Source organism: Lacerta agilis, chromosome Z (genome assembly GCF_009819535.1).
Source record: "Lacerta agilis isolate rLacAgi1 chromosome Z, rLacAgi1.pri, whole genome shotgun sequence".
In the NCBI taxonomy this organism is placed as follows: domain Eukaryota; kingdom Metazoa; phylum Chordata; class Lepidosauria; order Squamata; family Lacertidae; genus Lacerta; species Lacerta agilis.
Window position 1 is genome coordinate 20,576,652 of NC_046331.1, and position 138,126 is coordinate 20,714,777.

The 138,126-nt window shown below is 45.2% G+C and overlaps 1 protein-coding gene across 1 annotated transcript; it reads right to left on the reverse strand.

Annotated features, from left to right (window-relative positions):
* Positions 1–14,895: 14,895 nt before the first annotated feature.
* On the reverse strand, positions 14,896–111,574 carry SLC16A2 (solute carrier family 16 member 2). The gene is made up of 6 exons (XM_033137163.1): positions 111,132–111,574; positions 28,361–28,505; positions 19,818–20,280; positions 17,173–17,316; positions 16,543–16,771; positions 14,896–16,234 (listed from the first exon to the last, which is right to left on the reverse strand). Exons 1-6 carry the CDS (start codon positions 111,427–111,429, stop codon positions 16,014–16,016), a joined length of 1,500 nt encoding a protein of 499 aa, XP_032993054.1. The 5' UTR covers positions 111,430–111,574; the 3' UTR covers positions 14,896–16,013.
* Between the last annotated feature and the right edge of the window lie 26,552 nt (positions 111,575–138,126).

Below are 138,126 nucleotides of genomic sequence, written 5' to 3' on the forward strand. Positions count from 1 at the left end.
TGCACGTGTCTTACAATGTCTTCCATCACTGCCTATTGAAGAACATCAGACTTCCCCATACCATTTGACTGAGATGCTGAATTGGTACCTAAGGCCAGGGAGGGTCTGGATTGGGACAAATCAAGTGGAAGTAACACAGATTCAAGTAACACAGAGATGCCCCTGTTCAGTAGAACAACCACTCTCCCTTTAAAAGCTCTGTTTTTCCAATCTTTGGGGGTGTTTCTGGACCTGGCCATTCTTGTGGAATGGTCAGGGCTGCTTTTCCCCATTATACCCTGCTACATTCAGGCCTAGAGATGGATCTGATCAGGGTGACATATGTACTTGTCATTGAAAGATCATGACTGCCTTTCAAAAGCTTCTGAAAATGCAGGCTCAGGCTACCACAATGTGTTGACTGGAGCCAGTTTGGAACGGCAACTGATCCCAGGAAGCCCAATTAATCCCAGGCCCAATTAATAGTAGGGTGTCATATATTCTACTTTGCAGAGGACAGTTCTTATCTGAAGGCACCCTTCAAATGAAGAAACCTCGGGGGGGGGGATAGCAGAAGGGGCCTTGAAGTTGCTTGTTTTCTTGCTTGTGCCAAACTAAGCAGGCCAGGCACACAGATCACTTGGCCACTGCTTTCTCCCTCAAGGAGAATTGTATTTCTGTTATAGCAATTCTTCCTAAGTGTACATAAGGTGAAGGTAAAGGTACCCCTGACCGTTAGGTCCAGTCGTGGATGACTCTGGGGTTGCGGCACTCATCTCACGCTCTAGGCCAAGGGAGCAGGCATTTGTCCACAGACAGCTTCCAGGTCATGTGGCCAGCATGACTAAGCCGCTTCTGGCAAACCAGAGCAGCACACGGAAACACTGTTTACCTTCCCGCCAGAGCAGTACCTATTTATCTACTTGCACTTTGACGTGCTTTCAAACAGCTAGGAGGGCAGGAGCTAGAACCGAACAATAGGAGCTCACCCCGTTACGGGGATTCGAACCGCTGACCTTCTGATCGGCAAGCCCTAGGCTCAGTGGTTTAGACCACAGTGCCACCCACGTCCCTTTTGCGCCACCTGCGTCCCTACATATGCACATACAAATCAGCATGTGCAAACCAGCATCCTTTTATTTAATTTTATTCATTTATTGCATTCATCTTCCACCTTTTCCTCCAGGGAGCTCAAGAAAGCACACAAGGTTCTCCCTCTCCTCAATCCCCACAACAATCTGCTGAGAGGCAGTGAGTGGCCCCCAAGGTCATCCAGTGAGCTTCATGGCTGAGTAGGGATCTGAAGCCTGGTCTCCCAGACCCTAGTCCAGCACTCTAACCACTTCACCTGTGTGTGTATGTGTGGGTGTAATGTATTCTCTCTCTTTTTCTGGCAATGTGTAAGTGGCCACTCTAATTTAAAGGCTTGGTCATTATCTTTAAAGTCCCAAGCAGCTTAAAACTGCCTCCCCCCCCCCAAGCCCCATATGATCCTGTCAGCTCATGAAGATTTCCCAGAGAGGCTTTTCTCCATATCCCTTCAGCATCTGCGCTATGCTTAGCTGAATTGCAGGAAGATCTTCTCTGTGGCTGCCTCTTAGCTCTGCCACTCTCTGCCTTGCTTCTCCACAACCCCTCTCTCTGTGTGTGTCTCTCTCCGGTGTCTTTGGGCTATCTTCTGAATGCCTTTCTCTTCTGTATGGAAGTTCACTGACTGAGCTGATGATTTTGAGTGACTTGAGAGAGATGAGTTTTGTGGCACTGCATTTCATTAAAACCTGCTGTTTCTTAAACCTTTTACATTCATTCATTCATTTAATCCACCAGTTTTAAAAATTTGTTGTTGGCTGTTTGCTTTCTTGTAAAAATGGAAAGACAGGAGCTAAACATTTTAATAAATCAGTGCCAATAAAGAAGTGCACCAATACAAAATGGAACAGATCTGCACTTTTAAAATGTGCCTTTACTTTGATAAAAGGGGAGTGGTGGAGACATATTTGGCTTTTCTTATGGTTTGCATGATCTGGGAGTGAGCAAGATGGGTGGGAAAGGCTTGGTGGGAACATTCCTTGTCAGAGAAGGTCACAGGCAAGGTGGCCACATCCAAAAGAGGAGAAAGGGCTTCTGCAACTTGAATAGCTGCATCTTGACAAGATAGACCTGCTGGAGTATCCTCCACTACATAACAGTCCCCACTCAGCCATGAAGCTCTCTGTGTTAACATCATGCCAGACATTGCCTTTTAGCCACCCTAACCAATCCCACAGGATTGTTGTGAGGCAGGAGTGGTAGGTCTCCATGGCTGCTCTGCTGGTGCATCCCTACTGCAGTGACAATGCTGTTGGGAAGGTAGTGGCATGGCATTGCCCCACCATGCTGGCACTGTTCCTTGTTGTGAGGATAATATGGGGATGGGGACAACCCTCTGTGTACTGTGCAGGAAGGCTTTTTGCATCTGGGCATCTGAGGAAGAGCCCTGCAAAATATGCACAGAGCTCTTCATCTTAGAAGATATGGGCTCCACTGAGCTCCTTACCAAATATGGCTGTAGCCTGGGTCGCCACACAGCTTCTGAATGCCAGTCGTGGCGGTCAAACAGTATTGGATGGCTGTTGCCTTCATGATCCGCTTTCCGAAAGCATCATGTTCTTTCTTCCCATGCTCTCTGCCACTTTTAAGAGCAGCCTGGTGTGCAGACATTAGTCATTGATAAGGGTGGATTCACCTGCATATCAAGTTGTCCTTAATGACACAGGATCAAGCCAGGCCAATTTTATTTCAGTTTTTCTGATTAGTTGGCAACCCCAGCCATATACTTTTTAAAAAAAAATGCTTTGTGTACTGTGCCAAGTTTAGAAAGAGAAAAACAAGCACAGAGCTGTACAAATCCCAGGGTTTTGTGGGTTTGTTTTTTTTAAAACAAAAAACAAAAAACAAAAGCCATCATTTTATTCTCTACAAAAATAGAATAAACATTTCCAAAAAGTTTCCAGAACAATCCCACAAAACAGGCTTAATGTCAACAATCAACGTTTGAATTTGAAGAGAACGGTCCTAATTTCAAAAGCACAGAGGTAGTCTCACTTATAAATACAAAAGCAAGTTTAAAAGCAAAGAAAAAGCATAACCCAACACCCCTCCTCTGGGGAATATAGAAAGTTCTGATGAGGCACAGACCCAAAAGGAGGAAATAATTCTGAGCAAACCAAAACCTTCTGTCAAGTGAGTAACCACTTACCAACCTGACTGGTTCTGTAATTACATTTCTAAGTTTATGCTTTTCATGTGGTTTAAGCGGGAGATTCCCCCCCCCCCTTTCGAAGAGCTGGCTGGATTTGCATGTGTTGGGTAAACTCATTTAACATTTGCTCCTGGAAAGTAACTTTTTGTGTTCTTTCAATTTTTTTTATTATAAAAGCAGAATATACACAAAAGGAATCTGTGTGAGTCAAAGCCTCGCTCAAATTGCTTCCAGCTCTTCAAGACTGCCCGCAGTTTCAGGATGTGCGCGTTTGTAAGCCAAGAGTAGGGAAATTGTCCCTCTCTAGATATCACTAAACTATATGTCCCATCACCCCAGCTAGGCTCATGGGAGTGGGACTCCAACACATGGAAGAGTGTTGGTTCCTCACTGCTGACATAAATGTTTACATACCATCTTCTTCACCCAAGTATTCAGATTCTGAATCCAGATGCAGCATTGTTCAAAATACCATGAATATTAGGTCAGCTTTCCACAACCTTGTTCCTTCCAGGTATCTTGGAATACAAATTCGCCTTATCCCTGACAATTAGTCATACCTGCTGGGGCTGATGAGAGTCACAGGACAAAACATCTGGAGGTCACCACATGGGGAAAGGGCGGATTAGATCTTGAGCAGTACTGACAGAATCTCTCCCTTATACTTGATTATCAGTGTGTAGCCTCCATGAGCCTTAATGGCATATCACCTTGAGCAGTTGCCTGGCAATAGTCTATATTGACCAGAGATAACTGAATGTGACTGGTTTTGGGCATCCACAAGCTCTATCGCAGGGATGGGGAACCCGTGGAGGTCCTTCAGATTTTGCTGGGGTGCAACTACCACCACCCCTGACCATTGGCCAAGCTAGCTGCTGAGAGCTGAAGTCCAACAAGGGTTACATGTTCCCCACCTCCACAATCACAGTAAGTCACTTTCATTCTCCACCCACTTCCCCAAGGTATTTTATTTGACATGTTATTTGTCTGCTGTTAAGAGTGTCAACAAATATATTGCATTTAGTGTCATGGCAGCTACAGTCTTCTGTTGCAAGCAGCGATTTATCTGCATTATTATTTGCTGGCGCTTCCCACCTCTCTCCATGGTCTGGCTCAAGAGCTGCTTGCTGCCATAAGCAAGCTTATTGGTATCAGAGGAAGAGCACTGCAGCTGTTTCATGTCATGTCATTCTGTGACTTGAGTATGGTGGAGGCAGCTAACTAGAAGTCCAAACATCCTTATCCATTGACTAAGCTAGCCTGAGTTCAGTAGCATTGACGGGGACACTGGTTAGCTGTCCCTGCAGTAAGTAATAGCACTGTTGCAAATACCGTATATACCCGAATATAAGCCGACCCGAATATAAACCGAGGCACCTAATTTTCCCACAAAAACCTGGGAAAGCTTATTGACTCGAGTATAAGCCGGTTCACCTTTGCCACTGTGGAGGAGGAGGAACGAGCAGCCCAAAAGCAGCCCTTTGGGCTGCTCCTTCCTCTTCCTCCTTTGGCAAGTTTGCATTTATGCGAGCAGTTCAGGAATGGAACAAGCTGCCTGGGGAGAGTAAAGAACCGCTGTTCTTGTACGCTTCTTAAGGAATGGTTGACTGGGGAGAGCGGGTGGCAGCATGAGTGGAGAGAAAGGGCTTCTTTCTCGCCGCCCCCACCGCCCGCCTCACTCAAGTATAAGCCGAGGGCAGCTTTTTCAGCACAAAAAATGTGCTGAAAAACTAGGCTTATACTCAAGTATATACAGTATCTACCCTACAAAAAAAAATTGCAAGGCATTGTAATACTGCAGTGGTTATGGTGCAATTTTCTCTTATTCCTGCAGGGTGCGAAGTGCAAGCCTACATTATTCAAAGCAATTGCGAAAATCACCACCTTTGCCAGCATATCTGTAATGAAAGCAACTCATTTCAGTTTTTGGGAATGTCTGACATGGGATGCCTGGTATTGGCATTTGATTTAATGTGCCTGGAGGGCAGACCAGTTGCCAAATCCCTTCACGGTGTGCATTTTCCTGGAAATGCACATTTTCCAGCATGTGAAGCTACTTACTTCTTACACTATAAACTTACTAGCAAATTAATTAGGTGTGGCAGTGGATATGCTGGACTGCTGTCTTGCCTTGGTAGTGGAATGGATGAGAGCCAACAAACTGAAGCTCAATCCAGATAGGACGGAGGCACTGTTAGTGGACAGTTCCCTAGACTGGATGGATGTGATAATGCCTGCTTTGGATGGGGTTACACTTCCGCTGAAGGAGCAGGTACATAGATTGGATTCATAAAGTAGTTATTGTTTGAGGCTCAGGTAGCCTTGGTGGCATGGAGTGACTTCCATCAGCTTCAGCTGGTGGCCCAACTGCACCCCTATCTGGATAGGGATAGCCTATATTCTATCATGTATGTTCTGGTAACTTCTAGGTTAGATTACTGCAACACATTATATGTGGAGTTGCCTCTGAAGATGGTTTGAGCATAGTACATTGATTCCGGCTTGACTGCACTGGCTGCCAATTAGTTTCCAGGCCCAATTCAAAGTGCTGCTTTTGACCTATAAAGTCTTAAATGGCTCAGGGCCGCAATACCTCAAGTATTGCCTCTTTCCATATTAACTGACATGGACCCTGCAATCATCATTTGAGGCCCTTCTTCATGTGCCTCCTCCACGAGAGGAGTCCAGAGGATTGCAACACGGTAACAAATAGTGGCTCCCCATTTGTAGAATGCTCTCTCCATGGAGGCTTGCCTGGCACCTTCATTACATATCTTTAGGCACCAGGCAAAAAGGTTTCTCTTCAGCCAGACATTCTGCAATTAACATTCTATGTTTGTGGGGAAACTGGCCAGAGTCAAGCTCACCAACAGAAGCTCGGCCAATAAATGAGCTGCAAACCTGTGAACATTTTTCTGAGAGTAAGCCCCATGGAGCACATAAGGGACTTGTGAGTTCCTGTACATTCTTTCTCATAACACTGTCAATTGCTCAGTGTAACATTATAAGGATGCAAGAGCAGCTATATTCCCTACTCCTTCAGCTAGGATTAGAGAGGAATGAAAGGGTCTCTGCCCCACCCGAGAGTTGCAAGTCAAAGGGCCAACACTGCTTATTTTTTTTGGGGGGGGGGCAATTCGGAACTGAGGAAAGCTTCACTCTTTGGACCCCACCTAAATGATGCAAACAAATGGATTTGCATATTTTCTCTCATTTATATATATATTTATTTATTTCCATTTATGAGTTGCCTAATAAAAATATGTTGCATTGCATATAATGCATCATTTTGCTATTGTGAATATTCAACCCAATTTTGCTGGTCACAGGGAAAGGTGAGGAACTTGCAAGGCACTGGAGGCTCTCCTGCATCCTATGGAGGTCTTCTTCAGATACCCCTCTGGCTTCTGAGATTTCAGTCGAACGTTGCTTCAGTGTCTAAAGAGTATCTTCACAGCCATGAGGTGCAGTAGAAACTTGCTCAAAGAGAAGAAATCAATGTGCAAACCTGTGTTATTCCATCTTCATAAAGCTAATAGTGCTTCATGGATCACAAAAGCAGCATCCTGTCTCTTAAATACATATAACACAATTCTTACTAAGGTAACATCCACACCATCCACTTAAATGCTTTCCCCCCTACCAATTTAAGAGACAAAGTTTCCCCAAAGATTCCTGGGAACCAAAGTTGGTTAAAGGACGCTGAGAGTTGTTGGGAGACCCTTAATGACCAGTACTTCCCAGAATTCTTTGGGGGAAGCTGTGGTTCTTAAAGTGGTATACGAGTGCTTTAAATGTGTGGTGTGGATGTGACCACAGGCTCTCTTTCATTATCTCAAGCCAAAAGAAACAACACAATCACTGTAGGGGGAGACCTGAGACAGTCTTCAAGGAGCATGCTTAAGTTCTGCCACCCTGCAAATCCATTTAAACAAAAATTAACCTTTCAGGAGGAATTTGTTATGATGCAACTGTCCTTCACCCATCTGTGCAGAGGAATGCACACACACAGCAAGATGTTTCCCAAGAATCCCATCTCTTTACTCCTTTAACAAATTCTGCTACAGGAAAAGAGTTTGCTGACTTTGGATACACTGGGAAGATCAGTTGCAAAGTGGTGAAACATTGCATTTCTTCTTAAGTAACTTGATTTACTGTGCACATCAGGCAAAAGTCCGGGGTTGAGGCAAAGTTGGTTATTTCAAAGTCAGAAGAATGTGGATGGACTCAGACAAAAGGGCAAACTCTTACCAAAGAAACACAATTTCAATCCAATTGTGAATCGTGATGATCAGAAACAAAGATCTCAGACTAGTACGACGACTCTCTTCCCCATCAACACAACAACTACTGTACATAAAAGGGAAAAAAAACCTGTACAAAAACATCTCATTCCTTTAGCATAATGCAGTAGAGCAAATAACAATACACTTAACATTTGATTTATACGATTGTCTTGGCAGCCAGAGAATTTGGAGACAAATGGGCGGAAACTTTGGAAAAAAGCAACAGCAGCAAAAATTTAAAATCTTTATACATACGGTTTAAACATCTACGTAGAAAACAATCAGATAGGAAATCTTATTGGTATTTTTAATAATAATTAATAACAATAATAATAATAATATGCATGTCACACAGGTTGAATGAGAATACAGGACGCTCTTAGTTCATACCAGTCCTAACCACCATCAAAGGCAGACAAATAAGCTAAGATTAAATCTGCAAGTGGCTGGTCCCCACATTTCCTGCAGATGGCTATTGAGAGTTGGCATTTCATTCCATTGTGCAAGGCTCTCATCTAGAATGTTGAGCAGGAAACTAATAATAATAGTAGTAATAATAATAATAATAATAATAATAATGTGGAAATGCTGATATGGATTTTTTAAAGAAAACATAAGGAAAGCAAAAGCATGGCTAAGCAGACTGCTGGCAAGCTATGGAGCAACAGATGGTAGCAGCCTTTTCCTTGGCCAACGTTTTATTTCATGCAAGAGTATGAGGATCTAAATTAAACAACCAGGGTGCAATATAGAAACAGTAGGACAGTGTTGTTCTCTTGCTTCGACACAAATGACATGAAAGGCACAAGAGAGCAAGAGAGCTGCAGTTGCAGTCTCTGAATGGGTGGCAGGGGGTGCTAATTCTCCACTGACTTACTCTATAAGAACTCAACATGGTACCCAGAAAAACACTTGCAAAAATCAATATGGTACCCAGAGAAACAAGGCCATAACAAAGTATGGAGGGAAGTCGCCATCAAAGAAAGTTGATTTGGAGTTTGTGTCAGTGCCAAAACAGACCATGATTTTAAACACATCACTGGCAGGTATGTGTGCATTTGTGTGTACTGGAGAGCTTTTTCGTTGGGGAGCCCTTTCCTTCCCTGCTGCAGTCACAATGAGACCCCCACCCCCACCCTAAAGATGCCATTAACATCAAAAGCAAAATTTCGTCTTGTGGCAACATAATCTGGTCTCCCAGACCCAACAGTTTTGGAACTGTGGGGCATAAATCTCCCCGCCTTGTGTTTTAGAGCACCCACAAAAATGCCTCCCTGCCCCCACCAGTTGATGTGATTGCAAGTTTAGTGTCACATCCTGCCTGCTCCCTTTATTCTCTTTGAGAACAGCTTCTGGGAAATGAAAGATTTTGGAGCTTACTTGTGCCTTAAGCTTCAACTCTGGAAGGTGAAGGGACCAAGGGGAAAGGTCAATAGCTTTGTGGACTGGTGGCAAAGGGTAAACATCCCAAAGGAAGGGACTGCAAAGGGAGTAAGTGGTGACTTTTCTCCTGTTAGAGGCAAGTCTTTCAGAAGCAAAATATAAAGATTTTCTTCCATGGTTTTTTTTAAAGACGCAAACTTTTTAATATGTTTTTCAAGTTCTTTCCAAATACTTAATTTTCAGAGGATATCATTTTTATCCTATTATAATATCAGAATATTTTATATATTCTGTTTATATAAACATGCACACTCAGCATTCCCACCCTTATGGGGAGCCCTAAAGTGCTGAGCCTCAACAAAGATAAAGCCACTAGTAATGAATAATGCCATCAATTTCAATTAAAACAGGGTATATACTGGGTATTTTTGATTGTTTGCATTTGCATATAAGATTCCCCACTCCTCCAAAAAAAATATTGTGTATCAACACAAGTTGGGAATAAAAAACAATCTATGCAGCTGTTTTCTTTCTGATATTACACAGTCCTTAAGGCTGGTTTTGATCTAACATTGTACATGCAGAGACTTCCACTGACTAGGGGGAAGGCAAGCTCACGTGTTGTATTAGGGCTTCACTGAGACATGAAATCAAGTGTTTTCAGGGAGGCAAGCAGATTCATCACTGAGAAGATCAAGGCTCCTTTGACCTCATACCCTTTAGCATGACCAGCTCTATTGTTAGGAAGTGAGATGGAAGCCCCAAGTGGCAAATGTTGGGACAGCTCCTGGCTATTCCTCCTAAGCATGCTGGGCATTCCCCATTGGTTGGTGTAAGCTACACAGTTTGTCTTAGCTGCACCAAATTACCATGCTGCTTCAGATGCAGTGGAGTACCAGCACTGAAGTAATATTCAGCTCCATCTTTCCATCTTGCTTTTCCCCTCCAGCAGAAACATTTCTAGGGCTAGCCTTGGGAGGCCTTCCCATTGCTTTTCAAAACTCCCAACAAATCTGCACGCCGGCAATTCTGTAGATGCACTGCAGTGGAGAATTAAAGCCCAGGACTGGGGGGGAAAATAAAATAAATCCACCCATGACAGAAACAGCTAAGAAAGTGATGAAACAGGAAGCAAAAGCAAGAAATGAGTTTGAATTTGCTAAAGCCAGGACTGCAATTTGGTCCGTTGTAGAGATGGTGTGTGAGAGCCATTTGGATTCAGGTGGACACCATCTCATAAAAGTTAAGAGTCTTTCCCCATCAACTCTCTCCTTACCCCTGTGATTACTACTCTGAGGCACTTATTAAAACTTTGTTTTCACTAAGTAAAGACTATGCTGTTGAGGGGCAGGATAGAATTTGGTCCCCAAACCGTGATGCACATATAAAGACCCCACTAGATGGGAGTAATCAGAAAACACACGCACACAATGTAATAAAAAAATTGGAGGCAGTGTGCCTGGTTTTGTAGATAATCCTTGGCATACATATCCACTACTTCTTTCTGATGGGTGCCTTTTAGCTCTAGGAAGAGACACTTTGCTAGTGCAGGTCATTCTTCATACTAATTCTGTAGTGTGGAAAACTATGTTGTATGATAAGAAGGTATGACCACAAGAGCAGGACCAGACTGAGGGCTCATTTCCCCTCCAACAATATGGTCTGCCAAATTCCACCTTGAAACCCATAGGGGGTGAAGGCAGCAGCCACTCCCTGCCCCCATCAAACACAGATGTTTTGTTTTGAAGGGTTTTCTCTGAGGTGACAAATTTCATTTGTTTCCACCACAGGCTCTCTCATGGAAGCATCACACTGTGTGAAAAACCTAAATTTCACATTCAGCCTTGATGATTTTTCTTCTGCAAGGGGAAAGGGAGGGGACAACTCGTGATGGCATAATCAACCCGGGGGGTGCACCACGTGGGGCTGTTTCCTCCCCATGTTGGATGACTCTGTGCCCTGCCTGAGCCTTTGCCCCCTCAGGCACTTGGAAATTTCATCCTGATAAAAATGGGTCCTTCTGAAAAGGCTTCCAGGGACTCTAATGGAAGTGAACATTGGACTTCCAAACTGATGTTGATCAGAGGATTACACAAACTGCACCTCCAGCTCCAACAGTCTAGTGTTTTGCAGAAACAGTATTATCTTGCGAGGACAAATTGCATCACAAAGAAGGAAGAACCGCCTGCTAACACCAGCTTTGGCACTTGGCAAACCACCACAGCATTTGGAGCTAGAATTTTCTATTCCCTCTACCCCATCAACCGTCCCCATATCTCACAGATACAGCAAAAGATTTTGCAACCAAAAACTGAAAGCCTTGGTAACAACCATGTATGCCATTTATCTTCTTCACCTTCTCTTCCTCCTCTTCCTCAGGGGATGGCATTTAAATCTCTCAGAGTGGCAGCAGTCAAACACCTCTTTCATTTTCATGACTGTTTAACATCCTAGAGCTATAGACTCAAGAGTGAAAACTACCAAGAAAGTGTGGCTCCAACATGCCTTATCTGAATGTGATCACCACATTCACCAGCAGGGCCACACCACCTACTCACAGCTTTGCTGCCCCATGACACATCACTGTGCTCTCACTTTGATTTCAGCAGTTTATCTCCGAGACAGGTGAAGATTTCATAAGCCACAGATTGCAGAGAGCATTATACAATGCTGCCTCTGTCATGTGGTTATGATGTGGCAATGATGGCAGATCCTAACAGGCACACATATATCATGGGCAGTGATGATCTACCTTTGGCAGAAGACCAGAGGCAGCAGCTGTTTCCATCTAACGAGGGAGAGTCATTAAACAGAAAGCACAGAAAACAGTCAAAAAGAGGTCAGGAACAGGAGTGGAACGGTCCGCTTCCAGACTCTTGCCTTCAAGATCTAGGCATGAAAATGGGGGCATTTTCTCTGAAGATTTGCAACATCAAAATGGCCCTGACACGGGGAACTGCAGGCTCGGCTTCAAGGATATAGCTACTGTTTTGGATCTCAGACTAGCATATTGTGTGTTTGGGGATTATTTTGGCAAGTGGAGGGTAAGATTCATAGCAAAGTACAAAGACTGCTCGTGGAAATATATGATAAAAATTGAAAGCATAATTCTAAGTATTTATATAGTGCCTTACATGCATTATCTTCTTGTAAATCATACAACAATCCTGAAAGGCAGGGCAGTAGACCTGATATTGCAAATTGACTGGGGGCAGGTGAAAGCTTTAGACTAATATCTAGCTATTGAGTTTGTGGCTGAGGTGAGGTCTGAAGGGAGAGCTTCTCAGCCCTGAACTCAAGTCTCCTAATCAATATACTACAACTAGATTGTCTCTCTTTTAAAAGCCCTGCATATCTCGTGAATACATAATATATCCAGGAATATGGCTATTCCTAAATAACAATCAGCTTGTAACACAAAAGGGCAGTTAGGTGGGTGGGAGAAGTGTACACATGATTCCCCCTCCTCTCTCACTCTCCAAATGGTCTTTATAGGGAAGGACCCAATTGATTATGATACCTCCATGGGTTAGTTGAGTGGATGAGGCCCAAGCAACTTACAGATGGTTAATACTCTGAGTAAATTACCTTAAGAAGAGAGGCAATACGGTAGAACATTATGAGAGCCCTGCTGGATGAGGCCAGGACCTGACCACAAGAGCACCCTCCCCTCCTAGGGTTTCCAGCACCTGGTGTTCAGAAGCAGAGCTGCCTCCAACTGTGAAGGCAGAGCACAGCCCTCGTGGCTAGTAGCCATGGATAGCCTTATCCTATCCTCTTTTGAAGCCATTTAGGTTGGCGGCGATCACTGCCACCTGTGGGAGAAAATTCCATAGTTTAACAATGCACTGCATGAAGAAGGACTTTCTTTTTATATGTCAATAGCTTTCTAAATCCACCAGAACTCAATAGCTACATTAAACAAACTTCCCTTGACCAGGAGATAAGGATTCTGAGGAACTGCCAAGTTCTGGCAGATTCAGAAAGGATTGATTCTACTGCACTGTCTCTGCCACATACATTCTGGGCATAACAACCAGCCCACTGGGAGTTTCTGGGGGCTTGTTCCCATTCTGTGCTGTGGATGAAATGTGGCTTCCCAGGTGCCTGGAATTGAGGCTCTTCCTGCCCTCAATACAGCCCACCTCTCTGAAATATGACTGTTATCACAGTGGGTGTGCAGAGCACAAGGTCTCAGAAAGGGTATAATGGTTGGGTCCCAGCTCTCATTGTGGTGGGGGAATTTATTGTAGACTGCACCATTTCGGAAGGTGGGGCAGGGCGGAGGGGGGGGAGGAGGTTCATTTGGGCTGAACGCCCATGGATAGCAAAGAATTCCTTTGAGACAAAAACAGAAGAAGTGTCCAGCCTTGTCTTCCTTTAACACCTACTTATCTGTCTTTTCTATTTTTCCCATCCGTCAAAAGGGTTCAATCATGCGACCACCTGCTGAGATCTGGAGTGTGGTACAGTCCCCACACAGGCTGACCACCTTGTTTGCAGTCTACAGTGGAGGTCGGTTCACAAACACTACTGGGGGCAATCTTTGAAGAAGAATGTTGGGCCAAAAAGCAGGTGGTGCAGAACACGGTTTGGTTGGGAGCTCAGCTTGTAGAGACTATATGCAGTACAGGATCATGGATTGCACCCTGCCTGCACACCCCAGCCAAGCAAGCTTGTCCTAGCAGACAGCCACATACTGAATGACCTGCCCATTAAGTCCAATGTTTGTAGCCCTAAATATCCTGATTGTGTCCCTGATCTGTTTTTTCCTTTGATTTTTTTTATGATAGGCTTTCCCCCACATTATTCCACACCCAGCTCACCTTCCCCAGTTCAAAATCGGGAAAAAGCAGGTTGGAGAGAAACTTTTTTGTTTTGTTCACTCCTTATTTATCAGTATTGCATTATATCTATTCCACCTTTTCTCCAAGGAGCTCAAGGTGCCACCTCACAGCAACCCTGTGAGTTGAGTAAGGCTCAGAGACAGTGGCTGGCTCAAGGTCACATACAGTGGGTTTTCATGGCTGATGTTAACCCTGGTTTCCCAGATCCTAGTCCACTTAATATCCCTCTAACTTATTCCATACTCTTGAAATAAAGATGCAGACGTGAAAAGGTGTGATTTCAACCATATGCAGCTGAAGGGAGGCACGCTGAAATCATGCAAGTTAAATCCAAGCAAGGCAGAGAGTTTAAAGGCACTCTTTGTGCCAGGTCTGCTTGAGGTTACCTGGCGTGTAAATAACTTTTAAGCTCTGCTTTGCTTGAGGTCTAAGGCCTGCTCAGTGCACTGGCTCAGGGATGCTTGCATAAGATTTCACAGTGCCATCTGAGTTCCTGCAAGATCTCATGCAAGCATCCTTAGCCTTCTAGAGCTTGCCTGCTGAGAGGGCCTTACCTGGCAGAAAACAGCTTCTAAGCTCTCCACCTTGCTTCCCAGGCAAGGCCCACTTGGCATGTGGGCTCTGGGAGTATTGGGGGGGGGAGGTTCTTCTTCTCCCTACCACTCACTTGCACCTCCAAGGGTTTGAGTATACATGATTTTCATGTATACACAGAACCCTTGGAAATGAACCCCCACATATGAACACCCAAACAGACCTTTCCCAGGAGGTAGGTAACACTGGATGGAGAAGTCAAAGGTGAGTAAGCAGAAAGACATCAGTGCATGACCCAACACAAAATCTCAGCTGGGGTTAAAGCAAAGTTTTTATTTTGGCAAATGCCTGGCTACCTTTGGGAGCTTCTACAACACTGATCCCATACCAAACCTTAAGAAACATGATGATGATTTGCAATCTTTGCAAGGGGATTAAGGAACCACTTTTCCCACGCAAAGATTACCCTGATCCAGGGAACTCCCAAGTATGACAGAAGCTTGTGCACATGTCGGCTGCTGCTCACAGGAAGAAGAGTCTGCTCCTAGGAGACCAATCTTCAAGCTTCCAAATGGAGATGCCTGTGAAGACCCACATGTGGTAACAAGTTGCTGGTTCCCCCCCCCCCGGCTCCACTTGCAGAGGGTTCTTGGGCACCCAACGCAATTCTGCATGCAGAAAATCTGTTTCCACACACGGGTTGCAGATTCTGCATTGGAATGAATGTCCTTGTGCAAAGAGGAGGGAGGTTTCATCAACCTCAACTATTCTAGTCAAAAAAATCTTGGAGGGAAATGCACATACCAGTTCCTATGGAGCAGTCCTCCTTGAGGCCCAAATGCACTATTTCTATTAAAAGAATTATTCTAAATCTGGTCCTGTATGAAATCTGCAAGTCGGAAGGGTGGCAGCTTGGAAGATAATGAGTAATTAATGGAGAGAGATAAACTACATTTTGCCAAACTGGAAGTACTATTGAGTTGGACATCACCACCCAAACTTTCAAGAGTTAAATCTGTTTTCCTATGCAATGGAACCCACTCAGGCAATGGTTGGAGAACACTATTCTGAAAACACTGGACTGCATATCTTGAGAGAAGCAATATCTGCCACAGGAACTGTTGAATTGGAGGAAGCAGAGAGGGATCCTTTTGACAGAGGGATGCATTTAGTAAAAGTAGGTGGCAAAAAAAGTTATCTGAAAAAGGCTGCAAGGAAAACCAAGTACGCTTTCCTACAATTTCAGAGTCAGAATCAAAAGAAAAAACATGATTCAGAATTTACCTTTTTTTTAGCCTCCTTGAGTGTTTTAGACTTTTGGGAATTTGGCTGATACAAAATTAACTCCCAAAGGATCTCACAGTGAGATTAAACTCCACTTTCAAGGCAAGATATCCAAGCATGGCTTTAGAATTTTGGTGGTGGAGAGGAGGGGGCTGGACTGAGGAAATCTATTTTAAAAACCTTTAACACCTTCCTATGAGTAATCCATTGCTGTGCCAACGATCATAGCAGGGAAAACGAGTTATAGCGCTACAAGAATTTTCTCTGCAGGAGAGAGCCAACAGAATCAACTTGAAAGGTGAAACTGTCCAATCAGGATTGTCCTTACTTGACCAGTCCTTGCCTACAATCGAAGAAGCTTGATTCCTCTTCGGGAAGGGCTGGGCTCAGGTACAGTGCCAGAGAATGCTGGTGGTGACAGTGTGTGCACCAGGGCACTGGGAGATTTGAAGGATGGCTTTACATGTGGGCCTCCATGGCTGGAGAACCAGGGAGAAGCTCTCCGTTCATAATGGTCTCTGAAACCAGCATCTTGTCTTTCCCAGAATCCAGCCGCTTCTTCCTGAGCTGTCTTTGATGGATCAGAGGAACAACAGACAGAACCAGACCCCCAACAATGGGAGGGACGCCAGCAAAATAGAAGGCGAGGTGGTAATTCTCAAAATGTTCACCGAGAAATCCTACAAAACAGGAGAGAATGGTTTTATCACCAGCTTTTGCCAACCTGGTGCCTTCCACCTGTTTTGGAATGCACTCATGGCTGTGCCACTTGGACAGCGTTCCAAATTCCTCAGGTGCCAGGAACATTTTGCTACTGGTGCAGGTCCAATTGCAACTACATGGAGATTTCTGGGCTATAAGGCAAGAGCCCAGTATGAGTCTGCACACCCTTTATCAATTGCTTATGCCTCTGCAGGGAGAAGTCCTGTTGGACATTCCAAAAACCATTTACTTAGATCAAGGTAACCCAGCCTGACAATTCACTTACCTGCAATTGGGGGACCTGCTGTCATTGGAATGGCCATAAGTCCCAGGAGATAACCAATGGCTTGAGATGCCTGCAGGGGCCCAACCAGCTCAAAAGCAATGGGAGCCATGATAGTTATGAAGAGTCCATCACAAAGTCCAAGGAAAAGGCAGACAATAATGACCCCCCAAAACTCTTGGCACTGTGGGATCATCATGCACATTATACCCAAGAGTATAAAGGAGGCAACCTGAGGAGACAAAATACTGATGTCATTCAGGCAACAAACTTGGAGTGATTCCACCACACCCAAGAGGGTTAAGAGACTGAGAGGACTGTAAACTAGGAACAACACCCAAGAGGAAGGATGGCTGATTTGTGTATTCTCAGGGCCCAGTGACTCTATCCTCATCAGTGTTCTGGGGGCCAGACAACTAACCCATCTCACAGATGCTCCAGTTAAATATTAAAAGTAAGTATCACCAGTAGGGAAGGCTTAAATGCACAGAGCACCTGCACTCTGAAGGCAGGAGGCCACTGACTGGGCCATGAAGAAATGGATGGTTTCCCAAAAGATTCTTTGAAGAGGCGGACTGGAAGTGGTCCTTCAATACTATAAATGCTGTAACAACTCAGAGATTCGCTGCCTACCTGTAGGTAAATCTTTTTCGGCCCATGGATGAGGTCACTTATTGGCCCTGAAGCCAAACGCCCAACCCCTGATGTAGCTCCAATGCAAAGCAGCAGAATCCATGCCCTTTCTGTTTCCTTGAACTCCTCTTCCACGTACTTCACCTAGGAAAGTGAGGAGATAGAGGGAACAAGGACATCAGGTGTGCATTTGTTACAGTGGACTTCACCTGCACGAGTTTGAAGCAAAGGCAACCCCTGGGACCTGCACTGTGAATGGACCACAACAGCAGAGACAATGTTTGGGTTAGCAATGAATTATGGATTGAGGAGCTCCAACGATCTGCCTCACTAGGAAGGCTGTCCGCTGCTCTGAATTCATTTTTTTGCCACAGTCACACCCCTTATGTGCTAAGCATTGTAACAATAGCACCTTCAATGATCAAGTGTTTACGCGGATCCTATCTTTTTATTTCATTCATAATGCCTGGTGTTTATTTTCTTCCTCTCCTTCACAGCATTGTCTGGGCCCTGGGAACCAGAAAGTTGTCAATCATGAGAATGGCTCCATGAAACAAAAGCAAATGCCACTCACATTTTGACTCCCAAGAGAGCTCTAGTTTGGCACCATGGCTGGGAAAGCCTTGCATACAATCCTTTGTCTTGTACTGGGCCTTCAGGAACTGGAAGCTGAAGTCTAGCCTCAGGGGACCTTTGGAACCAGAAACCCTTAAAGCAGCTCCACATGGTGACTCACCTGCCTCACAGTCATCATGTGATGTTCCTATCACCATATTGTTCCTCCACTTCACAAGAAGCACCACATGTTAAGGGAGAGGTAAGTTGGGTGGTTAATGTGCATAACAACTGGGCCTCATGGTGTATGTGCACATAATCCAGCCATGAAGAGGGAAGGGTGTAATTTCCAGGTCAAAATATGTAAGCCCCAACATGCCTTGGAGAACGTCTATATATACACATCAACAAAAAAATTGTACATTCACCAGTCATTATGCATAATCCCAACAGGTCTTGGGGAATATGCATATATCGATTTTGCACACTCTCTGGCCATAATCCATAATCTCCAACAGGCTCTGAGGAATGTGCAATGCCCTACGCTGTTCTAGAAGGTTCCCACATGGTGCACTATGCAGGCACAACATCTCCTTGGGTTTCTGCAGAGAGAAAATGAAGTACTGTGTATATCAATTAGCACACTGAAGGGGATCTTGAAAGGATTCTGAAATACTTTTGATGCCCTACTCAGTTCCCAGTACACAATCCTGGTATTCCACACCACAGAGTGATAGGAAGGGCAGCAAAGTCCTTGCATGGCTGTCTGGTTGGGGCTGATGGGAGTTGCAGCCCAAAACATCTGGAAGGCATCTGCTTTGGAAAGGCTATCTTAAAAGACAACCTTGTTTCTAACCAACCACTTTAATGGCAAAAAAGCTGAAATTTCGCTTTAAAAATTGATAACAATGCCTAGGATATAGTGCTCAACCCTATTGAAGAAGCATTTTCAGTTGCCCTGAAATCTCACATCACTGAATAAATTAACCTCCAGCAGCAGGAGAACAGCAACACCCAAAGTGCAGAGCAGGTGAAACTTTTACCATCTTCCTGCTCTGCTTTTGCTGCTGCTCCCCCTGAAATTAGAGGAGAGGTGCTGGAACATTCTTGGAGGACCCTGGAATCACCTACCACAACTTTACAGCAGCTGGCCTTAATGCCAGACTCCTAGGTGGGTTGGGGCGATTTAAAAGAAGAAAAATTGGGTTAATGTGAGTGATTTTGGGGCTAGGGAAGGTATTGTTGCTGTTGCTATTTATTGCCTTTATATCCACCTTTTCCTCCAAGGAGTTCAAAGCAGCTTACATGGTTCTCCCCCTCTTTTAAACCCCACAACAACCCTGTGAGGTAGGTTAGGCTGATTTAAAGTGACTGGTCCAAGGTCACCCAGTAAGATTCATGCCTGTGTGGGGATTCAAACCCTGGTCTCCGAGGTCCTAGTCCAACACTCTTGGTGTTGAGTTTTTATTTTTATCTTGTTTTGTTTACTGTTAGCATACTGCCAAAGTATTTCTATCACTGTTATGGGGGAGGCTGGTGCTGTTGTTGCTTGCTCTTCTTTTCCTAATATGTTGTATAAGTTTAGCAAGCAAACAAATGGGTAAGATGATATCTGCTTTGTGACTTTCAGTGTCTCATGTCACTTGGCACTAAGCAAAGAGAACTGTTTTCCTTCCCTTTAACTACAGTGCTGGATCCATTGATGAGGCAGCTGAAGGCTCTCAAGATGCTGAGTTTCAGGATAGCTCTTACGTTTCCAACCTGGTGGACTTTCAGTGAACTATTTTTGGTGGCTTGTAATAACAGCGAAGTCTCTCAAGCACTGGCATGCAATAAGGAATCTGTGTAACCCGCAATCATAATTATGAAATTTCCCTCAGTGGCAATGTACCAATTTCACAGTCTCACCAGGTAGGAGAGAAGTCAGCCAATCAGAACTAGCCTCATAATATTCCCTCCTGCTCAGATTGGCTGTGTTCCTGTGGAGCTTCTTCATCAAAAACTAATCACACTGGTTTCTGAACCACCTTCACCATCCCTCACTCCCATATATCAACCTTTCCCGGCCCCCAACTGTCATCTCCTCTCACCAGATGCATGTAAGGTACAAAGTACCCCAGAACGGCAGTCGCAATCCCGAAAGCCCAGATCCGGTAGGTCTTTTTCCTGAAGACCCTCAGGCTGAAATACTTTCGCATCTGCGATGCACACTGCTGCCGCCAGCTCCGGCTGTCTAGCTTCACGTGCTCCACGTCGTGGGGGTCAGAGGTCGAAGGGAACATTGGACGGAAAGTTAGGGACAAGAAGATCTGGACGAGCATAAAGGCGCTGAGAACTTGGAAAGTGTGGGCCAGCCCAATGGCCCTGCCAACAATCTTCAAGAGGAAAGGAAGGCCCATGGAGAAGACACAGCTGCCAGCCGTCACCAGGCCATTAGCCAAGCCTAGGCGCCGCTTAAAGTAGTGACCAAGGATGACCAGGGAGGGCTGGAAGGCAAAGGAGCTGCCACAGCCGAAGAGGATTCCATAAGTGAAATAACGGACTTCAAGAGACCTGTTGGAAACAAATAAACAACAGTTACTTTCCATCAACACCATCGTCATTGTCATGTCGTTGTGCTTACGCCATCTGATGAAGCCTATTTTATTCTGACAGACAATTGGGAACTGACTGTTATTTTTTAAAGAAAGGGCTTTCAATAGTGCTCTGCTGTTTTTATTATCTGTAAAGGTAAAGGGACCCCTGACCTTTAGGTCCAGTCACGGACGACTCTGGGGTTGTGGCGCTCATCTCGCGTTACTGGCTGCGGGAGCCGGCGTACAACTTCTGGGTCATGTGGCCAGCATGACTAGGCCGCTTCTGGCAAACCAGAGCAGCGCACGGAAACGCCGTTTACCTTCCTGCCGGAGCGGTACCTATTTAACTACTTGCACTTTGACGTGCTTTTGAACTGCTAGGTTGGCAGGAGCAGGGACCGAGCAACGGGAGCTCGCCCCGTCATGGGGATTCGAACTGCCAACCTTCTGATCAGCAAGCCCTAGGCTCTGTGGTTTAGACCACAGCGCCACCTGCATGTATTCTAATATATTTGATTTTTATATTGTTTTGATCCTGTTAGGGTTCAATTATCTTTCAATGATTATCTTTTATATGTTTTCAGCTTTTTGTAATTTATCTTTGTTGTCTGAATTTGTGTGAGCTGCCTTGAGTTTGGGGAAAAGGAGGGATAATAATAATAATAACAACCCACTCCTCACCCCAAGGTCCCAGGGTGAGTTACAACAATTAAAACACAACATTAAAAAACTATTTCAAATGACTTGCAATCACAGAAATAAAGGTGAGTCCTAAAAACATGTACCTCAAGTGTACAAGAGTGGCCGGGGAGACCCAGCCAGATGAGCGGGGTATAAATAAATAAATTATTATTATTATTATTATTATTATTATTATTATTATTATTACAAAGCCAGGGGGAAAAGGTGTGTCTTCAACATTCGTCGGAAGCTCTACAATGAGGGTTTCAGATGCACCTCAGGTGGGGAGTTTAACAACTTAGGTTTAGTAAACTAAATTAAAGTAAAATTAACATAGTGAAAATCAGATAAGCACATTAAAAACAGATTCAAGGATACAGTATCATAAAAGGGCTCTTCTCAAACATACCATCCCAGCCTAAGCTGAACACACCCTAAAAGGAAGGAAGAACACCTCATCCACCCAATGATGTTACTCAAATGCCCAGGGGAGCAAAACATTATTTGCCTGGTCCTGAAAAGATGAGGAAGTTGGCACCAGGTAGGGCTCCTCAAGGAGAGTATTCTATAGACTGGGGTAGCTGTGGTGGTGCTACTACAGAAATCTGAGTTTATCTCTGACATCAGACTCATCGTGCTCTGATCCACAGAGCCTTCCTCTTTTATGTAGACATATCTGCACTACAACACTGGAAGTTATAATTTGGTAAACTACTGTGTTTAGAATCCCTAATCTCTAATCATCGCCCCCACCCCAGCTCTTGATGCAGAACTACAGATACCAGGATCACCTGCAGAGAAGGAATGGCTATTCAATCAGCTTGCAGGGCAGGAATGGAGCAGGGCAACGGCAGCCTTGCTTACAAGCACCTCAGAGGCTTCTGGTTAGCAATCTCTACCAGCATCACTCCAATACTTTCAACTACTAAGACTTTTTTTTTTAAGTAATAACAAGATGGCTGCCAGAAGGAGATGCCATTCATTTCAGAAGCATAATCACACAGCTTCATCCACTCTCCATTTCAGCAGAAGGCTCAACAAAGCCCTGTCTGTTGAGCCTTGTAATGTACTATGGAAGGAAATTGGCTTAAAACAACATCTTATTCTTTTCTAAAAACAGAACATTCATAAATTTCTCCTAATAAGGCAGGTATAGGTGGTCCTGCCCACAAGAAATGAGGCAAGAGGAAATTAAGAAAACGTTTATGAGGGTATCATTTATTCCATGACATGCCTTTCTCCTTGGCTACTCAAGCACAAAAAGACACACACAATTTCTACCTGATGCTATTCAAAGCTGTCCTGAAAGCCAATTTTCAGTTCTTCCAGAACCACATCAGAGACACCTTGGGAGAAGCACAACATCGCAGCCACTAACAACTTCAGCGCTCAGCTACTTCAAAGGCGAAACTCTTCTCTGGACTATAAAAATGTAAACTGTACTGTGCCAATGTGCAGAGATGGACAACAGATCCCAGAACAGATTAAGATCCCACTCATTTCTTCCCTCACAGCTTAGCTTTTCAAGGCTAGCTGAAATGAAGTCAACTGCCCATATCAGAATCAAGCAAAGCACAGATTTTAGGCTCCTTGGGGAAGATGCCCTCAATGCCCCTCCTTCAGTGAGTCTACCTCCTCATTGCAGCTGGTTCTTAGCAGTCCCCCTGCTGGGGTGCAGGTGCTTGGCAGATTCTCAAAATATTCTGTGCAACCCTCAGCAAACTTCTGTGCAGTCCATGATCTATCGGCCCTTTTGGAAAGTGTCTTCCAAGTAAATGATTTCGCTTAATTTTCTTGTGATGACAAAGCCACAGTCCATGGTAGCTAAGCCTAATTTGCCATCTCAGAACATGATTTGAATCCCCTGACAAAGCAGCACAGGTCTGTTGACCATGGGGGTATGTGTATTCTTATTCTTTTTCTTATGACCTGCCCTTCCCAGGGTGGGTTGCAGTAATTAAGGCACAATGCTACTATTAAAAAACGAAATTACACATTATTAAAAACAGTTTTAAACAACTTAAAATTACATAAATAAGTTGGTCCCTAAAAAGATGTATCTCAAGTGTCAAAAGTCTGAGTAAAGAGATGCATCTTCAGCCTCATCCGGAAGCTATATAATGAGGGGCCAGATGCACCTTCATGAGAAAGGAGTTCCACAGTTGAGGAGCTGCCATGGAAAATGCACTCTCCTGGGCCACAAAACACAGAGCCTCCAAGTGTCCCGATTTTCCAGGGACAGTCCCAGATTTACAGAGGATGCCACGCTTCTGATTTGATCCCGGAATGTCCCACTTTTCCTTAGGATGTCCCTATTTTCATTGGGAAAATGTTAGATGGTTTGGAGTTATGCAACCCCTGATAGCAACCCTGAACAGGGAAGTTTGTTTATGTTTAATGTTTTATCATGTTTTTATATATGTTGGAAGTCGCCCAGAGTGGCTGTGGCAACCCAGTCAGATGGACAGGGGAAAACAACAACAACAACAACAACAACAACAACAACAACAACAACACGTCCCTATTTTCATTGGAGAAATGTTGGAGGGTATGCAAACACATTCAAGCTTCTGGGGGTGGAGGAACTACCAAGGATTGGGGGAGTATTATAAGAAAGTGGTATTGCACACTGAGGTGTCGTCTCACTCCATGTCATCCATTTACAACTCCATGCCATCTCAAAGAGTACCGGTATCAAGTAACAGTTATCATAGCTGAGTTGCAACACACATAAATACTAGGTCCAATTCTTAGCACCTTTAGTTACAAAAAGACCACCACTTATGTAACAGGGCTGAAACAGACCCTTCCGGCATTGGAGAACTGCTGTCCATCAGGACCAGACAATACTTGACTAGATGAACTGAATTGGTATAAAGCAACTTTCTGTGTTAAAAATTAACCCCCACTTTCAAGGATGTTTGGCCTGCAAATGTTTTGGGCCAGTCATACTGCCTTGTAGCCAATCAGTACACATTTGAAAACTTCCCAATAAATAAATAAAATATTTTGAGGGGGGGGGGTTGGCCCACTTTTGTCATGCTGCGGTCCCTCTTGATAGCAATAATGCGGTAGCATTGGAGAAGCATTGCAGAACAAGTAACAAAGCAGAACAAATTTACCATTAATGCACTATTGTGTCAAGAACATGTTGCAGAAGGCAGCTGCAGTAATGACAGCAGTGTGGAGGAGTCCTCTGCCTTGCCCTCATGTTTAGATTATCTCTCCAATGTCACTATACAGTCATACCTTGGAAGTTGAATGGAATCTGTTCCGGAAGTCGGTTCGACTTCCAAAGCACAGCTTCTGATTGGCTACAGGAAGCTCCTGCAGTCAATTGGAAGCCGTGGAAGTCCCGCCAGATGTTTGGCTTCCGAAAGAACTTCAAAAACCAGAACAGTCACTTCCGGGTTTCAATCGTTCGGGACCCAAAACGTTTGAGAACTAGGCTGTTCGAAAACCAAGGTTTTAAGGCTTTAGTTGGGCAATATCTTACCTGGTTTCTCTTATGGGGCTGAATACTGGGTGGGATCCAGCCAAAGCTGTGGCGTTTTAATCTTGATGATTTCAGTGGGACACTTTAAACATGTCTTTATTTTTTTATTCACTTTTTAAAAGAATACCACTTGTTTACAATAAGTGCTTAGCTCTCTTGCTTGGAATAAGTGGAGCTGAAAATGAAATCTGAATTTAATGCAAGCCAGTACAACGAAGTCAACATTTACATAATCTCTTAACAGTGCCTAATTATGGCTGGATTGTATCCAGAGATTTTAAGATATTGTACGATGTTACATAAAAGTGGTATTCCCATCCCCCCACCTCAAGTCATAACAACATGATTTATCTCCATTATTTTCCAGCAGTTTTTGGTGTTGTTTTTTTAAAACTTGAGGATTCTGGTCATAGCCTATAATTTGAAGCTTGGCTGGGGGAGTTACAGGTTATAAAGGACAAATGGAATGGAATTCTTGGCCGCCCAACGATGCTTCAAAGATAGAGGAAGACTGAATGGTTTCAATTGTGCTGGCTTGGAAAATCTGTTGAAAATCTAACCTGCAACTTGCAGCAAGCATGAAAGCCTCAGACATTTTGAAACCCTAAAAATAAACAGAAAAAAGAACTCTGTGTTTTGGTCGGAACAGCACATTGCTGAGGGGAAAATAAGAATTTTATGGCAAGAATGCATTCTTTGCTGAAAACCCATTTAACATCCTGATGTTTCCTTTTAGTATGCATAGCCAAGCAAAGCTTGCAAGGGCCATTTGTCATTGTGTTCTGGCTTACATAAAAACACGAACCTCCTCTGCTTTTTAATGTTAATGTTGTGTTTAGCAGTTATTAATGACTTTAGTGTGGTGGGAAAAAAAATCTTATTTTTCAAAGCTGAAGGATGTGGCCATCTGGGCTATAGTTCAGAGAAGATGGCCTATTTTCAAGTAGGCAGAAGGCTATTATTGGCAATTCAGGTTTTGTCTGGATTGACATTTGTTCTGATTGAGCACTGAAGAACAGGTTTTTCCTGGGAAATGAGCGGGACAAGGGAAAAACCACTTGGATAAGTAAGTGTGGATGATCCCTGAAAGGACCCAAGAGCTTTCAGAACATGCTGATCTTGCTTCAGTCAAACTTGATGGTGGGCCCAAGTCCATCTAGCATTCAACTGGCACTAAAAGCTTAAACCAGGATAACCACCGTGATGGTCCTCTCTAAATGTTTTGGACTACCATGGTCATCATCTTCAACCAGCATGGTCAATGGCCAAGGATGATGAGAGATATAGGCCACGATATCTGAAGAGCAGCACCACAGTGGTTGAAAGGCATGGGAAAAGTTTTATGTCACTAAACATTTGAACATAGGTGGCTGAGTGCTTGTAAATTTCAAAGCAAAACAAGGCTGACTGAAAGTTTCTGCATACTCAGAGGACTCCCTAGGCATGCAGATTTAATGTTATATAGTAAGAGAATATTACTTGGAGACAAGATTACTGCAATGTGTTTTAAGTGGGGCTTCCCTTGTGCTTGATCTGGAAGCTGCAGTTAGTGCAGAATGCTGCAGCACAACTGCTGACAGGAGTTGAGGCCTTGTCAGTATACAGCACCTGTGCTCAGAGATCTGCACTGGCTGCCAATCTGCTACCAGGCCAAGTTCAAGATATTACTATCAGCATATAAAGCCCCTAACAACTTGAGACCATTTTACCTGCGAGATACCTTACCCCATGAACGCCCACCCAACCACTTCCATATGTGGTATTGGCACTATTTCAGGTGCCCAATACAAACCCACATTTGTATGAACTCCATCGTTTAGTGTGGCAGCACCTACACTTTGGAACTCCCTGCCTATTGATACCAGGCAGGCACTGTACTATTTTCGGCGCCTGCTAAAAACATTTTTGTTTAGACAAGCCTACCCAGATGTTTAGCAAGCCAGTGCGAGTTTTAATATGTGTTTAGTCTATTGTTATTTTAACCTTTCAAAAGTCTTAAATTATTGTTGTTATTTCCTCCCCATAGTGATAATTTTATTGTTTTATTTTTTTGTAAACTGATTTGAGGGACGTTTTTGTTTTTTACAATCAAGTATAAATTTCATGGAGTAATAAACAAACAAACAAACAAACAAACAAATAAATGAATGTGATGTATTAATTTTTTAAAAAATGAGTATCTAAATGGCCAAGCAAGCTTCTGAAAACATAGGACATAAAAGTAAGAAAGGCAACTCCTCACTGCATGAAGAGGGAACTTCTGGGTTCACACTGAATGTTAATGACAGGAAGTTCTGTTCTTGCTGCTGCCTTTGATTTGGGGGAGATGGGATTCATATGACTTGCCCAACCGCTTCGTTAAAATCCTGGACTCACGTAAGAGCTAAGAATGGAAAAGCAGAACCAGACCCTGTAGAAGTAATCATCTTCTACATCAATGCACACTATTACAACAAACATTGCTACCTTCCTTGTTGGGACACATAATACTTATATGGAAAATAGTGGGGCTACCTTACTTACTTGATGTGCATTGTCGCTCCTTTCTTGTTACCGTATCTCCTATTAGGTATACTATTTTATTTACTTCCAGGATTTTATCTGTTTTTCTCTCTTTGTTCTACATTTTGAATCTTCTATTGCATTATGTGAAAAACCAATAAAATTAAAAAGTTAATGGACATGACTGACTAGGTTTATCCATTTCAGTGGGTTTGCTCTGAATAGGACTTCATTGAAACAACCAAAGGGTTTACAGTTAGGCGGGCTGTGCAAGCCTAAGAAATGTGTTTATGGCTGAAGGACACTGAGAGTCAGCTGGGGTCAGGTAAATGAGGAGAAGAGGAAGAGAGAACTAGGCTGGCTGAGCCTAATAATACCCTGGGGTTGAGCAGTAGGGTTGTGAAGGGAAATATGTATGTGATGAGGTTGAAATATATCCTTTCCTCTTGCATCTTAGTAGCAACAATAAACCCAAATATCTGGCAGACAGCTTGGTTCCTGAGCCATTTTGTACTATACCACACAGCAACAAGGGTGGGTGGGGTGCAGGAGGAGGTTGGATGAGGTGGAGAAGAGGGGAAAGGTGCCCTTTGCAAGTCTCCAAAATAACTGGAAGGCTCGATGTTTCAGGCTGGCTAGAGCCAGGTACACAGGACAATATTTTCTCCTGGGTCCTCAACTTGCACCCATTCTTAGGCTGAGTTTCCTGAATGTGCAATGTTCGGCAATTGCATGCCCCTCTGAAGTGTGTCAACAGAATCAGGCACTTCAGACGGTTGCTTGCATGCACAGGAAGGACCACCTAAGATGCATGCCACAAACTGGCTTTTTCTAGCATTATCCCATAAGAAACAGCTGCTGGATTGAGCCAATGGCTCATCTAGCCCCAACATTGTACTCACAGTGGCTAACCAGATTCTTGTGGGAAACCCGCAAGCAGGGCCCAAGCACAAGAGCACTCTCCTGTCCTGTGGTTTCCAGAAACTGTTATTCAGAAGGATACTCCCTCCAACCATGGAAGGCAGAGCATAGCCCTGTTTAGTAGTTTTTTAATGTTCTGTTGAAAGCTGTCCAGAGTGGCTGGGGGGCAGGGTAGAAATAATAAATTATTATTCTTATTATTATAGCCCTCATGGCTAGTTGCCATTATTCTCCATGAAAGTGGACCTCTGCATTGCAAGTGGACCTCTGCAGCTGATCTGAAGTGACAACCAGGAAGAGAAAAACGCAGTGCAGGATCTGGGCCCTCCTCCTCCTCCTCCTCCAAAACACTAATTCCCTTGGTTTGGTAACAGAGTATAAGAAGAGCCCTAAAGCATAATTCACACCAGACATTAATGCTGGACAGTGATGCAGGATCAAAGTTCTGAAGACTTACTTGGTGAAGGAGCTGGAGAAGAGCCCTATGAAGGCGATGGCCGCTCCCGAGGCAGCTGTTGTCCTGCAGCCAATCCGGTCGGTGAATATGCTCACGATAGGAGAGCAGAAGAATATCATCCCCATGCCCAAAGATCCAACCCAGGCTGCAGATGGGAAAAGAGAGATGGGAGGAGAGGAAGGTGAGAACGGCACCTGGTAAAAGCAAGGGCATCAATGGCAGTAAATAAGCCAAGGTGCAGTTAAGTCCTTTTAGACTCCAGACCAGTGATGGGTAACATTTTTTTTTCCTCCCAAGGGTCACTTTCCCTTCTGGGCAGCCTTCCCAGAGGTGGGCGGGGCCAGGCACAAAAATGGGTGGAGCAACTTGCAGTAAATGCTACCTTTCTGCAGGAGGCTTTCTACACACAAACTCCTCTCTATCCTTCATCCAGACAAGCAAGAGGCATTGGTATCAGGCAATAGTTCATGCTCTGAGGACTTCAAGACTGGATTACTGCAATGCACTCCTCATGGGGCTTCCCTTGCACTTGGATCTAGAAGCTGCGGTTAATGCAGCACGATTGCTGACAGGAGAGAGACCTTATCAGTATATAACGCCTGTGCTCAGAGACTTGCGCTGGTTGCCAATTTTCTGCCCGGCCAAGTTCAAAACATTAACTAATATTATACAAAGCCCTACACAACTTGGGACCAGCTTCCCTGAGATGCCTTATCCCATATATGCCCAGTTGACCACTTTGACCCATAAAACTGGCCCTGGTACAAGTGCCACATATTAACCATTCCGTATTTGTATTAACTCAATATGTTAATGTGGCACCACTCATGTTTTAGCTTATTATTGTTTTTAATTTTTTTTTAAATTTTAATAACTATTTTAATTATTTTTAAATAACTGTTTTTTTACTGTTTTTGTGGAATTTTTTTATTGTTTTGTTCTTTTCATAAATTGCTTTGAGTTTTTTGAGCTGTTTATTTTTATTTTTTTACAATCAAGCTGCAAATAAATTTTATGAAATAAATAAATATTAACAGAGTTCAAGAACACATTTCAGCCGTGCAAAAACAATCAAGGTGTGAGGAAGGACCAGTGATGGGTGTGATGTCAGGAGAGTTCCAAGGGCCAATGGATTCAAATGACAAGAAACAAAATTCTTCTTTTTCCAAATAATTTTTAAAAATCATTTTTATTAAATTTTTCACTTTAACAAACCAATCAAATCACATTAAATGTTCCAAATTATACATAAATATCAAATAATCTGAATATTCTGCCAAATTATAAATTTTGCGACTTCCCATGCTTCAAACGTGAAGAGCTCTGATCCACATCAAATTTCATTTGCATTCCATAGTCATTTCCGACGATTCTCCTAATTCCTTCTGATATTATCCTTCATTCTTTCTTCACAGTCTCTGAGTTTTTCAAACAAGTGAGATAAAACAAGCAAAGATATATTGCTGTGTGGATTTAATGTCGATGATTCTCCCATAAATTGCAGTGCCTCACACTTTGATGCTTATGCCAAATCCAAAAGTCATTGCAGCTAGCCGTCGCCATCTCACACAATTCTGATAAAATCCAAACTAAGCGACAGCTCAGTACTTCTTTCAGACTGGCTGCTTAAACTCAGACTTTCCATGGGAGGTTACCCAGTCAGACTGGACATACACATGTAATGAGATAATAAATGTTAAGGGCTCACCGCCCCCCCCCCCATGGCTTATAGTTTCGCAGCCCGGTCTCAGTCCTCAACATGGCGGATTTCCTCCTAATTAAAGCTGCATCATTCCTTACAAAGCAATGAGTATCCAGGAAACCATCCAAAATCCATTAGTAAGACATTCAACGGATAACAATGCTCTGCTTCTACCCCAATATCAACATTTTGGAGAACCTTTTATCCTCTTCCAAGCAATCCAAACATCCAACGCCTTATTATATATTATTTTCATTTCCGCACAGTTCAAAATTCTGAAGCCAAATTATATCCATGAATATCAAACTTTCAGATCTCGCTAGTTGTAAATAATGAAAACGGTCCTTCTGGAAGGGTTTTTTTTTTTTTTTTGAAAAAGTGTGAAGAAAATTCAAAGCCCTCTCTGAAAGGTAGATCTTAATCCTTGTCTCACACAGAAGGGGGTGGACCCAATTGGTTAGAGTGTGATGCTGATAACGCCAAGGTTGCAGGTTCGATCCTTGTATGGGACAGTTTTAAATATTCCTGCATTGCAGAGGGTTGGAGCCGATGATCCTCAGGGTCCCTTCCAGCTCTACAATTCTATGGTTCTATGACCCTCCTAGCTCTCACCCGGGAGCTTCCCTTTCTTCTCCCAGCCTCCCACTCTGGGAGATGTTCCCTTCCCTGCCTCTTGCACAGGGTTCTTCATCAACCAACCATCACCTTCATATGCATACAATCCTTCCAATGACACAGAGTAGAGGACACAAGGACACACACACACACACACACACACACAGCAAGGGGAACAAAAGAAAGAGAAGAAAGATAAAAGTAACAAAAGAATGAGAACAGAAAAAACGAAAAGTGAAAGAAAAAGGACTTTCGGTTCTTTGTTTGTCAGTTACATATAAAAAGATTATTCAAAGTATTCCAATTATTCACTCCAGGATGACACCCAGCTGTTCCTCCACCTGTCAGGTGATATTTTTCCAACCTTTAGACCCAAACATCTTAAGTTCATTCATTTTCCTTTCCACAGAAAATATCTAAAAGGGGTTCCTCAATTGTTGTTATCAATTTACGTCAACAAGAATAATCCTCCAGTCCAGCACAACAACTTTACCTCCAATAACTTCAACAACCATTCCTCCATGTTGAGAAACAATAAACCCTTCACCTTTATTCACACAAGAGCACCTGTGTAAAGATTCTCATAATTTTATCATCAATTGCCACCAACTTTAACATTTTGCTCTCCCTGTTCTGGCAGTCCTTTATCAATAATATTCTCCAAGGGTTCTGTGTTTTCTTTAACCTCATTTTCCATCTCCTCTTTCTCTGGTCCATTTTCATTCACCATCTTATCCATCTCAGCTCTGATCTCTTTTAGCTGCTCATCCAATAGCTGCTACACAATGCCAACAGATGACCTTCGAGATCTCCTTCCAATCTTACAATTCTATGATTCTATGAAATTTCCCTTCTCCACCTCTCTTTTGCTGTTTCTTTCTACCAGAACTACCTACCTGTAAGATTCAATTTTAAAGCCTGCATGTTGCATTTCTTGTTACCCTTAAAACCTATATTATGCCTCCTGTGTGAGATATTTTCTCCAGGTGTCCAAAGAAACATGTTTCTACTTGGCATCACTTGGCTTCTGGCATGGTACCCTTGGATATGCTGCTTTGCCTAGTAGCTCAGCCTCCCAATCACGGTGCCCTCTAGGTGCTGCTGCACTACAACTCCCAGACTGGGGCTGGGGCTAACAGGAGGTAGAATCCAAAAACATCTGGAAGGTCACAGGTTGGCAGAGGCTGAATTAGATCAACACACCTAACATCTGAAATGAAAAAGTACTACTTAAATCAATTGAAAACGGGGTCTGTCCATGCAGTCTCTGGATGGTCTTGCTGTTCTGTAGTTATGAGTTTCCGTTTGTACTGCACAAATTCAGCAAATGACTTTGTCTCCCAGTACAGCCAGTCCTCATCATGCCTCAAGATATTCAGAGAACAGCAAGTGCCCAATTAAGAAGAAAGCTAAGATGTCCAGAGTACTTTCTTCCACCCAACCTTTTCCCAGACACTCAGCACAAAGAAACCTTCCATTGTGAGAGCAGATTATCTTTCCAAATTAATTATATTTTTCCCTCCCCAAACCAATTTAGCCAAAGGCTTTCCTGTAATAAATTGAAAGCTTTAAAAAGGGACAATAATTGAGACACAGCAGGGGGTCCCTGGGATCGACTTCACTGCAACTGGGCTCCTGTTTGGGCTGGGTAAAATACAACCAGAAAAAGGGCAGGCAGGAGGCAAACCTTTACTGCAAGTGGCTCTTTTGGATACAAACAGGGCACACAGTGTAATCAAGTACTCCTAATAGGATTACATGGCTCACTTCCAAAATACTGCAAATAATAGATATATATGAAAAGGTGCAGTTGAGGGTGGGGGTGGGGTGAGGCTGGAAAAAGCAAGCTGGAGCCGACTTATTAAATTGGATACTTCCAAAAAAAAAAAATGTTCCTGCCTATTGAAACTGCAGCAGTAAAATGTTATATGGTCTCTGTACGGTTTGAAATTCATCCTGTGATGTGGTTGTTAAGCGGGAATTTAGTCCAAGAAACACTGACACAAAAGCTTCTTGAGATATTAAGTTTAATGGACCAGATTCAGAATGCAATTAAGAAGGATTTACACATGAAGAGTTGGACTGAAATTTGGTCACATGGGAGAAGATCCAAAAAAACATGCACACAAAAACCCATTGACCTGGAGTTCAGAAAGTTTTGCTCCCTCCACCCCTTCCCTTAAAGGGGGGGGGGAAGGCTGTAGAAGAGCTGTTCCTAATCTGGTGATCTCCAGATGTTTCAGGTTGGGGCTGATGGGAGTAATAGTATAAAACAACTGTAGGGCACCAGATTGGGGGTGGCTGTTCTGGAACAGTAGTCCTCAGCTTCTTCAGACTTTAACCTTTAATCCAAACAAGCATTTCAGAACCCATTGCTTAATTTTTTTACTGTGTATTTGTATGGTGGTAGTGTTGCTGTTAAAATCAGTCTGTGACCAGGTAATGGGTCCCAACCCACCTGCTGAAGACCACTGGTCTATGACCTCCAATTTGTAGAAGTTGTATTTGCTGGCTGAAACTGATGAAAATTGGGAGGGAAACTCCATTCAACTCTACAATTCTGATAGCAGTATTTACCAGGCCATGTCTTCTGCCCAGATTTGTTGTTCAGTAACGAATATGTACAGTAAGGCAAGGATATTCAGAATAATGCAGAGAAGAAATTATGCTTACTGATAACCATGTTAAGTCCATGTCACACAGGGACTGAAGTTTTTCCATATGATCAGCCATCATAGAAGAAGTCATTTGTTGCTATGCAAACTGTGATGCTTTGAACAAAGCATGACAAGATTAAGTGTTTGGTCCTTTTAACATGGCACAGTTGGCATTTGGTGAGCTTCTGTGCCAGCTGGTCAGTATAATAATACTATCTAAGAACTGGTACTTGAATTTGCTTTCCCCTCCCTTCCCTCTCTGTCCCTTTCTCCTTGCATGTCATGCTTTTAAGACTATAAGCCTGCAGGCAGAACTGTCTTGTTTTACTTGATTGCACATATGTCACTTTGAGAGACTTTTTGGCTGAAGAACAAGGTACTTTCTAATTTAGGGAAAAGACGAGTCAGAGGTGGCATGATGGAAGATTATAAAATTATGCATGGCATGGAGTAAGCAGATACAGAAAAGTTTCTCTCTCATGATGGTAGAGCTCATGGACAGTCAATGAAGATGAATGTTGGAAGATCCAGGATACATAAAAGGAAGTCCTCCTTCAGGCAGTGCATAGCTAAACTATGGAACTTGCTCCAACAGGAGGCAATGATGGCCACCAACCTAGATCCCTAGATCCCTTTAAAAGAGGACTGGGTGCATTCATGGAGGAGAGCTATTGATAGCTACTTGCCAGGGCTAGCTGGCCCATCCACGAAGCAAGGTGAGGCAACCACCTCAGGCAGCAGTGTCCACATGGGCAGCAATTCTCATCAATCTTTCTTCCCTCCTTGTTCCTGATGCAGATCTTCCCTCACCCCTTCTTCCTTGGTGTGAAGGGGATGCCTCAGTTCGGAGACAGAAATGCTTCTGAATACTAGTTGCTGGAAACCACGGGAGGGGAGAGGGCTCTTGTGCCTGGGTCCAGTTTGCAGGCTTCTCATGGGCATCTGGTTGGTCACTGTGAGAACAGGATGCTGTACTAGATGGATGGGCCAATGGCCTGATCCAGGAGGCTCCTCTTAAGTCCTTTACTACTGAGTTGAAGTCCTTACCTATAGAATTTCACCATCTCATGTTTATACATGTAACATCTACCCTTTCATTAACAAATTATTCCCATTCTTTCATAACTATATATATCATTTGACTGTCCAGAGGTTACGGAACTACAATTCCCATAAACCCCACCAAACAAGGTCAATGGCCAAGGAAGATGGGAGATGTCATTCAACAGCATGCAAGGGCCCAAAGTCCCCCCCAACCTGCTGCCCTAGATGAAGGCACAAGGCAGTCTAGTTCAGACGTCTCCAAACTACGGCCCGCGGGCCAGATATGGCCCGAGGGACTTGTTTATCCAGACCGCGGCGACCCCCGCTCTTACCGGCGTGGCTGCCCACTTCCGGGTCGGAGGAGCACCGGAAATAGCTTGTGCGCATGCGCAAGCATCATTTCCGGTGTACTTCTGGGTCAGAGGAGGCCCGTGCGCATGCGCACAAGCTATTTCTGGTGCTCCTCTGACCCGGACGTGTGCTGGAAATAGCGTATGGCCGCACACGTATGGGTGCACTCTCCCGCACGCTTCCCCGCCCTCCAGCCCACCGTGCGATCGGCACTGGAGGCACCAGCCCGAGGCCAGGTAAGTTTGCTGACCCCTGGTCTAGTTGCTCGCTGAGATAACTGTATCCAGCAGCTATAGATATTAAGGGTGGATATTTGCAAGTGCAGCCCTGTTAAGTGAGACAAACCATCTATACAATGGATAATTAATTTTTTTGCTGACTTGTTTTTCCAGGAACAGAAACCAAAAAGGAAAAGGAAGGAATTGTTTTAAGGCAAAACCTCAAATCTCCTTGGGCATTTTTGCTCGACACTGCTACAAAAACACCACCATTAAAAACCGCCCTCTTGTGTTTATTGCGACAAGTCTTTTCATTCATCATAAATTGACCTCTAGAGAAATAGTGGGAAGGCATCTGTTTCTTGGATTAATGGTTTCCCCCTAAGGACAGGGAAGGGAGCATGCTCACTGGAGGATCAGCAGGCAAGCGCACGACATCCTGTTGCAGGCCTCATCCATTGTACGAATTTCCCCAACCACTTCCCATCTTGCAATTCCATCAGATGGATGCAGAAATGGGATGAAACAACCGTGAACTGATGTCAGGGAGGAAGAACTAGAGAAGTGGTTCCTAATGGGAGAGGTTCCACCTTCAGCAGGATTACCTAGAGTGGCACTAAGAGGCAAGGGATAGGTGGATAAATTAATTAAACTAAATAGTTTTAATCAGATTTTAAATAAATGTGCAATTAATTGTTACTGTTTTGAATTTTATTGGGCTATTATCTTCTTTAGTGGGTCAAGCAAATCACTATTCTGAATAATACAAGGTAGGGGCCACTCTGGATGAGTTTATGGAACTAAGGGGGCAAACATTCCCAAGAAAGTTTGGGAACCACTGTTCCCCTGTGCCATCACCACCAAGCTTCTGGAATGCTTTTCTTCTGAACCAGAGGCAGCCTTCTCTTTAACACCTGCGAAAGGTTTACATTGAAAGCCTTACTTCATTCTTACATCTCAGAGGTCAGCTCCATGTAACTGTTCTAAGGATGTCTCCTGATTAGAAGGAGACAAACCCAGAACAGTGATTCAAGCAGAGTTGCAAGGGGAAGCCTCCTCGGAGTACATGTAATTCTGCAAGTAATTTGGGAAGATGAGTAGAGCACATGCTTTGCACATGTGTTAAACCATCAGCATTACCAAGTAAGGCTTTGAGTGAGACAGGGCAGCCAACATGGTGTTCTCCAGATGTTTCAGGAGTAGCCTAGTGAAAACAGCTTTTCCTGGAGCAGTGGAATGTTTTGTGTTTGTTTGGGAAAGAAAATTGGGAGACTGGAGATGGAATGCCCTGAACAGGGGGAACTAGCTAGTTGGAATCCTGAACATTTCTTTGCATCTGTCTGCCTCAAGAGACATCAGAGTGCACTTCTGGGAGTGAAGTCAAACCACTGCATTAGCAGCAACAGTGACCTCCCTGGGCAGTGTATATGGAGGACCAGGGCTGCCCAGGCAAGAAGACCCCCCTCTTAGCCTCACTGATGTGGTCCAAAGAAAAACAGAGCAATATGTTAGGCACCAACGTGCCTGCAGGAATTGCCAAAAGGAGGCGTACAAGGCCTCCAAACTGGATTTGCGTAGGGTTTATTCCTTAGCATCTTCTTATCCCGAAAATATCCCGCAAGGCAGAAGAGGTTTAGGACCAGTTTCCCTTTTCCTAGATGAGCTACCTCCCCAGGTTGATGAGTTTCACTTGCCCATCACTTCCCTCTACAGCATGTGCAGAAACCACCTTCTTCATCAGTGGACCCACTATTGGTCTTGTCTGCTCTGGAATCTGTCTTCACATGCAGGGGAAGTCCCTAAATCACTGAGGGTTTGAGACCCATCGGCTACCCTCACCTGGTTTAACTGGCCAGTTGAAGTTGTTTCCGGGTGTGGCCACTGTCGCCTGCTGACAGCTTCTAGCAGCCACAGGTGAGTGCTGGGGACCCAAAGTGGACAAACTACCTCAGAAGGAGCATGATGTGTCCCCCGACAAAAGTACTAAGCCTCTCCTAACACGGGTGGAGCTGTGGTCTAAACCAGTGAGCCTAGGGCTTGCTGATCGGAAGGTTGGCGGTTCGAATCCCTGCGCCGGGGTGAGCTCCCGTTGTTTGGTCCCAGCTCCTGCCTACCTAACAGTTCAAAAGCACGTCAAAGTGCAAGTAGGTAAATAGGTACCGCTCCGGCGGGAAGGTAAACGGTGTTTCCATGCGCTGCTCTGGTTCACCAGAAGCGCCTTTGTCATGCTGGCCACATGACCCGGAAGCTGTCTGCAGAAAAACGCTGGCTCCCTCGGCCTATAGAGCGAGATGAGATCTTCAACCCCAGAGTTGTCCGCGACTAGAGATGTAAAATTTCTGGAAATTTTGAAGCTCGGGGAAAAACCCAGTTTTTCCCCAGAAAAAAGGGAAATTTTCGGAAAAAGTGAAAAAAAATGCTACATTAGCACTTCTTTTTTCTTTTTCAGATTGAAAGTCATTCTGTTACTTTAGAAACATAAAATATAACTATGGACAATTTTAATGGGCATAAAATTATCACAACTAGCATATTAAAAATATAGTGTATCCAAACAATTATTACAAACAGAATTTACTTTTAAAATAATATTTATTTGTATTTGTAACAAATGGAGCAAAAATCTCCTGAACTGTTTACTAGTTTATGGGGGGGGACTCCACAAAACAATTTTTAAAAATCCAGAAGTAACAATTATTCATATTTCCTCTCCACAGTATTAAAAAAACACATTCTCATAAAAAGAACTGAAGAAGGAAGTGGGACTAAGTTTCAATGAATGGGCATGAAATTTAATCAGAATAATTTTCTGAGCTGTAATGAACCTTTTTCTTTTCTGGTGACAACAGCACCTCCTAAAGGAAGAAATGTATCTTGTTCTTGCATTGGAGAGTTCAGTTTGTAACCTAGGACTTGCTTGTCCTCACAGAAATTAGAATAATCTGATACCATACATATTTTTTAGAAACGATTTATAAAATATTTGAACCCCTTATCTTAAAATATTTTATTCATCATGTTAAAATAAAACATTCCATAATCTATTTTTTTATTTTTCCAATTTTTCGGGGGAAAACAAAAAAAGGCTTCAGGGAAAAAACGGGAAAAAAACAGTTCCCCCCCCCCAAAAAAAATTCCAGGCCTTCACATCTCTATCCGCGACTGGACCTAACCGTCAGGGGTACCTTTACCTTTACCTTTAACACCCCATAAGACCCTGTGAGAGCTGGACCATAAAGAAGGCTGATCGCCGAAGAATTTATGCTTTTGAATTATGGTGCTGGAGGAGACTCTTGAGAGTCCCATGGACTGCAAGAAGATCAAACCTATCCATTCTCAAAGAAATCAGCCCTGAGTGCTCACTAGAAGGACAGATCCTGAAGTTGAGGCTCCAGTACTTTGGCCACCTCATGAGAGGAGAAGACTCCCTAGAAAAGACCCTAATGTTGGGAAAGATGGAGGGCAGAAGGAGAAGGGGACGACAGAGGATGAGATGGTTGGACAGTGTTCTCGAAGCTACTAACATGAGTTTGGCCAAACTGCGAGAGGCAGTGAAGGATAGGCATGCCTGGCGTGCTCTGGTCCATGGGGTCACGAAGAGTCGGACACGACTGAACGACTGAACAACAACAACAAGAAGACCCTGTATACATACAACCCTGAACACTCATCTTAGGAAGGTGAGGACACACCAAATTTTTGGTTGTGGGTCCCGCATTCTATAGGGGGAATTACTGGTTTCTAGAAACTAATTCTAATTTGTTTAGAAAACAGGTTGGCTACAGAGCATTCACTGGGCTTTTGATTTCAATTTTCATATATAACTTTGTAGAAGGAAGGGAGGGGGCACCCCCGTCACAATCCAACTAGAGTCCAAGCAGGTCTAGCAAACTACACTCAATGTTCCATTCTTAGACGTATTACAGCAGATTAAGAAGGAATGTAAAGACCAATAAAAGAGGGTTGTTGTTATTCACTAAAGACTTTTATTACCATCATCAAGCTGTCCACTGGGAGGGGGCAGGAACCAAGAACGGCCAAACTATTTCACAGCATCTCAGCAGCACTTTTGCTTATCAAGCATCCTGACTGCCTCTCTGGCCCATGGACTTCAAATGCAGAGAGGGAAACATGAGTGATGTGTTGAATTTTGATCCTCAGAGGATGCAACACCCCCCTTTCTATCTCTCACTTGGGGATTTGCCAGGCAAAATAACCTTATGCTAAGCTTTCATCCCAGTTGTCTTATCTTATCTAGGCAGGGATCTGCTTAGAGAACAGTGACTGGGTGTTTTCTTGAAGGTTCAGCAGATTCCTCACCTGTGGTGCAAGCCTGACTTGGGGCACATGTCTGCCTATACACTCAGTCTTATTTTACAAAAGGCTGAAAACATTTTTTTTTTAAAAAAAAAAATAGTCACAATGCTACTCCAGGGAATGGGAAGGGGAGAAGACAGCACAGGACCTGGCCAAGTGGCTCTGCCCCAGACAAGGTTGCCCCACAGTTTGAGCTGAACCACACTGCAGACTTGTGGAACTATGTTTGAGAGCTTGCCCTGAGAAAAGGCTAACTTAAGAAGAGCCCAGCTAGATCAGGCCAATGGCCCATCTAGTCCAGCATCCTGTTCTCACAGTGACCAACCAGATACCTGCGAGAAACCTGCTAGCAGGACTCAGGCACAAGAGCACCCTCCCCTCCTGTGGTTTCCAGCAACTAGTACTCAGAAGCCCAACTGTGGAGACAGAGCATGGCCATCCTGGCTAGTGGCCATTGGTAGCCTTATTCTCCATGCACCCAAAATTGTGAGTTCATCCAAACTGGCACTGCTGCTTTAAAATATTGTGCCCACCTTTTTGCCCTACGTGCAAGCAGTAGGAGCACAGAGAGGCTCCTTCCAGCTGCAGAGATTGGCAGGCATAAACTAAGGTTTTCACTGCATCGTTCTGTGTCTATGCACTGTGCCCATATAAGGGCTGCACTGTGTTGGATAAGGCACTCTGGTTTGGAGGATGTCAGACTAGACTAGCAAGGGTGATGCGTTTGGTCAGGGAGGACTGGCCTTCTGAGCACCCCTATACCTTAGGGATCCCGGGGAAGGCCAGAGCTCATTGATGGAATCTCCAGTCACTGGGATCTCCAGATAAGGCTTGGGCACTCCTCTGCTTAGGACCCTGGAGAGCCACTGCCCATCAGTGTAAATACTGAGCTAGATGGACCAGTGGTCTGATAAGGCTGCTTCCTATGAATAGGGAAGGGCCATAGCTCCATGGTAAGCAGATGCTTTGCATGCAGAAGGTCCCAAGTTTGAACCCCTCCTCAAGGTCTCCCTGATCCTAGTTCAATACTAGTAATCCAGGTGTAGGGAAGCTATGGCCTTCCATGGATGACAACGTCCATCATTCTTGAACTCTAAGCACCGCATCACTCAGGCTCTTTAGCCTTACTGATGGTGGACTCCAAGCTGTCCTCCATCCTGTGGCTATGGCCCTTGGTACATTGGGAATTCACATTTCCAAAGCATATCTTGAGGATGTTCAGTTCAGTTGCCTACACATAAATTCAACATCCCGTCACCAGGGGTGTGCAAAAAGCACCTTTTCCTATGCCCCAGGGGTTGCTCCTGCAAATGCCAAGCATTTTAATAGGTTGCTTCTGGAAAAGAAATTGCCCTTCCCTCTCTCACTGCAGCCTGCCAAGTCAGGCAGTTTCCTTGGCCAGAGTTTTCTGGCGAGTTGCAAATGTGTGAGGTCAACAATCCCTGAATTTCATTTCCACCATCCCAAGAGACAAATCTGTCTGAAACCATGTTTTCCTAGGAGAGCTCAAATTAGGTATGAAGCTGACCTGAATTATGGTAAAAACTGCTGTCTGACCAAGTTAAAATCTGGTAGTTGTGGAGATAAGTTCAAGGCTTGGAGAGACATGGCAGGTCCACACAGGGTATGAGCTTTTGAGCCACTGGAATTGCAGTGCCACACACATCGAGGGTTTGGCTAACATGACATGCATTCTCAGCACAGAGAATATGTCAATGCAGATTATTGTGTATGGAACAACATCACCTGGATACAATAGCTTAGGGCGAACAATACAGTTGCATTTCTCAGACTTTGTTTTTCATAGGTTTTTGTGCTTAAATGCAGCAAAAAAGCAACAACCGAGGAGTTCAGTTGCACTTTATAAACTATACCTTATAATATATATTCTAAGGCTATAATCCAATTCCATTTACCGGTACCTGGGAATAAACCCAGTGCTTTCAGTAGGACTTACTTCTGAGTCAACATGGTCCAGATTGCAGCCTACTACATTTATTGTGGCACAAACTTTCGAAACTTTAATGAATTAGAACCCAGCATCTGATGAAGAGGATCCCACTCCACACAAAGCTTATGACGTAACAAATTTGTTAGTCTTTGAGGTGTTGTAAGACTCTATGTTGACTTTTGCTGCAATGGACTAATGCAACTGTCCTTCTGGATATCAGTTTTGCATCTCCCTTGTAGTCAAACCTTCAATGGATCAAATATTTTGCTTTGCACACCTAGGTAGCCTTTGTTCTTACTATGTATATAGAAAGAGCTGCCTGTTCTATGCTCATCCCTTTGAACTATGTCTTCCTGACAGATGTCTCTGCCAATATCCCTGGAGACTCAGCAGTTGCGTAAGTAAGATTTCAATGGATCATCTCCAGTCCCTGCTCTTAAAAAAAGGGGAAAGAAATTTCCAAACACTTTGCTGGTGGTTGGTTCTGCCTAGCACAGAACTGCAACATCCTTCCTTTAATTGAGGAAGGATTGCTATGTTTCTTCCACGGATAGCCAATTATTAGTTGGCTGACTCACCACTCCCATGGCCATAACTCATCTGAGGAACAGAACTTCGCTTTTGAACATGGAGTAGGTATAGTCTATGGCAGCCTTCCCCAGTCTGGTCCCTTGAGAAGTTTTGGGACACAGTTGATCAGCAAGCATGGTCAACGGTCAGGGTTGATAGGAACTGTAGTCAAAAATACCTGGAGGGCATTAGGTTGGGGAACACTGGGTCTATGGATTGTTTGAAGCCTAGGGCATGGCCCACTTGAATTCCAATTGATTTGAAACCATTGAAATTAACTGGATTTTTAACTTTAGATGACTTGCGCTTTGCTTTTGGCCAATGAGCCATCCTTAAGGAAGGTACTCCCATGGGCACTGAAGCCACAGCCTTGGTGTTAATAGGAAAGAACCCCTACCCACTTAACCACTGGGCCCACTGAGAATGACTGATTACTCTGTCTTGCCCCTATCCCCAACAGTTATGTGGAATAACTGTTTCGGGGAGGTGAGTTTTGACATCACTGAGTTCCAGCCAACCAGTGCTTTGCCCAGCACAGAACTGGTGGCCCCTGAGTTCAATCCAGGGAAGAACGTGGTACATTTGCACAACCTGAGGCAAGTGAATTTCCAGAGTGGTCTCGCTTTACTAATTATGTACACACCCCATTAAATGATCAAATCCTGCATTTAATTATCTTACTGCCTGTTGATTCTAATTGCTCTGTAACTCTTTTAGAAAATATCAGAAGAGAGGGGAATGAATGAAAGACTACTACATGGTAGGAAACTGGGAGGAGTATGTAGTTGTTTTGGTTCTTTGGCAAGGTCTTAAGGGATGCTTCCAACACCTCCCAGGACAAGGAAGTAACAGGAAGACCATATTAGCAACAAGCTTTGAACAGCATGTTAAAAATTCTGTTACATGAGTTTGCTTAATGGCTTCAAACAGATCCAGCCAATGATAAAAAGTTAGCTGAGTAAAGTAAACTTGGCTGATGTCACAGAGGCTCCAGTGCTTCCCTGAAGCCGGGGAAAGAAATGTTCACCCCTGTCTTGAAGCTGGAAGATTCAGGACAGAGAAAAGAAAGTATTTATTTCACACAACATGTGGTTAGACTATGGCATGGGTAGGCAAACTAAGGCCTGTGGGCCGGATCCAGCCTGACTGTCTTCTAAATCCAGCCCACAGATGGTCCAGGAATCAGCGTGTTTTTACATGAGTAGAATGTGTGCTTTTATTTAAAATGCATCTCTGGGTTATTTGTGGGGCATAGGAATTCGTTCTCTCCATATATATATATATATATATATATATATATATATATATATATATATATATATATATATATTCCGGCACCCCACAAGGTCTGAGGGACAGTGGTCCAGCCCCCTGCTGAAAAAATTTGCTGACCCCTGGACTATGGAATTTGCTTCCTCCCCCAATGTAGTGGAACAAAACACACGTGACTGGTAGTGAAGTAACCACAAGAGAGGAGAGGGCTGTTATGCCTGAGTTCTGTTTGCAGGTTTCCCACAGGCATCTGACTGGCCATTGTAAGAACAGGATGCTGAACAAGATGGGCTTCATCCACGAGGCACTTCTTATGTTCTTATTTGCACCTTTGGCATAAAGTAAAGGTAAAGGTAAAGGTAGAGGTAAAGAACTCCTGGATAGTTAAGTCCAATCAAAGGCGACTATAGGCTTGCGGCACTCATCTCACTTCAGGCTGAGGGAGCAGTTGTTTTTCCACTGACAGCTTTCCGGGTCATGTGGCCAGCATGATTAAACTGCTTCTGGTGCAATGGAAAACCATGACAGAAGCTAGAGCACATGAAAATGCTGTTACCTTCCTGCCACAGCAGTACCTATTTATCTACTTGCACAGGTGTGCTTTCGAATTGCTAGGTTGGCAGCAGTTGGGACAGAGCAACGGGAGTTCAACACCATCGTGCGAATTCGAACCACCAACCTTCCGATCAGCAAGCCCAAGAGGCTTAGTGGTTTAGACCACAGTGCCACCCGCTTACCTCTGGTATATAGGCCTATTTGATTGTTTGCAACAGGAACCTGAGAACAAGTGAGCTGGGCAGAACTATATGTGCTCCTCAAGGATCATCCATTCATTTTATTTGTACCCTGCTTTTCCCTCCGAAAGGAAGTGCAAAAGAGCCCACACCATCCAAAATCAAAAACAACAGCAACAACAACATGAAATATTAACTGACAGGTCAGTTAATAATCACTACAAATCCATAAAATGATGTATCATTAAACAAGCCAGTGTTGTGTAGTGCTCAAGAGTGCCGGATTAGGGCTTGGAAGATCAGAGATCAAATCCCCCCATTCAGCCATGAAACTCACTGGGTAGATGACCTCGGGACAGCCATAGTCTCTCAACCTAATCTACACCACAAGGTGAATGAGAAGATAAAATGGCATTGATGTCACTGAGAGGTCCTTGGAGGAAAGGTGAGATATAAATGCAACAATGAATACAACAAATAAAAGGGGATAATAAATAAACACTGAATACACCTCAGCTAAATATATCCTAGAATCAGCAGAAACCAGTTGGCAAATAATCCCTGTGTTGGTTTGAAATGTTCTATGTGTGGTTCATACAATGCTGCATATGTGTGCATACGCATGTGAGAAAGATGACACTTCTTCCTGCTCTTCCTGAAATGGGGCCCCTCGTGTGCTAAACCCCTGCCCCTCAAAGCTACTGTTAAATCAATGGAATTAATTCTGTAAGGGAAAAACCTGACAAATCTAAGGATGTTTGAGGAATTCAATTTCTGTGAATTCCTATGCAAACTCACCTCCTAAACTAAGGTGTGGTTTGGAACATAATTATCCTCTGGGTTTCACACCTCAGGGTGTTGTGTTACGATTCTTTGCTCATAATAAATACCATAATATGTTTTAAAATGTGTATTTCAGTATAAAATCCATCTAGAGATGCATACTTTGAGATAAAACACATATTTTGTGATAAAATATGTATTTAAATACAATTTTCAGCTGAATAAATCCCCATCCTCTGATTAATGTTCGGGAAAGGACAGAACAGAGTTATAAATGAATGCCTGCAAAACTGATAACAGAGCAGAAACAGGCAGATCTGTTCGTGCCCATCACACGGTTGATAACTTAATGTCTTTAAAAGAATAGTTTTTACATTCAAGGTCCATCAAGCTGGATCAACAGCACATACTCTTCTTAGGACAGCAGTTCTTGCCAAAACTGGACAGGGCTCCAAGTCAAATGGGCACCTAATAATTAACTTTACAGATTGCCCTACTATTGCAAAACAGCTTGAGTTAGCAACATGCTCTGAGGACTCCAGCTTCTTCCAAGTTCTAGACTTGAAAAAGCAGTGATCTGAATGGATTTCCTTGTCTTTAGGATATGATTAACTGGCTATCACTGTACAAACTTTGCTGAGCTGGACGTGGGTCTATTGGACATGGGTACAGTCAATAGTTACCATTCACCAAAGTTCAAGGTTTCTGCTCTTTGATCCTAGGACCTTAACAGAGGGGTTCACTACTGAAGTAGGAGTTCAACAGGGAGCACACTGGCACCAACAGCCGGTGTGATGGTCTGAACCTAGTCCAAAATGGGCCTCTAAAAGGTGGCTCTGGACCGGCACTTTCCAGCCTCACACTTACCCATCAGTGGTCAAACCAGGTTTTTCAGCCTTTTAAACTTTAAAAAGAGGGTTCTGAAGTGTTAATTAACAAGCCCCTCTTTTTCAAGTGAAAACTGTCTGTAATTTTTCAAAATAAACAAATGGCAGACTTTCTCAACCATCTGAGCCCATGCATTTATAGAAACATGGTGAAATTTCTTGGAATATTTATCTAACAGCACCTCCCATTGATTTCAACAAAAGGTATTGTTTATTAAAAGAGGATTGGAGATAGTAACTAATCCAAGGAACCCAGCAAGCTTCACAACTGAGTAGGGATTTGAACACAGATCTCCCTGGCGCTGACTCCATTACACCACACTGCTTCTTCTTGGTAAACATGTTTAGCTGCATTACAAGCTTATTGTTGTGTCTTGGGTTCATGGAACAATAAATCTAGTGACACTTCTTCATGAACAGCTCAACCGACAAGACAAGACAAGACTGGGGAACTGGGGCAGGGGAAGCTCTATTTAAGGCACACTGGTACAGAGAGGATAGATACATTTAAGCGGGAACCGATAATATTCTAACTTTCCGGCAGGACCCAATCAGGCTGTGGATTGTGCTTGTACCCTTAAACTGACAAACGACATTACTCCACCCGGCTGACAGAATGTCTTAATTAATACACACCACTTATCATTACAATGCCAGAGTTGGCAGTGTGTTATGGGATCAGTCTCAGCTTATGCAGCCAGCTGATGTGCCCTTCTGGCATATTCAACCTAGCAGAAGAGGTTGACTGGTTGGGTCCAGAGCATGGTTAATGCTTCACAGCATGAGGGTCTGGTCCAGGCTGCCTTGAAAGAGGAGGGGGCGTGACCACTCCTATTGGAACAACTATTGACCAGTCACAAGTACCTGTCTCTTGGGGAAGATGGTGGAGAGAGTTGTGGTGGGGCAGCTGCAAGCATACTTGGGAGACATGAGTGTATTTACATCCATTCCAATCTGGGGTCAGACCTGGCCACAGGACTGAGTCTACCTTGGTCTGCCTGATGGATGAGCTTTTTGGGGAGCAGGACATGGGGAGTGTGACCTTGCTGCTGCTTCTTGATAGCTCTGAGCTTTCTGATACCACTGACCATGGTATCCTCCTGGATCAACTCAGTGGAATGGGAACTGCAGGTATTACAGTGGTTCCAGTCCTACCTATAGGATGGAGTCCAGAGAGAAGCACTGGCAGAGTATTATTTGGCTCCCTTACACTATTTCATCCCCAGTGTCATTTAATATCTACATGAAGCCACTGGGAACAGTCATCAGGCGTTTGCGAGTATTGAGGAGCCATTCCTCATAACTATAGTCAGCCTGTGGACCCAGAATCATTACAGTCATGCATGCATAAGTTTTTGGCAGTGTCCACATACATCCTCATCAAAACACCATCCTTATTTCTCCCAAATTAATCCAGATTTCCATGGTGCTTTTTGGTTTTCAGTTATCTAGATTCCCCACAGAAATGGTAAATTGGTATTAAAGGAGAAATTAGTGTGGGGTACGTTTTGATGAGGAATTTTGTCATGTGGAAGCTGCACAAAAAATTGCAGGGCTTCAGCAGCACTGAGTCTACAAGAAACTGCTGTGGAGCCTTGTCTGTCGGGGACAGGGCTCAGTCACTAGAATCACCAAGTAGGACTGTCTAGTGCAGGGGTCCCCAAACTTTTTAAACAGGGGGCTGGTTCACTGTCCCTCAGACACTGTTGGGGGCTGGAATATAATTTGAAAAAATATGAACGAATCCCTATGCACACTGCACATATTTTATTTGTAGTGCACAAAAAACAGGAAAAACAATACAATATTTAAAATGAAGAATTATTTTAATCAACATAAACTTATATGAATTTCAATGGGAAGTATGGGCCTGCTTTTGGCTAATGAGATGGTCAATATCGCTAATGCTCATCCCTACAACCCAGCCTACACATGGATCTCCCTCACCCCCATGGCCCAGTCTACATGCAGGCCTTCCATGCCCCCATCCCCACAACCCAGCCTATACACGTGTCTGCCTGCACACACCCATCCCCACAACCCAGCTTATACACATCTCCCTAACACCCTTCCCCATGACCCAGCCTATGCATGTGCTTCCCTAACAGATCCCCATGACCTAGCCTGCACCCATGTCTCCTTAAGCCCCATCCTCATGACCCAACTTGCCCACGTGTCTCCCTAACCCCCATCCACCACCACCCCAGCTTGCACGCCTGTCCTCCAACCCCAAATTGAACCTGGAACTCTCTGCTTGCCAAGTAAGAGGTGCAACCCTTCGCCAATTGTTAGGACAACTCCTATATCTAGAAACAGCCAAGTCCAAAAAAACCACCAGCAGCAGCACCCCCCCAAAATGCCCCTCAGAAAATCCCAAGCCACATAAAACTACTAGTTGTGTAACCAGCACAGGATAGTTAAAATAACCTTTTGAGGATTCAAGAGGAGGGAATGCAGGCAGGTAAAGGGGATGATGTACATTTCACTGGGAAGTTGAGAAGCAGAATCAGCAAGACTCCTGCCTAGGGTGGCAGCAGGTGCATGGTGGTGGGGGGCAATAGGAGAGAATATTAAGGAGCCTTTGCCTGGCAGAATGATCAGCGGTTTTCACCCACCTGGTGCCCCTGTGTAAGGTTTGGACTACAGCTCCCATTGGCCCCCGGGGCGTCGTAGTGCCAAACCCTCTGAAAGACAGCCGGTTGGAGTAGACTGGGATAGTGCAAACACTTCTCTGGAACTTGCTGGCTTTATAAGCAGGGCATTCAAGGGGCTTTAGGGTGATCACGGAAAAGAGAGACCTGTGCCAACAGAGTGTGCCTCCTTCTCCGAAGGTGGGTCCTCATGTAGCCAGAGTGACACCATTCATGCCCAGGAGGAAGGTTATTTGTCCCCAAAATTTGCAAAAGTACAAAAATACTCTAGCAGGTGTGGGAAGTCCCAAGGGGAGGACATATAATGAAGACTGAGTAGTGAGCCTGGAATGCTGAAGGACTGGGAGGGACACAAGTGCTTTCTCCTTGCTGCAGCGTGCTCGACATTTGCTTTCCCGCTGCTCCCATCACCTCCTCCCGCCTCAGCCTTTTGTCCCAGCAGCACCATCTCTCCTCAGCCACTCGCCTTCCCGCCTTCCTCAACCGTGGGTAAATAGAGGAGGTCAATTCCTGCATGCCTCGCTCCACCCGGCGCATGCACTCCAGAGCTGAGGGGGCACATCTGGCCGCCTCCTCACAGCTCCTCCTGCCAGTGGCAGAGTTAGCTGCATGGCCATAGTGGTGGCCATGCCTGCACCTGGGGGGCGGGGTTAGCCATGCGCCGCAGTGGCAGTGGCAGTGTGATCCACTGCGCGCGCCGGCAGGGTGTGCCTCCTGTGGTGCCCTCTTCAGGGATGGCACCCAGGGCATGCTGCCCCAACTTCTTATGCCACTGCGTGCAGGGACTGACTGAGCTCAGGGACTGCAGGGACTGACTGACTCAGTCAGTTCCTGCACGCTGAGGTAAACCCAGTGGGGCGTTTTGGCTGGCGGGCTGGATTTTCAAGCCTGACAGACCAGATTCGGCCCGGGGGCCATAGTTTGGGGATGCCTGGTCTAGTGCCTAAATCCTGGAGAGCTGCTATCAGTGGATGCAAACAGTACTGAGATAAATGTTGTGACTCGGTATAAGGGTGCATCCTAAGTGCCCCAAGTCAGACTCTTTGTGCACCTAGTTCACCTCCTGGTTCTGCTGCCTGGTCAAGGCTACAAAAGCAGTGCGGAGAGGGGTGCACAACAGTTTAGGAAGGACATTCCTGAATGCAATTTCCATTGCCTTGCACCCGACAAGGCCCACACATTATTTTTGCATGGTGTTCCACTTGCAGATCACTCCACCTCTTGCACCGGATGCCACCACATTTCTTCGGCAACCAAGTTTTCAAAGCGGGACTTGCTTTTCCAAAACCTGTTTGCTTTTTCTTGTTTCCTTCTGCAGCCCTGACAGCCGGCTGGCTCTCTGAAGACACTGGGGCCCACAGGCAACAACCTCAAGGGTTTATTATTCCTTTTGGAATTGCTCTGGAACTCTTTGCTGAGGACAGCAGGGGCCGCCCCAAGGGGCCGACATCCGCCTCTCTCCAAACATCCGCTGCTGCAAAGCATCAACTTTGAATCCCAAACAGAAGTCTTCCTGTTTTGGACTTCCAAAACTCTCTCCGGGCTTGCACCTCTCAGGGGGATTCCACTTACATATTGTCTTCAGCAGGATAGAAGCCCACAGGACACCTTCCCCTCATTAAGGCAGGACATTAAAAATCAAGAGCTCGGATGAAAAGCTGGCCAAAAGCTGGAGCCGTTCAGGGGTGCAAGGCTGGGAAGGCCCTGAGAACCATGCAGGGCCAGGGCTGGGAGGCAAGAGGGGATGGGCTGCCGACACCAGATAAGAACACCAACAGGAAAATGTCCATTAAGGAGAGCATTGAGAAGAGTCTGGGAGCGCCAGCCACAAAAGGCTGGTGGGGAGGGCAGGCTTGAAGAGGCTGTGGGAGAGAAAGAAACTTTGGCTCACCTCCAGGATTCAGCTGGCTGGAAAAGACCCCCCACTTAAGACCCTGGGGCAGCTTTCCACAACCTGGTGCCCTCCAGGTGCTATGGACTCCCAACTCCCATCAGCATGAGCTGAAGGGAGTTGAGAGTTGAGAACACCAGCTTGGGGAAGGCTGTCTTCGTGAGCCACTGGCAGTCAGGGCAGACTGTACTAGGCTAACTGACTGGCTAGGATCATATTATCATAGAATCATAGAGTTGGAAGAGACCACAAGGGCCATGCAGTCCAACCCCCTGCCAAGCAGGAAACACCATCAAAGCATTCCTGACAGATGGCTGTCAAGCCTCTGCTTAAAGACCTCCAAAGAAGGAGACTCCACCACACTCCTTGGCAGCAAATTCCACTGTCAAACAGCTCTCACTGTCAGGAAGTTCTTCCTAATGTTTAGGTGGAATCTTCTTTCTTGTAGTTTGAGATCTTCTCTCTGCTCTTGAATGGGGAGGTACCAAACAGAGGGATCCTAACAGCAAACCTGAGGCAGTTTCTTATCAACAAGGGGCTGTGCAATGTGCACTCCATGGACCAACTGCTCACACTTTTAACATAAGCACATGGCTTATGTTGTTAGGCCATTGGTCCTGCTGGGCCCATTCTATCTAATTGGTAAGCACTCCTCAGGAGATGGGCCTTTCCTAGCCAAGCTCCCTGAAATCTTTTTAACCGAAGGTGTCAATGATTGAATGCAGGGTTTTCTGCCCGCAAAGCTCTGGCACTGAGCATCTGCCAGGCCTTGGGCATAGCCAAGGAGGGGTAGGGAGGGGCAGCTGCCCCTTCCCCAGATCAAGTAAAACAATAGAAATACTTAACTAACTTACCAATCACGACCCTGCCCAATGAAAGCCCTGCCCCCCCCCAAACAAAAATCCTGGCTCTGCACTATCTGAAAATATCAACTTGCAAAGCACAGAAACTTGCAGTAAAGTATCTGGCCACTAAGGCAGGCACAACACCCTAATTGTTAGATCTGAAGCTGGACTTACACAGCTCTACCTCTAATGTGCTCCAGTGCTTCCTCTTTCTCAAGCACAGCACCAGAATGCATGGTCCTCACCTGGGAAATCACTGGCAGAGGATCAGAGAACACTTAGCAATGTGCAGTAATTCTTGCTTCTAGGGTGCACACCACTTAAGAACCTAGGAAGCTGCCTTAAACTAAGTCAGACCATTGGTTCAACCAGCTCACGGTTGTGTAGACTTGTTGGCAGTGACTCTCCAGGACTTCAGAGTGCAGGGGTTCTCCCAGCCCTGCCTGGAGATGCTGGGGATTGAACTGGGGTGCTCTGCCACAGAGCCAAAGCCCTTCCCCACAACTGGAACTGTAAATCTCCTAAGGTACTGTGAGAAAAGTCAGTTTCTCCCAACTCTTCCTTCCCTTGACCTGTTGCCCAGTCCTGTTATTTCACTGCTGTGGCGTGGAAATATCATAACTGTGTGTGTGGGCACGCACACACACACACACACACACACACACATACACGTGGGGGGAAATGGAGGGTGGTGAATAATAGGATCAGGGAGGGAATGAGTATAAGGAGAAGCCATGCTGACTTGGGTAATTGAAGGACATTTAATGGTCAAGCCTGGGTTTTTAATGCAAAAGGTACTGGGTTCAACCTACAGCACCACCAGATATGGCTTTGAAAGACCCCATCTTTGATATCTTGGTGAGTCACTGTGTAGACAACAATGAGATGGATATGCCAATGGTCTTATATGTAGGGCTGGCCCCATCATTAGACACAGTGAGGCAACCTCTTCCAGTGGATACTGAAGGCAGTGGTAGCAACCTCCTTGCTGCTGCCCTGGCCAGTCCCTTCTGCTGGAGGACAGAGCGGTGTATCCTTCACCGTCTCTCCTGGGCAACCTTAATGAGCCTGCTGCCATGGAGCATGCCATCCCATCACCAGTGTTGGAATAAGTAAGATTCAACTATAAGTCCAGCTGGTTTCTGCACACAGCACGGGTGGGAGGCATCATATTGCCTTTCACCTCAAACGCAAAAGTGTTATTGGGCAAGCTCTGGTTATAAGACAGCTTCCTGTCTGCAAAGGTTTCTACCCAGAGTCCACAGGAATAAAATGTGCAGAGCAAGCAAAGAAGAGCCTTCAGCTCGACGACCTACACGTATCCTACACAAGAGGATGAAGGCAGTTTGCAAGCAGGTGTCTTCTTTTCTGAGGAAGCTCAGATATGCAGGTGTTCAATATTGTGGCACAGGTGGCAAGGGTGATCTTGGGTCACTTACCATCTCTCAGCCTAAGCTATTTCAAAGGGTTGCTATGAGGATTAAAATTCTAGGGGATGGAGAACCATGTCTAATGCCTTTAGCACTTTGGAGGAAATGAAATATGCCGTCTCTTCAGGGACAACTAAATACATTGGCGTCTGATTTTTGTAGTTCACACATTGTGTTGGGCTCTGCCAGTTCAGGAGTCAACTTGTTATAACAATTCAGATTTAAGGAAGTCTATGAATCATGGAGTCCAATAAGGTTACTTACACTACTACAGTATCTATTTTAACTTAAACTCAAATTTGCCAAAATGTTTCTTTCAACTAACATAAGGAACCAAGATTCTCAAAGTATCATTAATCCCTTATTTGAAAACTTATCCTTGTTATAACATAAAAGGGTAAAGGGGCCCCTGATCATTAGGTCCAGTCAAGTCCGACTCTGGGGTTGCGGCGCTCATCTCACGTTAATGGCCGAGGGAGCCGGCATACAGCTTCTGGGTCATGTGGCCAGCATGACAAAGCCGCTTCTGGCAAACCACAGCAGCACATGGAAACGCCGTTTACCTTCCCGCCGGAGCAGTACCTATTTATCTGCTTGCACTTTGACGTGCTTTTGAACTGCTAGGTTGGCAGGAGCAGGGATCGCCAACCTTCTGATCAGCAAGCCCTAGGCTCTGTGGTTTACATACCTTCTTTTAAAAGGTAAACTGATAAAGGAGATGAAAGGGCAAACATACTGGCGATAATAAAACAAACATCTATCTTTGTAATATCGGCTGTGATTAAGGATCCCAGAAATAACTGGCTCTGCAATATGCAAGATGTGAAGCTTATGTTCTTAGAAAGCATACCGGGTTCCAGTTTTGGAGGGAATGCTAGATATCAAAAATAAAACCACCTATCCCAATCCTGACACAGCCTGATGTCTTTATTTTAAAATAGAGAGAATGACGATTACAAGACCCTTTATGTATTTAGAGGCAGCTAACTTGGTGCCAGGGTGTATTTGATTTAAATCAAACTGATTTAAATCACAATTTAAATCACTAGTCAGTAAGGCTCAGGGTGGATTTAAATAAATAAAAAAATCCACCATGAGCCTTACTGACTAGTGATTTAAATCATGATTTAAATCAGTTTGATTTAAATCAAATCCACCCTGCTTGGTGCTGTGGGTTAAACCACTGTGCCGCTTGGGCTTGCCGATCAAATGATCAACAGTTCGAATCCCTGCGACAAGGTGAGCTCCAGTTGTTTGGTCCCAGCTCCTGCCAACCTAGCAGTTCAAAAGCACGCAGTGCAAGTAAATAGGTACCGCTCCGGTGGGAAGGTAAACAGCGTTTCCATGCACTGCTCTGGTTTCGCCAGAAGCGGCTTAGTCATGCTGGCCACATGACCTGGAAAAACTGTCTGCAGAAGCGGACAAACACCGGCACGCTCGGCCTTTAAAGCGAGATGAGTGCCGTAATCCCAGAGTTGTTCACGACTGGACTTACCGGTAATTGTCAGGGGTCCCTTTACCTTTACCTAACTTGGCTAAAGAATGGAGAGAGGTTGGCAGTAGAGCACAAACAGAAGGTTCTGGATTCAATGTTATACCTAGTTATTATTGATTATATTTGCTGCTTTCTTCACAAACGTAAAGTAGCTCGCAATGTAAAAGCAAAATGCTCAAGGCTGGGAAAGCCGGAAACTTGCAGTCAAGAAAGTTAGGGTGCCTTTTCACTCCCCGGCACAAGTGGGGTATTGTGAACATTTGGCTGGGCCCCCTCTATGGGGAGACAGCCCCACTGTAAGGCATGGAAAAATAGCTGCACATACCACGCAGCTATTGGATGTCAATGTCTCCTGGATGACATACTGTCATATTGTCAAATCACTTGGACAAAAGGGTCGAGGAGCCCTGTTGGAGCCCACAGAGGGGGCCATCTGGTTAAGTCTTGAGCTGTTTACCCATTCTGTAGCTTCCGCTCCCTGCAGAGCCTAATGAGCGCCTAGCAAATATTTCCTACTCAGAGGGCAAAGACACAAGGTGCTAATGCAGAGCAGATGGCTGAACATCACCGCAGAGAGGAATTTCAAAGAGAAATAGGTTAAGCGTAGGGAAGGCCAAGGAAGAAAGCTCAGTTGCTAGAGCTAGGATTAGAAGTTCAGAAGGTTTAACAAGGCGCACTAAGATACAATGTGCATGGAAATAACTGTTGTGGAAACTATTTACTGGGGGGGGGGAATACTAAATGAGCCCCACATTCATAGCCTTCACAAAGAGTCTGCACAGTCCGCCCAGTAACAGTGGGGGAGAGAATATTCCCATAACAACAAAATGTGGTGTCCAGGAGACGTGCATGTGTGTGTGTGTGTGTGTGTGTGTGTGTGTGTTGTGTGTGTGTGTGTGTGAGAGAGAGAGAGAGAGTTGTTTCTGTTCTGAGCTTTGCTCAAAAACATTTTATTTTAAATAAAACATGCCAGCCTGGATAAACATTAGACTCCGATGAACACAGGCTGAGCAGACACAGTTGGTCCTCCTACAAGGACCCCTTTGTAAACACTAAGGAAAATTTCAGCCCAATTTGCAACTGGAAAGGTTGGCTGATTTGGGTCAGCAAAGTCCCTGCTTGTGGACTTTGAATGCATAAACAGAGTTAAGGTTGAAGCAGTTTGGTTTTCGCTCTGGTATTTGCGCCTTTTCAGCTCTCAATTCAAGCAATTAGGAAGGTCCTGTACAGCAGGAGTTTCAGAAGGTGTGAATTAGGCAGGTTCGCCTTTACATGGTGAAGTCTGATTTTATTTTCCTCCTCATCACCTAGTTAAAGATGAGGTACAGTGGTACCTCGGTTTACAGACGCTTCAGGTTACAGACTCTGCTAACTCAGAAATAGTACCTTGGGTTAAGAACTTTGCCCCAGGATGAGAACAGAAATCACGCAGCGGCAGCGCGGCAGCAGCAGGAGGCCCCATTAGCTAAAGTGGTATCTCAGGTTAAGAACAGTTTCAGGGTAAGAACGGATCTTCAGAACAAATTAAGTTCGTAACCAGAGGTACCACTGTACAGTGCAGTGCCGTGCCATAGTGACAACAGTTTCCCCTGCCCTTCATGCTTTGAAAGCAATAGCAGAGGGTCTCTTGACCTTCAGGAGCAGCTTTTTGAAGAGGCAATGAGGATGCTTGGCAGCTCCTTAGGATACAGCATTATGTGGAGTCATACCATTCTTCCAGCCAGCTCAATGTTGCCTACATGGACTGGAAGCTGCTCTCCAGGGTTTCCAGCTAGGTTCTCTCCAAGCCCTACCTGGAGATGCTGGGATTGAACCTGGCATGCACCACCCTTTCCCTCTGCGTTTGGGAGACACTGGAGAGTGACCATAGCTCTGTGCCATGGACATCAAGTGCTTGTAGTTGTTAGTGTGTCATGCTCAGAGGCGTAGGAAGGTCAGGTGGTACCTGGTACGGAAAATTTCTTGTCACCCCCCCATTGATTCCCCGCCCCTTGCAAAAATGGTTTTACGTTATTTCATATTTTCTTACAGAGGAATAATAACAAGTAATAATAATAATAATAATAATAATAATAATAATAATAATAATAATAAAAACAACTTTTATTTATATCCTGCCCTCCCTGGCCAAAGTCGGACTCAGGGTGACTAACATCAGATACATAACATTGGTATAAAATCAAACAATAATTAAATTACCTCCTAAAAACATCTCAAAATCAAATTAAAGTTTAATTAGATGGCTTTCCACAGGGTTAGGGTTGGGAACAGTAAGTGCTCCACTGAACTGAAATTTCAGCCTTCACAACATAGGAAAACAGCCAAGTAAACAGCTATTTTGGTGGAGGAGGGTCAAGATATTAACCAATATGCATGAAATTTCACATATAGCTATATAATCCCCAGTATAGTAAGATAAGACCTTTGGAGCAGGCATTTAAAAAAAAAAAATTATGAACCGCCCTAGTAGGGCAGTAATTGTTCCTTGATAATTTGTTACCCCTCCATTATGGAACATGGGGTGGTCCGCTCCCTACGCCCCCTTGCTACGCCTCTGGTCATGCTAGAACCTAGGAGACCAGGGTGCAAATCCCCATTTGGCCATGAGTCTCACTGAGTAATCTTGGGCAAGTCACCAACTCTCAGCCTTACCTACCTCACAGGGTTGTTGTGTGGATTATATGTAGGGAGGGGAAAAGGACAATGCATACCACCTCAAGCTCCTTGGAGGAATGGTGGGATATAAATGCCATATTTAAATGCAGGTGACAGGTTCAATCCCAGGCATCTCCATTTGAGAGGATCCCATGTAACAAGTTTCGGAAAATATTTTGTCCAAGATCCCGGAGAACTACCGGCTATGAACTGAGGGCACTTCCCCTGTTGGCATTAGCAAGGGCCTTCCAACCCCACGAGGATCATCAATAAGTGAAGAGGTATGTTAATGACAAAAACGTTAATGAAAATCTCTGAGTCAACACAGCTGTGCTGAAAATTTATATGCATGCAGGGCAGCTTGACCCTTAATGACTAAGCTCCATTTTATCCCATTGCTGTTCATAGATTAGAGTTAAATATTTGTTTTCTTCGGGGGAAACATGGTGACATTACACCAGAGTAAGACAAGGCAAGAGTCATTTGCAAAACTGATGATTGACTCTGTCCTTAACTTACCTCATAAGGATCTGAGCTTGCAGGGCGGGGAGCGAACAACTGAGAAAGAAATACCTCAGCATTAACTGTGTTGGCTGCAATATCTGCCCAGAGACAGAGGGGCAGAGGGGTTGCATTTTCATCTTAGACTGCATTGACATGGCTTTGGAAGAGATCACGACTTTTCTATTTCCTTCTCCGCAGAAGTCATTGTTGGTGCATAAAACAAGGCAGGGGGGTGGGGGCTTTATACATGTACCAGGCATGACTGTTTAGGATGTGAGACAGAGCCTTTTCTGTGGCTGCAGAAAAGTTTGGTGTTTCCCAAACTGTGGCATCCCAGAGATTGATTCTCACTTTTTTGACTGTTTGTTGCCTGGTTAAATGCAGGTCTACATTTAAAACACATTCAACACACAATTAAAGCACACAGCTTCCTCCAGAGAATCCTGGGAACTGTAGTTTCCCCCTCACAGAGCTACAATTCCCAACACACTTAAGAAACTAAGGTTCCCAGGATTCTTTGGAGGAGGTCATATATTTCAAACGTGTGTTGGATGTGCTTTAAATGTGTGGAGTGGATCTGCCCTTAGACTTTATTTTCTTTATTGAAGCAGGCATTTGACTGGAGTATTATTAATCTGTTGTGCCAGTACATTTATATGAGTTAACAGCATTATTAATCTTTTAATCATGCAACCTGTTCTGGGTGAAACAGCCCTCACCCCAAAGGACCAAGTTTGCAGTTTGGAGATGCTACTCGACCTAGTGGCTGTTGTGAACCTCAAGAAGAGCCCTGCTGAATCAGGCCTGTGGCCCATGTATTCCGGCATCCTGTTCTCACCTGCCAGGTGCCTAAAGGAAGCCTGCGCACAGGGTCTGAGCAAGACAGCACTCTCCCGACTTGAGATTCCCAGAAAATGATACTGACAGGCATTTACTGCCTCTGAGAGTGGAGGTGGTGCAACGGCGAAGATGACCTCTGAAGTCCCTCCAAACTATGATAGAAAAATGAAATAAAATCAGCTCAAGCAGGCTAGGAGAAGTCTATTAGAATCTTAAAAAGCAATGTCTCTCAAACTGTCCCTTCCTAAAACAGGGTCGCTGCAATCTCTGCTTCTGGCAAGGGTTCTTTACAGCTGTGGCTTGAACTCCACCGCTTTCAACCGCTCTTCATTCAAAGTTAAATCACCTGACATAAGGGGAGTGGCAGGTAGGCAGCAAAACACACACACATGTGTAAATTAAATAAATTAAAAGAAAAACAGATTGACAAGGACTTCTGGTCCTCCAGGATGGATAGCTCAGTTGGTTACAGTGTGCTGCTGAGAATGCCAAACTTGCAGGTTCGATCCCCATACGGGACAGCTGCATACTCTTGCATTGCAGGGGGTTGAACTAGATGATCCTCAGGGGTTTCTTCAAACTCTATGATTCTAAGAAAATATGGCCAGCAGGCTCAGGTAAACTTCCTCCATGGGCTCGGTTTGCACATGGTGGTGCAGAGAGTCTGCAATCCTGAATCCAGAATGCTATGTTCTTTGCTATGCATGGGTACTGAACTGTGTTCCCCCTACTTTATTGCCATGGTCTGGAAGTGATGGACCTCCTCATGTGCCACTTGTTTTCTATGAAAATCTAAAAAAAATGTTTGTTTTTTTTAAAGCTAGAGGTAGGGGGGAGACTGGAACTTTGTACGATTGCTAGTGGGGTTTGGATTGAGAGGGGGAATCCTAGATGTTGCAGATCAGACAGCTGTTATCTAGCTCAGCAAACAACAACAACAACAACAACAACAACAACAACAACAACAACAACATCACACACACCCCTTGGGTTGGTAGCAACTGCCATCCACGCCATGTTTTCATAGCAGATCAAATGCTGCTGTTCTCTCTCAGCTGAGGAGCAGAAAAACAACAGTGCACTGCAGCATCAGAAGCAGGCCTCAGACAAAAGTGGGTCACTGGTTTTGGTTGCCTAGCACTGCTTGTGGAGCAGTAGAGCAAGCTGAGCGACAGGCTGGGCGCTCCACTAATGCTTTGCATGCACATTCTGCGCTGCGAAGTCACTGAAGCTATTGGTGTGCATTTGCTTTTCATACAAGCATGTGTGTACGCACACACCACTCCCAGGGTGCCAGGTGATTGATTTTCCAAAGCACTCAATTCCAGAGGGACAGTAGACATGACACGCATTTCTGACATGCTCCACCGGACGCTGAGTGAGTGACCCGGGCAAACAGTTCAATACAAAGTCTTTCATGGTTTATGCTTCAGTATTTACCAGTTACGTTGGTAATACTACTACAGATGCTACTATTGCAGCAGCAGCAGCAGCAGCAGCAGCAACAACAACAACAACAACAACAACAACAACAACAACAACAACAACAACAACAACAACAACAACAACAACAAAGTAGTTAGATTAATTAACTTTTCAAAACCAAAAGAGGCCCAATTCAATCTAGGGCACCTATTTCGAAATGCGGAAGGGCATTGGTAGTGCATCTGCTTTGCATGCAGAAGGTCCCAGGTTCAATCCCCAATGGCATATCCAGGTGGGAGAGGCAAAGGCTCGTGTTTGAAACCCTGCTGAGTTTCTGCCAGCAGTGTAGACTGAGAGATTCCTGTGTTCCTTAGATGGGGCCCACTGTATCATACGCAAGATACATTGCTTAGTTGTATTTTAAAAAAATGCAGATTTAATTGATTAATATAGTTAATTATGAAAATTATGCATACTAGTTTTAAGAAACAGAGATACTCTACATTTGATGTAACATATTATATATCCAGTTATATATCCATTAAAAGTAAGGATATATCCAAGACCATTTGCTCCAGAACTGGGGACATCACTTTTGCCAGAAGAGGCTGACTTGATTGCGTAGCCCAGTCTCCAGAGAACTTTGACCACTAAGGTACATTTCCAGACCCCAGACAATGACCAAAGGTAGCCACCACAGTGCCCTCCAAGTATTATTTTGGACAACTCCTGTTTGCCACTGAGTTGTGACTTGTGGTCAGAGACAATGGGAATTGTAGTCTGACAACATATGGGGAGCACTATGGCTATTCTTGAGAGTGGCATGGTCTTTTGAGAATCTAAAAGCAATCCTTTAGTCTGAATAGGCATGTTCACAAATTACATTCAACCACGGTACAATCTGTGTATGCAACAATTTGTAGTTAGCCACATGTAATGTTCAACCTGTGTATTTTAGTTTTTATTTATATTAGTTTCTTCTATCTTATTCTATCAGGAAAAAAGCTTTAATAAAATATTATTTTTAAAGTTTTTGTTTTTATTTAGATAAGTTTCTTTTATATTATTTTATTTTATTATGAAAAGGCTTTAATAAAATCTTATTAAAAATAATGTCAAACATGGGTAGTTTGTGTACACAATAGTTGAACTATACGGATCAAAAAGCATACACTCTTTCAAACGAACACCTGTACATGTGAGGAGTAGAGAAAGCTTGTACAGTGGGCTTTCCTGGGGAGCAATGGCTTAGGTCATGGCCTTCTCCCTGTAGAAACAGCAAGTCGGCCAGTCATTCAAGGACCTCCAAGGACCTCCAGTGACTTACTACAATGCTGACTTCCCAGGAAAGCAACGCTGCTACTAACACAGCTGGCCTTATAGCATAAACACATGTGCAATACAAGGAGCCAGACAACATTGAAGTCACATGGGGGGGGGAAATTGACCACAAAAGAGTGGCTCTCATTGGAGGCTCTTGAGTTCAGCCAAATGGCTCTTTGAGTTGTGCTTTTAACAGTGTGAAACACTCACATTTATTCTGTTAAGACTGACAATAAACTAGAAAAGTAGATGGAATGATCAGAGGAGCCTATTCCCTCTGCTATGAGATCCATGGCTCTGAAAGAGTACCTGGTAAGAAGGTGGCAAGTTCAGAACAACGGTTCCTGCAGTGACCTAACAGGTAGCCTTCTCAAATATAGGAATCTTGTATACAAAGAAGAATTACCCTCCACTTATTATTTATTCCTTGAATTTATAACCCAACTTTTCCTCCAAGCAGTTCAAGGTAGTATACATGGTTCAAGGTAGTATATACATGGTTCTCCCCCTCCTCAATTAATCCCCACAACAACCCTGTGAAGTGTGTTAGACAGTGACTGGCCCAAGGTCACTGGGTCCTAGTCTGACACACTAGGGAGTTGGAGTGGGGGTGACATGGGGAATGAACCCACAGATTGAGAGTGTTTAATGACTGCATTCTTGGGAGCTGAGCAATGTGGGATGGAGAGCAAAGAAAACAGAAAGGCAAAGATGAGGAGAGTGGGGGCGAGAGACAGAGACACGTGTGAGGTGCCATAGTGGGGAGTGGGTTGGAGCTGAATACTGAGTCATCACCACCAATGTCACCAAATGCCTCCCAGCTGTGCCGTGTCTGCCAGAGAGTCGTTTCGTGCAGCTGCAGCGATGAAGCGTGTGCGCACACAAAAGAAATTCGAAGAGAAAGTCACAAAAACACTTTAAAACAAACAAAAAACCCCACCAACCAGGGCGGCCCACCCATGAGGCAAGGTGAGCAACCGCCTCAGGTGGCAGGATCCACAGGGGCAGTAGATCGCGATGTGGATCTTTATTCCATCTTTGTTCCTTATATAGATCATCACCTATCCCTTGTTCCCTGGGATTTTGTCATTCATATCAGATGCCAAAATGTCTTGGGCCAGACCACACACACACACACACACACACACAAACAGTTAGAACAGACAGAAGCAGCATCCTTGAAAATAGCATTCCGGCGCTTGTCTTCCAACAGGTGAAAATGTGTTTGGTAAGGAGCAGGTACTGCAGGAACACATCACGGTTCTCAGACAGAAAATCAGTACATTTAAAATACGGAAAAGAATGTGGGAAAGTGGCTTCCTTTTTCTACTTAAATTTGTTTTGTTTTGTTTGTTTGTTTCATATCCCACCTTTCCTCCAAGGAGCTTAAGGTCCTCCCTTTTTGCATTTTATCCTCACAACCCTGTGTAGTAGGTTAGGCTAAGAGTGAGTGACTAGCCCCCAAGCTCACTTTGTGGGCTTCATGGCCAAGAGGGAATTTGAACCCTGGTCTCCCAGGGCCTAATCTAACATGCTAACCACTACGCCACAATGTCCCTTAACAATGGTTGCCAGAACACCCTGAAAATTTTGTTGTTGAGCCTCTGTTGCCTAAGATCCATGACAAAGAAGCACTGCCTTTTCGGAAATTCCCCCCCCCCCCACCGATATATGGCAGCCCTACCTAAACTGCCAGGGGTATCAATTGACTCTGCTTGGCATCCCAACCCAACAGCATGGTTCACATCGTCACTGCCAGAGCTCTTGGATGAACTTGAGCTCATTAGGGCCCAGTGCTAGGAAAGGAGACCACTGGGCAAGTCTAGGGGTTGCCAACGTTTTACAGCCTGTGGCCACATTCTGGTTTTTGTTTTATTGCAACGTCAAGTTTATCAAAAAGTAGGGGGAAACCAAGAAATCTGTGAAAAAGAACATCAAAAGTAGGAGAAAAAGAGCAGAGCAGGTCCACAGCATCACCAGATGGCAAAGCATTCATTACAGTATATCAAGTTTTTCAAGATAGCTAAATTTCCCAATTTGGGGGAGCGGGGGAGGAGAAATGACGAAGTGTTTCGTATATCTGAGTCAGAGGGTATATTAAAAAGAAGTCCCACCAGACCACATGGAAACATTCTGGGTTTTCCACATAGAAACATTCTGGATTTTCCACCCTTCAAGACTCACAGCTTGCACGAGATCTTCTTTGCTAAAACCAAGCCCTACATTTTTGCGCAACAAAGAAATCTGTAAGTCTCTTAGGCATTTCCATTGTTAGGTAGTTGAGATTCTAGCTAGCTTGCCACATTCTGATTTATGGGAGTGTGTTGTGGGCACCACCCCCTCTGCTCACTTCTCTCCCCTTTCCCCCCTAGATCAAATACAGTACCCCACTTCTCCCGAGAGGTAGAAAGTGTGTGTGTGTGTGTGTGTGTGTGTGTGTGTGTGTGTGAGCACACACACACACACACACACACACGTATTTCCAAGGGATCTGTGAAAAAAATGGATCCGAAAGAATTAACCTGAGTCTCAGTTTGTAAAATAGAGAGAATAATGCTACTATAAGTCTTCCTGGGTTGCCTTATAAATTAGGGAGATTCTGCATGTCAAGCCCTGAGGAAGAGAGGAGACGCATCAGAGAGACAATTCCTCCCCCCACACAGGGGGCAGAATCAGTGCCTGAAAAAATAAATTAAGCAGCATGCCGGGATAGATAAGAATCAACCTCTTTAAAACTCCAAGCTATGGATTTGAAAAATATGCACTGCAAATTTAAAACAAAGCAGCAAACATTTTTATATTAATGCAATATTACTCTACGCCAGTGGTTCCTAAACTTTTTCGGCTGTTGCCCACTTGGTTCCATGAAGTCATCCCCAGTGTCTCTCCAGCCTAGCCTATAAAAAGCATTGTTCAGAATAATGGTTCGCACAACACACTAAGGAAGATAATAACACAATAAAATTCAAAGTAGTAATAGTTAACTACACATCTATTCAAAATCCAATTAAAACTGCTTAGTTTAATTAACTAATTAAAAAACAACAACTGGTGAACCTGATCCAGCAATACCAGCTTTTCAAAGTCTGATAGTCATTTATACCTCTAGCATTCCTCCTCCTCCTGCCCCCTTGCCTCTTTGCATGCCCCTCAGTAATGCCACTGCCCCCCAGGGGGAGGCACTGCCCACTGTGGGAGCCACTGCTCTAACATCAGCTTGGACGCTTGTTTATCTGAATAGAGCAGCTCCATATTTTTAACCAGGGTTTTAATTAATAAATAGTTTTTAGACTTTTCCTGCATTGCACGCAGCTTCAGAAGGCAGCCTCGTAAAATTTAAATGCATCAGTGAAAATGTGAAGACAATGGGCCCCTCCTTGAAAAACTGGTTCTGATTTAAAAGGGGGGGGGAAGAGAAGCACAACTACTCACTTGGAAAATACAGGAGAACCCAATATAATCTACAATATTAAAAGGACATTGCATTTGTAGTGTTCTGGCAATTACAATCCCGGCCTCATATATTTTGGTGTCCCGGAAGTAGAATCAAACAAAAACCCTACCTGCTGGTTAACATGGAGCACAATCCACTGTTAATTTCTCCTCCATAACACTGATTGAAATGCTTAGGAATTGCTCAGGTGCTGATCAGGGCCTCTTGCCTGACTAGGATGTGTCATTCACTTTTTGAAAATGCAGAGGTGAGTGCTGTTTGTGTGTGGAAAACCCCTTGACATGTATCCCGTGTGTTCCACTTGTCCCGTGCCTAGCAAGCATAAGTCCAAATAGTTTTCTGCTTATCCTATGGTTTGAGTGTTTTTACCTTTGCCCTGCCGCTTTTTCCTGGAAAAGCCACTCTTTAGTGACAAATTGGAACAAACGGAGATCCATGGAACGCCTGATTGCCATTCAGTGCTAAACGGCAGGTTTTCCCAGGGAGAAGCAGTGGGGCAAATGGAAGTGCATTGCACATGATGCCCTGCTCTCTACAGGCACGCCTCGCTGGGAGATTGTCCAGGGGTGTTGGAATTGAGGAAAAGGGAATTGAGGAAAAGTATTCCCCATATCTGCCATGAATCAATTTTTTTCAATCTCCCACAGTGCTGCCTGAATGATGCCCAAAGGGGTAAGGGAAGTTTGATTTGCATCTTAATGCAAACTTAATTCACATTTCCTCAAACAATGCATAAACCATCACCTGCAGTGACCCTTTGCAATTTGTCCTTCTCAGAATTTCATGGTGCAGTGCTCCCATTGGAAATGTGTAAACCTCTGCCCCGTCCCCAGCAAAAAAAGCAGGATGCCAAAAAAATCATTTCAATAGGGAAATTTTCTGGCAAAAATTGCTACATTGGGTAAAATTGCACACAGAAACATGGTGAACATATACTAAAAATGCTGACCATTTTTGAAAGGACTTAAAAAAGATGTTCCACAAACAAATGTGGAAATATGGAGAACGGAACCTAAGACCAGAAAAAGGAAAAGCTCAGAGAAACTAAAATTCACGGATTTCTTCAACCCTAGTGATCCTCTATGTCTATTGCCTGAAGTGGCTGCCTTCATGGGACTCATTGGTGGGCCACTTCTTCCTCCTCACACCGGAAAAGTTCTCCACCAGGCATGTTATTGAGGATGCAACCTCCCTGGCATGGACAGATTTCTCCCTGGCATGGATGCATGCTTACTTGTGGCTGCTAAAACACAAATGTCATGGGCATTTCAGGGGGTGGAGACCTATGTGTTTAGTCTCCATTCCTTGTTTCAGCCCTGCCAACATAAGTTACTGGTAGCATATCCACTGAGACCTCTGTTCTGGTTGTGCTGTTGCCCATAATAAAACCCACAAGTGCTGTCTTCCGCAGCAGCTCATAAGCCTCCAACATCATCTAGCTCTTTGCTGGCTTGCTTCCTACTTGGGGATTATACCTGGAGTCTGCTGAAAATTTGCATCTCCTTATAACAATAGAGAACACTCCCTGTTAATGAGAACTGCCTTATCTAACAGATTTCAATTGCCAGAGATTGCTTATCAGTGAAAACACTTACGCAATTGGGTTTATCAATGTGACAGCACACAAAGAGAGATCAGTTGTTGGGCAAAATCCTTACCTCTCAAAATGTTGCCAATGTACAGTGTAATCCTAGGCATGTTTACTCAAAAGTAAGTTCCAGTGTACAATGGGGTTTACTACCAGGCAAGTATGTTCTAAAGATGTTGGGGACAGGGGAGCTTACATTGCTCCTCCATCCATAGTAGGGAGGGACAAATCTGCCTATTTCATTTCCTCTCAGTTTTTCCATCTTAAATTTAATTCTCCAAACTCCCTGATCAGTTTGCATTTTTAAAAATAAAGGTTCTCATGAAACTTAATTTTTTTATTCATGCATTGTTTCAGAAGAGGTGAATTAGGTTCACCTTTAAATGCAAACTGAACAGAATTCATTCTCCACCCCTAATCCATAGTTCCCTTTTCACAGTATTTCCCCTTCAGGAGAAATAGCTACTGGCTAAATATTCACGCACACGAAATAAGAGGCTCATTCACAACAATGGCTCACCAGGCAACCAGCAAGAAAGTGAAATCACGTTGGTTGATTTGACCACTGCAGGGTGGTTCAGGGACACTGTGGCTAGAGGGTCAGAATCCTTCTAGATCATATTGCAACATCATACCTGGAATTTTGTATCTGAACTCTTTTACCTCCCATCACCTTACTGAAATGAACGTAAACAATCACCAGGAACCTTAATAGCAAGCTAGGCACACATACCAGTGACTGGTTTGGTATCTGAGGCCAGCTTGGCTGCTAATCAGTCACATCAATATTTCAGCAGACTGACTGTTGCGTAACATCACAGAGGTGAGGATTTCTCTATTCCCAATCACCACAAAGTATTCTTCTCCATTGCAGAAATTGCCAACCCTATAAGATGTGCAAATGTATCTGAGAACTAAGGGACACTCCTTTGCTTCTAGAAGCCCAAATTGTGAGATTGTTTTGAGATTTGGTGTGGCCCAACAACTCAGTAGCAGAGGACCAGCTGGAGGAAGAGAAAGAGAGAGAGAGAGAGAGAGAGAGGTGTAGAAACACATTTGCTGCTCCCTAGTAACTCTTCCCCAGTCGTACCTTGGTTCTCGAACAGAATCCATTCTGTAAGTCCATTCAACTTCTGAAAATGTTTGAAAACCAAGACACGGCTTCTGATTGGCTGCAGGAGCTTCCTGCACTCATTTGGAAGCCATGAAAGCAGCGCTGGATGTTCAGCTTCCAAAAAAAAAAAAAGTTCCCTAACCGGAACACTTACTTCTGGGTTTGTGGCGTTTGGAAGCCAAAACGTTTGAGTCAGAAGGTGTTCAAGAACCAAGGTACTATAAAAATATTGGGTGGTATTCAACTAAGATTTACTTAGAGTAGACACCACTGGACAATGTTGTTACTCCCCCACCCTTTCTGCACATTTAAGAGAAGGGCTGGACGTTCATCTGCTTTGCATGCAGGTCTCAAGTTCAATCCACAGTGTGGGAAGCTGTGGATCATCCACTGGTGGATCATCTGCTTTGCATGCAGGTCTCAAGTTCAATCCACAGTGGCCTCTTCAGTAAGGCTGTGAGAGACTCCTTGCATGAAACCCTGGAGAGACACTGTCAGTCAAGGCTCATCCACACTTTTCTTTGCCCTGAGCTTTGTAGGCACAGGTCTGCCCTTTAAAACTCTGTGTCAGAGTTTTAATCCTCTGTGTCACTTTAACCCAATGATTTTCCAGGTTGTGGGGGCTGCAAATGGATTTTTTTTCTAGAATCACAAAACATGGAAACAAGCACAAGTTAAGAGAGAAATGTTGGTGAAACTGAATAAACTGCCATGTGAATGCAACCCAAAGCAAGCTCATCTGAGCCACACTCCCAAGGGACAGTCCCTGAGGTTTCCCATGCATGAATAGCTCCTGCTGCACCATGGGGAAATTGATATATATTGTCATAAATAAACAATCTCCTAGTGGAGTTCAGACTGAACACACACAGCTGCTAGCAGCGGTCGTTCCTTGAATCTCAGCTGGATGGAGTCTATCTTCTATGGTCCTAGAGTGACTTTCACTATAGCACTGCAAATCTGATGAGATGATGAAGAGTTCCTACAATGGCTTCACAGTCTGATGCATGGAACATCTGGTGCTCTGGTTTGTTGCATTTCAAGCAGCTTCCCATGCTGCTGGTCTGTGTGTATGAATTGGATCTGATTCTTATTACCATCAGGGCATGAGCCAGCAGCTGGGTATGAACTGGGCAATCTTAAAGTGGGGATTCAGCCTATGTGCCAGAGAGCGATTAAGTGTAGTGCTAAGGAGATGGCTCCACCAGCACATGTCTTTCTGCTTGCCTGGTGGAATATTTCCCCTCTCCTCCTCCTGTGCAGTGTTCTGGAGGTTCTCCAGCCCCCTCGCCCAACTACTTTGAGGGGTCAGGGGCACACAGTGGGAGGAGAAGGGGGAAAGCCCCGTTGCACTGTGGAAGTTCATGCACAGGCTTCTGCTAGCATAGTGGTTCCCAAAGGACATGGTGGGATTACCCTAGGAGGGTGCTAAGAGGCATGGGGCAACAGGGGGATGTTGGATGTAGTGATTTAAGGCTAAGTGACTTTAAACCAAACTTTGAGAAACTGGTATCACATCATTAAGCCCATCTGTCGCACTAAGAATTTACCGAACAGTGAAGTCACTACTAAATGCTGTATCTAAGACTCTTGTAAAATAACTATCAGGCTTTGAAAAACTGGCAACGCTAGATCAAGTTCATCAATTTCGCTGAATTAATTACACTAAATAGTTTTAATTGGGTTTTGAATAAATGTGCAAGTAATTGTTACTGGTAAGACTTTTTTGTGTTGTTATCTTATTTAGTTGGGTTGTGCAAACCACTGTTCTGAATAATGGTTTTTATAGGGTAGGGCCACTGTGGATGAGTTTATGAAACCAAGTGTCCCAGAAAAGTTTGGGAACCACTGGGCTAGATGAATCCAGCCCACACAATCCAGCTCAGCTAAATAAGAATTGCTTAGAGGTGGAAGGAATTTTCTTTCAGGTCAGAGTGGGTCCAGCAATGGACCTTAACACTTATTATAAAATCCTCCGGGTAAGCATGGTTTGTTAGTCTGGGCCAGCCTGGAGACCTGCTCTTGTTAAACATGAACAGCCACCTCTGCCTTCATCCCTCCCTTGCCTGCAAAGGGGCTGGGCCTGAGATATTCACTTTTGTTACTTAGCAGGTTCACTAGCTCTTATTTTGTATGTCTGGCTGCCTTAAACCCTAAGCTGAAAATGTTTAGGCAGACTTAGGTCTCATAAAACTGAAAATTGCCTTGGGCATGGCCTCTGTTGGCCATGAAGAAAAACTACTGGTCCTTTTTAGCTTTTTCTGCCCTTTGCCCAATCCCAGCATTGTGATCAGAAGAAATGATGCAAAATGGGGGAAAGGAAGTTGCCCACCTCCCTCCATCATTACTTGACATAAAAATGGGGTGTCCCCTGCTTTAAGGATTTGTACTTTAGTTTTGGCTGAGCTCCACACAGACTTCACCTATCCTTTCAGCCTCATTTCATTCCAGGTGCTTGACAGGAGGAATTTCACTTCTGAGAGAAACAGGGTGTGCAAGGACATGAAACAGAACCCGGGAGCTCTGCCAGGTTTGTGGACAGTGAGAATATGGATGGCCAGTTTAGAGAATGCATCTGCTCACTCACCCTTCTTAGCAAACACCACCCTTCATTTAGGGAGAATGACCCCTTTTGTCCCTGGTGGAAACATTTGCTTAGAGAAGGTTTAGAGAGAATGATTTAACAGTAAGCGAATTTCCTCACAGTCTCACACTTGCCAGCTCCCGCCTCCCATGCACTCCAATGGAGGACCCAATAGTAGAACAAAGAAAGTCACCCAACATAAACAACCATAGGCCCCTCATAATCGTTGGCCGCAGCCAAAAATTCCTGAATATTAATGGAGGGGAGGGGAGAGAAGAGAAGAGAATGTACTGTGTCTAATCTGCTTGGTGTGCTAAAGCTGATTGGGTATGATGCGAATGAGAGAGAGAGAGAGAGAGAGAGACCTGCAGATTTTAAAGTCGTAAATATAGGCAAGAAGGGGGGGGGAATACCCAGAGACTTATTTGTTCATGATAAAAGTAAAGCAAGATCGCTAGCATTCACAACTTCAGAAGATCTGACACTTTCGCCCATAAAAATCAACGTGCAAATTCAGCAACTTTACTGGCCACGCCAGAAGTTTCAACAGCTTGCTTCTTTTTCACAAATGAATCTAAAAAACATTCTTTCCCTCACTAGTTTATTTTCACAGATTCAGTGATAAAAGAAAATAGATATGTACATTTTAAACCCATATTATCACTTACATACAACGAAACATAACAGACTTTGTAGATGAGGGCAATACTGTATTTCCCTACGAACTCAGATGAAAACTTGTTTTACTGTCAGGTCTTAGCGTCAAAAGACGGGAAATAAAGGTGGTCAAATCCCTTTTTATACAATTCAAGCAACTGCAAGGAACCTTGCCCAGCCATCAGATTCCATGCATAAGCAGTTTTAAGGCTATTTTCTCTCTCAAAAATAGCTGTACTTTGTGCAGCAAATGTTAACAGGAAGTTACTTCCCCCATTTCCCTGGGTAAGGAAAAGGTAAATAGAAAGAGCAAAGAGACCAGAATGTAATAACATCAGAAGAGCTGTGCTGGATCAGGCCAGTGACCCATCTAGTCATAGAATCATAGAACTGTAGAGTTGGAAGGTACCCCAGGGCTCATCTACTCCAACCCCCTGTAGTGCAGGAATCTCAACTTGTGGTCCCCCATCCAATTTGAAACCATACTGGGCCCTCCTTAGCTTTGCAAATTTGCTAGCAGTTTTATTGCCACACAACTAGAACATACAACCCAGTATCCTTATCTCACAATAGCCCCACCACAATGGTCTGTGGAGAGCCCAAAAGCACAAGGGCACTCTCCCCACTTGTGAATCCCAGCAACAGGCATTTAGAGGCTTCCTGATTCTGACTGGGGAGTTGGAATATGGCCATCATGACTAGCAGTCACTGACAGTCTCATCCTCTTTGAATTTGTCTAACCCCTCTTTTAAAGCTATCCAAGCTTGTGGTCATCATGACCTCTTGAGGTAGGAAATTCCATAGAGTTTGTAGTGTGTGAACTGCCTAATTATTTCTTTCCAGTAGCACCTTAGAGACCAACTAAGTTTGTTCTTGGTATGAGCTTTTGTGTGCATGGACACTTCTTCAGATATATCTGAAGTGTATCTGAAGAAGTGTGAATGCACATGAAAGCTCATACCAAGAACAAACTTAGTTGGTCTCTAAGGTGCTACTGGAAAGAAATTTTTATTTTGTTTTGACTATGGCAGACCAACACGGCTACCCACCTGTAACTGCCTAATTATGTCTGTTGTTCCAACATTCAGCTGCATTTGGTGGTCCCAGTATTATTGGAGGGTGAGGACTTCTCCTCACCATGCAAAACTTTACACACCACTATTGTCCTGCCCTCCCTTATTCACATTGACGTTCCCCAAACTAAAGAACCCCAAATGTATGCTTTCTTCTTAAGGGGAGTTGCTCCAACCCCTTGATCATTTTTGTTGTCCTTTTCTGAACCTTTTCCAGTTCTACAACAGAAGCTAGGAATACACTTTCTTTCTTTTTGCCCCAATTTGCATCACTTTACTCTTGCTTGTTTTTGACCTTGGGAACATCAGTTCCTTGGACAAAAAGGACCAGCCCAGCGCCTGCATTTTTCACAGCTGCTGCACATTGGGTGAACATCATCACTGAGCTATCATCTTCCAAAGACAATACTCAAAGCACAGGCAAATATGCTGACTCGGCCTTGATTGATGCAAACGGCGGAGTTCTTTGTCCTGAGAAGAAAGAGCCTTCTGGTACTGAAATGCTGGTTTGACAACTGATACAAGATTCAAGACATATAAAAGACAGGACTTCTTCACAAAGCACACAGTGAAACTATGAAACTCACTTCCATAGGAGGCAGTGACGGCCACCAACCAGGATGTCTTTAAAAGATTAGACAAATTAATGGAGGATAGGGTTATTGAGGGCTACTAGTGGCTATGCTCTGCCTCCACAGTTGTGTTTCTGAATACCAGTTGCTGGAAACCACAGAAGGAGAGAGTGCTTTTGCGCTGGAATGCAACTTGCAGGCTTCCCACAGGTGGGCCACTGTGAGAACAGGATGCTGGGCTAGATTGGGTCACTGGCCTATTCCAGCAGTTCTCTTCTTATGTTCTTAAGCAAAGCCTCAGGGCAAGCTCTCAAACATGGTTCCACAAGTTTGCAGTGTGGTTCAGCACTAAGTGGAGCAACCTCGTCTAGGGCAGCGCCACTTGGCTAGGTCCTGTGTTGTCTCCTCCCCTTCCCAGAACCTAGAGCAGCATTGTGACTATTTTTTTAAAAAAATGTTTGCAGCCTTTTAAAAATTAAGACTGAATGTGTAGCAGAGCATAGGAAAGAGTGCTCATTCAGGCTGGGACTGGCCACAGCCACGAAGCTGACAGAGACAGGAAATTCAAGGGACCAGCACAGGCCCAGTGGTTCCATGCCGTGAATGAGCAAATAGCTTTTCTGAAATGCTGCTTATGAAAAGAACACAATGGCAGGTGGATGTACAGTGTGCTTTGTATATAAAATATGTGTCCAGCTTATGTTGTACTTAATCAAAAACATGGTAAAGAGTGCAACCAACCTCAGTCAGCGCCATTGAGCAAGAGAAACTATTAGGGGGAAGTCAGTGAAGAGGGGGGATCTCTCCTCCCGCTGTGGTCTCTTGTCACCAGCCAAATTTATTTTCTTTAACTCAATAAGTATACTGTGGATCTCAGACAAAAGGAAAGCAGTGTTTGCAAAGAACCATGCATTGCTATACCTTCTCTGTCTCTACCACCCATGCCGCAAGCAATCATTTCTTTTGGCTACAGAAAGAGAAAATCTTGTTTGTCATTTTAAAGAAGCATTGCTACCAATTTGTTCTGAGGTTATTTTATTTTTTGTATACAGATCCTTCTCTCCTTAAAAAGCAAAGTCTATTTATCACGCCATCATTCGTTTTCTCTGCTATTGTTACTGTTCAGAGCATTTTCGTCAGAGTAATCACAGACCATCAGCAGCAACAAAATATAGGGGGAAATTGTGTTATTTACATTTATTCTACTCCTTTCCTCCAAGGAGCTCCAAGTGGCATATCTAGTTTTCTTTCTCCCCATTTTATGCTCACAACAACCCTGTGAGGTAGCTTAGGTTGCAAGCCAAAGACTGTCCCAAGGGCACCCAGTGAGCTTCATGGCCAAGTAGGAGTTTGAGCCCTGGTCTCCCAGGTCCTAGCTCAACACCCTAAACATTATGCTGCATTAGCTCTCTGCCAGGAATGTTGCTTCTGGATGGATCTGACCAATTTTTCTCCAAGCCACTTTTGCAGATGTCCATTTATAGGTCCATTATCCAGCAGTGGACCCACTAAAGTTAACGAGCGTGACTAACTTTAGATCCATTAATTTCAATGGGTCTGCTCTGAGTTGGATTAGTGTTGGATTCAACTAGTTCCTCCCAGCTTCCCCATTATCCTGCACACACAAAAATCATATTTAAATGCCATCTTAAAACACTCCATCAAATTATTTTCTCTGAAAGTATACACTTAACATAGTCTGTTCTATGGTACTTATTTCTAAACACCATTTATGCTAAAATATACTCTTTTTAATGCACTGCATCACAAAATTTCTGAAGATAAAAATCCAGTTAATACCATTAGTCCAGATGGTGCAGACCACACTGAATGAGTTCCTCCAGGCCATCTTTTACTACACCAATGGAAATCTGCCCCACAAGGCAGCCTAATTGAGGCATGGGAAAACACTGGCCCTCCAGATGTTGAGGGTGGGAAATTAATAATAATAATACTCTAGGGTATACAACTTCTGAACATGGTGGTTGTGTTTAACTATTATGGCACCCAGTCATATGTTTCAGGACTGGAGTGATATCAGTGATCAATGAATCACCTTCTCCCCCACAATGCCAAGCAAAGAAACAAGTGTCATAGGATCCCAGGGCACTGTCCAGAAAAACACAGATCTGTGCTAGGAATTTTGTTAACAGAATTGCTAGAGACATCATGCCTAAGCCACTTGGGATATCCCTGCATGTGGCATGTGCTGCCTGAATGTTCCCTGGCTCTAGCTGCCCTTGTCCCCACTCAAAAGCCAGCCTGGTCTCGTTTTCCTTGTACACACAGCGGATGACAAGGACCAGATGAGCAGTGATGAGGCCTCTGCTACCTCCAGGCCAGGAGTGACTTTGCCTGGGTCAGAACAAACACTGGAAACCTTTGCATAGGTGATGCAACTACAGGGTATGGGACTTCCTTCCGAAGGCCCAGAAACACTCCACCAGCACTCAATTTATGTGCACTCACAGAGCCGTCTTTCCCAAAGGCACCAGGGCGCCAGCCTATCAGGAGCGCCCCAGCGAGACGCCAGCTGCGCCACTTCCTATCCTCCTTGGCCCGCCCCCCTCTGCGGGTGGGTGCATTGGCGTTGCTGCTGCTGCTTGAGCTGCTCCCACAAGCATTATGCGGCGGCGACACGGGCTGCAGTGGACGAGGAACCGCTCTTCGACTGTGAGGCGGCGGCCAAGGATGGGCCTCCACTGCCTCTTCCTCCGCCACCTCCTCTCCCTTGGCCGCGGGAATCCCCTCAGCTGCTGCCCGTGGCGGGAGCGGTTCCCGAGGGGCCACCGTCCCCAGTGGTGTAGCTAGCTGCTTGGGCTCCCTGAGCGCGGGGGCCGGGGCGTGGCACCATCAGGGCAGGACGAGCCAGGGTGCACCAGAATCCCGGTGCCTGAGCCACGTTCTGCTCTGGCGCCCTGCAGGAACACGTTGCTTTTTCGAGTGGTGTGGAGCCTGCAGGGAGTCCGCCCGCCACCTCCCGCTCAGCTGTAGGGCGGCAGCCTGAGGGAGAGGCAGTGGGCAGACGCAAGTGCCATGGTGCCCTCTCAGGCAGCGCAGAGCCTGCAGGTGCCCGAGCCACCGCGTCACTCCCGGGTGAAACGCGAGGCTCGGGTGCGATAAGTGCCACTTCCCATGGTGTGTGGCACCCCCCAGCTATGCCCTGGCCGCCCCACCACCACCACCACCACTCCCTGTGGCACAGGCGGCAGTGTGGCAACCGCCTCCTGCTCCTTGGGTCGCTGGGCAGCAGTGAGAGAGCCGGCAGTGGGCTGCTGTTGTCAGGCAGTGGAGGAGGAGGAGGAGGCGCCCCAGAGCCTTGCAAGCGAGCACAGGGTTCCGGCGGTGTGGCCAGCCGCACCGCATCCACAACATCAGTGGTGTCTTCTGTGGGTGGCAGCTCCCAGGGCTATGAAGCTGTCTGTGAGTTGGGCCCCGAGTTCTAAACTGTGGGAAAGGGAGGGGTGCCGGAGGGATCTTTGCACCACAGCGCCAGTTATCCTTAAGACAGCCCTGCGTACAAAAACAGTACTGTTGTCTGGGAAGAAAGGGAAGGGCAGACTTCTCAAGAGACAATGGGCAAATAAGGAAACAAATTTATAAGCTGTGTTGACGGGAGCACGAGGAGCCAGATCCTGCTCCTTTAAGAACATAAGAAGAGCCTGCTGGATCAGGCCAACGAGCCACCTAGTCCAGCATCCTGCTCTCACAGTGGACAGCCAGATGCCTGCAGGAGATCTGCAAGCAGGGTTCGATCACAAGAACACTCTCCCCTCTTGTGGTTACCAGCAACTGGGATTCAGAAGCCTTTCTGTCTCCAATTGTAGAAGTACAGTATAGCCACCATGCCATTCATTGCCCCTGCCTGCTCCATGAATTTGCCAAATCCTCTTTTAAAGCCATATAGTTGGTGGTCATTACTGCCTGCTGTGGGAATGAGTTCCATAGTTTTAACTATGGGCTGTGTGCATGATTCTGCCCCCCCCCCCCACCAACAAAAGGTCTGGCCCCTTCCCCTAACAAAGATCTTGGCTACGCCTATGGCTGCATGGAAGAAGTTTCTTCTACCTGTACTGAATCTTCCAAGGTTCAGCTTCTTTGCAGGTGCATGGGTTCTAATGTTATGAGAGAGGAAGGAAAACTTTTCTCTATCCACTTTCTCTATGTTGTGCATGATTTTATAAACTTCTATCATGTTGCCTATTAACTCACCTTTCCTCTACACTAAAAAGTCCAAAAGTGAGGTTATGAGGCTTCTTTGGTCAGCTGCAAGAGAGAAGCTTCCTGCTTTGCTTCTGTGATTCCTGAAAGATTTACAGTTGCAAAGTCGGCGCTTGTGCAGTGGTTATAGTGCATCAGGCAATGATTAGTGAGACCCAGGTTCAAATCTCCACTCAGCCATACAGCTAACCGCATGGGTGGCCTTGGGCCAGTCACTAACTCTCAGCTAATACATCCTCACAGGGTTGTTGCAAGGATACAAATAAACGAGAGGGTAAAAATACCACATAGGCCACCGTGCGCTCCCTTGAGAAGTGTGAGGTAAAAGAATAATGAAAGAATAAATAAATAAAGCTGCTGGAGAGCATATTAAAGGGCTCTTCTATATAAATATTTCAAAATGATTTTTGCTTGCCTCTCAAGGTCGCTCGTGCAAAGTTAAGAACACAGCACTTAGAACTACAAAAAAATGCAAACACAAAGGGGTAGTTGCCTTATTCTAAGTCATACCATCAGTCCATCTAGCTCAGTACTGTCTACACTGACTGGCAGCAGCTCTCCAGGGTTTCAGGTAGGAGTCTCTTCAATGCCCCTACCCTGCTGGACATTGGACCTGGGACCTTCTGCATGCAAAGCAGATGCTCTTACTAAGCAGCTTCCTTTCAAAAAGTAAGCAAGAGTCCAGTCCTCTTGATTCTGATTTAATTAGAAACATGGAAAGCTGCCTAAAATTGAGTCACTTCACTAGCCTACCTAGCTTAATACTCTCTACATTGACTGGTAGGGTGTCAGGTGGGGTATCTATTCTCACCCCTAATTGGAGGAGCTGGGGATTGAACCTGAGACCTTCTGAAATGCAAAGCAGATAGATGCTCTGCCACTGAGCTACAAAGCGATGGAGGACCAAGCGCTGGTGCGGGCTGTTTATCTTTCAAAAGTCCAGTGTGACTTACTGTCTGAGAGGTCTGTTGACCATCGCTCCCTGCATTGGCCCTGCTGCTATCAGTTCCATGCTAGGCTTAGGTGTGAATGAAAGCGCACAGAATCGGGAAGAATAGACGTTCTGCAATGCTACAGAGATTGCCGGTTACTGCCGCCATGCTGTAAATGAGCAAAATAAATGCTGTATGGAAAACCCAGGCGATCAGGGTTACAATGGGGGTTCATTGGGGAGAAGTGCCCCAGGACATTGAAATGCTGCAGCCATCAACATCTGAGAATCACAGGGCAGTTTGCAATATAAAAATGGGAAAATGCATTCCATAGTGTCTAACAAAATCAATACACTGTACCTCACCCCCCAGTTTAAAAGATTAAAGCATTGTTATTATTCTACAGACACAGAGGCTTGCCACACTCTGGGCTGGACCCCAAAGCTGTGACTTGGAGTTTCCCTGGAAACATAATGAGGAGACGAAATATACTGGGGTGTTAACGCTGTAAGCCCCTGCCCCAATCCTATGCTCTGGTTGTATATATGTGTAAATACAGGTGGCGACCATTTCTGCGGGGGTTCTGTTCCTGGCTCCCCCACGCGGTCAGCAGAGCATGCATAAGCTCTCCCTGCCTCATTATGCCCCCGTCCCACCTCTGTTCCACCATGTTCTATCATCTTCCAGGGTCCAAAAGAACCTGCGGGTCGGCAGTTGCAATGTTTCTTGCCTGTAAAACCATATACCGGTATATCCACTGGTCTTCATTCCAAGGAAACCAACCTCTGGGTAAGTGCTAGAACCCTTTGAATCTCTTGCCACTTGGAGATTGAGGTACATGCAGCAATATACCACATGGACCCATTGTAAATACAGATATGGGTACATGCAAACATATTTTTAAGCTATTGCCCATGCTTCCCCTTTCTATTCCTCCGAGGTGCTTCTGTCAACCAAAGCAAAGCTAACCCAAGTCTTGAGCCCTAGCATCTCCCCACCACACCACACCACCCCGAAATAAAAACACACATCTCCAGAATTATTAGATAACGTTCCTTGAAGCTATTGCAGCCTCCCACAAGGTTCTAAGATGTCTCCTGGCAGGCATTACTGCTATAAAGGGAACTGACACTGTTCAGGCTAATTAGCAACTCGTTTTAGGGTCCTTACTAACACAGCATGACCCAAGACTTTCTAACCAAATTATGCTCTTGCTTAAAATATCCGCAGAAAGGATGAGCAGACCCTCAGAGGCAGCAACAGGAAAGCACTGGCTGGCAGGCTGGCCACCCCCTGCTGCATCAGCCCAAAGGGTCAACTAGCCCCACTGCCTTCTTTTCAAGAACAACTAACCAGGTGCTTCCTGAGAAGCCCAGGAGGAGGACACAGCAGGAAGGCAATTTGCACATCCCCAGCATCTGGGAAATATCATTTCAGGTTCAAAGTGAAAGAGAAGGCAAGGAAACATGTGGGGGGTTTTTTGGTGAGGGGAGGTCAATGGTGTTCCAGTCTCAGTGCGTGGGGTGGGGTGAGTAATGACAGAAATTTATAGAAACTGTGCATGCCATGAAGAAAACAGAAAGAGGAAATTTTTTCTCCCTCATAGCACTGGAACTCATGGACACCCAATGAAGATTCAGGGAGGATAAAAGGAACGACTTCTTTATAAAGCACACCACTGCACTGAGGAACTCGCTACCCCACAAGGCTTGTGATGGCCACCAACCTAGATACGGTAGCTTTACAAGTGGATTAGACAAAGCCATGGAGGAGGAAAGGGTTACTGATGGCATCTTAAAAAGCAGAGACATCACCTTGCCGACAAAGGTCCGTATAGTTAAAGCTATGGTTTTCCCAGTAGTAATGTACGGAAGTGAGAGCTGGACCATAAAGAAGGCTGATCGCCGAAGAATTGATGCTTTTGAATTATGGTGCTGGAGGAGACTCTTGAGAGTCCCATGGACTGCAAGAAGATCAAACCTATCCATTCTCAAGGAAATCAGCCCTGAGTGCTCACTGGAAGGACAGATCCTGAAGCTGAGGCTCCAGTACTTTGGCCACCTCATGAGAAGAGAAGACTCCCTGGAAAAGACCCTGATGTTGGGAAAGATGGAGGGCACAAGGAGAAGGGGACGACAGAGGATGAGATGGTTGGACAGTGTTTCTCGAAGCTACTAACATGAGTTTGGCCAAACTGCGAGAGGCAGTGAAGGATAGGCGTGCCTGGCGTGCTCTGGTCCATGGGGTCACGAAGAGTCGGACACGACTGAACGACTGAACAACAACAACAACAACAACAACAACAACAAGTGGCCCCAGTGGTTATGCTCTACCTCCATGTCCAAAGGCAATAATGCTTCTGGGAACTGCAACAGGCATAGGAGCCAATATTTGAGGGCAACCCAAAGTTGATGGGGATTACCATTCAAATGGTGTGGGTGCACCCCATCATGTGATTATGTGTGGCAGGGCTTACCTGCCCGTCCCCCAATATTTTATTCAAGTGGGCACCCCTGGCACAAGGGAAGAGTGCTCTTGCACTTGAATTGTGCATGCCTCATCTGGTTGCCCACTCAGGATGCCGGGCAACAAGGGCCATTGGCCTGATCCAGAACACTCTTCTTAAGTTCTTATTGTTTTTCAGCATTCAGCACTGATAGCGTAGCTGAAATTCCCTTTCCTTCTATGCTCCGATTCCTTTTATTTCAAAGTCCAGACTTTTGTTTTCTTAAGGCCAATATGAAGAGGAAGATGGAGACATTCTGGTCCTGGAATAAGAACACTCCATCTTAAGGCACCTGCTTCTGTTTACATAGCAGCCACCTCTCCTCCCTTCTCTATTACGCTCCCTGCATACCCACTATAATGGCATGTTTTCTTCCCACATCAATCTCTTCCCACTCCCTTTCGCTCCCACCGGGTGATCACAGCGCCCATTGTTTATACAAGGCTTTGGAAATTAAGCTGTACTTTTGCTAAAACAGCCGTCAGGAACATTGCGACTGTTGCTGATCCATCTCCAGCGTGCGCCAAATAAATAAGTGGTGGGAGTTCGTATTGCTTGTGTTGCACAACACTTGAGAAAGAGAGCTTGTTTGCATTCCTGTGCACCCGGTACATTGTAGGGAATGCATTAAAAAGTCTCCAGATTATTGTTATTATTATTACAATTTAATTTAATTGTCTCCAGGCGATTTACATGTAAAATAATGAAGAACAGTTTTAAAAACGCAAAAACAACAAATGTATTTAAAAACAAGACTAAAACCCTAACAAGTATAGACTCATTCATCCTGCTGAGAAAACCTGTTGGAACAAAAATGTCTTCAGTTGTTTCCAGAAAGTTCAGATAGTGGGTGCCTGTCATATCTTGACATAGATGCTATTCCACAGAACAGGGGAAGCCTCACTAAAAGTCCTGCTCTGAGTTACTCCCAAGTGGGCTTTGGAACTTGCGAGAGTGACTCTCCCTTAAACCATAAAGATTTCCTGGGTTTATAAGGGATAAGGCTGCCTTTCAAGTAACCTGGTCCCAAGCTGTATAAGGACTTATATGTTGGCATCAACACATATCGAACTTGGCCCAGTAGCAAATTGTCAGCGAGTGCAAATCCCACAATAAAGGGTTATATGCTGGCAGTTTGCCCCACAAGCAACCTAGCCGCTGCTAGATGCAGTGCACAGAGCACATTGCAGTGATCCAACCCTTATCCATTGCCAATTACTGTGTTATGGCAGGAATAGGCAACCAAAGGCTAGAAGCCCAGTTTGCCCCCAATGCTGCACGCAAACACACTTAAACATCGTACTTGATTCCTCCCACCTGAGTCAAGACAATCGTACATCCAAAAGAGCTGTGCATGTGACTTGGAGGTCTCATGTGTTTGCCTTCAGCAGTCTTCACCAACCTGGTGCCCTACAGATTTTTGGGACGACACCTCCCATCAGTCCCAGTCAGCACAACCATAAGATTCTGAAAGTGATGTGGGAACATTGTTAAAACTGGTTGGGGCTGATGGGAGTTGTAGTCCAAAAGTTCCGGAGGGCGCCAGGTTGGCTAAGTCATGTCAATAATGCTAGAAATCCTGCTACAGGCACTGTCTGGCTGCTCTAGCTGCCACTACCTTCTACTGCTTGCTTTGAGAAAGAAGAAAGCAGCTGAAAGGCACTGTTCCTCCCACCAGTAGTGCTAGGTCACCTGAGCAAACCCAGTCCTTGCAAGCTCCCCTAACATGCAGGGAACATGCCTGCCTGCACCCTCAAATGCCACTGCAGGAGAAAGTGCCCCATGGTGAAGTGGTGCAACCTACTTCCTCTTTAAGGAACTGGAAGTGAGTCATTTTATTCCCCAACGGGAGAAGGCAGAGGCAGGGGCGGAGCAAGGGGGCGGGGGGCGTTATGCCCCGGGTACCGCCCAGGGGGGTGACACTCGGGGTGGTGGCCGCTCGCGCCCGCCATCTTGGGTGTGCGCGAGCGGCCAGCACCCCTTCGGACCATGCGGCAGTGGCGGCACATGGTCGGAAGGGGGGGCGGGCACTCACGCAAACCCAAGATGGCGGGCACAAGCGGCCGGCACCCCTTCCGACTGTGCGGCCGCGGCACAGCAAGTTTTAAGGCTGCATGCACAGCCCACTTGGGATGCTGCGTGCATGCGCCGTGATGTCAGCGTGCGCAGTAGGGAGCGGCGCCCTGCCTCCAGGGGGTGCCCCTGCTTTGCCACCCCGGGCGGCAAAGCGGCTCCCTACGTGCCTGGGCAGAGGGGGCATCAGAGCAGTCAAGCAGTGCCTGTTGCTATAGGGCTGGTGTAATGCTAAACCATGGCTGGTTAAGTAAACCATGAATTAACCACAAGCTGTACCACATATCACCAAAGAAACCATGGTTTCTTTCTTCCAATCTTGGCTTGTTTTGCAGCTGCTCCTGACTCACACTTTTGTAGTTTGGCAAGTGTCTGGGGTAACAGACAAAGACAGGTAAGGAAGGATGCTGTGTTTGCATGTAGCACCATGTCATGGTTAAAACAAACCAAGGTCCATAAGCAACAGCAAACCATAGTTTGAGGTTGTGGGTTGCAGTAAACAAACCATAATTAAGTTGCTGGACAAGGTTTGGGTGATCAAACAAACCATGGTTTAATAAGATAAGAGTTTAGGTTATAAGCAAACCATACCATTAGAGAGAAAACTCAAAGCACATTCACAAAACTGAGTGGGCCCTGTATACCTGAGTGGGCCCTGTAATAGGAATCCGCTGAGTCACCTTACCTAGAACGCATTAAGGAGAACATGCTTACGCAGACTGTATTAATAATGTCTCAAATATGTTTGAGTAAGAAACACTCAGCCTTGAACTAGTGTAATAGAAAAGAGGCACCCTGTTCTTCTTACTTGGATAATGCAGGCATGCTTTCCATCTGTGAACATGACTTCATTTCTATGCATGTATATAGCTAAGCAGAGACAATGCCTCTATAAAAGCCTATGTAATTTATAGGCCTATGGAATCCACGTTGGTAGGCTCTCCAACAGCCATTGCTCTGTTCGACCAAATAAAGCTGCCTGAATAATAATAATAATGATAATGATAATAATTTATTATTTCCCCAGCCACTCTGGGTGGCTTCCAACAGATCATTAAAATGCAATAATCTATTCCTTGGTGTACTCATTTGTATGTATATCTGAGGTGTCCCCAAATTAAAGTAAAAACAAAACAAAAAAAACTTAACAGGCAGTTGCAGGGGGTGGGGGGTTGATAAGGGCAGCAAACAGGAAGCCAAAGTTAAATAAGCGTTCTCCCACTACTGATTACCCTCACCACAAAATCCAGTGGTTGCTATAAAGCTTTTTTAAATAAAAAAACCCTACCACAAATCTCACACATTATATCAAAGGGACAGCTCTATTATCCTAACTACATGCACTACCCAGGTATGCTAGAATCACTTTTATGGGATACGCTACATGCAAATTATGTAAGCCCATAGGTGGGGCCAATTGTGTGGGGTTTTCCCACAGGATCAGCACTGAAGTCCCAGGGCCATTCTGGAAAGCATCCCAAAAACAGTTCTGGAAAGGTGCAGGGGAGGGGTGAGAGAGCATACTGCTGCCCTATCAATGCCAGGTACTCTTGAGTTCACAGGAGGATTCAGTGACTCAGTTAATTTATCTCTCGTGGAACACCATTTGCAATGCCTTTTGTGGGATCTTTGCACTGTACTCTAAAACAGAAGCAGGCAGATCCCTCAGTAAATATCAGCAAAGAGGCTCATGGGGGCTCCCCTAGGCCAGCCACCGCCTCTCAGCCTAACCTACCTCACAGGCCTGTTGTGAGGATTAAGTGAGGAGGGGAAGAATCATGTACACCACCTTGAGGAAATGTGGGTTACAAATAAATAGATAAATACAAAACAGTGGCACTGGAGGTGCAGGGGGCACTTAAGGACCAATATTCCCCCAAGCACATGGTCAGCCCATGGATGGAATTCAATATGCCTCTGAATACCAGTTGTTGGAATCCATGGGCAGGGCGGGGTGGGAGGGAGAGACTGGTCTTGCGCTTGAATCCTGCTTGCTGGTTTCCCACAGACATTTGCTTGGCTACTAGAATGCTAACTTAGATGACCACTAGCCTGATCCAACAGGCTCATATCATGAGCTCAAGTGTGGTGTCGTTCTCCCTTCCCCACTCGAGCTTTCTGGTAGGTAAAAGGTAAAGGACCCCTGACAGTTAAGTCCAGTTGCGAACGACTCTGGGGTTGCGGCGCTCATCTCGCTCTATAGGCCGAGGGAGCCAGCGTTTGTCCGCGGACAGCTTCCGGGTCATGTGGCTAGCAAGACTAAGCCACTTCTGGCAAAACCAGAGCAGCACACGGAAACGCAGTTTACCTTCCCACTGGAGCGGTACCTATTTATCTACTTGCACTTTGATGTGCTTTTGAACAGCTAGGTTGGCAGGAGCAGGGACTGAGCAAGGGGAGCTCACCCCGTTGCGGATTTCGAATCACCGACCTTCCGATCAGGAAGCCCTAGGCTCAGTGGTTTAGACCACAGCACCACCCGTGTCCCTAAAAGGTAAAGGGATAGTGCAACCTAATTTAGGAAAGAGAGCAGCTGAGTCAAAGGCACTTGCTGATCTCCTGCGAATGACCCTGAGCTCTACTATGCTATCCTGGTCTATGTTCTGCTTAAAAAAAGGCTGCAGAATAGGATAGCAACTCTATCAGGCCACCAGGCCCCTTGTTTGTATTATATAGGTGACTTTCCTTTGCAAGTTTATCCTAAGAAAGGCAAGTCAACCAGAGTTCATTCCCTGCAAACAGGAAATATTGTTCAAAGCTGGTGAAAGAGTTCTAAAGAACAACACCTACATAGGCCATCAAACCATTCGTCTCCTTTCACACACTGCCTGTAGCACAGGCAGACTTTTGCAAAAAAAAAAAAAAATGCAAAGCTGTCTATGTTAAGCAGGTAACGAACAGGATTCTCCTCCGCTTTCCCTACTAGGGTGAGGTGGGGTGGGGAGAGTGGCAGGAGTCCAAGACACCGGCTCTCATTGAGCAAGCAAGGTTTAACAGTGGCTCAGAGGTACAAGCAGGTTTGTGAGACGCAGAGCAGGATGAAGTGCAAGGCTGATTAACTGACTTTGGCTCCCATGATGAAAAAAAAAAAAAAGTCAAAATTGAGCTATTACAGCAAATAACCCCCCTGCTACCAAGAAAGCGTGTCGTGACAGAGTCAAAAATGTAGATGGAGCATGTTACTCCACAGTGGAGGACATGGGAATTCTGCAAGCAAAATGAGTATCTTCCTTTGGAGCAAAACCCACCTTCTGACATGGATTCTTCAAGAGAAGCAAGGGAACTATTCACACATTCCAGCCCGAGAGATGGTGGGAGAAAGATTGGCTGTGGCTCAGTGGCAGAGCACTTGTTTGTTGATTTTTTTAAGGAGGATGGTAACAGGGGTATTTATTTATTTATTTATTTATTTATTTATTTATTTATTTATTTATTTATTTAAATTTAATACAGATGCCAAAAGAAAAATTACAAATAAGTACAAATAAACCTCAAAAAATACATATACAAATACAAAAAATTACATAAAAATATATCACACCAACCCTTCCCCCTATCCCACCCACCACCTTATCATAAACTTATAATCTAATTTAACATATATTAAACTAAAATGCGACTTACTTCCATCTATGCTAGACTTTGTTTTACATATGTTGTCTTTTTGTTGTGTTGTTATACTTTATTTTATAATATATTTTATATTTATTTTGTTTTATTCTTCCCCCCCCCCTTACAAGCTTTGTATCATGACTTCTGAACACTCTTGCTGCGGCAGATGCGTATAGAAATATCATTTACTTATTTGTGGGGATCTCATTTGTAACTAATCCCAGCAGATATGCTCTGGCTTTTTACTAAATGACTTCTTATAAATATTTTTTTATTTCTTCATGGACCTCATTCCAGAAAGGTTTTATTTCTTTGCACCTGTTTGTATGCTGAAGGTCCCAGGTTCAAATCTAGGAACCCTTGAGTAGGGCTGTGAAAGATTCCTTCCTGAAATACTGGGTAGCTGCTGCCAGTCAGTGTGGACAATAACAAACTAGATGAACTGAGCAGCTGACTTATATAAGACAGCTTCCCATATGTCTACCTTCTTCATTAAAGAATATTCACTCCAGTACCAAAGCAGGCAGAGGCCAAATACACACTTCAGATGAAAACAAAACAATGCCATCTGCCTTGCTAGTGATACATCTGTATTATTTAGATCAGTTTTCCTCAACCTGGTGCCTGTCAATATGTTTTGGGTGACCATACTCTCCAACACCGAAATGAGGGAAATCGGGACATGACCTTGACTGAGGCTGGGCCCCCTCTCACTTATGCCAAGAGGTCCCTTGCTTTACTGTCAACTACAAATCTTTCCCTCTCCTCTGCTCAAGTGTCATAATGCAGGAATTGCCCCCCACTGCACCCCTGGGCTGAGAGATTTAATCTTCTCCCCTCAGTGTGGTGTAGTGGTTAAGAGTGACAGACTCGTAATCTGGTGAACCGGGTTCGCGTCTCCGCTCCTCCACATGCAGCTGCTGGGTGACCTTGGGCTAGTCACACTTCTCTGAAGTCTCTCAGCCCCACTCACCTCACAGAGTGTTTGTTGTGGGGGAGGAAGGGAAAGGAGAATGTTAGCCGCTTTGAGACTCCTTCGGGTAGTGAAAAGCGGGATATCAAATCCAAACTCTTCTTCTTCTTCTTCTTCTTCTTCTTCTTCTTCTTCTTCTTCTTCTTCTTCTTCTTCTTCTTCTTCAACCAGCACAGCCATGGGAATGCAAATGAATGTGCATATGAGGCAACAATTCATTGGCTTTTCAGACAAAGAGCCCTATGTGGAGATGCTGGGGATTGAACCTGGAACATTCTGCATGCAAAACACAAGCTCTGCCACTGCACTATAGCTCTTCTCCCAAAATAAGTGCATGTTTATTTTTAACCTGTGGAAGTGAATGTGAAACTGAAGTATCTAGGAGAGGGGTGGGAGGTTCTGTACATACCCCTGACCATGAGTGGGCCAGCTTTCATTGACAGAGACCCATGGGGTATTTCACGCACCTGTGTGCACTGCACACAGTTGTTGATATGGATACCCCCACCAGGGGGTTCTTTCCTCCCTGCACATGTGCCAGTCCAATCTGAGCTTCTAGGACTGATGCATCTGCATGCTGATAGTACAGAGAAAGACCCTGTTATACCAGGCAGCTGCAAGATATTTGAAATATGAAAGCATGCAGCAGAAATACCAAATATGCATAATCAGCTACCACCACTACCTCCTCTCGCTTTTGAACCATCTAACTCAGGGGTCCCCAAACAAAGGCCCTGGGGCTGGATGCGGCCCAATCACCTTCTAAATGCGGCCTGCGGACGGTCCGGGAATCAGCGTGTTTTTACATGAGTAGAATGTGTCCTTTTATTTAAAATGCATCTCTGGGTTATTTGTGGCGCCTATCCGGTGTTTTTACATGAGTAGAATGTGTGTTTTTATTTAAAATGCATCTCTGGTTTATTTGTGGGGCATAGGGAATTCGTTCATATTGTTTTTCAAAATATAGTCTGGCCCCCAACAAGGTCTGAGGGACAGTGGCTGGAAAAGTTTGCTGACCCCTGATCTACTGAAACTCAGGAAATGAAAACAGCCAGGAGGAAGGGAAGAGACACTCTGTAACGAACCTATCAGTAACTCCAATTAAATGTAGCGTATGCCACCACTAACTTAAACCTGTTGCGAACCTACGGTACCACGCGGTAATCTTTTTGGGTTCTTGTGGGAGAGAAGACTTAAGTGATTTGGAGTCTTAGTCAGAAGTTGAACAAATAAGAAAGGTTTTATTTACAAAACAAAGTTGATAAAACAAAGGTGAGTCAGGAGTTGTGTTCTTTCAGGAAACAGTTAACTTATTAATTACACTAAATCTAAAGATGTCGCAAGAGTTAAAACAAAGTAGTAAATGCACAGCTTCTCTTAAACTTCAGTTGCTAAAAATAAGTTTTTACACTTCAGGTAGGTGTTCAGGTTTAGGTGGTAAAATGTTTAGCTCAGTTTCTGTTACTTCCCTCTCATTCCTTTACTTAGTTATGACAAGTGTTACAGTTAAAATACTTTTGACACAGCACAACTTCCTTCACAGCTTAACACTTTGGTTCATGAGTGAGGGGCCCTTTTTGTCAGTTACCCAGCCTCTTAACAATCCCACTGCAGGGGTATTTCCAAACAGTATAATAGACTCTGAAGATCACAAGACCCCTTGTTACTGGTTTGGCAGTCTTCTTTACCTAGATTAGAAGAACTCTTCTCTCCTGACTGGAATGAGACCCAGATAGTCTGTATTACAAACAGCTTCAGACTCAGCCCTCCAGTTAACTCCTGATTGCATACTCTCCCCCAAGACACCTTAGAGACCAACTAAGTTTGTCATTGGTATGAGCTTTCGTGTGCATGCACACTTCTCCCAAGACAATCAGCATGGTCTTACTATCTAAGCAGCCCTTACTCTCTAAGCTACAAGGCTCCTTCCTTCCTCTAGCTATCAATAATTCTCCTTAGGGCGGATGGCAAGCTCAGATCTGAACCAACAGTCTCAGACAAACCCTATCCTAATCCCTATCTTCCATCTCAAATCAAACCCTCTCTCTCAAACTAAACCCTATATCTGAAAACTCTCTCGGAAACTGCATGAAGCTCAGCCACTGCCCCAGCCTGGGGCTCCTTTCTAAGGCTGCCTTCACCAGTGCGGGGGGCAGCTGCTGCACCCCCCCCACCTCAAGGGAGACGTCTGGTGGAACCCACACCTCCCCAGCTGAGCAGCCGCAATCCTGCTCCTGTTTGCATGCAAGCAGGAGCTGGATAAGGACTCCCTCAGCTGGGGAGGGAAAACATTTTAATGGAGCCCACACCCTGCTTCTGGCTCATGCGAGCTGGTGGTGGGTCCGGGGCTCCATAAAAGTTCATGGCTGAGGAGAGGGCAGTGGTGCGCTCCTCAGCCAAGCAGTTTAAAGAAAGAAGCTGTATTGTGCCTCACTGGTGCAGCTTGTTTCTCCCTTTGCAGTGGTATGAGAGCAGAGTGCAACAGCTGTTTCACCCAGTGGTATATCACTGGTGAAACCGCCACTGCTCCCAAGTCCCTCTACCTCCAGCTCCCAGCTGCAGCTTGTTTTTCCCTCAGCACACTGTGCGCTGGAGGCAGAGGGACCCAGGAGCAGCTGTGGTTTCACCAGCGATATACCGCACTGTGTGAAGCTGTCATTGTGGTCTGCCCGTCATAACAGTCCTGTGTGATATATTCATATATCGCCCAGGCTTAGCGGGTGGGGGAAATGAGCTACATAGATTTTAATTAAACTGTGAAAGAAGATAGAATCCAGCGATCTTGCTAACAGTGTACGATACATTCTCCTCAAGAATCAGCTCCACGTGGAAATCTGCATATTTTGTCTACTTAGTTGGAGGGGGCGGGAGCAGAGGGGGGGGGACTGGCTGCAACAGAAGTCTATTCTGCAAGTGTACACGCTACAGTGGTACCTCTGGTTATGTACTTAATTCGTTCCGGAGGTCCGTTCTTAACCTGAAACTGTTCTTAACCTGAAGCACCACTTTAGCTAATAGGACCTCCTGCTGCCACTGCGCCGCCAGAGCACGATTTCTGTTCTTAACCTGAAGCATTATTTCTGGGTTAGTGGAGTATGTAACCTGAAGCATATGTAACCCGAGGTACCACTCTATCTGAAACACAGGAAGATGCTTTGGCTCAGTGATTGGCAGTGGCTGGCAGTGGCTTTCCTGGATTTCCTGGCCCTACCTGGAGCTGCCAGGGGTTGGGCCTAGGATCTCCTGCAGGTAAAAGCATATGGTCTACCCACAGAGCTACGAACCTTACCTCTCGCCCTTGTAATAAATTGTACGGTTATTTCTATCAATTATATTGCTTATGTCCTGTTCTGTTTATGGGTCTTGTTAAATTTGTCGGTAGTTTTTGAGTTTCCATCCTGATTACATCACATGTGGTTACATTGCACAAACTAAATTAGTGGAAGAGTTTTATGGCAATCAAATGACAGCATCTGATGCATGATGAAGCAGACTCTAGACTATGAGAGGTCACACCACTATGAAATGTGTTACTCTTTAAGGTGCCACAAGACTCTTTGTTGATTTTGCCGTAACAGACTAACACAGCTACTCTCTGGAAATTGCACAAGCAAGGCATTATTACTCCCATTGCTCACAGCTCTGACTAATGCCAGGAATATGGGCATGCAGCTCCTAAGCAGCAGCACAGCAGAATAAAATCTGTTACAAAAATCCACACACAACCATCAGATTTAAGATTTCTCAAGCGCCTACAGCAGCCGGATGCAGAACATAGTACAAGCATGCACATATCCAGGTAACAAGTCAGGGCTCCCAAAAAAGTGCACAGAGAGGAATCCTTGGGAAGTACAGAAAGTGCTTTGTTTTTCTCTTTTTGTTTTAAATGAAAACTGGCTTTTGGTGCCCAGAAATAATGAATTAAAACATTGGGTTGGATCCAAACAATCATGCGAGGGGAAGATCAAGGTCACCCCAGCTGGGCCATCCTCACCCACCCATTGCATGGGAAGGTCAAAAGTATGAAGCATGCTATATGCATGTAGACTTTTCACTTTAGACCTGGGGCAGGGAACCTCCAGGCCTCCCTATCTGGCCCCCGAGACTCTCCCCTGGCCACACCCCTCACTGACCCTGCTTCTAAACCTCCATGTGTGTCTTTGCCTGGCTTTAAATTTGTCATTCAACAATGCCTCTTGCTTGCCTGGATGAAGGAGAGAGATGGGGTGTGTGAGTGTACTGTACGACAGTAGTATTTACATTCAGTGCTCCTGCCAGTTTTTGCCTCTGGTCTTGGCCACCACTGGAATGTGGCATCCAGATGATAGGTCAGAAGGGAATGCAGAAAGGGGTTGAAAGTCCCTGCTGTAGACCTAGCCCCGTCATGTGTAGATAAATGAGCCAGTGAGGATGCGGCCAAGAGGGTGATAACAACCAATGGTTGAACAGAACATTCTGGTAGTGGGTTGGCCTAAACCCAGAAGCCAAATCCTGGTGTGGATTTTTTGTGGATAGGGAGCAAAGACCAGGGTAAAATGCAAGTTTTGTGTGTGTGTGTGTGTGTGTGAGAGAGAGAGAGAGAGAGAGAGAGAGAGAGAGAGAGAGAGATGAAATTTGGACAAGAATACAAATATTACTATCAGGTATCTTTATCAAGACTAAAACACTAATCTACAATAAAATAAAAACACAGAAAAAAAGATTAAGAAAAAATAAAAAGAGAACTTCTCATTCTTCATCTGTTAGACAAATGTAAAAAAAAAAAAAACCTATTCAACACATCCACTCCAAGATGTTGTTGTTCTTGTTGTTTAGTCATTTAGTCATGTCCGACTCTTTGTGACCTCATGGACCAGAGCATGCCAGGCACTCCTGTCTTCCACTGCCTCCCGCAGTTTGGTCAAACTCATATTAGTAGCCCACTCCAAGATAACACCCAACAAATCTGCTTTCTGTTAAACCAATATTATCTTCAGCCCTCAAACCCAGATATCATAAGTTCATTTTCCTTTTCATGCAAAAAGCATTTAAGGGAAAAAGCAAGCAGTTACTGATATGTGTACTGCTATGACAAAGGAGCTAGCATGGTGTAGTGGGTCAAATTAGGGCCTACCTTTCAGGGGATTTGACTAGATGACCCTCAGGGTCCCTTCCAACTCTACAATTCTAATTCTATGAGACCAGGGTTCAAATCCCTACTCAGCCATGAAGCCCACCAAGTGTGGCCTTGGGCCAGCCACTGCCTTTCCTAGCCTAACCTACCTCGCAGGGCTGTTGTGGTGTTCAAAATAGGTGCAGTAGAACCACGTACATGACCTTGAGTTCCTTTGGAGGAACAGGTGGGATATAAATACAATAAATGAATGAATGAATAATGGTGCACGGGGAAGAAATGGCCTCAGGGGGAGTCTGTCTTGCTCTTAAGGCTGCTGCTCCAAAAGTGGGGGAGGGGGAGGGATGGATGGCCGGGAGAAGAGAGAGAAAAGCCTCTTACAACTTAAAAGCAGACTTCTCAAGTCTGGGAGGCTCTTCAGAGCAACAAGATTGAACTGTTTGCTAGCCATGAGTTTCGATATTATTTATAGCATAACATTATACGTTCTGCAACTTTGACACCAGGAGGCCAGATACAAACAAATCCCGTGTTATTCTAGTCATTGACCTCTGGCTCTCCACCAAGCAATACCAAATAACAAGCTCGCTGTACAAGTCAAGGGGAGGGTGGGAAAGCTTCCCAGGTCACTAATTTTAGAGGCAGCTGGGGGGGGGGCTGGGGGGGAGGAGGGAAGTGGCGGTGGCGTCTGCACCCGGTGCCCAAATTTCTACAAGATATACAGGCTACCGACAGGTATTTCCTGTTAGGATTAGCTCCTTCTTAGCTCCGGAATATTGCTCTGGTTCTAACTGACAGTTGGGCCATAAAGCCCCATTTTCAACGCTCTGCAGGCTGCAAGTTGCAACAGAAAGCTCAGATGGGGCCTCTCTGTACAGGCCTAGCGAGACTCCAGCCCTCAAATAGGCTGCTTGCAACACACCCCAAGCAGCACAGAAAGATGAATGGAGGCCTTCTGTGCTTAATCTGAGGCCCAATCCACAAAGTATCTGCTTCTTCTGCCCAGAGACCAGTGGAGACTGGGTGTGCGCAGACACACACACCCCTGCAAATGATGGTGTGACTCATGCAACACACCCTAGTTTGTCTGATTACTTCAAAAGCTAGCAACGCTATAGCATTTGGGGGGGGGGGGTGCTGTGGCCCTCCAGGTGTGGCTGGGATCCAACTCCAGTCAACCCCAAACACCACAGCCGGCAACCTCTGGGAGACCACAGGTTCCCCCCCTCCCCCCCACCAGCTGTGTGGCGGAAAATGGCAGTGCAAATCAGGAGATCCACACAAGCAGCAATTTGTGTTTGGTGAACACAACAGTAGCGTTCACAGCCTGTGTGTATGAGGGCTCTCCACCCTTCAGTGATTCAGATCCCTGAGCACATGGGATTATCCATCATATGAGAAGCTTTTCTGCAAAAAGCAGGAGCCCCACTTTGGACCTGCCCACCTCTTGAGAGGCCAGATGGGGTGGATCCAGAGAGCACAGACCTATTTGCTCCCTCATCATGTCAGCTCTGAGTTCCTGAAGAGAACTAGCTGCTCTCGAACTTCTGATAGCTAAGGCACACTCCCCCCATGTTATTGGCTACTGTGAGAACATGATGATGGGCCTGGCCCATCAAGATTGTTTTTATGTTCTTACACGACTAATGGGCCTTACTTTATTAAGGCCTGTATGAAACACAGCCTAGGGCCTAGGGCAGGGTATCCTCCCTTAAGTCCAAACCAGCAGACGTCTTCATCCAGGACCTCACCATGTTCAGGGATCATCATTTCCTAATTTTTTTTATTCAGGGCCACAAGGCCAGTTCTGTCAGATAGCCCATTCTTGTCCTCTTGCTGCAATTCCTGGCCATGTGTCATCTTAACAAGGCTTGGCTGCTTGCTGATTAAATTAAGATGTTCAAGGAGCTGCAGGTCTCAAATGAGAATTCTGAGAGTGCTATTAAGCTAATTGCTTGTGAAATAAGAGCCAATTGATAAGGAACAATTTACAACATAAAGGGGGGGGAATTGCATGATTGCGAGATTGTAGGAGAGAATCACTTCATACAAATGTTCCCAACTTCTAAGCAATTTCACTTTTATTCCATGTAAACATTGATAGTAACACTGAAAATTTTAGTTACAGGTATGTAGCCGTGTTGGTCTGCCATAGTCAAAACAAAATAAAAAATAAAAAATTCCTTCCAGTAGCACCTTAGAGACCAACTAAGTTTGTTCTTGGTATGAGCTTTCGTGTGCATGCACATTTCTGTTTCAAACTTTCTAAGTACTTCACATATATTATCTCCTTCCCAACAACAACAACAACAACAACAACACTACAGAGGCGGTGAGAGTCATTTGCCTAAGGCTGAATGGCAAATGAAAAATTCAAACTAGGAGCATCTTGATTCAAAGCTAAAGTCTTCATCACTTTGCAACACCTTCAAGCATCTCTATACCCATGATCCCTCTTATCTACCCTTCTCTCTCTCTCTCTCTCTCTCTCTCTCTCTCTCTCTCTGCACCTGATAACCTTTATATACTCTATAAATTCTGTGAACCACCCTGAGGCCTCCGGGTATAGGGTGGTATGTAAATTCAGTAAATAATCATAACAACCCCAAAGTTGTGGCATCCATTTGGGACCATGCTGTTCCTTGTGTGCTGCACTGTGCTGTTTTTAATGCTTTGGTTTTCTTGTTGCTGTTTTCTTGTTGCTTATTACAAAGTTCTCCAACTTTCATTTAAAAACATTATGTTATTAAAAATTCACATAAAACATTAACATTCTCATCTAAGCACCTACAAATCTTACAAAAACACACACACAAACAAACATGTCCCCCCACTGTACTTAATACAAATCCACGTGCCCTCACTGCCCTGCATTAGTCTTTAAATCCTGCTGAGAACATGCCTCAGTAATACTGAAGCTTTCTACCAACAGGTTTTCTTGCTATTTAAGTATTATATTTCAAGGCACATAAAGAGCAATGGCAGCCAGGTAAATAAAAAATAACTCCAAAATCCACTGTTGTTGGGCAATGCCTCCACTGGGTCCAACCAAATGGTCACAAACCTGGGGCATGCTTCAGCAGACAAGTTATGCAAAGGAGGGAGAGGGGAAGCAAGCAAAAACTCAAAATAACTTATTTAAAAATGGCTGATGGTATAACTATGAGGTCAGCCTTTAGACTCAGGGGGCCTCCCAACTTTCAGTATTTTGCAGGAGAGATTCAAGCACATCTCATAACTTCAGATCTACAGTGCAACAAATCCACTAAGAAAACTAAGCAATAATTGGCTCTTTGCGGTTTGGAAAGTGACATGGAAATGCATGCTTAAAACATGGCACACAAAGCCTATGGAAGAGATATAGTGGAGGTGAACAGACTTCAGATTTGGGGGATCTACCTTGGTCCAGAGCCAGCTGCAAAACGGTGTCTCAGAAAGGCAGACTGATGTGAAATAGTAGCTTTGTGGCAGGACCCGGGAATCTGTTCTCAACAGTGGAACTGAACTCACGATCCCTTTGTACAAAAGAACATAAAGGAGCCTGCTGGATCAGACCAACGGCCCATCTAGTCCAGCATCCTGTTCTCACAGTGGCCAGCTAAATGCCCCAATGGAAAGCCCACAAGCAAGATTTGACCACAAGAGCACTCGTCTTTCCAGCAACTGGTATTCAGAGGCATTGCTGCCTCCAACTGTGGATAGCCCTATCTTTCGTATATTTATCTAATCTTATAAAGCCATTCAAGTTGGTGGCCATCACATAGTTTAACTATGCACTGCATGAAGGACTTTCTTTTCTCTGTCCTGAATCTTGCAACACTTCTGGTTTCTCCTCAAGGTCCATTAATTTCAGAAACAAAGCTTTTTTTGCTTTTTTTAAGCCGCTGCTTAACAATCGGGGGTGGAACTCTTTGCCAATCCACCACAAATGACCCAGAAACCTACTTACATATCCTGATCTTCCTTTAGACCACCCCTAATATATAGATATTTTCTTTGCAATTTTCAGTATTTGAGGGAAATGGTTAAAACATTTTATAAGAACTTTAAAGTACTGGACAACCCCCCCCTTTAAAAAAAAACTCATGCCAAAACTAATAAGGCAGATCAAGATAATCCTCTGCCAGGCTTTTGCTCACTAGGGAGTTTTGCTGTATAAACACAGAAAGTAAGAACAATTCTGAAGGAGTTTAAACTGCTTTTAAAGCGGAGTTTTAAAGTGGCTCTTGGACTTACCTTTAATGAATATCAAGATTCACTTTATTAAAGCTGTTTACAGTCTGCCACTGTAGCGTGACCAAGCAACAGAACCCAGGAGGTGGCTATCCAAATCTAAGGTTATTTTCTTAACGTCCATGATGAATTAGGGCAAGAAGTAGGTTTGGTCTCCACATTAAGAAAATCTTCAGTACAGGGTGGTCCAACATGTGGCCCTCAAGGCCTTTTTTGGAGGACCTTGGCAACATCTGATGCCCCCACCACCACCACAGCCCTCGTGCCGCCTTCCGAAAGCCGAGGGTAGATGGGGCTCTGGGCTTTGGGAAGAAGACATAAGGCTCTGACAGGATGCTAGAGTCCTTCCCAAAGTCTAGCTAGCATTTCCCCAGCTTTAGGAAGGAGGTAAGAAGGCTTTAAGGGCCCTGCCAGCGCCTCACAGTGCAAGGGCTGTGGGAGAGGTGTTAAATTTTGGACTCACTTCCCCTTCCCTACCTCCATCCCCACGCAACAAAGCAGTGTGTGGCCTGTGGGTTCCATATTGAAGTACTCTTGCAGCCCACTTGGTATGAAAAGTTGGACTGTCCTGCTTCAGTACCTCCTTGTCTCCCATATAGGGCAATGGATGCCAGTCACTCCTATGGAGAAAAGAACTGGGGTTGCTTGGGAGGTCAAGAAGCAGGTCTCTGGCCCAGAGAAGTTCCCCATCAATGCTTGCATCCAGGCATAGTTTCTGCAGCTCAGGTGTGTAATCCTACAATCAAATAATCCTGTGCCAAATCCCACATTGATTTTTAAGGGGGCAGGATTTGAAGGCTCTGAGAGTAAATGGATTTGCAGCTAAGGTAGAACTGAATACCACGATGACAGGCCTAATCTTGAGTCAGCCCACTGCTCCATCTAGCTCAGAACTGCCTACTCTGATTGGCAGCAGACTGATGGGGGGAGGTTTGCCCAGTCCTACCTGGAGATGCCAGACAGGATTGAATCTGGGACCCTATTCCATGTGGATCAGAGCTGCAGCCCTCCTCCAAGACAAGGAATGTGGATCAGTGTGTGATCTGACCCCAATTACCAACTGTCTAGCCTTGCAGAAAGGGGTATTAGCTGGGAGGTTACTGACCAGTGGTGTCTGGTGCCCATTAGAACTAGTGGAACAGGAGTCCAGGAGCAGTCAAAGCCAGATCCAACAGGTTCTTGTTTTGTTCCCATCTTTTTCCTCCTTGCTGAGGGAAATGTTGAGGCCACAGGATATTGGAGAAGACAGGACAGGTGGAGGCTTGCTATGGGGCAGACCGAGATTGGCTGAGCTGTGCCCCATTAGAAACATAGGAAGCTGCCTCATACTAAGTCAGACCACTGGTTCATCTATCTCAGTACTGTCTACACTGACTGGCAGCAGCTCTCCACGATTTTAGACAGGGAGCTGCTCCCTGCCCTACGTGGAGATGCCACTGGGGTTTGAACCTGGGGTCTTCTACATGCAAGGCAGATGCTCTACCTACTGAGCTACAGCCTTTCCTTGACCATTCACTCTTCCTACAGCCATTCACCCTAATGGACCAGCCTGCAATGGAAAATGCTCTTTTTCCATGCCACTTTAGCACAGCTGTTTAATAGCTGCTAACTGCTCATTTATCCCCATTTGCTCCCTTCCTTTTTCGCCCAGAGCTACAATACGATTTTCTCTCATTTTCTCTCTCACTTCTTTTATTTTCTTTTCAGTTTCAAAGGAAGGCAGGGCTGGGTGGGTTTGGGAAGTGGGGTGTGTGTGTGTGTGTGAGGAGAGCAAAGGCAGGAAACGCCGCCAAGTAGATGGTGTTTGAAGAATTCAAACACCCCTTGGCATTTAAAGTTCAGAACGTGGTTAGAAAGCCTGTCTTAAGCAGAAGATTCTCCGGGCAATGAACACACCCTCTGGGTGATTTATGGCAAATGCACATTAATGGAGACAGCTAGAGGAATAAAGAAAGAAAGAGTTGGCACAGCACTCCCAACTCCTGCATTGCTTTTCTCAAATTTCACCCACCCACCCTACTGCCTTGATTACATAACTTTCAGGTCTTCCCAGGGTCACAGTTCTAAAGTGTGCATAAAATGAGTCCTCAAGTATGTTTGCATCACTAGAAAGCTTGCAGTTTATAGGATTAGTTTTTATTTTTGTTTCATTTTTTGCTGTTTTCTACCAGCTCAGCACTGAAGAGGTAGAAGTACCCTGAACCCTATTTCTGCACCCCCTTTCACATACAAATCAAGCCCTTCTAGAACTGCCTCAGAAGGAATGGAAACATAGTGATCCAGCAGATACAAGACATCCCAGGTTCAAACCCTGATATCTCCAGTTGTTGTTGTTGGTGGTGGTAATTTAGTTTTTATTGAGAATTTTTAATGCAACACAGGACATAAACCACAAATCATCAACAAACCCAACCCTGGTACATTTTGGCAGTGAGGGTGAAAAAACAAAGAGAATCAGGGGAGGGAAAGGAGCAGAAGGTACCACACAGTGGCAAGGTAAAAAAAAAAAACCAATATCCCTGATAGAAGAATGGAGGCTTTTCACTGACTATTTTTTAAAAAATGCTATGGTCAAATGAAATCAAGGGCAGAATTCGAGATAAAGGCAGTGGAATAAAAATGATAAAATAACTGTAACAGAGAAACTTGTAATAAATAAAGATATAATGCAGTCAAAAAGATTTGAGTAAAAGCACTGTGGGGATGCGGGGGGTGGGAATTCAACTATGAAACAAAGCAATTATTTGATATTAAGATTATTGTGAAAATCTTTGAAAATGCAAATAAAAAATTATACAGCAAAATAAACAATATCCCTTCAGGTAATGACTTAGGTGTCAAATAAATGACAAGCTCAAGCCAAGGGCCAGATGTCTTTGGGGAATATCACCAGACCACTGGGGATGGCATGAATCAGGACAGGAAAAGGGCTGACACATGACAAATTCAGAAAATGGAAACCAAGTAAATGAAACAAATGACTTAAATTTAATTCCCCTAAAGGGCTCATCTGCACTACTGCTTCCCCGGGCCTAGAACACATAGGTCCAAGAGGTTTTCCACTTGTCCTGCCAGTTTCCATGAAAAATCCCACTGTTTACTGCTCAATGAGAAAGAACAAACATCAATCGGTTTCTGAGGACTTATTTTTTTTCCTGATTCAGTGACAAGCAGCGCTTTATCAGGGGGGGGGGGGGCGGCAGAACAAGTGGAAGTGTTGACATACCCGTAGCCGCATGTTATGCTCTGTGAGATTCTCAACTGCTACCAATTGCCATACCTTGTTCCACCACCCTCCCAGAGAAAAATGAGTGTGATACTTCCAATGGGTTGACAAAAGCCTGGGTTAGAGGAAAATTACGATTCAGGCCGAAGTGGTGGTGCATGAATGCAGTACAAGTCATTTAAGATATTAGTAAGTTGTCTCCCATTTGCTTGGAACAGACTTTACCCACCTGAAAAGACTAGCAGCTAAGGCAAGTTGTAGTCCCAACAGCATCCGGGAGGTACCAAGTTGGTGAAGGGCAGCTTAGGGCACACCCATTTCCACAGCACTTCGCAGCAAGCCATCCGAAGGAGGAACTGTGGTCAATCTATGCGGCGGGATACAGCCGGATTTACACAGCTGGGCTTCAAAATGGCTGCTGTCCCAAGCACACTGTGTCATTAGGGTTTCCTCTCCAAGCCAGCAGGACCTCACACAGAAAAGTCCCCAGGCTGGGTTTCGGCCTGCCTCTGGAAAGCCATTCCCTCTGAGGAGAATGTCTCAGAATGTCTCCGTTTCTACAAGAATTTCCATTCTCCATCTGCCACCGGCAGCTTTCAGGCTAGCGGTACACTTACAAGTCATATTAAGTTAAGGACTCTACTGAGAAGGGTGCCTAGCTGAAGTATGGGCCTCTTCTATAGCGCAATTGTCTGGTGGCGAAGGTAGTTCTATTGCTGCTGACTTGGTGCTCCGAATACTGTGCTCGGGGATGTCTGTAGCTTGGTGGCAGAGCATCTGCTCTGCATGCAGAAAGTCCCACGTTCACTTCCCACCAAACTTGGTGTAGGGCTGGGAAAGATTCCTTGTCTGAAATAACTGGAGAGCTGCTGCCTGCAAATGGCAGCCTTCCCCAGTTTTGGGTTCCTCCAGTTGTTACTAGGACTACAAAGACCATCATCCCCAGCCAGCATGGCCAATGGTAAAGGATAATGGGGGTTGTAGTCCAAGAACATCTGGGGACCCAAAGCAGATGAATGCTAATGTAGAAATGTAGACAATACTGAGCTAGCTGGGCCACTGGCCTGAACTGGTATATGGCTGCTGCCTCCCTCCCTCAGGTAACTGGGGGGGGGGGGGAACTGAAGGAGAGGGGGAATGAAACACACAATCCATTTTTGTGTGTCTGAAGTTTCTTTTATTATTATTAGTGTTTGTGTGTACAAATAAATTGCACACACAGAGAGGGGAAATGTTTTTAAAAGGGAGCATATACTTATTTGAAAAACTGATGTCCACCCCCCCCCACAAAGGGGTGTGCTCCCTTCTCCCAGGGTTCTTTTCAAGCAAATTAATGTTAGGCAGGAGGAGAATTAGAAGGAATGCACAGGCAGGTTTGTAGGTACAATTTCTTTAAATGTAGGTGCCCATGCATGCATGCACTTCATTCAGCTTTCTTTTCTTTCTTTCTTTCTTTCTTTCTTTCTTTCTTTCTTTCTTTCTTTCTTTCTTTCAAAAAGGGATAGTGTAGTCCTGCAGACAGAAAAGTCCTCTGAGGTCATCTTCTCTGCCATGTCAGCCAAGACAGGGTTGAACTTAACGAAGTGCACTCGCATGTGTCCTACACATTTGGCAACTCCAATATCCTGTGCACTTTTGCTCTGTGCCTGATACTTTCTCCAAGCTTATAGAAAATTTAAAATATAATGTTGGATATGCACCTTTGATTCCAAAGAGGCATCCCTATACTTGACACTGTAATAAAAACCTCTGCCAACATATCCTGGAGGGAAGTTGTTTTCCACACTGCCATGAGAGGCAGCCAGTGTGCTTCTAACAAAGAGACCACGGTGCTTAATTGCCTAATGACAACTTTGTTCTAAAGTGTACTGCCAGATCTGCTTAGGCACCCCATCACTGGCTGCATCAGAATTGCATGAGATTTGCTGCATGGCAGAGCCCTTTTGCAGCCCATTGTTGGGAAAACAGATTGGACTCTAAAAACATTGGGAAGTTTACCATCCCTGGATAAGCACTCTGAGCACTTAAGTGTTCAGTCCTACCTTTCCTCATTCTGCGGCCTTGAATAAGGTGTTCCCTCCCAGGTGCAGGTCTGCAAAATGGGAATAATGCTGTTTTCTGTTTTCACAAAGTCAATGTGATATGACAACTTACTCTCAACTTACTCTCAACCACAGTAACATGGCTACCTGTTTTCACAAAGCTAGTGAAGACAGAATCTGAAAAGCATCTTGCTGACCTGGCTGAGAGCTGGGAGAAAGGCAAAGCTGGCCAAGGAGCAGGAAGAGCAGACAGCCTCTTAAGGTGCATTTATTGACAGGAAAGCCTTTAAAGCAGCCAAGGACTATCCCATTACCAGCTCCTACTTGCTACTGCCAAGAAGGTCCTCTTTCTGTTCCACCGGGTCTCCTTGCAAATCCCTCTTCTGGACCCTAAGCTGGGGTGGGGGGGTAATGCACAGGTTAACTGCACATCACTTCCAAGACCCACTATGAACTTCAGCCCTGGCATATGAGAGGAATAGAGGCAGCATGAGTCTAATGAGACATCCGCAGCTCCTTGAAAAAGTTCTAATCAAGGTTAACAAGCGGCAATGTTGAACAGTTGCTTCAGTTTATCCGATTTCACAAGTGGTGAGCATGCACCCCACTCCATCTTCATGGTGCTGTCTTTTTTTTCTTTTTCTTTTTTGAAGGAAGGGGGATGAGCTCTAGCAGAAAGCTAGAGAATGCCACCTGGACACATCTCACACACCCCCTCCAAGTGAAATGTTTAGATACCAAGACACGAAAAAGTGGCATGAAACTACAGGAGAGATAGAGTGAAGAGAAGAGAACTTTATGGCACTTTTACAAGTCCCAGCTGGTGGGGGTGGACTTTGCTAGCACTGATGGGCTAGTCTGGAGTCTTAGGATATCTTCACAAGGAGCATTTGTTGTGGACTCTATGCCACTCATGCATGCAAGGGTTTGCTTGTTTGTTTCTGCAGCATGCACACAACATTGTTCTTCTCAGGGTTTCATCCGCTTTATTCCAGGTTTGCCATTTCCATTGTGTTTTGTGTGTGTGTGTGTTTTAACTTAATGGATTGTCCACAAAAAAATGTAAAAAAGGGAGAAATAATATGGGTCAGCATTTTGATGAGAATGTATTGAAGACACAGTGAAAAACCTCCTTGCATGAGCAGCACAGAGTCCTTGGAGGTTAAGGACTTTGGGAGGTAGAGCTATAGTTCCAACATGAGTCAGAACCCAAGAATTCAGGCGAACATCTCCCTGGCAATGTGTAGCTTTTTTGTGGGTTTTTTTTTTTTTTTTGCATTTTCTCATCAGAATTTGCTAGATGTCACCAATAGTTTTTGCTGCTAGTTATTTATTTATTTTCTGAACTCCTCCAATGGAGCAAAAACAGAACTCCAAAGCAGCGCAGCTGGTTTTGCAGGGAAGGGCTTCAGTTCAGTGGCAGAGCATCTGCTCTGTGTGAGGCTCAATCCCACATGGCATCTTCAGGTAGGGCTGTCTGAAACTCTGGAGAGGCACTGCCAGTCAGTTAGATAATACTGGGCTTGATGGACCAATGATCTGACTCAAACACAAGGCAGCTCTCTAAGCTGAAGAGATGGGAAGAGACAGCAATCCAACTAAAGGGTGTGTATGGAGTCACAGCAGTACTTGCTTGTCTTCTTCACTACTTCACTTAAAAGGAATATATTGTTCAGTATATGTAAACAAACGAACTGCCAGTGTTGTTTTGATAGCCTAGTCCTAAATTTGATCTAAAGGGACCTTGTCTTGTATAAGATCAAAACCTGGAGAACGTGACATTGCAAGAGGTGGCTGAAACATGGATAATCAAAGCCCTTTGATTGTTTGGGTTGGGTCCACACCTTGTATCTGTTGATGTTCTTTAGCATAAGTCCTATTTTTACAGGCATACACTGTGTCTATAAAACTGTGCTGCACGTAGACCATGAGAGAATGGCCCAAGTGTCCAGCCACTGAGATAGGCAGACTTCAGCCTGAGGGTGCAACACTCAACACACCAAAAGAACAAGGAAAACTCAAGGGTAGCTCACACAGAGTGTCTTGATTAAGGCCATAAAGTGAGTCAGTGGCAGAGAAGGAACTTGCAGTAAATTTTTGACCCATGCTTAGCCTGTGGCAGATTCTCAAAGTAAAATACCATGTTTACTGGAAGTATAGGCACTAACATGCCCAGTGATATGCCTTTTCCACTCTTTTATATCACAATGAGGTGGTCCCATAGAAATAAAATGTTAGGATGTGTCTTTCCTGTAAAGATTGGGGGGGGCAACCATCACCAAACCTATAAACAGCACATTATTAACCTTTTCAGATAAGCAGCTTTCAAGAAAATATGTTATTAAGACGTGGAAGCTGCAATAAAATGCTGCAGTGTACAGAGCTCAGTCAGTCATGCCTTATTCCAGGATATTCCATTCCATCCCCCCAATCCCATTTGTAGCCCCTTCCAATCCTCAGCAATATATGGTTCTGTTTTGGCCAAATAAGAATAGGCAGTTGGAGAATGAGAAATATATATTTTTTGTTTTGTTTTTATATATTTCAACTGTGTCAGACCAACACAGCTACCTACCTGAATCTAGAACCCTGCAAGGTAGGCTTTCCTGAAAGACAGACACACTCAACAAGCATCATGGCTGAGTTAGGATTTGAACCAAGCCTCCCAGTACTAGTTAAGGATACTCAAGGTCCACATTTTAAAGCAAACTGGCCCAATCTGTACTTCCCATGCATAGAACAGAGCACTGTTATCTCTTTGTTTCTTATACTTCTCTGAATTTTGCAACACAGTTCTCAGCTCAAAAAATGTACAAAAATGCATACAAAAATGGAAATTTTCCTGCAATTTTTTTTAAAGTTTACAGAATGCTGTGGCCACAGGATGAACCAGACCAGACTTTAGGCTTTGTTTTCCCTAAGGTAGTCAACATGTATTTTGCTATACCACTTCAGGCTGCTGGGGGAGGCCCATGCAATAGATTGCTGGGTCATATATTTTTTTTAAAGAATCACTCTGCAAAGGTAAACTACATGTAGGGATCTAGAGTAGTCCTGTCCCTAAAACTTGGGGGGGGGGGTTTGAGCAGAGGATTGTTTTGTATGGAGAGGCATTCGAACGTGCAAGCCTTCACCTGCAGTCGAAAGACGTACAGCCCAAACAAAGGCTTAGGACCAAGGAGAGAACAGTCCTTGGCCTCAAGGCAGGATCCTCCAAACAGGATTCCCATTTCAGACCAGGTCAGCCAAGTAACAAGCTGGCAGAAGCAGAAAACTAAGGCACACAACTAAATACAACTTTGTTTGAAACCAATGTGTAGAAGAAGAAGAAGAAGAAATCCACCCAGGTGGCTCAGGCGTGTGAATTATGTTCCACACTGGAATGGAAGATTTGAGGAGGGAGGACCTTCCTGAGTGACGGAAGTCTATGAAGCTTTGGGGCTGGAAGGAATGGTGGGGGACTGGCTAAGCAAGAGAGGCCTTGCAAGACAGGAATTGCAGGATTCTTATTAAAGTGAACCTCTAAAGTGAAAATTCAAATATGTAAAAATAGTTTCTATCCCCCCCCAAAAAAAGAACGAATGCATACAAAATCCATCGGAAGCTAGAATAAAAAGGTCCGCTTTAAACTAACAAGCAAGCAAACCAGCCATGTGAAATACGTTTTCATTCAATGACACAATTACAAAAAACTGTAGTCATTTTGTAACTTTCTAATCACATGGCCTCCCCAGGAAGCTATTTCTTCACTGAAGGCATACTAGCTGCTGATTCAAGTAGTCACTGGGTCCAACTTGCATTCCTAGCTCTGCCACGTTCCAGCAAAGTAAACATGGACAGGACAACCGACCTCTGCACCCTCCCATTTACCTTGTCCACTTCATTACTAAGTTATCAAGCAGAGGCCTGTCCGTCTCCTTCAGCCTATGGAATATCTATCAAGGGGGGGGGGTCATTTTATGGGAACTGAACTCGCCTGCCAGTGTTTTAAGCCAATGGGTGAGGTCAGAGCTGTGACTGGTAAATGAGTTTCAATCCCTGGGGTCCTTAAGAGCTATTTACTCCTCCTATTTTGTGAACTTTTCTTGCTTCTGACTTATAATCTAGTCCCCAGATCCTCCCATTTACCACTCTATTTTGCTGCCTGCCAGGTACTTGCTTCAGTTGGCAGGCAGCTATATAATATGTATGTATGTGTGTGCATTGGGGATCAAGGGAAGTGCATGGATGACTTGTATTGCTGCCTGCTAACCATGTTGAACAGGGGTGCACTCAGGACCACTGCTGGGAGAAAGTTTAGGTCTTGCCCTGAGAACCTTAGTGCAACCTTCCCCAATGTGGTGTCTTCCAGCTATTTTGGACTACAACTCCCATCAGCCCCAGCCAGCACAGCCATCCTGTGCAGCAATGAAGCCAAAACATGCATAACTAAAATGATCACATATTCCTCCTGTTTCTCCCCATCTCCCTTCCCTCTCCCTTCCACTGCCTCCCATTGTGTTAAATTCAGTATTTTCAGTCACATGGTCAAGCCAAAGCAGTCCTTAGGATTCAGCATCACACACAAAAGAATACTGCACCACAAATAATGAATACTGAAGAAACATTTCAATGGTTTGTGGACTCAGATTTTCATTTTATTAAAATGCAGCAGTGGCTGGGATCCAATATGCCTGCATTTGCCCTGCTACAAATGCACTGCACAGTTTTGAGCAAGTTAATTGTTCCTAGTCTCAGTCTCTCCCATCCCCAATGTGCAAAATGGGAATAACCACAGCTGACTTTGCAGGTTTATTGTCAGGAAGAGCACAACACAACACTGTTACTCTGCTGGTGGTGCCTGATGGGCTGAAACAAAAACAATTCCAGGAGAATTAAGAGGCAAGCTGACAGGACTACATCTTTTTGCCAGAACCTGTGTTGCATTTTTCAGCATTGAGTTCAGCCTTCTTGTAAAAAAATAAAGTCAACGAACCAAAAGACATTTAATGACAAAGCTCATTAACTTCTAGTTACAGGTAGGTAGCCGTGTTGGTCTGCTGTAGTCGAAACAAAATAAAAAAAATTCCTTCCAGTAGCACCTTAGAGACCAACTAAGTTTGTTATTGGTATGAGCTTTCATGTATCTGAAGAAGTGTGCATGCACACAAAAGCTCATACCAATAACAAACTTAGTTGGTCTCTAAGGTGCTATTGGAAGGAATTTTCTCATTAACTTCTGTTCAAGTTTATTTGGAACAACAGTGTCTGACCTGATGCACACGACCTGAATTTTCCGTTATTCCCTATAACCTTTACTCTGCTGAACATGGAGTAAAAGCAGTTTGGGTAGGTGAACCCTGGTGCACTGGTCCACTTTACTCATTACATTTTAGTTGTACAACTACAATGGGACTGTACATCAAGGAATGTAAAGCAGAAATGTGTCAAACGCATTTGCAAACACATGAATCATAGACCTACGTTTCCCCAGGAGCTAGGAGCAGCTAATCCGCTATTTCAAAATGCACCATTGGTACCCTGTGAATGCACTTTATAGGCTGGGCTATATTAGTCCCAGTAGTGAAAAAGGCTGCCTCTTTCATCTACCTCTGTTTTAGCCTGTGATGATGAGAGGGCAGAGTTGACATGAAGGGTTTTGTGGGCTTTGGTTAAACCTTGATACCCTGCATTATCACCATATTAATGGCTGTGCATGCCTATCTGAGAGAGCTGTAATTCTTTGAACTTCTTATTGCTATTACATATTGAAATGTTTACAGCAGGAACTTGATTTAAATATTTATGAATTTTACATGATGTTTAGTAACTGAACTGTTAACTTTTACTTACCGTATATATATTGCGGCGTATAAGACGACTGGGCGTATAAGACGACCTCCAACTTTTCCAGTTAAAATATAGAGTTTGAGATATACTCAACCACAGATTTTCCACCCGGCGTATAAGACGACCCCCGACTTTTGAGAAGATTTTCCTGGATTAAAAAGTAGTCTTATACGCCAGAATATACTGTACATACTTATAACTGAGGAGAAGGGAATTGATAAGGAGCAGGATCTATTGGGAAATTAACTGGAGTATACCAATTGAACAGGAGCTGGTGCTTTGGCTCAAGGTACAAATTAGCTGAAAAAATTATTAGGGGTGTTTCAGACTGGAAATTGGTTGTATTCTAAATTCATTTCCATGCATGCAGGTCAGCATATGCAAATTTGTACCTAAGGGCCTATGTCCCTGAATCATTAAGTAACTTGCAACATCCGTGGTTGCAGCCCAACCTAATCAAGTCACAATACAGCATGACCAGCATACAATAAACAATCATAAGTGGATAATCAACTGCAAGTTTGGACTAGAATGATGTCTGAAAAGACATAAGACTGTTGCTTGGGGAATGGGAGAACTATCTTCCAAAGGAACTATTGGCTCTTGCAAAATTTCCAGTATACTCCTATTGCAAGCAATTCTCTCATGCCCCACTCTCCAAAAAGTAATCAATGCCTAAAAGCATTTCATATTAGAGAAACAAAAATGGAACAATCTGGAAACAAGATTTGGGTTTTGTCTGGGTGGAGCAAGACTTCCAGGAGAAACATGCATTTGCTGCCTTTCGACCTGTGAAGCAGCCCAGAATCAAAATGTGAACAATTTGCACACCGTCGCTACTTCCAGCAGCCCTACAATCTTTTACAAGTGGACAGCTCCTTTAAATGCATAAAATAAAAAGAGCTTTTGACATGGATGTTAGCTGTAGCTATGATTTCAATAGCACAGCAACAGAAAAAAAAACTGTATTTGTCTTTGCAGTGTAAGAACTTCTGGACTTGGACTATTGCCGAAAAATTGCACACAAAGTGCATGATTTCAGGAGGGTGCAGGATCCAGAACGCTCCTAGGTCATTTGGTGGGATTATATTTCCTATGCTTTGGATTAGATGTTTAGCATTCACCATCCAGAGCAGCTTGGGAAATATGGATGCCTTGATTTGTATTGGTGTGTCACCGAACATCTTGGCCTTGCTGATCAAAAGGTTGGAAGTTCGAATCTACACGACAGGGGTGAGCTGCCATTGCTCTGTCTCAGCTTCTGCCAACCTAGCAGTTGGAAAGCACACCAGCGCAAGTAGATAAATAGGTACCTTGCGGCAAGAAGGTAAAGAGTGTTTCCGTGCACTCTGGTTTCTGTCACAGTGTTCCGTTGCACCAGAAGTGGCTTAGTCATGCTGGCCACATGATCCATAAAGCTGTCTGTGGACAAATGCCAGCTCACTCAACCTGAAAAGCGAGATGAGTGCCGCAACCCCATAGTCACCTTTGATTGGACTTAACCATCCAGGGGTCCTTTACTTTTTAAAAACATCATCATCATCATCATCATCATTATTTGTTTTTGTTTTCTGTATACCCTGGTAAATGGTAATATCCTGCTACCACACATTTGGGTTGTTGAAAAAAGAAAAAGCTAAAAATAATCAAATTTACACTGGTCAAATGGTGAGTCCTATAAGATTCATCTGGACTGGGATTTCCCAGAGTATCTGTTCACAAAACCCAGTGAAAGATCAAAGGAGACGCATTGGTGTCTATTGGGTAGCAGGGACCTTGCCTTCTACAGAACCATAAACTTAGCAGGAAGTTTCTGAACAGAATGCATTCAAGTAATGTGGGGGGGGGGAACTATGTCACTTGTGGAGAGTTAAAATCATCTCCATATGACCAGATAAAGGAGCTTGTTTAAACTGGAAGTACTGGCTTTCTCCCTCTTTTCCAAGGCCATTATAAGTAACTAATATTAAGTGTGTATGTCAGCAAATTAATTTGTAGCAATTCCTTCTGCGCAAAAATAGCAGAGTTAACTTGTAAATTACACACATTTAACTTGTGCACATTCAGCTTTACATGCCTGGCAAAATAATTTTTATAAATTAAGGGGGGGCGCATTCAGGAATAAAAGACTTTGGCAATCTCATCTGCCATGGAACCCGATGAGTTTTGATTATGCACAATGTTGGCTTTACGCGCTATCCCTCGAAAATAAGAGTAAGCGTAAGTTGAGACTTGTCTGTACTACAAGGTACGTTAGTGGAAAATCAAGCAGGGGGGAATTTCACAAGATCCAAACCTCTGAAAGGAGCAAGCCAAAAATGTCTGAGAATTCCCTGTCAGGGATGGGGAAACCCTGGCACTGCTGCATTTTTGCATAAGCAATTGCTGCCAGTTACATAATTAATAACATATGCATGAGGCACCTTACATGAAATGGTTCAGTTGCACGTGATACCCAACAGGATTTCACCAAGGAGAACTCATCCTGGGAGCAACTGGCACCGCACAGTCCCTCAGCCCTTGCATACTTTCCTCTTCCAAGTAGAAACAGAATGATGAAAATAGCCATTTTGATGCAAGAGCTGTGTGTGTATACATTTAAAAATTCATATGCAGAGACAGCCTTCTATGGAGAGCTGGCATTCAGGAGGAGCCACATTCAAAATGCTTTAGAGGGGACATGGGTGACTACACTCACATGTCTGAGAAATTTGAGACAACTAAGATAAGGGACAGGGAATAGGTGTGTCCCAAGGATAAATTTTCCAAGTTGCCATCCCTGTCCCTTCCGCATTCACAGGCTGCATTTTTAAAAGCCTTTCCAGAAGTATGGTAAAATCTCCCCATCTCAAAACAACACAGTGCAGGCCGGGGGCAGTGAAATTAAGTTTCCCCTGGAGCAGCAATATTGCTTGACCCAGCCTTGTTCACAAAAGTTGTTTGTTTACATACACCAGTGTTAAACCAAATGTTTCCCTATTAAGCGGCGGGGGCGGTGGAGCTATCAACCACCCTGCTGCTAATTCCATTACACACACAAAACCCACCAAAACTACAAGTGAAAAATTACAAGAAATTGGAACTCCAATCCAAGAATCAATAGCCAGTATAAGAACACCCTAAACAAACTCAGTTTGCTTCCATTCCAAAGTCTTTCACCATCCGGATTTATGGGTTAGTTTCAACATTATGGTTTCAAAGTTTCCTACACTCAGATACATCTGTTGTAGCCTTTGGCAACTTGGTGCTCTTCAGGAACTGCTGTCTGGAGCGAACGGAAGTTCAAGCCCCAAACATCTGGAGGGCACAAGAGTAACCAGATATGTTAAATGGTGAACAACTTCAGCATTGTAAGTTTAGAACTGTTTTGATGGAGCTAAACAATAAAACTGTTGACGGCACTGCCGCCACCAAAACGAACAAAAACACAGCAATGATCCAAAGCCATTGTGCATAATTTCTTAATTCACAATAACTGGAACCTACAATTCATCACTGGCATCAAATGATTCTCTTAAGGCAGGATAGGAAACCTGTAGGATTCCAGATGTAGCTGGACTCTATCCCTCAACAGCATGGCCAATAGTAAGCAGTGATGAGAATTATACTCAAAAACACTGGGAGGGCCACAGGTTCACTGACTCCACCACTATCCCAAGCTCTCTAGGCCCTCATCTTATCTGGACTTCTGATACCAGCAGATTTTTCTACCACCCCACTTCTCATATGACATATCAACCAAGAAAGATTATAGGTTCTCCAGGAAGGAACAGTATATTCCAGCCTTTGTCAACCTGGTTCACCCCCAAAATGTTGGACTACATTTCCCATCAGTCCTGGCCAGTGTGGCTAAGCTCCCATCACGTTTTGGAACCTTTGCAGCTGTGCAGGCTATTGCATGCCACCCCGTTGGCACACGCTGGTCTATGTAATGTACCTAAAATGTTCTCAATACAAGATGAACAATGAGATGGGGTGAGTGCCAGCCTGAGCTTCAGGACTCCTAGAGTCATACTAGCATCACACAATCGCTACATTTTCTCCCTATAGTTTGGCTTCCAAGCTTATCTAGGGGAAGGGGACCATCTCCAGATACAGAATACAGTACAAATATGATTTGCAGCTAGGTAGCAAGACTAGAGAAATGCATACTATGATTCCGAAAAACACACTACTTGCAAGCCACAGGGTTACTTGGCCTGCACACTAAAGAGGAGGGGAGAGGAAGGTTTTTAAACGTTCAAAATAGGATCACAATGTGTGTGCGTGTGTGTTCCTGTTCTTAATAGGCTGCTGCTAAGGAACCGGGAGGCTCTAAGACTTCCAAGCCGCTCTGATGCTCAGAGAGACCAAAATCGCACATCTCCTCCTCGTGGGTTAAAGTATACACTGCCGCTATTATTTACTATCAGGCGCCGGCAACACGCTCGGCGCTGTACACGTTTCGCTGTTGTTTTTGTTGTCATTGCTCGAGGGATTCAGAGTAGCTTTTGCAACTGTGGGAAGTTTTCAAGCAGCGGGGAGCGGTGGCAGAAACCGGCACTGAGGCGATGGACTCCACACCGCAACCCTAAACTGGAGTGTTGAGAGGGTGGCCCGCCGATCAAGCTCCCCAGCGGAACTTTTGAAGGAAGCATCCTACCTCCCACCCCCCTCCAAAAAACCCCACACCTTTTTACTACCATCTACTTCGGTCCGCCTACCCAGGCTCCCCTAAACCCAGCAGGCCGGAGTGTCAGCGCTGTTCGCGCCCTCCAGCCCCTCACTGGTCTCCCCTAACCCTCGCAGCCGCCCCTTACCGACGCTCACCTGTCTTAAACTTCAGCGAGGGGTCTTCGGCTGCCCCGTCGTCCTGCAGCAAGACGTAGAGCATCCCGAAGGAGTTGTGGATACCGAAGATGGAGCCGTTGCACCAGGTGGCGGCCAGGACCACCACCCAGCCGAAGCCTCCTTCGGGGGGCGTGAAGCCCTGCGCCGCGGCCCCCAGAGGGCCCCCTCTGGCCACCACAGCGCCGCCAGCCGCGGCTTCCCCTCCTTTGCCCTCCTCCCCTTCGTCTTCCAGGGCCCCCTTCTCCGACAGCGCTTGCTCCTGACTCCGCAGTGCCATCGCGCCCGCCGGTCGAGCTCCTCGGATCGGCAAGAGGAGGAGGAGGAGGACACTGGCGCTGGTGCTTTGGCTGCTAACGCTCTAGCTCGCTTGCAAGCCGGTCCCTCACGCCTCCTCTTGCTCCGCCGCCACCGCCGCCTGCCTCTCCTCCTCGGTCTCCTCCTCTAGCTTCCCCCGTGGTCATCCCGCCGCCGCCTCCTCCTCCTCCTCCTCCTGCTGCTGCCGCAGCGAGAGGGACCCTCCCCCTCCGCGTCCAGCCCAGACAAGCCTCGCCACGCCCCTCCGCCTCGTCGAGCCGCCTCCCGCCTGGATCAAAACGCGTGCGGCTCTGCTTGGAAACGCTGACGGCGGGCGGGGAGGCAGCGCGTCCGGAACTGTTGTCCCCGTTGCTGCCACCGCCGCCTTGCACGGCTCTGATTCTCCACCGGAAGCTGCCTCGGGGGTGTCGCGTCTCCGTCCTAGCGGAGGGTTGTAGGCTGTGCAAAAGGAAGGAGGCCGCGGAGGATGCGTGCGATGGGCTCGCCCCCACCCGCTCTGCAAAGGTACCGCTCCGGCGGTTGCAATCCGGGCTCAGCCCAGCTGTCAGTCCCCCTGAATGTATCGGTGGGCCTTCCCTCCGAGTAAGAAGGGCATAGGAGTGCAGCCCCTGCAACGAAGGGGTGTGTATGTGTGTTGGGGGCCTTTGTTTTCCTCCCAAGGAAACCGAGGGGGGAGAGTAATGGCAGCCCTCGCCCACCAGGAGAAACAACAACTGCGCGTACATGCAGCTCCTTTGAAGTCATGGTTGGATTTAGGAGGAAAAATTGGAGCGGCCACGTCTCGGCTGGGGGGAGGCAGGTGATCCAGGGGCTCTGAAATCGCCCCCCTCACTTGTCCCGTTTCCCCCTGCCCGCAAGGTTGCGGCGTGGTGTGTTCACCGAGACTTGGCCGATGACGGGAGGCGACAGATTAACCCGAGATTGGGGGAATCAGGGATAATCCACGCCCCCCCCCCTCCTTGGCAGCAGTGGGTTAGGTTGCTAAATGGGTGAAATGGCGTTTAAAATATAGGTCACCTTATTGTACGGTGGAAAATGCTTGCGCGTGTAAAAAAAAAACTACTACTACTCAGTGTCGTAGTACAGTAGTAGAAAACTGGTCTTCAGCGCGTGATCAGACACGTTTGGAGGAATGGAGAGAGCGAAAGTCCCCAAAAGTGAAGGTGAGAAAAGCAATTCCTGCCCTGCCTGCGCGGATGCATGATTCTCCGCCCCCCACGCCGCCGCCACTCTTCAGCAGTGACACACCGGGGAGTAAACCACACTGAACACAGCAGGGCTTACTTCTGAGCAGGTATGGAGAGGATACAACGGGCCTCCCAAATAAACTTACCCGGTCTGCATTAAGCCGGGTTTGGAGCAAGCGAGGATTCCCCACTACCCCCGCCCAGGCATCTGCTTGGCACATATTGGGTCCTCATACAACAAGACAAATTTAAAAGAAGGTGGGACGTTTTCAAGAGCTGGGTAGCTTATTTTATCTTTAAAAAAAAAAGTCTGCTAATGGGTGGGCTCAGTGAAAGAGGAAGGGGAGGAGGATTCAGCAAAATGGCTCCTTACTACCTTCTTTCCTTCCTACTCCCTCCCCCATTAGTAAACAGGTTGATGCGTTTGAGATGGGGAGGGATGTTTCGCAACGCGCATTTACTTCCACAGAAGACCATGTGAAGCTCTCGCATTTTGATCCATCGTAATAAATTGTTGTTATATTGTTACTGCTTTTATTTTGTTACTGATTGCTCTTGTACGGTGGTGGCTGGAGCATTCAACCCCCCCCCCTTTGCAACACACATGCCTGCCTTCAGAAGATCCACAAGGATTGAAATCCCATGGGGCAGCAGCTGCTGCTCCAGACATCCTTCTTGCCCTATACGTGAGGGCAGCAACCTGAGTCATTTCCCCCTCTCCCACCAGTAGCAGATGACATTTGGATAAGGGGGCAGAGCGATCTGAATGCTGCCTCCTTGACTCTCAGGTGTCCGCCAGGCTCAGACCCTGAGGAGTCGGAGCCAAGAAGGCTGGCTGCTGGTGCTGTGACTGGGAGAGGACGGGCACCCACTCGTGGGTTAGGGGAAATTGGGATGGCTGTGCCAAGCACCTCAGCAGTGAACTCTGGTGGTTTTAAGGAAGGGGTTGGGGAGCTATAAATGCAAGACGTCTTACAACGCCAGGAAGAAAATAGCTCCCCCCTCCCCTTGAGTTCTGCTGTGAAGTTTTTGCTGCTTCCCCTTGCAAAACCCCAAAGTCCTGACAGCCCATTGGAAACATCTTTCACTTCCCTCCAGGAAGCCAAGGGGCAGCCCCTCCTCTTGGGATCAGGAGCAGTACTCCCCCCCCCCCACACACACACAAGGAAAAAGCAAAGAGCACTCCTAGAAAGCTTAGCAAAAGGTAAAATAAAATGGAAGCACAACAACCATTTCACTGCTGACCTCACCTAGAAGAGATAGATTTGAGTGTGAGTGCGTGTGTGTGCCTGAAACATTCTCCACCTCTTCACACACAGAGAGAGAGATGTACTGTACTCAAACTGACCTTTCTGCTATGGTTTACATGAAGGCCTAACCAGCACTGTGACATCTATTTATTGATTGAGAATTGCATGTACTGTGGTACCTCGGTTTAAAAACAGTCCTGTTTAAGAACGATTTGGTTTACGAACTCTGCAAAACTGGAAATAGTGTGCCGGTTTGAGAACTCTTCCTCGGTCTAAGAATGGAATCTGAACGGTGGAAGGGCACCGGTGGCAGAAGGCCTCGTTAGGGAAAGCGCGCCTCGCTTCAAGAACAGTTTCGGTTTAAGAACGGACTTCCGGAACGGATTAAGTTCGTAAACCGAGGTACCACTGTATATATCTTCCCTTCTATAAACATTCTAACAGTGTTAGAAATACAATATATGATAATATATGAAAATGAAGAAGAAGAAGAAATAGAGCACATAGTTTTACAGGCTGGATTCAGCTACCCTTAGGTCAGAACAATCTCTTCTTAGTTTAAACTTCATGCCACTACTAAAATGACCCTTTCTTCAACCCTTTCTTTGATTCAGCAGAGTACTCAAACTTGAAACACCATATGCTCTGGTATGCATATCTCAGAAAGAATATGGTAGAGCTGATGAACATCAGAAAAAGGCAACCAGAATTATCAATGGACTGGAGCAAATTCCCCAAGGAAAGGTTACAACACCTGGTCTTTAGGGTTTTTTTATAGATTAGGAGGGAAATGAATAAGGGAGACATGGCAGAGGATTTAGTAGAGACTGAATCCATCCATGCAAATGAAGGGCTGCTCTGCCAACCCCATACAGTATATGCCCACTTCACTGCTTTGATCGGTGGAACTGGAACTATTACAGATGCCACATAATACCCATTCTGCATTGGTAAGAACTCAAATATTTTAGTGTAGCAGCACCTACACTCTGGAACTCCCTGCCTATTGACATCAGGCAGGTGCCTTCACTAGGCTCTTTTCTGCACCTGCTAAAAACATTGCTTAGGCAAGCCTGCCCAGTTGTTAGAGATCGGTTGAATCTGCTTTTAGTCTATTGTTTTAACTTTTCAAAAGTCTTTAATTATTGTTGTTTTGATTACTGATAATTTTATTGTTTTATGGAATAAATTATAAATAAACCTCATTCTGCACTCAGTCACACACACACACACCGCCTGCCTCCTTATAACCAGCCTGGTTGAGGTAGGGGAGACACTGTCAGCACCCCCCTCTTATTTTGTCTCTTCTAGAAGTAAGCAGAGGTGGGTGGGGAGGTGGACAGGAATTAGTTGGCTCCACCCATCATTGGCTCTGCTGGATTCTTGGCCTCCCCCTGCCAGTTTTGCATTGTATGTGGGAAATAGACATTTTTCTCCCTCTGAATGGAAATGGAGGAAAATTCAGTACAGAAAAAAGGAAGGATGCCTTCATGCAGCACATAGTTAAACTGGAATGCCCTCCCACAAGACATCATGAGATAAAACAGGATTATTCATGCAGGATAAGTTTATCAATGACTACCAATGTTGCAGTTACAGGTAGGTAGCCGTGTTGGTCTGCCATAGTCAAAACAAAATAAAAAATAAAAAAATTCCTTCCAGTAGCACCTTAGAGACCAACTAAGTTTGTTCTTGGTATGAGCTTTTGTGTGCACGCACACTTCTTCAGATACACTGAAACGGAATCACCAGACCTTTATATATAGTCAGAGAGTGGGGAGGGGTATTACTCAGAAGGGTGGTGGGAATGGGTGATTGGCTGATAGGTGTGGAAAACCTGTTGATGACTGCAGTCAGTCTTACAGGAAAAAGCAAGGGGTGAGATGGCTAAAGATAGCTATCCAATGTCTTTGTTCAGACCATGTCTCTCCATCTCCATTGTTTTAAGCCTGGTAATTAGTTGCAATTCAGCAGCTTCTGTTTCCAGTCTAACATCTTCTAACATTGTGTATGCCATCAAATGCCAACAGTGCCCTTCAGCTCTCTATATTGGACAAACAGGCCAAACCCTACGCCATAGGATAAATGGACATAAATCTGTTATCAGGAATCACAAGACAGAGAAACCAGTAGGAGAATACTTAAGTCTCCCAGGATAAAAGATCTCAAAGTAGCTGTCTTAATACAAAGGAATTTCAGAAATAGACTGGAAAGAGAAGTGGCTGAATTGCAACTTATCACCAAACTTAAAACCATGGAGAGACCTGGTCTGAACAAAGACGTTGGATTCTTATCTCATTATACATGACAAAGCTATCTTTAGCCACCTCACCCCTTGCTTTTTCCTGTAAGATCAATTGCAGTCGTCAACAGGTTTTCCACACCTATCGGCCAATCACCCATTCCCACCACCCTTCTGAGTAATACCCCTCCCCACACTCTGACTATATATAAGGGTCTGGTGACTTCTGTTTCAGTGTATCTGAAGAAGTGTGCATGCACACAAAAACTCATACCAAGAACAAACTTAGTTGGTCTCTAAGGTGCTACTGGAAGGATTTATTTATTTATTTTTTTACCAATGTTGGTGTCTGTATGCTACCTCCAGGTAGATCTCTGAATTCCAGTTGCTGGAAAATCCGTTACCTTCAGGTCTGACTTGTGGGTTCCCCCCGCAGGCATCTGGTTGGCCACTATGGAAAAGAAAATGCTGGACATGAAAGGCCTTGACTTGTGTCTGATCCAGAAGAACTTTCCTTCTCTTTCTTTCTTTCTTTCTTTCTTTCTTTCTTGCTCTTATGTTCATTTGACTTGGAAATCTGACATCCATGCTGTTTTCCTGAAACACTCTGCCTGGAATTAAACCAACACAAACACTACCAAGAAAGGGAACCCACCCCACGCCCAAAGCTGCAAGCTCTTCTATTGCTCCACCTCCAGAGCTTTGTGATTACACACGTTTGTAGGGCTGCTTGTTAGATGAACCTATCATTTAATTAGCAAATACAAAGGTTGCACAGTCTGGCCAAAGAACCATTGTCCCAGGGTTGAAGAAAGCATTGCATGCAAGCACAGGCATGTGTAATAAAAAGCTAGGGGTGGGGTCTAATATTAAATGCAAAACATTGTGGAGAGGAAGGTATTTGAAGTGGAGGGGTAGTGGAAGTACTTAACTCTTTCCCCTCTCCCCACCACTTTCCCTAACACAGGATTCACAGGTTATGTTTACAAACTGAAATACAAACATCTACCTCAAAAAATGCAATGGGAAAATACCATTTTAACCCAGCATTTAAATGCCACAAGGAAGATGGACATACCTCCTATAGCATAGGGTTCACAGCCTGGGGGCCTCTGCCATCAACAGGACATGGAGCAAGGCCCTCCATTCAAACCCTGAGCTGCTGGGCAGGATGACAAACATCTACCTGGCCCTCAGGACTTTCCCCAGGCTGTGTCCCTTTCTCCATACACACACCCCTGAGTGCTTTTGCCTGGCATCACTGCACTGTGATGATGCCTCTTGCTTGTATGGATGGTGAGAGATATCTATAGAGTGTTTGTGAGTATGTGTAGAATCCTCTGACTTTTGCATGGCTAGAATATACAACCCGTGGCCCCAGGCTAAGTGTCACATCTGTTGCTATAGCCACTTTTGCCTCTGGCCACACCCGTCACTGGTATGTGCTCCTTTAGAGGTCTACCACCAGAAAATCTGGCCCCCTGGCTTAAAAGGATTCCTCATCTGGATTTAAGGTATCTGTCAGGGAATTGTCCCCAATGCAGCGCAAGGTGGTGGAAGGGCTCTCTGGATGCCACAGAGAGCCCCAGTCCCAACTTGCCAGCAGCTCCTCTGGTAGCGAAAGGAGCGGCGAGACGTCCAGCGAGGAGGGGGAGAGTTCACAGGGGAAAGGGAGTAGAAGCTCGGGATGCAAGAGAGACCCAGCACTCCCACAGTCCCAAGGGCGATACAGGGGGAATGCAATTTCCATCGCCCCAAAGACGTCATGGGGTGAAAAGAAAGGATGGAAGGTGGGGTTTTTGTATACCGAAACTCTTTGGTTGGGGTCAGAACTGGAAGGGGCCATTCCCGGATTCTGACACCGCTTGATACAGACATGAACCTTTTAGCTCTGCACTGTACATAGTTTGCACAATAAAATCCTTAAAGGAAACAGTGGAGTCCTGGCTGCTTACTCATGAGCAACTAACTGAGAACCTTACAGCAATCCGGGAAATCACTGCAGTTGCTCGTGAGCAGGTTTCTATGCCCAGAGAAATGCCACAATGAGCAAACCAGGTATGGAGCAGGGAGCATCCGGCGGGAGAGTATCGGGTGGCGATCAGAGGCAGACAGCAGCTCGGGATGTGGCTGCTCTAGCTAGAAGGGCTGAGGAACTGGAGGCGCACGCAGAGAGACTGGCAGCGAGATTGGAGGAGCGCGGGATGTTAGATCAAGAGGCTAGGATAGCGCCCATTGGGAGTAGGCTGCCTACGCTGGTGAGCAAATTTGGCGGGAACCCCCAAGAATATTTGGGGTTCAAAATGGAGATAAAATACACTCCCATCATTTTGGGCATGAGTTGGTTGAACCTTTATGATCCAGTGGTCTCCTGGCATCAGTGGTCGCTCACCTTTGGCTCTGCTCATTGCATGGTACACTGTCTGAGCGCAGGCAGGGACAAGCGACTGGGTGCAACCGCGGTGGTGGCCAGCTTGCAGGGGAGTGGCAGTGTACCAGCTGAGTATGCAGATTTTGCAGAGGTTTTCAGTGAGAGGGAGGCGGATTGTCTGCCCCCGCACATGCCCTATGACTATCAGATCAATTTGGTACCGGGTGCCAAGTTGCCCGCAGGGAAGTTGTACTCCATGTCGGATCAAGAGATGCAAGATTTAAAGGAGTTCATTGACAAGAATCTGCAGAGAGGATTCATACGTGAGTCCAAGGTGGTGGGGGGCAGCCCGGTGTTCTTTGTGGACAAAAAGAACACAAAACAGCACCGCCTTGGACTTCAGAATCGTCAATTCCTTGACGGAACCCATCAGTTTTCCCATGCCCCACATTGACGATCTGTTAGCAAGGGTGTGCAAGGGGAAAATATTCACAAAACTGGACTTGAGAGGGGTGTACAATCTTATTAGGGTCAGAGAATGGGACGAATGGAAGACGACCATGGTGGCCTTCAAATATCTTGTGATGCCTTTTGGATTACAGTACAAGCGGGCAGTCCATGCTTCCAGGTGTTCATGCACCACATGTTGGGGCCCCTGTTGTACAAGAACTGTGTGTGCTTCTTGGATGACATATTGATTTACTCAGAGAGTGAAAAGGAGCATGTGGGGCAGGTTCGGCAGGTGCTGGAGAAACTCCAACAGCATAAATTGTATGCCAAGCTGGAGAAGTGTCAGTTCCACACCCGAGAGGTGGACCTTCTGGGTTACAGGTTGTCAGACAAGGGGTTAGCCATGGATGGTGAAAAGGTTAAGGCAGTGTTGGAGTGGAAGAGTCCTAAGCCGAAGAAGGACGTGTAGCGCTTCTTGGGTTTTGGAAACTTCTATTGCAAGTTTATCAAGAACTTCGCACATGTCACCACACCCATCACAGACTGTTTAAGCAGCAAGAAGAAGTTTCAGTGGACACAGGAGGCGCAGCAGGCTTTTGAGAAATTGAAGCAAATTTTCGCTTTGGAGGAACAGCTGCTTCACATGGACCCAACCGCTCCGATGAGGGTGGAAACCGATGCATCAGACAAGGCCATTGGGGTGGTACTTCTCCAACAGAACACAGAAAAAGACTGGAGGCTGTGTGCTTTTTTATGGAAGCTCAAAAAATCTGAAAGAAATTACACCGTTTGGGACAAGGAGCTTCTCGCTATCTACGCTGCTTTTAAGCAATGGATACATTTTCTGATAGGGGCGCATCACCAGATCCAGGTGTGCACTGATCATAAGAACCTGGAATACTAGCGCACAGCTAGAGTGCTTAACCAGAGACAGATCAGGTGGGCGGAGTTTTTCCGCGGACTTTAACTTTTAGATCCAATATATTCCTGGAGAACAAAACGTGTGCGCTGACGCTTTGTCCAGGAAACCAGAGTACCTGGAGGAGGAGGAGAAGATGGAACATAGGCACATTTTCACACCGGACCAATGGACCTGTGCCGGGACCATAGAAATGGGAGAGGAACTGATCTAACTCATGCGGGAAGATGACTTCACCAAAGAAAGACTCGGGGAACTCAGTGAGGATAGGGGGTTGGAGGCTGGTTTCAAGGAAAGGGGTGGGCTGTTGTTTCATAAGGGGGCCCTTTATATCCCCGGGGAGGCACTGAGGTCCAGAATCCTCAAACAGCTTCACGATACCCTGACAGCGGGTCACTTTGGACAGTACAAGACCATGCAGCTGATCGCGAGGGACTTTTGGTGGTCCGGGGTAAGGGAGGACGTAAAAGTGTACGTGCAGGGGTGCGACAGGTGTCAAAGGGTTAAGGGGGAAAGAACAGCCCCAGCTGGGTTACTAGAACCCTTGCCCACACCAGAGAGGCCGTGGGAGGTGGTGTCCATAGATTTTATGACCGGGGGTGGTAGATCTGTTCACCAAACTGTGCCACTTTGTAGCTTGTCCCAGAGCGGTCTCAGCGGAGGAGATGGCCAAATTGTTCCTGGATCACGTTTTCAGGTTGCACGGGCTGCCATCAAGAGTAATATCAGATTGTGGGAGGCAGTTTACCTCTCGTTTCTGGCGCAAGCTCATGGGTTTGTTGCAAGTAGAGGTGAGCCAGGCACCCACAAACCAATGGGCAGGCTGAAAGGGCCAATTCCATCCTCCAGCAGTATCTGCATTGTTATGTCAACCAGAGGCAGAATGATTGGGTAGACAAATTAGTCCTGGTGGAATTTGCTTATAACAATGTGGAACATGAGTCCTTTCCGGGCAAACTACGGTCTGCATCCTAGAGCCTCTCCCGGGCGGGATCAGGACAGGGGGGGGGTACCTGCAGCTGAGGAAATGGCTGAGGAAATGATTAGGTTGCACCAGCAACTCAAGGCCAGCCTGGAGAGGGCAAAGGAGGCCTATAAGAAAGGAGCAGATCTGCGCAGGAGGGCTGGGGAAGTAATAAAGGTGGGGGACAAGGGGTGGTTTCCTGCATGAGGGGGAGGTGCAAGAAATTGGAGCACAGGAGATTGGGGCCTTTTGAGGTTGTACAGCAGGTCAATCCCGTGGCGTTTAAGCTGAGACTGCCTGACACCATGAGGATTCCCCCTGTCTTTCATAGGTCTCTGCTATCCAAGTACAGGGGGGAAGGGCATTTTCCCAGGGGGGAACTAGAAGCCCCGGTTCCCCTTGATATGGAGGAAAATGAGGTAACGGAGATTCTGGATGCCAGGTTGCGTAGGGGGGAGTTGGAGTATTTGGTAGCCTGGGAGGGGGAGCCCAGCTCGGAAAATGCATGGGTTCCCGCAAGCACCATTACTGAGGAGTACTTAGTGGAGGAGTTCCATGCCCTATTCCCAGACAAGCCCAAACCACCGGGGTGAGCCCTTGAGGGAGTGTTCAAGACCACCGACGAGGAGGAGCCAGATTTTTGGGGTTTTCACCCCACAGGAGGGGAAGAAGAAGAGTCCGAGGAAGAGGGAGACTGGTCTTTCTTGGAGTTGTTGCCAGTGCCTGAGGGGGGTGGAGAATATTTGACTCCACGGATGAAGGTGACAGCTTTTTTCAGGTTCCTGCCATCTCCGCTCGACCCCCAAGTCTGGGAAAGGGGTTTCGATCCCACAGCGGATGAAGAAGGGGGGTCGGGAAAAGACCACTCCTTACCCTCCGGAGCTGTCCCTTCGGGGAGGGAGGGGATTTGAGGGGGGGTGGATGTCAGGGGAGGGAAGGGGGTAGAAAAAGGGAGGTAGTTTTTTAAATTTTTGTTAGAATAGCTAAAATTGGTTAAGAAATTAGAAAAATTCAGAAGCATATTGAGGCCGAGGTAGAGAAGTAAATATAAGTAATTAAGTTTGATGTATTAATGATTTTAAAAATGATAAGGAGGAAAGAAATGTAGTGTAAATTAGATTTGAAGATGATTGGAAAACTGGGAAATATGCTTTTACTTTGAAGTCAACAGGGGGGGATTTGAGGAAGATGAGATGAAAGGAGTAGGAATACCTGGCCCAGGAAAAGGGTCAGGACTAAGCAATGATTTATGTAAAATGATGGGTTAAATGTGAAATGATATTATATGTGCTCCTGTGAGGGGGTGGGGTTGGATATTTTGCTCTCCTCGGTGGGAGAGGGGGGAGTGTGAAAAATTTAACCATGTCATGATTTGTGTTTTAAAATGAAAAATCTTATAATTTTTAATAATAATAAAACAACACCAAACTACACTGAATTGGGCCTGAAAGCCAATAGAAAGCCAGTAAATAATAATGCACTGACCTTACAGTATAGGCACTACCTGACCTGCTCTGGATAAAATTCTCGTAGCTATATTTTGGTGGCCACTACATGGTACTTTTCAGCATTATTCAAAGGCAGTCCTATGTAAAAATCTGGGAGCTTTATATAGTGGGAATGGATTATTATTGCATACCCTCTATGTGTCCTGTTTTTCCAGGGACAGTCCCAGAATTACAAAAGCCATCCTGGCTTTTGATTTGATCCTGGAATGTCCCTATTTCCTCTGCCGGTGCTGCTGCTGCTGCTTTGCTCAGAGAGGAGAATGGCCCATCGCTTGTTCTGAGGGATGTTGGTGGAGGCTGCTGCAGCTGCAAGAGAGCATTCTGTTGCCTCTCCGTGGCCACCAATGCTGACCTCCTCCCTTGGGCAGCTCATAGCAGCTGCTGGAGAATGAGTAAGGTGGAAGAGAGGCTGCCACTGCCCAGGCCCAGCCCTGCATGATGTGCAGCCCCTGAGGTGCAGGCAGAGAGCAGAGCCCCCCAAGCAGGAAGAAAGGGAGGAGCGGAGCACAAAGTGTATTGGGTTGGTTTAAAAAAAAAATGCTTTGCACATTTGTGTCTAATGTTTTCCCTTTCTAAAATTTATTTATTGGCGTGTGTCTTTCTTTTTGCAAATCTATCAGAGAATAAAATAAAATCAAGATTAAGTGTGCTGTGTCCCTTTACTGTAGTGGTGGTGGCTCCCCCCCCCCCCCCGTTTTCTGATAGGAAATGCTCTGCCGGGTGGTGGAACAAAAAATGGGGGGGGGTTAGTTGCAGGGGGAGTGAGAAATGTCCCTATTTTCATCTGAGGAATGCTGGAAGGTATATTGTTGTTGTTGTTTTTTTACAATCATTCTATTAATTGCCTTCTAACTACCATCTGATTTACACACCCCAAAATTAAAAACTGTTTAAACACACACAAAGCAAAACTAGGAACCTAACATGTGAACACTTGTGGTAAAGACCCATTTATCCAGCTGGGGAAGACTGTTGGCAGGGCTGTTCAAAGACATGTTGGCACCTGAGGCAAACCACAGAACAGGGCCTCCTCACCCACCAGGGACGATAGGGTGAGTGAAGACCTACCTCAGGAACAAGGGCGGGCGGGGGGGGGGGAGATGCAGCAGCAGCAACAGGTAACTCTGTCCTTGGAGGCCAGATCTAATGCCCCTATGCATCCTTTTGACTGAAGTGGTCACCTTACCTGCTCTCATGGGTGGGCTAGCCCTCTCTGTGGGAACAAAAATGTCTTCAAATGTTTCCAAAAAGTGCAGACAGTGAGTGCCTGTCGTATCTCAACAGGAATGCAATTAGTAGTAGTAGTAGTAGTAGTAGTCGTCGTAATATTTATTTATATCACATCTTATCCCCAGACCAGCACTCAAGATGGCTTACACAGATTAAAACAACACAGATAAAATACAAAAAGCTAAAAACATACAAGAACTTAAGAAGAGCCTGCTGGATCAGGCCAGTGACCCATCTAGGCCAGCTTCCTGTTCTCACACTGGTCAACCAGATGTCCGTCAGAAATTGGCAAGTATGTCCTGGGCACAAGAACACACTGCCCTCTTGTGGTTTCCAGCAACTGGTATTCAGAAGTATTGCTGCCTCCAGCCACAGAGGCAGAAGAAGAGAAGAAGAAGAAGTGATATCCCGCTTTATCACTACCCGAAGGAGTCTCAAAGCGGCTAACATTCTCCTTTCCCTTCCTCCCCCACAACAAACACTCTGTGAGGTGAGTGGGGCTGAGAGACTTCAGAGAAGTGTGACTAGCCCAAGGTCACCCAGCAGCTGCATGTGGAGGAGTGGAGACGCGAACCCGGTTCCCCAGATAACGAGTCTACCGCTCTTAACCACTACACCACACTGGCAGAGCATAGCTATCATGGCTAGTAGCCATTTATAATCTTATACCCTTCATGAATTTGTCCAATCCTCTTTAAAAATCTATCTGAACTAACATTTGCAGGAGATGAGTCTGAAGAACTAAGACAGGTAGCAGTGACAATGGTGACGTTCTAGGCCTAACAGACAAAATAAAAACTGACAAACCGTCAGGTCCAGATGCCATCTACCCGAGAGCTCTTAATGAACTCAGATGTGAAATTGCCGCTCTTCTAACAAAAGTATGTACCATATCCCTCAGATCAGCCTCCATACCTGAGGACTAGAAAGTAACCAATGTACACCAATTTTTTAAAAAAGGGACCTAGGAGAGATCCTGGAAATTACAGGCTGGTTAGCTTAATGTCTGTCCCTGGAAAACTGCTGGAAAGTATTGTTAAAGATAAAATAACCAAGCACACAGAAGAGCAAGACTAATGAAGTAGAGTCAGTATGGCTTCTTCAAGGGAAAGGCCTGTCTCACAAACCTATTGGAATTCTTTCAGAGTCTCAACAAGCAAATAGATATATGTCAGGCATGTCCAACTTCCAAGAGACTGTGATCTACTCTCACTAAATAAAAACTGGCAGTGATCTACCCATTGTTGTTGTTTTTTAATAATCTTTATTGGTTTTATTTACACACATTAAAAAATATTTACAGTCTCATCAATACAAATAATAAAAAGAAGAAAAGAAAAAGAAAACAAAGAAAAAGAAAAAGAAAATCACGAAAAGGTTAAAATTGGTTTACATAACCACACTTCTCACATACATACAAATCTTCCAATCTTTCTTAATGTACTTTCATTACATCCTTGTTTGTCTGCACAGTTTTGATCTTCATTTCTCATTCCTTTATCTTCAATAGTATTCAATATTTGTTTAATTACAAGTATCACTCTAGTTCTGCTAATATGGCCTTATTATTGCAATATATTCTTATGTATTCTTTAAATATTTTCCATTCACCAAAAGTTTTCTGCATCATTTCTCCTCTAACTCCTCCTGTCAATTTCGCCATTGTATTGACCAAGGTAGTTGAGCTTTCTGGGGGGAGCATTGCTCAGAGTTGTTGAGCTTTTGTGGGGAGGAAGACCCAATGTTGTGGACCTTGGGGGGGGTTGGGGGGGCGATCTATCAGGATTACACAACCATCCAGGATCGACCAGGGACAACCCTGATGTAGACAATGGATTCATATTGGGAGCGGTGCTTATAAGCTTATTCATATATGATCTAGAGTCAGAAGTGAGCAGTGAAGTGGCCAGGTTTGCTGATAACATTGTATTGTTCAGGGTTGTTAAACGAAAAGAGATTGCAAAGAGCTCCAGAATGACCTCTCCAAATTGGATGAATGGGCAGTAAAAAGGCAAATGCAATTCACTGTAAACAAGTGTAAAGTGATGCATGTTGATGCAATAATAATAATAATTTTATGTATACCCTCATGGGGTCTGAACTGGAGGTGATGGAGCAGAAGCAAGACCTTGGGGTCATAGTCAATAACTTGATGAAGATGTCAACCCAGTGTGCAGTGGCCAAGAAAAAGGCAAAAACTCCATGCTTAGGGATCATTAGGAAAGGAATTGAAAATAAAATGACCAATATCATAATGTTGTTATACAAATCTATAGTGCAACCATATTTTGAGTATTGTCTACGGTTCTGGTTGACTCACCTCAAAATGGATATTGTAGACTTGGAAAAGGTTCAGAAAAGGGCCACCACCCTCTCTCATATCACTAGATCTCGTGGACATCCAATGAAACTGAAGGTTGGAAGCTTCAGGACAGAGAAAAGAGAGTACTTCATGCAGCACATTGTTAGACTGTGGTACTCGTTGCCACAGGAGGCAACGATTACCACCAACCTAGATAGCTTGGGGAAAAAAACAAATTCATGAAGGAGAGGACTACCAATGGCTACCAGCCATGATGGCTATGCTCTAGTTCCACAGCTGGAGGCAAAAATGCTTCCAGGTGCCAGTTGTTGGAAACCACAGGAATGCACAGTCTCTTGTGCTCAGGTCCCGCTCAGGTCACAGGCATCTTGGCTTGCCACTGTGAGAACAGGATGCTGGACTAGATGCGTTATTCTTATGTTCTTATGTTAAGTTGGTGGGCCTCACTGCCCCTGTGGAAAGTTGTTACATGATTTAACTATGTAACTTCCTTTTACCTGTCCTAAATTTTCCAGCTATCTTCTAGCTTGAGGAAGCCCGGTCTAGGAGGAACTGCTGCACTACTCTGAGTAGGGGGCACTGGAGATGAGCTTATGGAACCAAGGGGGCATTGGCCTGAAAAAGGTTCAGAGTCACTGTACTAACCCATAGCCAGTTCCAAAACTGAAGCTCGCCTGCCTCAGTGTGCTTCCTAGCATGTGGGCTGTTGGTGTCATCTACTTACCCTCTACTGGCCAGAACTGCCCAGATTGAAAGAAGAGGTCATGAGAGGTACAGTAGGCAGAACCACCACCTCACACTCGCTCTGTCTTGCTTGTCTTTCCAAGAGCCTGGGCTGGTTCCCACTCTCACAGCATTTATTGGCAATACTCTCACATAGAAGTGCTGTTTGTGAGAACTGACACTACCTTTGGGAGCTGTTCCATGCTTGTTTGTTTGCTTAATCAATTTATTATAACATTATGTTCTAGGGTTCTACCCTTCCTCATTTTATCCTCAAAACAACCATTGGCAGTGGTAGAGTGGGGAGCAGCAGGCTCATTCACCCCTGCCAAGGTTGCTTTTAATTAATCCATTTTTAATTGGGAGGTTTGATTGCAGTTCTGCTACCATCTCATCCAGTGCAAAACATACATCACCTGTGGAGCTTAGCACTCAGACTTTCAGTCCTGCAACTTGATTGCCTATTTAGTAAAACAAACAAATAAACAAACCCCATAGTCACTGAGATTAAGTTCTTCTGTCAAGTCCTGGATTCCCTTTAGGTAGCAATTTAAAGCAGTGGTGTAGTGTGGGTTGCCATTGCCTGGGGTCACACAGAGGAGTGAGTGGGAGGGACGTAAATGGATGGAGTACACACGCACATTGAACCGCCCAATGGCGTGCACGTCACCCTGGAGAGCGCAGCTGCAGAGTTAAGAAAAGAAGAGACATTCCTTTGTCTGGAGAGGTCACTTCCTGGTTCACATGGAGAAGCCATTTTCAACAGAGCCAGAAGCACCCAGCTGTATTGAGGCAGCACCAGGTGTTGAAATTTTGCACCCCCTAACAGTTTTGTGACCAGGGCAACAGCCCCTGTGGGCCCCCTGCATGCTGTACCACTGCTTCAAAGCAAAGCTATTGTGAAAGAACAAGTCAGTGTCAGCAAAGTAAGCCCCAAAATCATAACCTCTGTTACGTACTGAGTTGAATAGGATCCAAAATGCAGCAGTCTGATTGGTCCTAGAACAATAGGATTCAGAATGCAGCAGTCTGATTGGTGCTAGAACAATAGGATCCAGAATGTAGCAGTCTGATTGGTCCTCAGGAGCCACCCAATCCAGCTCCAGGTGGAAGTGAATCTGCAACCTGATTGGCATACAGGAGTATCCTGGAATTAGCCAGTCATGTGGGGCCCATTGTGTAAATAATGTATATAAAGCAGACGTTTTGGGGAAACTTCCATTCCTCGCTACTATGAGCTGAATAAAGAGCATGAAATCCACACTTGACTCCGAGTATATTTTACTGGCGACGAAGGTGGCATCCCGCTGAGCTGACCACCACACACAGTACAGCAGCACCGCCACTTGCCACACTGCTGCCTCACACCGTGTATCCAGGCTTCAGCTCTGGGTCCTAAGGAACTCAAGATGGCAACTGACAGAAGCTTCTCATCGTTCAACCCAGCATCAGGAGACTGGAAAGGGTACGCTAGCTGTTTCACCTTCCTCCTAGAAGCTAAAGGGGTCACCAATGACACCAAGAAGAGGGCGATATTCTTCAGCGTCTGCGGAAAGGAGACGTTTGAAATCGCCTGGGCTCTCCTTGCACCTGAAGATGTCGCTACCATTCCTTACAAAACAATAATGGAATGGTTGAAGGGGCACTTCTCGCCACAGCCCTCGGAGGTGGCTCGTCGAAATGCTTTCTACGCAAAGCAGCAAGCCCCTGGGGAAAACATAACTGGATTTGTGACCTCCCTCTGCCAAGCCACTCAGTTCTGCAACTTCTCAGAGCTGGAGAACATGCTTCATGACCGCCTCGTCAGTGGCCTGAGGGACAAGAAGCTGCAACAACGCCTCTATGCCAAGAAGGACCTAACGTTACAGGTCGCTCTGGAGAAGGCCTTAGCAACAGAAGCCGCTGAGAGGTCGACTCAAGAGGCACGGCCGAGCCTGCCGTCCCAACCAAGAGTCCACCACGAGGACCTCACCGACGACTCAGGATCCGATAGGGAGGAGGTGCATAGAGTACAGCGATGTACTCAAGCAGTGCACACACCACAGCTGCCTCAACCAGAAGGAGGGAAATGCGCAAGCTGTGGGGAGAGTCACGAGAGGAGGACCTGCCGTTTCCGCAATGCAGAGTGCAGGCAGTGCAGGAAATCAGGTCACATCACCCGGGTGTGTCGGGCTCAGCCCACCCGACGCCAGGCATCAGATGACTGACCCAAGAGCCTCAGGTCCCGGGGCCCAACACACCAAGGCAACTCGACAGAGATCATGGACTGCCAGGTATACCAGTTGCCCCACCTCAACATAGAGAAAATTTATGTAGAGGTACAGATAGAGGGGGGCCCGTGCCGCATGGAGCTTGACACGGGTTCAACTCTATCCATAATCTTTAGGAAACTGTGCCCTAGTGGGGGTCCCAAACTCAGGCCAGCCCCATTCAGCCTCTGGGACTTCCAGAAACGTAAGGTCCCCACAATGGGGGTGGGGACCTTCAGGGTGCAATATCGAGGGCAGACGCTGCAACTGGACTTGCTTGTGGTCAAGGGCCCCTACGTTAGCTTACTGGGATTGGCATGGTTTGGACCACTGGGGCTAGCCGTCACCGTGGTGAACCACACTAGCTTACAAGTGGACATGGACGCCATATGCAAGGAGTTTCCGGGGGGTTTCAATGGGAAATTGGGACAGTATACGGGGCCCCCCATTGCACTACAGCTTGACCCCACAGTACAACCTGTCCGGCTCAAGGCCCACCAGGTCCCATTCACCCTGAAACCCCGTATAGACGAGGAATTGGACCAGCTCATGGAGCAAGGAGTGCTGGAGTCTGTGCATAATGCCCCCTGGGAAACCCCGATCATCACACCCGTCAAGCCTTATGGTTCGGTCCGCATCTGCACAGACTACAAATGTACCATAAACAAGGCCCTCATGGCCCACGCATACCCAGTGCCAGTGGTCAGCCATGTCCTCGTCACCCTGGCTGGGTCAAAAAAATTTTGGCAAGCTGGACTTGGCCCAAGCCTATCAACAGCTGCCGGTGGATGAGGCCACAGCAGAGGCACAGACGATTGTGACGCATAGAAGAGCGTTCAAGGTTAAGCGGCTGCAATTTGGTGTCAGCGTGGCACCAGGCATATTCCAGAATATTCCAGAGTCTAATGGACTCTCTCCTTAAAGGGATTCCTGGCGTCACCCCCTTCTTCGATGATGTGTTCATTGCCGGGCCCACGCCAGAGGAGTTTGAGGACCACCTCTGCACCATTCTGCACCGTTTCCAGGCGGCGGGTCTCAAGGTGAAGCAGGAAAGGTGTCTACTAGGAGTGCCTCGGGTGGACTTCCTGGGATTTGTGGTGGATGCAGAAGGGGTCCACCCGACTGGGGAAAAGGTACGGGCCATTTGTGATGCCCCAGCACCCAAGGGCAAGACTGAACTTCAGGCCCTCTTGGGACTACAGTGGTACCTCGTGTTAAGTACTTAATTCGTTCCAGAGGTCCGTTCTTAACCTGAAGCATACTTAACCTGAAGCACCACTTTAGCTAATGAGACCTCCTGCTGCCACTGCACCGCCAGAGCATGATTTCTGTTCTTACGTGGAGTTCTTAACCTGAAGCGTACTTAACCTGAAGCGTACTTAACCTGAAGCGTACTTAACCCGAGGTACCACTGTATTGAACTTTTACCATGCCTTCCTCCCCCATAAGGCGGCAGTAGCAGAAATCCACACTTGACTCCAAGTATATTTCAACCTCGTTGACTTTTAAATTACAGGGATTTGTGGGGTGAGGTGACAAATGAAATATATTTGGATCTTTGGTTCAAAGATACAGGTTGCTAATACCTGCTTCATTCCTGTAACTTGCCTTGTGTAACTCTGACTTAGGAACAATGCATTGATGTCTCTCAAAGGCTATTGTGTCACAATGCAAATATTTTGTGCTTCACCTCTGGAGAAAGGTGTTCTTCCTCTTATGTTCATTGCATCTGCTTTCGTCAAAGGTAATGTCAGCTGCAAAGTTTGTTTGGTTTGGAAATACATCTAATTTTGCAGAGCCAAGTGGGATAACAAATCAAAATGTCATGATCAACATACAAACATCACAGGAAACTGAACATCATGGCATACCGTAGTTAAAGGAACACAAATTCTAAAAGAATTTTTTTTTAATAAAAAAGTTAATTCATCTTTAACATAGCACTGATTTCTGCTGATTGTTCCTGGAACTTGTTCCCAGCCACACACATCTGCTTTCTTGAAATAATACAAATTGAGATGTTGGTCATATTGGAATGAGTTGTCAGTATTTGGAAATAGATTGTGTTTGCAAATGGCTTCCAGCAGAGAAATTTATATGCTTGAATGTGGTTGCATATTTTCCTTTGTGTTGTTGAAAAATGCCTTCCCCCTGTGAGGATTCAGCTGTTCTGGCTGGATGGACAAAGACAAGCAAAGAAGACTCTGTTGATTACAAAAAGGCAAAGGAAAATGAAAAGGAGATGTGACATTTCTGCACTGCAGTAATTGGTAGTCATTAAAAAAAGAGAGCCCTCTTTTGTGGTATTTTTCTTTTAATTATTTCATTTTATAATGTATATAAAACAGAACAATTATAACAACAGACAAAAATTAAAAGATGAAAAATAAATCTATAAAATAGGCAGGATGAGTAGTTACACATGAGTTACACAAAGCCAAATTAAAGACAATCAATGTTATTAGATCATCAAGCATAGTTCCAGATTTGCCAAGATTGTGAAGAGGGTTGCCTTGAAAACGATGGTTCCACTCTATATGTCATAAAGAAATGCCAAATAATAATAAAAAGAAATGTCTGGAGGTCCTAGTCCTTGTCAAAATTTCATATGATATGTTATTTTATCCACTATAGCTATATTCCAGAGTGAGCTGTACCAAGCATCCAGTGTAATATTTTGGGCTGTTTTCCATTGAGTTGAGACTGCAACGCCTATCTGTGTAGAGTTGCTGACCAGAACAATAACAAATCCCCTTGTTTTCACCCTTTGGCTCTCACCACTGGACCTGATCCATTGCAAGGGGTTGGAGTCGGTGACCCTTTGGGTACCTTCCAACTCTACAATTCCATGGTTCTTTGGCCCTCTAGTCCCAGACCATAAACGTCCCTCCCCAGGCCCAAGCCAAATACCAGATTTAAGAATAAATAAAAAATCAAGCAAAATAGAAAATTCTTTCCAGTAGCACCTTATTGACCAACTGAGTTTGCTCTTGGTATGAGCTTTCGTGTGCATGCACACTTCTTCAGATACACTGAAACAGAAGTCACCAGATCCTTAAATATAGTGAGGGAGTGGGGAGGGGTATTACTCAGAAGGGTGGTGGGAATGGGTGATCAGCTAATAGATGTGGAAAACATGTAGACGACTGTTAATGACTGCAATTATTACAGGGTCCTACAGGGAAAGACAAGGGGTGAGATGGCTAAAGATAGCTTTGTCATGTATAATGAGATAAGAATCCAATGTCTTTGTTCAGACCAGGTTTCTCCATGGTTTTAAGTTTGGTGATTAGTTGCAATTCAGCCACTTCTCTTTCCAGTCTATTTCTGAAATTCCTTTGTATTAAGACAGCTACTTTGAGATCTTTTATAGAATGTCCTGGGAGATTGAAGTGTTCTCCTACTGGTTTCTCTGTCTTGTGATTCCTGATAACAGATTTATGTCCATTTATCCTATGGCGTAGGGTTTGGCCTGTTTGTCCAATATAGAGAGCTGAAGGGCACTGTTGGCATTTGATTGCATACACAATGTTGGAAGATGAGCAATTAAATAGTCCTGGGATGGTATGTTTGATGTTGTTGGGACCAGTAATGGTGTTGTCTGGGTTTATGTGGCAGCAAAGTTGGCATCTGGGTTTATTGCAGGCTCTGGTACCAGTGTCCATGTTGAGTCCTGTTGTTGTATTATTGTGGGTGAGGAGCTGTTTGAGATTGGGTGGCTGTCTGTAGGCGATGAAGGGTCTTCCTCCCAGAGCTTGAGAAAGAGAACTGTCATTGTCTAGGAGAGGTTGTAGATCTCTGATGATGCGTTGTACTGTTTTAATTTGGGAGTTGTATGTGATTACTAGTGGTGTTTTGTTATTTTCTTTTTTGGGTCCGTCTTGCAGCAAGTTCTCTCTGGGTATCAGTCTGGCTCTGTTGATCTGTTGTTTAAGGTTTACCAGGTTGGTATCCACGAAAAGCATCCCCACAAAGACAGTGGGTTATTGTATAATTTTTTTTCAGCCCTTGGAGGCAGCCCCTTCCAGTGTGGCAGTACTGGGGTTTTTTAAGTTATGAAATGCCTCTTCTGGTACTCTGGCAATTCCATTTATTGATTTAAAAACAAGCCACAAAGGCACACACACCACTCACAGTCTTGTAGGGCAAGCCCTGGGCTGGTACTGAAACGACAGCCTGAGTTTTGGGTAGGGATGGAAGAAAATGTCATAGTTCTAGGGTACCAGAGTCTGTTAGTGAATGGTGGACATAACAGTAGCATGCAGATAATACTTGGGATATGAAGGGAAATGCAAACTGCAGAACTGTGTTGGACAAGAAATTCCTGGGAATTTCTTAGGAATAGGTAAGTGCAGATCTATTAGGGAACAATGGGGAACCAAGGAGTGATCCAGGAAGGGCCATTGGAAATGCAAAATAACTGTCCTCTCCAGCATTGCTTTGAGGAGTGGACAGAGACGAGAGAATTAGCACGTTGCCAAAGTGAAGGGGGGGATGTCACAGGAAAAATGGTCCTTTTTGAAATCTAAAGGTGTTATAGGAACAAGAAGGAGGAAGCAGGCGGGACCCCCTTGGCGCTGGCTGGAGGAGGCTGCACCAAGAGAATGGGACCCATGGCTGACTGCTGCTCTGGACCTGAGCTTGCTGAATATATGATGGGGGCAATGAGAGTCATTCTTGGGGTGCAATGTTCTGCAACCCCTCCATTGCCGAATCCAGGTGTAAATATGTGTCAATAAACCAGGTTTCTTAATATGGTGGCTCAATTTTCCCAATGGAAACACAATTCTGGGTGAGCACCTGGAACCCCCTGGAATCTTGCTACTGTTTGGCAGAGATTGGGGGTGGTGTGCAACCTTCATAACAATATAAGTCAGTGTGGTGAAGTGGTTAGAGTGTTGGACTAGGACTTGGGAGACCAGGGTTCAAATCCCTACTTGGCCATGAAACTGACTGGGTGACCTTGGACCAGTCACTATACCTCTCCCTAACCTACCTCACAGGGTTGTTGTGAGGATAAAAAGGGGGAGGAGAAGAACTGTATATACTGTATATAGATAGATGATAAATAGATAGATGATAGATAGACAGAGATAAAGATAACAAAGTTTAATAATCATCTTTATTGAATTAAAATACAAATATATATACATACATTGAGATAAAAAAGAAAAGATTAAGCCAAAAATAAAAAGGAAGGAAGAAAACATACAAAAAATTAATTTGCATTATTATACAATCATTCATTGAATTTCTAAATAAAGGACTTCCAATTCTTCTCATTGTACTTGTATTGTTATTTACATTTAACGCATAGCCTTCTTTACCCTGAAGTAACAGAACAGGTTACTTCCGGGTTTCGGCACTCACGCATGCACAGAAGCGCTAAATTGTGCTTTGCGCATGCGCAGAAGTGCCGAATTGCGACATGCGTGTGCGCATACACAGCGGCATGGGGTGCGAACACTGTGGGTTGCGAACACTCCTTCTGCACAGATCGCGTTCGCAACCCGAGTGTCCACTGTATATCCAAGATCTTGTGCCCATCTCACCATTACATCTTTAACTTGCTCTTCTTTCATTTCCCATTCTAATAAATAGTTGTATATTCCTGAGATATGTTTTCCTTTATTATGAGTTAGCTGTTTTTCAAACTTAGATGTTTCTTTTGCCAGACCATCTCTCTTGTCTAAACTCAATCTTTGGTTTATTTGAAAATATTGGAGCCAGTCTGTCAAGTGGCTTTTAATTTTGTCATATTTTTTTCAGCATTGGCTTATCTTCCACAAATTCTAGCAGTACTTGATAGGTGGGCCATTCCTTTTTCATATTCCTTTCTTTGATTACTATGGCTTCTGCAGGAGAGGTCCACAAAGGTATCTTTGGTTCTAACAACCTTTTATATTTCTCCCAAATATATCACACGATTCAATAAACCCTTATGGATCCTCACTTTATCATATATCAAATAGGCATGCCACCTGTATCAATTATCATGGCGGGGGGGACGGACCACGAATTAAACATCAATTGTTAATGGATAAGAAGGAGAGAGGAGGCTTCTCACTCCCCGACTTAGAACTTTATCATACAGCTGCAGGGCTGGTCTGGCTTAAAGAATGGATTACATTAGAGGACACAGACGTGCTAGATCTTGAAGGCTAAGATAAAAAGTTTCTTAAAGGTGCCAAGAATTGTCAGGAGACCCCTATTTTACTCACAGTGCTACAGTTCTCAGAGTTCCCTGTAAAGAGGGATAAAGTGTTAAGCTACTGTGGGAACTGTAATATAACTGCTACCCTGAGAATCCAATAATGGTAACAGCGACATGTAGAAGAAGACTTGGGGGACAAAAATTGATCATGCTCAGAAAGTTGGTAGTTTTCATGAATTGCTAGAGAAGTGGGGAATAGGAGGAAGGGTGGAGGGGAGACTAGGAGGAACCAGCGGCGCAGCATATGCCCAGGGTGGGCGCTCTCTCGAGGGGGGTGGGGTGCGGACGGTGCCCTCCCAGCTGGGGGAGGAGCGAGCTGCTGATGGCAGACATTTGGCACGCTACCCGCCTGTGACTACCAAATGTCACCCCCCCCTCAGCGAAGACACCCGGGACGGTCTGCCCCCACCGCACCCCCTTCCTCCGCCCCTGGGAGGAACCACACTCTTCTTGCAGCACAAGTTGATACCACCAGCTCTGACATTTTGCCACACACACTGCAGCAGATGGGGTTCTCAAATGGGGACACGGGAGTTATTTTAATAATGCACCTATGCAGCCCAATGTGGAATCAGAATCAAACCACTGTTAGTTTTTCAGTAGGGAAGAGTTACATTTCCAGCTCTGTTTTCTTACTACGCTTATGATCTGTGCACACACTGTACCTTTAAAGAACACCCGAAACCCATTCTTTCAAGGGATTCTCGACACTGTATTATTACGCTGTAGCCCTGACACCTAGTGGCACATGGAAGGATTGCTACCACCTTCCTGTATCATGACATGAAGCACATGATTTTCCTTTATAAAAAAAAAAATCAAAAAAAATCTGAGCACTGTAGTCTACTCCTCTTGGAGTTTCAATTCCCAGCAACTCTCAACAGTGTCGAGAACCCCTCGAAAGAATGGGTACAGTGTGTGCAAAGAAACTTCTGATCATTGCGCAGAGCATTCCACAGATCTCAACCCACAATCCAAAGCCCTGGGAACCAATCTCTGCACTGACTGCATAGGTGGGCCAATGTGGTGAAACAGACAAAAGTCATGAAGACCCTGGATGAAATTTCCACTTAGCCATGAAGGCCAGTCTCCTTCCGTCTGCCTCTCATACTCCACCCAGAGCCGTCTCATCCATTGGGGCTGGTGGCGCGGCGCACCAGGGCGCAATGGCCTGGAGGGCGCCTCCGCCCTCCAGCCCCGCTGGCAGCGCCTGCCGGCAGCGCCCTCTGACTCCCGGCAAGGGAGCTGGCCGGCCACGCCACGCCCTCTGGCTGCCCAGCAGAGCACAGGAGCTCTGCGCGCCCTTCCAGCGCTTCCGGGACGGGAGGCGAGGGCAGCCGGCTCGCGCTCCCGCACGCAGCCGGATGGCGCGGCGCAGGCGGGCAGCTCGCGCTCTGCGCGCAGCCGGCCGCCCGCCCGATGCAGCGCGAGCTGCCCAGCCACACCGCGCCGTCCGGCTGCGCCGGCCGCCCTCGCCTCCCATCCCGGAAGCGCTGGAAGGGCGCGCAGAGCCCCGCGCCGCTCCAGCGCCACGCCCCTCATCCCCCGCTCGCCCACCCCCCTCCCAAGGGGCGGCAAGCGCGGGAGGGAGGCGGCGGAGAGGCGGCATGGCGGGGGCGCCGGAGGGATAGCCGCGCCAGGGCGGCAGATCCCCTTAAGACGGCTCTGACTCCACCCTACACCACAAGGTTGTTGTAAAGGTAAACTAGGGCATACTTCTCCAGCCTGGTGCCCTCCAGGTGTTTTGAACTAAAATGGCTGCACTGGCCATTGCTGATGGGACTCACAGTCCAAACTGTCTGGAGAGCACCAGGTTAGGGAAGGCTGATCCATGTGCGCTGTGAGGACCATGGAGAAAAGGTGGACTATAAGTAAACAAAGACTTTGGGTTCATGGGAGAATTTATTCAAATTTTTTGTTTCACTCGTTGTGACACATAAGGAACTGTAGCTGTAACACTTCTGAGGTGAATCTTTTTCTGTGAAGCAACTAATCTTCTTATATAGATTTAAATATTAAAAGTTAAATTATTTATGTTTATATTTTAAATTTTTAAAAAACCCTAAACATTTAAACAATCCTAGCACTGCAGTGTACATAGAAAGCTTGTTCACCCAAAGGAAATTCAACCTGTATTATTGGAAGCTGAATAAAGAGGTCCAATACTTGTAAACAGGTTCAGTGCAATGGGACTTACTGCCAGGTAAACATGCACAGATTTGCAGCCTGGGAGTAAGTTCCATAGATCAGTGGTAGACCACATGCTTGGTATGCGGCAGGTCCCTGGTTCAATCCCTGGCATCTCCGGGTAGGGCTGGGAAGAATCCTTGGAGAGCCACTGCCAGTGAGTGTAGATACCACTCAGCAACAGAAGATGCTTTAATGGCATCCAGGGCACACATGTCTATGCCATATGCCATAGGGGGCAGGGCACAGGGCTCGGAGGGTGAAAGGAGCCTGCAGTGCGCCAGCCGAGCCCTCATCACCCCCACTGCTGGAGCAATACCAGCCCCAAGCCACTTTGCAAGGCTGGGATTTGATCAGTGTCCAGGCTGAACAATGGGGGTGGAGATGCTCCTTCGGGTATATTGTGCCGAGGCCTTTTAGGGCTTTAAAAGTTAGTACCAACACTTTGAATTGTGGCTCGGAAACGTGCTGGCTGTAGCTTCCATGTCACCTTCAAAGGTGACCCCACATAGAGCTGGGGTTGGAAGAAGAGATTTGCAGCTGTGTCAGTTTGCTGTAGCAAAAAAAAAAAAAAAAAAAAAAAAGGAAGATTCTTGTTGCAAGGTGTAGACTAACAAATTTAATATGGGAACCCACAATATGGGAACCACAATCTACTCTCCTCAGATACATGAAGCACGATACCGATTTGGAAAGCTTGTACACACATGGTGAGGTGTGGGACAATGAAATCACCAGAGGGAAATGAAATGCATAAAGAACAGAAGGTGACAATTATCTGAAAGTAAAACAGTTACATTGACCAATTAATGAGGCAGCATAGGTGAGAACACCAACACTGT

Bases quoted from the DNA above. Each gene is read 5' to 3' on its own strand.
- SLC16A2 (XM_033137163.1), bottom strand. From the start codon at position 111,429: ATGGCACTGCGGAGTCAGGAGCAAGCGCTGTCGGAGAAGGGGGCCCTG. The intron at 17,317-19,817 runs GTGAGAGGAGAT...TCACTTTCCTAG, and splicing joins TTGTACCTTACATGCATCTG to GTGAAGTACGTGGAAGAGGA. The intron at 16,772-17,172 runs GTAGGCAGCGAA...TTGTCTCCTCAG, and splicing joins CGAAAAAGATTTACCTACAG to GTTGCCTCCTTTATACTCTT.